The sequence below is a fragment of the Adiantum capillus-veneris genome, chromosome 30 (genome assembly GCF_014529385.1).
Source record: "Adiantum capillus-veneris isolate H3 chromosome 30, ASM1452938v2, whole genome shotgun sequence".
NCBI lineage: Eukaryota > Viridiplantae > Streptophyta > Polypodiopsida > Polypodiales > Pteridaceae > Adiantum > Adiantum capillus-veneris.
The window spans coordinates 9,436,235-9,580,413 of NC_140960.1; the positions used below are offsets into that span (position 1 = coordinate 9,436,235).

The 144,179-nt window shown below is 43.8% G+C and overlaps 1 protein-coding gene across 3 annotated transcripts; it reads left to right on the forward strand.

Moving 5' to 3' along the window:
* The first annotated feature begins 9,083 nt into the window (after positions 1-9,083).
* LOC147417524 (endoglucanase 25-like) lies at positions 9,084-121,408 on the forward strand. Of its 3 annotated transcripts, none has more exons than XM_086507292.1 (8): positions 9,084-9,349; positions 9,607-9,911; positions 26,463-26,758; positions 68,265-68,503; positions 69,275-69,491; positions 119,229-119,364; positions 119,957-120,129; positions 120,696-121,408. In XM_086507292.1, the coding sequence occupies exons 1-8, from the start codon at positions 9,270-9,272 to the stop codon at positions 121,095-121,097; spliced, it is 1,848 nt and encodes a 615-aa protein (XP_086363418.1). In that variant the 5' UTR covers positions 9,084-9,269; the 3' UTR covers positions 121,098-121,408. The 3 variants fall into 3 exon arrangements, with proteins under 3 accessions (XP_086363418.1, XP_086363419.1, XP_086363420.1); XM_086507293.1 differs by having other exon boundaries at positions 9,095-9,349; positions 9,610-9,911; XM_086507294.1 differs by having other exon boundaries at positions 9,095-9,349; positions 9,613-9,911.
* Positions 121,409-144,179: the final 22,771 nt, after the last annotated feature.

Below are 144,179 nucleotides of genomic sequence, written 5' to 3' on the forward strand. Positions count from 1 at the left end.
AGAATTAGCTAACTTACGCATTTGAAGTGTCAACCAAATCTATGGAGTCTAGTAAATCACCAGCAAAGAAGAAGAGGATGTCCGTAAAAGACATTATTGCGGCCAGTGAACCCTATACACTGCCAAAGGAGACACTCAAGCTAGCTAAGCCTTGGGTAGATGAGGCCACTTTAGAAAAGGAAGGAGTTGCGGTATATCAAGGCACTTTCAGAGACCCACAAGGCAACACAGTGGATATCCCAATGAATCCACGGGAGATGTTAGAAATGACAAACAGAGAAGTAGGTAGAGCCTTGTAGCTTATCAAACATATCTTCTACCCGCGGTATGGGATAGTGATATGGTTTAGTGCTTGATAGTCCACACACATCCGGTATGTACCATCTTTCTTTTGCACTAAAGGAAATGGAGAACGAAAGGGAGAGGAGCTAGGCCTCACCATCCCTTTGTCTACCAATTCTTGTACTTGACTCAATAAGGAGGCTTGTTAGGTGGTGAGCTTCCTGGTAGGATCTCAATTCGATGGTCATCATTCCCTCGTTTTGGAGGTAAGTCCATAGGGATATCATCGATGAACACATCTTGGAATCCATTTAGACAGTTAGACAAGTCTAACTCTCTTGATTCCTACTATTTACATTTGATGAAACATTAGGACCTTTTAGGGACTCTTTGACAAAAATCATGTATGCAAAAACTGAGCTTTTCATTGATTTATCAAGAGCAGGAGAATTTACAAGTGGTATAGTACGACCGGACTCACTAGCATCTATATACATGCTCTTTTGCATGTAGGTGAAGTAGATTCTCCATTCAAGGAACTTTATGTCAGCAGCCATGCAGTTGAACCCCATGCCCCTAGGATAACATCCTCATGTTGGAGAGGAGAGATAAAAAATTCTTCTTTATCAACGTAGTTTTGGACATGAAGCCTCAATATCCCAATCAAGGGAGTAACGGAGGCTTGCTGTCCCTTGAAATCTCCATCGACAGCAGTTATAGTATCTCCCATCTCAAAAGCTTGAATGCCCAACTTAGTGGCCTACTCCATTGATATGAAGTTGTGAGTAGAGCCAGGGTCAAACAAGATGAAGGCATCATGCTCCCTTACATTTCCCCAAGCATAGGATAGAGGTGATCCTTTGCAATGAGCATCCTCTTTTGGAGCTTTGATCATGGAAGCTCTAGGAGTCTCATTGCAGGCATTTATTTTGGGGCAAGAATGGTAGCCATGTCCTTGATCCCCACACTTGAAGCATTTGCAGTCCTTACGAAAAGCTTCTAGCTCTTCAGGAGAGAGTTTTTTTTAACCTTTGTAAACTCCCTTCTCCTTGGACCGATTGTTGTTGTTGTTGTTGTTGTTGTTGTTGGAGTTGCCTTGGAAAGAATTTTGGGCATTGTTTTTTCCCTTTGCATCACTTTTGTCTTTGCTTTCCATGGGCTTGGATTTCCTTCTAGCCACTTGTTGGAAATTGATGTGAAAAGCAACCATAGTGTGGTGGATTACTTCGGTGATAGAACTAGGCCATTAAGAGTTGACATACTCAACCAATTCTTCATGTAATTTCACACATAATTGCTAATTTTGCTCGGCAAAGTGTATCTTTTGAAAGACAGTAGCCTGAGATATAAATCCCAAAACTTGTCCACGTATTTGTGGATAGAGTCGTTGGAGAGCATCTTCAAACTCCACCATTCGGTAAGCACTTTGTCCTTTGCATCACTTGCAAGGAATAGCTTCATGATGGAAACTCATAGATTTTTCCATGTCTTTGGGGCTTTGCAGTTGCCACGAAGGCTAGCCCACCATTGACGAGCAGATTTTTGGAAGTGCATAGATACATGGTGTAGCTTGGAGGACTCCAAAGGCCGAATCAAATTGCTGGATGAAGGACAATACTTTGTCGGTGACACTAAAGGTGCCAACATAGGTAAGAAAAGAGATACTCTTTCCTCCCTATTTGAACTTCTTGAGCTTTTGGGACCTTTTCCATGCAGGGGAAGATTTGCGATGTCCTCTCCTCTTGTATCCTCTAAGAGAATAGCTATTGCTTTCGTCATAAGAGGAGGAAGGTGAAGAAGAAGGAGAAGAGGGTGACCTCTTTCCTGCCCTTTTCTTCCTTTGTGTCCTCTCTTCCCTTTCGGAGTGACAAGGAGAAGGATTGTGGGTTGACCGTTTCCTCTTGGGAGGAGTTGGCCATCGTCTAGACCGCCGTCTTCGTGGAGTCACATCCTCGGAGGAACTTAGGGATTCGCTTCTTTCTCGTTCTTTGGATTCCTCCTCTCTTATGGGAGAGAGTCTTCTTTTGGGAGTCTCATCGAGAGGCCTCCTAAGCTCTCTCTTGTCTCAGAGAGGAAGGGAAATCCCCAAAGCTCGAAGTTGTTGAGTAACTTTGGCTTGCAAGGAAGGGTTGCCCATAGCTTGTTGCAACCTAGTAGCAAGATAATCAACAAACATGGGGGCATCATCATAGCACCTTCATGTGCAAAATCAAAGTTATCAATGTTCATTCTACTCTCTTGGTTATTGTCAGCCATGCTAATTAAACTTTTGTATAGAATTACGTTGTGTTTTGGTACCCTCAAAAACCTTAGTCGCTACTCTTCTTTACCTTTGAAAATTAGTTCTCAAGTAGCCACACCCGTGGTTGAGACATCGTTGATTGCAAAGACTAGTGGAGAGGGTCTAACATTGCTCGGTTGATTATGGTTCTTGTTGAGCTTGCTTGTAGCTCAATAATGGCTAAGCCAAAGGCAAGCCCCAAGAGACTCCATTATTAAGACTATAGTTCCCAACGGTGTACCTGGAACTAAGTCCTTCTCAACCAAGATAATAGATCCCTGTCCACTTAGCCTATTGCAATGAACATGTCCAACCTTTCATAAAAAACTCAAGGACCTCTCTTCTTAAGTAAGAAAAGAGAAACCAGTAGCTCTGATACCAATGTAATGGAAATGGTCTATGAACTTTGAGAATAGCAGAATTAAGAGAATTAGAGTGAGCATTTTTATGAGACTACTTTGAGAACATAGAGGTTGAACTTAATTAGCGGTAGCAACAAAACAAATTATACTTAATAAACTTGGCATGAACAATACTTTTGCAAGAGAGAGAGAGAGAGATAGAGAACTTGTTAACAGTTGAGGACCAGATTTATGTGGAGCTGGTCCCCCCTCCAATAGGCTTTTGTATTATAGATTCTCCCATCAAGAGAGACTTGGTACATTACAATCTTTGTGCTCATTGTAACCAAGGTGATGCAATGAGGATGGGAAGCTTCAAACATCACAAGCATAACATAAACTTTGTAAAAGCATTAACCATCCCCGACCTCAGTCCCAAGGCCTCAAACACCTTCAAAGGTGGAGAGAGCTAGCAGGAAATGAGGGTAGGGAAGAGGAAGAAGAAATATTCATAAGAGAAATAAATAGTTCCTCACTTATCATCACTCTTCTTGCTTAGCATAGCATAATAGCATAGTAATGAAGATGGAGAAGATGGAAAGCTTAAGCATTGAAGCATGGCTCTTGGTTGGATTTGCATTCTATAGCCAAGAGTATTGGTGTAGGCTCTCAACTTCTCAACAAGCTTGATGAAGGAGATGGAGCTCTTGCACTTTGCACCTCACACAATGAGTGTGTGTGTGTGTGTGTGTGTGTGTGTGTGTGTGTGTTGGGGGGGGGGGGGGGAGTATACCCCTCAAGCTAGCCCTCTACTTGCATGGTCGACCCCCTCTTCTAGATCATGCTTGTGGCTCATTGGCTCCCTCAAGCCTAGCCAATCACAAGCCCTGGTCACAACTAGCAATAGAGGTAGCCTTTGGACAAGTGTCATCCTTTCCCCTTTGAGAGAGAGGACTTGATAAATGCTAAACAATTAATTTAATTAGCCAAATTATCATTGGACCCCTTTAGAGGCCAACCAATAGACTTTAGGCACACTATGAGGGCAACCTAGCTAGGGGCTTGACATGTGTCCCATTTTCCTCTTTGAGCAAGGGGGTGTCCTTTGGATGAAGAAGGAGTTAGTCAACACACCCCCCTACTCTTGGGGATCGCCCCCTCCTTTGTAGACTTATGCTTGACTTTTTGGAACACTTTAATCCCCTCTAGCACCTTAGTCATGAAGCACCTCAAGCACCTTAGTCAGCAAGCATGACAAGCACCTCAAGCACCTTAGTCAGCAAGCATGACAAGCACCTCAAGCACCTTAGTCAGCAAGCACGACAAGCTTGGGCCGGTTTCTCACCTCAAACACAGCCCTAGCTTGCCTAAGGTCTAGGACTTTTAACGCTAACCTTTGGAGGTCTTTAATGAAGCTAACCCTAAGGTTTTTAAGCTCCATTAGTTAACCTTGCTCTTTGACAGACCATCTCTCATTTGGACCCCTTTAACCTTGGCCCCGTGTTGAGATAGATTCATAAGCACATGTCTATATTCTAACCCTTGTTCCTATTTATTCTCCCACATTAAATGATCATTTTAATATGAGATAAACATTTGGGTTGGTTAGATAATAGATTTTATGACACATAATGTTTACAAAGATTGATCTTAGGTCAAGCTACCATGAGATCCAGATCAAAGAGTCATGCATTTATATATTCAACACATGTTATAAGCACTATGAATTCATAGTAATGCCCTTTGGCCTTACAAAAGCTTTGGTAACTTTAATTGACATATGCAGGATATATTTCAAGAATATCTAGATGATTTTGTGTTGGTATTTTTTGACAACATATTCGTTTATTCTAAGGATGAAAAGGAGCATGAAGATCGTGTGCCCAAAGTGTTGGATCTCCTATGCCAACATCAACTATATGTTAAGATGAGCAAATGTATTTTCTTTACTCCAGAAGTTAGCTACCTTGGATTTATCATATCTTTTGACGGAATCTTTATCATGAAAACTAATTTCTAACCTTCTAAAATTATTTTTTATCTTAATTTGGCCATTTAAGTTCGAAGAAAATAAAAGAGAACAAGTAAAGTTGATTTAAGTACTTATGGATTGGCTCAATCAAAGGCTTGGGACCAAAAGGGGAGAAGTCCATAAAAGAGAAATAATAATTGTTGTTTAGTTATCTTAGTCATAGTTCTGTACAGATCAAGGAAGGATGAATATGTCCCAAACAACATTGATCAAAGGTACAAAACAAAAGGAGACGATCTAGAGTAATTTTAGGAGTCTGAAAACAGAAAGTAGATGTTCTACATTCAAGTCATTAAAATAAATTTTTAGACTCAAAGTATGAAGTATGGGAAGCCTTAGAGTAAATTTCTAACTTGCCATAAATAGTCTAAATTTGGTAGGTCTAAGTGTAGCAAGTTTTGGGACTAGCTTCATGACACCTCAAAAGTAATGTGCTACGGTTTTGCACAGGAGGTCAAGCTTTAAATTTCAAGGTTGAGTTTTATTTTTACCACAATCCGTCCTAATTTGGCAGGCCCTAAATTAGTAGGTAGGCTCTAGTCCAAGCAAGTCAACTTCATAAAGCTTGTAAGGTTGTGCAAAGGTCTTGCACCCAAGGTAATTTATGAAAGGGTAAGTTTATGGTTTTTAATAAGTAAAAGAGAAAAGCTAAGTCTAAAGTTAGATCAACCCTAGACCTTCTCTTCCAAGTTTGGCTAGGCCACATGTCCAAAGTAGCTTGCACTTGCTTTTGTGAAATTGGCCAAGTTGGTGTGTGTATGAGTGCAGCCTTACTAAACAAGTCAAAAGAGAAGGGGGACAAGTTCTTTCAAGAAAGGAAAGTGAGGAAAAGTTTATTAAAGCAAGATTTGCATGGAGTAGAATCAAGGGGTCATTGGGAGCTTTGTTCTTCTCTTCTCCCTCATTCACACACTCTCAAGTGCTAAGTGTGACGAAACTCTCTCTCTCTCTCTCTCTCTCTCTCTCTCTCTCTCTCTCTCTCTCTCTCTCACACACACACACACACACACACACACACACACACACATGGGAGCTCTAAAGACGAATTCCATGCTTGAAAGCTTGACTATGTATGCAAATCCAAGCAAGTGAAATATCTCCTTCATCTTCATCATCTTGAATTACTCTATTATTCTAATCTAAGCTAAGAGTTTGACCATGGAGTAAGCATATACAGTAAAAATTCTCTTGCTTGAAAAAAACTTCTTTCACCCTCATCTACCTCTTTCCCCGCAATTCTTTCTCCCCATTGGGGTGTTTAGGGCTTGGAAAGGAGGGTTATACCATGGAACTTTAAAGAAAACCTTCTTCTTGGTTCGAGGAAATATTCACAAGAGAACAAGTTATGTTGTAATTAAAGCTCTCTTTGAGAGAGAATTATAATACAAGGACCTTTTGGAGGGTGGACCGGCCCCAAGAAAATCTGGTCCTCATCAAGTTGTCAATCTTAATTGTGGTAGTCTCTTTGAATCATTTACATGGTTTTTAATGTTCTTATGTGTAAATGTGTAAAGAAATCAACCCGACATAGCCTCTAGTCTTCTCTAAAGAACTCTCTTAAGGAAAACTCTCTCCTTTCATAAGTTAAAATTAAAGTAATTATTAGATTCTCAAGCATTGGTATCAGAGTTGAGGTTTCTCTTTTCTTGCCTAAGAAGAGAGGCCCGTGAGTAATTTATGAAAGGTTGGAATCGTTCATTGCAATAGGGTAAGTAGGACTAGGATCTATTATCTTGGTTGGCATACCTATTATCTTGAGTAACCTATGAAAGGTTGGAGTTGTTCATTGGCATAGGGTAAGTGGGATTGAGGTTTATTATCTTGGTTGACATACCTATTTACATGGTACGGGGGACACCATCTGGAACTATGGTCTTAATAATGGAGTCTTTTGGGACTTGCCTATGGCTTAACCATTATTGAGCTTAGCAAGCTCGATAGAAATCGGTGTCAGCTTAGCACTATTAAACCCACTCCACTACTCTTTGTAATTAACAATGTTCTAAACCACATGTGTAGTTACTCAAATGCTTATTTTTAGGGTTAAGAGGAGTAGCAACCAAAGTTTTGGAAGTGCCATGGAAAGATCTAGCATACATATACAAGGAAATTCAACCATGGCACAACATAATCAAGAGAATGTAATTGATATTGACAACTTAGATTTAGCTTATGGTGTAATATTTGATGAATGTTGTAGAGTTGTCAACGATCTTGTTGACAAGTTACAAGAAACAATGAGAAACCCTATTTTGCAAGCAAAAGTTCAAAGATAAATTCAAGCCCTTCAAGTTTCCCCAAGTACCCGAGAAGACCTCCAAAAGAGGAATCTCTTTGAGGAATGAAGAGGAGATATCGGAGGCTATTTGAGAAGAAGAAGTGATTTCAAGGGAGAGGTATGAAAGTGACACCCCTCCTACCTTTGAAAGTGATGTTTCCCTAAGAAGACGACGGGCAAAGCGGTCACCTAGTGCTCCCAAAAAGAAGAGAAAGTCATCAAGCACTCCCTCCCATGCAAATTCAAAAAAGGGAGAAAGAAATCCAATCAGGAGGAAGCAAAGAAACCCAAAGCAGGAGGAAGCCCCATACGAGTCTATTCAAAAGTATGTGGATAAGATTTGGGAGTTACATCTCAAACCCACAGTCTACAAGAAGATAGACTTCATAGAACAAAAGCAACAATTCTCTGATGGCCTATCTGAGGAGATGAGTATGTTAACTCACAAAGACCTAGAACCATCTCGATGGTCATGCATCACACTATGGTCGCCTCAAGGATCCATTTCCAACAAGGGAGTAAGAAGGGCTCAAAACAAACGGTAGCTAACGAACCAATTGCGCCAAAGGAAAAGAACGATGTGATGGAGAATTCTCCCAAAGCTAACAACAACACCAACAATAAAGGAAAGGAAAACAAAAAAGGCTACAAAGATTAAAACAAACTTTTTCCTGAATATATTGAGCGTTATCATAAAGATAACAAGTATTTCAAGTGTGGGAAGCAAGGACATGCTTCGCGGGCATGTCCAAAGAGAAAGGAACATAATGACCCTCCTAGAGCCACCATGGTGGAAGCTCTAAAAGAGGAAGGCCATTGTAAACGAGCACCACTCTCTTATGCTCGAGGAAAAGTAAGAAAGCGTGATGCTTTCATATTATTTGATCTAGGATCTATCCACAACTTTAGTTTGGTGGAGCTAGCTACTAAGCTAGGAATTCATGACTTCAAGATGGGGGATATGATAAAAGCAGATGGATCTTTCAAAGGGCAAGAGGCCTCAGTCACTCCCTTAATTGGGAAGCTAAGGCTCCACGTGCAAAGCTATGTCTACAAATAAGATATCTTCATCCCTCCACTCAAGCATGAAGATGTTATCCTAGAGGCACCATGGTTTGATCGTGTGGCTACCACTATGAAGTTTTGTGAGAGGAAAAGTCCTCTTTTCCTATAGAAACAAGGACGTTGCACTTGATATAAATAGTGCAGGCAACACCAAACCACTTGTACAGACTCAAGCTCTAGACAAAGTAACGAAAAGCTCTCTTTCTTGTTACACGATTTTTGTCAAGGAGTCTAAGAAAGACGCATGTGTTCCTAATGAAGTTAAAAATAAAACTAGAGAGGAGTTAAAATTTTCTAGTTTCCTAAAGGAGTTTCAAGGTTTGTTTACAAATGACATTCCTAGGGAGCTATCTCGCAAAAGGGGTTATCCCAAACTTTGTAGCGCTTCACTTGTTTGACTTGCACGCACAAGAAATTGATGGCATGCAGGTCAACAAGCCATTGTTGGAACATGCGCATTCTTTCTCAATGCCAACATTCAATAGCCATCCCATGATCTTTCACCGGATATGAAACCCCCTAGCACATAGGCTTTACCCTACAGCATCGAGAAACCATTGGTGGGGTGAGGCTCTTATTTGTAATTACTAGTGGCCCGGAGACAAAATTTAAGTCTTTTGACTTTGAAATCAAGAACCAATCACAATTTAGCATACCAATTTAACTAAAGCAAAGGAACGACTCGTCTCCCCTCTCTCTCTCTCTCTCTCTCTTTTCAAGCGAGCACGCTGCTACGCACAATGTTGCACGCACACACATTCTCCCTTTATGCTAAACGCACGCACGCACAGCTCGCTCTCTACGAGTCAGCTACGGCGTTGAAAAATTCCCTTCTTCTCTCTCTCTCTCTCTCTCTCTCTCTCTCTCTCTGGATTGTTCCTATGCCTCGTCCCCACCTCTCTCTCTCTCTCTCTCTCTCTCTCTCTCTCTCTCACACACACACACACACACACACAGGCTTGCTCTCTCTTCCCCGGCAGTACATTCGCTATGTGGAAAAAAAGTTGGAAGAAGGAGAGTGAGAGGACCCCGCTTACGCGAAGAAGCGCAGAACGGGCTCTTTTTTGCAGGTTGACCAACTGATCTCTCTCTCTCTCTCTCTCTCTCTCTCTGATCTCTGTGTGTGTGTGTGTGTCTCGGGGGTAGAGAGGCAGCCATATTGCTTAAGTAGCGCCTGTACTGATTCAAACTTTTGAATCGGACAGATCACGAAGGTGCAGGTGCTTATAGGAAGGGGGTTGGGGGTGTGTATACAAACAATGCACGCACACAATGCATGGGGAGGGTCGTTTGATGTGTCTATTGACTCAGCGACCGATGATGATAGAAGCAGGAATTTGGAGAATGAGATGGATAGGGCCTCTTTTAGAAAGCTACAGGAGACACAACAAAGTTGGCTCTTGGGGCCTTCTGAGCAAAAGAAGAAGAAACAACAAGTGGACCTTGGATGCATGGTCTGTAGCAAGAAAGCACTGAAATACATAGGGTGGACTCTACTTGCTGTTGCATTGCTTGTGGCCATGGTGGTCACCATTGTCAAACTCAAGCCTCACCACACACCCCCTCTCGTTCCAGAAGACATTTACACCCAGGCTCTTCATAAGGCCCTCCTCTTTTTCAATGCCCAAAAATGTAAGTAATCTTTCTTTCTTCTCCCTAGTAGTAAGTAATCTTTGGCAATGCTTAATGATGCAATATTTGCACTTAACGTTTTGCAGTGTAAGGATTTAGCTTAGTTAGTGGTTGGTTCCTACATGTTTTTGAATTTTTTACAAACTTTGCAATTTCATTAAGATTAGAAAGATTTGTTATTGAGACTTGCCACATTCGATCACATGTTGAGATCTACTTTTTTAAGCCGTGTCAATATGTTGGCGGCCGTGCATGTAACATTCATCATATGAGACCTAATTTATATGGCTTCACTGGCATGTCTTAGAAGCTAGGCGATCAATTATCAACAAAATATCTATATCACATGCATTCATTGTACACTTTGAAACCTTCAAGATCCTCACATAAGCCTAGCCTACCATAGTACGAAGCTAGATACAAACGGGTTTGTAGAGCATGAGCAAGATAAAGATCACAAATTTAAATTTTGCACAACTAATATTATGTATATTTAAAAGAATCTAGGCTACTAACCCTCTCCTAACGAGAGAAAAAAGTGTCGTGGTACTCTACTAAAAGCAAGATAAAAAATCGTTGCTAATTGCTTTCGAAAATGCGGGCAAAACTCTCTCGCACAATCTCGTCACATGTAAAACACTGCTCGAAGAAAACCATTTTCTTGGCCATGTTTATTAAGGGAAAACTAGATAGACAACTAGGAATTATTCCAAAATATAGGGTATTTGCCAAGAGTTATAATTAAAATGGTCTTACCTTGAAAATCAAGGTCCAGTCAATTTACAACCGGATTTTTCATTTTCAATTAGGAAATTTAACTACGAGCTAGGATATGTGAGCATTGATATACAGTATAGGACTTTTGACTATCGAGACTTTATGCTTTTCATTTCCTATACAATCACCCTTCACTTTTGTATTTGAGATGTTTTGGAAGGTTTTTTTTCCCTGAGTTTTCCTATACTATCATCCTTCAGGCAAAAGCCCTACCACCATGCTATTGCTATCTCACATCGATGACTATGTGGGCATGGCAAGCATGCACTACCTTAGTAGTTCGCTATCAAGTTCACCCCTAGTTTGCTTTTAGTTTACCGAGATGATCAAACGACAAAGATCTATACCACTCTACATCACATAATTTGAGCCTTAAATCCCTCTTGGAAGAGAGACCCCGTGCCATATAGTGACAAGAGCAAGCCTCACAAGGATGCTTGTTGGAAATCAACCATGAGTCCCATGGGTGCTCAATCGAACCTATGCTTTTGATCTTTTAACGTTGGACTTGCAAATCTTAGATCTTTCAATCCACCCTCAGCTATAGCCATGTCGAGAGTCGCCAAAGGAACAAATGGCCCCAAGAGGAGGCGGGATGGACGTCTCCTCTCGAGAAGGAAAAAAATTGGGTGCCAATATGGGAGGTGAGAAGAGAAGTGGCCCTCCCAGCCCGGATGCTCACCCTCAGAGAGTGCGTCGTCCACCATTGCCGCTAGCTCGACCTCCACCCAAAGTCCACCCATGGCCTGCCCTGCTCTGCATTGCCACAATGCCCCCATTGAGCCTCCCTGCTCTGGGGCCTCGTAGGCTGCAAAGAAACAAGGGAGCCCACTCTAGCCAAATCCAAGAGACATCTCTTAATCTTTTAATGTGTAGGTTTTCTCATGACTCAATTTGGCATTTAGTTCAATGGGTTTTAGTTTAGCTTAGAGGCTTAGATAAATAGGACACACCAAGGTTCCCAAAGAACTTCATATGATGCCACACTTTCCTATTGTCCCATGATTAACTAGTGGTGGTTGGCCTCACAAAATTCTCAAGAAATTTATCTTCAATGTTGTCCTATTAGTCTTCAAGACAAGATACGCATTTGCTTAAGCCATTAAAAAACTAACCAAACTAAAAAAGGATGATAGACTATTTTAGGGCCTTTTTTACTCTTCTTTGAATTTGGGGGGGTTACTACCATTTAAAAAATGACTATCATGTGGGTTCGACAATAGGAGTTACTTTTTTATAATTTTTCACATTTTCACATATGAAAGGGTGTTGAAAAAACGATCTTGAAAATCTTTTCATAGATTGAATAGAAAAAAGATCCCTTTTATTGGTGAAAAAATCTAAGTTAAGGGGTTTTATAAATAGTCATTCAACGCACGCGATATATAAGTTCTATATAAAGTGACCGCCCCGAGCTTTGAATTAGTCTTCCCAAATGTTCGTAAGATAAATTTTTTATCCGGTTGATCATATACAAATTCATTGTAACTTTTTTTGAGAGATGTGAAAGATGACACCTATGATAGATATTTTTCCTAGATTGTTAAGAGTCCAAGTTGACTGTCCAAATCAAGGCAATTCCTGTGTCAATGCAAATGAGGCCAAAGATCCATCTTTGCACATGAATCCAAGAAAGTTTACAAGATTTTGATAAAGACCAAAAGTATCATGTGCTTTATATAAACCTAAAAAAGGCAAATTAATCCACACTCCCAATCTACTTTTGAATTAGGGAAACTTTTATAGATGAATTTGGGAAACATGCTAAAATATCATCACGATAAACGTACACCTCCTCTTGCCAAAGCTATTTGAGACGACCTTATTCATTGCGGTAGAATGTATATACTTTCAAATGTTTCTTTGGTACTTCACTTTTATTTTCCTTAGTGTTGTAACAAAGGCTCTTGCGTTCTCCTAATAGCTTTTGTGCAAACACACTCATTATCTAGTTGTTGGATATGCCAAAAGAGGAGCATTTATAAGACTTCTAGATTGCAAAGAATATATTTGTCTTTGTCTCTTTTGCATTGGTAATGATCACATTGTTGCAAAGACATGGCAAGTGATAGAAGCCAAAGTATTTAAAAAATCAAACTTTAGTATTGATTTTGGAAGGGAATCACTAGAGATAGAGGGAGCAGGGAGCAAGACGTAGAAATGAACTTCATTGAAGCTTAAGAAAAACACAGAACAAATAAGCTTAGCTTATGACACACTTTTATTAAAATGAAAGAGCCTTTATGCTTCCCAATACAATCTAAAATGAAGCCTCAATCAAAGGGAATTGATTGACCTTGTAAAAAAGGTTTTCATTTGATTTGTTTAAATCAAAGGACACTAAAACCATCCAATTATGTCCTAACGAATAAATTAAAAAACAAAATGACTTAGGAGGGATGAGTCTAACAAACCTTCCCTCGATCCAAACTAGGACACACAATGCTAGCAGCTTAGGGCTGTGATGACTAGGTGGAAAAAAAAGATACCCATAAAAATGGATCATCAACCAAGTAGAAGGCTCAAAACTGAATGGCCAAAAAATGGGTTACTAGTTTTAGTTTACAATACTTAAAAAGTGCTAGTTATGTAACCTATAGAAAAACTTCTAAAGAAAAACCTCGAGCTTAAAAAGACCAGCCTTTAGCACTTCACAAAACTGGGCAGCTTGTGAAGTGATTTTCTTGCTAGCAACTTCAACCAAGCAAGCCTTCCGTGCCCTTTTCTTAACAAAGCAATACTGCTATAGATGTCCCTCCTTGCTGCAAAAGGTACATTTGAAATTATTCTAGTTTTTGAAAAAGGGGGTGATCAAACTTTGGCATAAAGTGCTCCTTCAACGATTGATCATTCTTCTTTGTGAGTCTTCGTTCTTGTTCCATCAGTGAAGGTTCTATGTGAGTTTGTACATTTTTTAGAGTAGTAATAAGACTTGAATAGTCATCATCAATAATGCTTTTAAAAAGTACTACAATTTTGATGTCATCTTCAATTATTGTTTCAATCCCAGCCAAGCCAATTGTATTAGCAAGGTTTTGAAATTTCTTAAAGTGTTAGCCATAGAAGTTTGGGGATGTTTAATGTGTGCAAAGAAGTCTATACTAATGTTTATTTTTTAGTGGTTCAAATGGCTCCAAAAGAATTGTTTAGTGTCCCCTTTTTTGGCTGTGGTGCAAGACTTGATATGATACATGAAGGAGTTGTCTATATCTTCACCTATGATTCCCAAACCTTTATCATTTTTTATCTCTCATTGTTATCTCCCTTCTCTAGTAATATTGTGTGCTTTAATTCTTTCTAAAATATTCCAAAGACCTTCTTTCATTAACTGAAACCTTATTCTAGTTTTCCATGTGTGGAGCTTAATTCCACTAAACTTATCTTTACTATTTGTAGGTGCCATGACAAGGTCTTCTTGCTTATAGGTCACAAAGGTAGTGTCTAATGTCGTACAAAAATTGGTACTTAAAGAATAGCAAATAAAACTTCCTTAAATGGTAAATAACTCACACAAGTTCGTTTAGTGGATTGGTTTTTGTATTATCCATCTCCTCGTATTCGAGAGAAAATTGTTTCTTCACTGTTTATTTGGCGCGAGCTCGTTGGCGAGTTGGCAGGGAGTTAACTTCGTGTTGTTGCTATTAATTTAGTTCTAGATTTGTGGGTGAAGTAACCAATTGAGTTGATAAGTTTGATGAAAATGCTTTGAGCCCAGTGCTGGTTGCTTCCTTTTGATAGCATAAGGAGTCAAAAAAATATTCAAATAACCAACTCCTTGTTCTTAAAAAAGTCTTCTCTTAAATGATTGTGTGAGAACAATGGTTTTAAAAAATCTTTTAAATAATTTTATCAAGCTGTTAAGCTTGTGAGAAGTCTCTTATGGCATGGTCCGATGACACCCAAAAAGGGAATTAACAACTGAATTTGGAAAGTAGTTGGTGAGCCCTTCAACAAGATGTATGCACAAGCAACCTTTTACAATTTGTCACTATGCAAGTTCAATAACGCTATTAAGGCTCCAATAAGTGGCTCTTTAATACAGAATGTATGGGTTGCATAGAAACCTAGTCAAGCAAAGGCATGAGTTTTTGCTCCGATACCATATTGGAAGGGAATCACCAGAGATAGAGGAAGCAAGACATGGTAGTGGACTCCATGGAAGCTCATGAAAATTACAGACGAAGGAAATCTTACGACACATTTTGATCAAAAGGAAAAAGCATATACTTAGGCTTCCTGATACAATCTAATTAAATGAAGCCTCAATCAAAGGGTACATATCGGTTTTGTAAAAAAGATGGTCATTTGATCATCTAAATAAGAGGAAACAAAAACCATCCTAAGAAATAAACTAAAAGTTGAGATAATTGTTAGGGTTCAGGCCAATTGGTCGGACACCCATCACACTGCTCGTACTAACCTTATTTATGCTTTTGATCATATAGAACAATAAGGAGTTGTGAGGCAATTCGAATGCTCACTGAGAGCTCCACCCAGATCATGCTTGTCTATTCTTCTTCTCCCTCGCACTCCGCACGCACTGCACACACTTTAAGTGTTATCAGAGCCGAAGGTTGCAGTGTTACCTCTCTCTGGGCATTTCCATCTTCCGAGCGAGCTTCATGTCGGTAGCAAACTGAAGCTTGAATCTTCCATGGCTATGGATGCATTGTGAGCTCGCCACATAGAGCTCACACTTCAAGGTGGCCAGGGGCTGAACTCCACAAGCCCCAAGGGGTGAAGATTGAGCTTTTTGTGAGCTCAAAGAGAGAGAGAGAGAGAGAGAGAGAGAGAGAGAGAGAGAGAGAGAGAGAGAGAGAGAGAGAGAGAGAGAGAGAGAGAGAGAGAAGCAAGTTGCTTATTTTAGGGCAAATTGATAGCAGGTCATTGTTTTGCTCATAACTTCAAAACTCCTATTTAAGAACTTTTTTTTATCAAAACGTAGATCTCTTTGAGCTCTACAACTTTGTAGAAGAACTTGTCAGCTAATTCAAAGTGCAAGTATGTCTAAAATCAAAAACACAGAAGTTGTTTGCTCAAGACAAGTTGTGCATTCGAGTTGACTAAGAGAGGAGAGACAATGTAGAGAAAGAGGGAAAGAGATAGCTTCATCTTAACTTCAACATTGAAGCCCTTGAATACGTACACTCTCAATGAAGAAGAGAAAAGGAACTCGAGAGAAAGAGAGGAATTGTGTGCACAGTACCACACACACACACACATTGTGATTCTCGATATCAACAACCCATTTTCTTGGCTTGCGACATCGACATGCATGGGTGAGGTGCCTCTTTCATAAAGGAGTGACTCCCGACATTGGCATCGACTTTGACGACATTGACTACAGGTTTCACATGCTCTCTGGCATTGTAGACAGCGAGACAGAGAGACAATTTGTCAGCAGTGAGAGGCAGGTTACAGCTTACTATTAGCAGTGTTTCTATGCATTTTTTGAGAGAGTATTTGGATTTCCATATGCGTGTTGCTTATGGATAGTCTTTGACGGCTATTCAGAGATAGCTCTCTAATACGTTTCTACACGCGCACATGGACAGTCACAATCCTCTAGACACAGTAGATCTGCGAGCATCTTTGGTAGTGATAGCCATTATAGTCCTATTGGGAGTTTGGATGCATATGGTTATGTGTGACTAGCACTTGAGAGTGCTTGTGCTGTATTGAGAGCGTTTTACTCCCAGCAGAGAGTTGATTCTACGCTTTTGCTTGCATACTCATTACTGCATGTGTTTCCTACGGTTGTCTACGTTTTGGATGTACGTTATCTTGTGGATACTGCCATTATATGTCATTGTGGAGCCGATTTTGGCTTGTTTTGACAGTCCTTGCTGTTTCTGAGCCTTGGTCTAACATAGCTCTTTCTAAGACTGTGGCTAGTAATGTCTACATAGCCTTTTGTGAGGGTCATTGTGTGAGGTTTTTTAAAGCCGGGCACGAGGGGACCAGGTTACCAGTAGTGTGATATGGATTAGGCTATTGAAGATTCCCATTCATGGCCTGTCCTTTTGAGCAACGTATGCTAGTTTTTGCCCAGAGAGCACACTTGATATTTTATGCATTAATTTTGTCTTGAGTTTTGCTTGAGATTTTCATCTCCATACATTGGAGACTATGTTCGATTTTTTGCGTGAGTCATCTAGTTTGCCTATAATACTCTTTTGCATTGACATTGCAATAATTTTTTTGAGCTTTTGGTTGAGATTTTGATCTCTGTACAAAGGAGACTCTGGCAAAGTTTCCGTAGAAATTTCTTCATAAGTTCCTAATCTCACTGTTTTGCATTTGCTCTTGTCAATCGTGGCTGGAACGTGTGAGAAAGAAGAATATTATATGAAGAAGTTTGATGGCACACACTTCAGGATATGAAAGCAGCGTATGTTTGATGTCTTGGTTAATAAGGGCCTTGCAATGCCATTAAAAGAGTGTAAAGTGAGTGTTTAGACAGATGATGAGTGGGAGGAGCTTGATGCTTGTGCTATAGTGACCATCCGCCTACACCTTGATGAATCCATTTTCTTTACGATTATGGATAAGGCTGCTACAAAGGAATTATGGGAATCATTATGCTCAGCTTAGGATGGTAAAAGTGCATCGAACAAAGTTTTTTTTATGAAGAAGCTTATGCACTTAAATATGAAAGAGGGTAGTAGTCTCAGTTTGCATTTGAACGAGTTCAATAGTGTTTTCACACAATTGACTTCTAAAGAACTTAATTTTGATGATGAAATGAAAGCCATTTTTTTCTTGCTATGCTCTTTGCATGCATCATGGGATACGTTAAACACTACCATTAGTAACTCTGTCCCTCAAGGAAAGCTTGTTTTCAGTGATATTACCAGTGCTTTGCTCACATAAGAGATTCGATGCCAATCACTTGACACTAGCGGGCAAGTGATGCTTATGGCTAGTGGAAGTAGCTAGAAAAACCATCAATGGTGGCAAAGAGGTTGTAGTTGCAGTCGCGGTTGTTCTTAGGATCGCAAAAAAACACATAGCAAGAGTCATGGACGTGACACGAGGAACATTGAATGCTACCATTGTCACAAGAAAGGACACATGAAAAAGGATTTTTGTTTGTTGCAAAGAGAAAAGGGTAAAGCCATTGTCGTAAGTCCTGCACCTCGTAAGAGTAGTGTGAAGATAGAGGAGCTCGTTAAGTCTCCACATGTTGATGTTGTTCTTGACATGTTGCAGCCATCATATGTAAGTCTTCACTTTTGATTTGCGTCCAAAGGCGTTATTAGCTCTTGATGAATGCTATGCACAAAATTGGATCATTGACTCAAGTGCCAGTTTTCATGTTACTCCTCACAAGGAGTGGTTCTCCAGTTATGCTTCTACACATGGTTCAATTAAGCTTAGTGGATCTCATCAGTTGGAGATATATGGCATTGGAGATGTGAAGTTGTGTATGCTTTAGGGTATCGAGTTCATGCTTCAAGGTGTTAGACATGTGCCAAAGCTAACTAAGAGCTTGGTTTTATTAGGAAAACTTGATGATCTTGGATACACTACAATGTTTGGCAATGGTTTTTGGATAATCAGAAAAGGTAACTTGGTCATGCTCAAAGGCCAAAAGTCTAGCTCATTATATTCCTTGTATGTCTCTTCTGTGAAAGAGAACTCTATCTATGTACCTTCTATCGAGTTGTGGCATAGGCGGCTTGGTCATATGAGTTATCAAAAAAAATGAAGCAGGTACAACGTTCTGGCTATATCCCTGTGTTAAACCATTCTGATTTTAGTTTTATGTGAGCATTGCATATACGGGAAACAAACTAAGTTTACCACTTCGCCATTGGATAGAAAGTAAAAGAATCCTCTAGATTTGGTTCAAAGTAATCTATGTGGGCATGTGTTGCATAAGTCTCTGGGGGGGCATTATATTTCTTGACTTTGATAGATGACTCTACTCAAAAGGTGTGGGTCTACCTATTGAAGAGGAAAGACAAAGTCCTTAGTATCTTCCAGAAGCTCCTAGCTATGAACTAGTCAGGCAAAAAGTTAAAGGCTTTGTGTACTGACAATGGGGAGGAATATATCTCCACTAAGTTTAAGGACTTTTGTAGCAAACGTGGCATTAAAAGACAATTTACAACACCGTACACACCTGCTCAGAATGGAGTTGTTGGGTGCATGAATAGAACTATTCAGGAGAGAGTCGCTTCCATGTTATCTATGGAAAATTTATCTCAAGAGTTTTGGGGAGAGGCTATTATGACAAGAGTGCATATAATTAATCAATAGGCCGTCTAGTACATCGTTGAACTACAAGATTCTGTAGGAGAAGTGGATAGGCAAGAAGCCCAATTATGATCGATTACGTGTGTTTGGGTGAGGCATTCTCACATGTGCCTAAAGAGCTTAGAAAGTAGTTGGACCCCAAGTCACACAAATGCATCTTCATTGGCTATGGTATAGATGGAGAGATGGGTTATTGTCTTTGGCACCCAAAATCCCAGAGAGTTATTCACAGCTCGCAAGTGATCTTTAATGAGTCAAAGATGCACAAACAGCATGTGAAAGAGGTTGAGTATCGCAAAGTGAGATTTGAGGACGTAGCCTCAAGTCCAGTTATACAAACATCTTAGCCTACTAGTGATGTACCTACCACTAGTAATGCTCCAGAGAGAGCTAGTGATGCTCCTAAGAGAGCAGAGTCCAACAATCAGGCAGTAAGGAGATCTACATGTGTATCTCGTGCCCTTGAGCGTTTTCAGCCAGGGTTAGACTATTTGTTGGTCTCTAACTTTGGAGAGTCTACCTACTATTTGTTGGTCTCTAACTTTGGAGAGTCTACCTACTACCAAGAGGCTATTGAGATGGAAGATAGCGTGAAGTGGGAGCAGGCAATACAATATGAGTATCAGTTGATTATGGCAAATGAAACTTGGGAACTGGCAAAGTTGCCAAAGGACAAGCAAGCCTTGCCTTGCAAATGGGTGTACAAGAAGAAGTACACGGCAGAAGATCCCGAGCCTAAGTATAAGGCATGGACTTTGATGAGAATTTTTCTTTAGTAATTTAAATTACTACATTGTGTCTTGTGCTTGGACTAGTAGCCACCGAGGACATGAAACTTGTCTAGATGGACGTAAAGACAGCTTTCCTTCACGGGGATCTTGATGAGGATGTGTACATGCAATAGCCAAAGGGTACCTGAGAAGTCTAGGAGGGCAGGACTAGTGTGTAGATTGCGTAAGGCATTGTATGGCCTAAAACAAGGCTCAAGGAAATGGTGCAAGAAGTTTGACAAGTACATGCAGTCCCAAGGTTATGAAAGGAGCTAGGAAGATCATTGTTTTTATATCATAAAGTTGAAAGAGGGCTCACTTATCATCTTGATACTCTATGCTCATTGCTAGGAAGTCTAAAGATGAGATTTTCATCTTGAAGAAGTCACTTAGCATGCAATTTTCTATAAGTAATTCGGGATATGCAAGCCACTTTCTTGGTATGCATATCAAGAGGGATAGAAAACGTGGAATACTAGAGTTGTCACAGGAAATGTATATCCACAAGGTCTTGCAACGTTTTAATATGTATACGATAAGGCTACATTGAGTACCCCAATGTAGGCATATGAAAAACTTAGCAATAATGATGCTCCCAAGTTTGATGATGTGAAAGAAAAAATGGTCGAGATGCCATTTTCTTCAGTAGTTGGCAATCTTATGTATGCCATGGTAGCCACGAGACTGGACATTGATTTTGTAGTGGGAGTGGTTATCAAATTCATGGAAAATCTTGACAAAAAGCACAGGAAAGCAGTGAAGCACATTTTGAGATATCTGAAAGGTACGACAGACAAGTGCTTACGCTTTGGGAATATTGATGCATCCATTGTGGGCTATAGGGATGCAGATTATGCGGGTTGTGTGGATAGTCAAAGATCCATGTTTGGCTATGTTTTCCTATTGGTTGGAGAAGCCATTTCATGGAGACCATGTCTCCAAAACTGTACGTAATCTTCCACCACATGGGCAAAGTATGTGGTAGTTTCTTATGCTAGCAAGGAAGCTGTATGGTTAGCTCACCTAGTGGGAGATCTTGGCATTACTTAGGCTCATTGTGTTAGTCGGAGTGCGATTGCATTAGCAAAGAACCCTGTGATTCACTTCAAGTCGAAACACATAGAAGTCCGTTATTATGTGATACGTGACATATTGGCTAGCAAGCTCATTGAGCTAGTCAAGGTTCATACTGAGGCCAATCCTGTAGACCCACAAAGGGCCTACCCTCCGAGCGATTTTCATATTGCATGGAGATGATGGGTGTAGGGGAAGCCACTTGGATGCTTCTCGATTGTATAGATGTATATACATAGGTCACTTGGGCCACATTGGCCTTCAAGTGGGAGATTGCTAGGATTCATGCCAACTTGCCAGACACCCATCACAATGACCGTACTAACCTTATCTATTCTTTTGATCATTTAGAACAATAAGGAGTAGTAAGGTAATTTGGATCCTCACTGAGAGCTTCACCCACATCATGCTCATGTTTGTTCTTCTTCTCCCTCGCACTCCGCATACATTGTGCACTCTTCAATGACCTAGGAAGGATTAGTCCAACATTGATTACATAAAAAATTCAGAGTATGTTTTAAAACTTAAGACAACGATACATTTGGAAGAAATCTTGAACCTTTTATTTCTCTCTCAAAGTAGCTCAAATTTTTAAACGATAACGTCATACTAGACTCAATAACATGAAAGTTGATTGTAACATAGTAGAGACTCAAGAACCACACATGTGGTAGATACTTTCATAATTTTCTTCTATGTTGGCAAGCTATGTTAGGGCATCGTGTATGACCGTCCAACAAGGACAATACTACCCTCCTTCACACTTGAGCAAAGTGAATCACCCCATTTTAAAGAAAAGGAGCAAGTCTTGGCCTTTGTTACATTGATGTCATGGTGGCAATAACATTTACATTGTTGTTGCAAAGACATGTCCTAACTTTTTCATTTTAAAAGCTCTTTTGGGAAGGCTCATAGTCATGGAAAATAGCCTTAATGACTTGGGAATCCCAATCCTTTGATAGCTTGATCCACATGATGTAATTACGTAAAAATTTGGCCTTTTAACAAGACTATGGTAGTGTTTTATAGTGTGCAACTCTTATTGCAGTTCAACAGTAGGTAGTTGACCAATATATGTACTTTGTGTGCATGTGTGCCAGTGAGAAAAATATAATATTCATACATATGGCGTTCAGTTGGCACAATGATCCCCAGAAAGCCAGTCATAGAGGAATGCACAAAAAAACACCTTTAATGTTGAAGATGGCCAACCACCAATTGCCGAGTGATATGAATAAGCAGTCAAATGCCTTAAGTTCAAAAACTCCCCAATCCCATTCATCATCATTTCAAACATACAAACGACACATAATGTTGTAATCATAATATGGAAATGGTCCCTCTACTAGGTTCATGAGTTTCTTATGCCAATGTAACAAACTAAACATGATTCAAAATGATAAGACAAAGTAGCATGGATGAACGAAGTTGCTATATTATCGAAGTCTGAATGGATAAGACAAAGTAGCATGGATGAACTAAGTTGCTATATTATCGAAGTCTGAATGGATAATTGAATCACTCAAACTATGCGATGAGAGTAATGCTAATTGGTCGATAGAATCAGAACAACAAACTAGAAAATTGAGTTTTTCAATTGACAAAGTGAGATAAAATATAGAACATTCTTAACAATACTTTTGTTCCTCCAAAGATAGTCTATGTAGACTATGGTTTTTATTGAATTTTTTGTGTATGCTCTCAAAAAGGTTACTTTTGACACTTTAAAACTTTATGCATGGTCAAGCCAAGTAAAGGACAATTGTAGGAAAGAAAATATATAAAAGCCAAACTAGTAGTGGTAGATCTAGTAGGGTATGCCCATCCTCCAAACCTTGTGCAAAAGTGCAAAGTGGTGGACCTAGGATACACCCACCATTCCACAACTTATTAAAATTGGCCAAGTGCTAGATATGGGATGTACCCATCTTTGTAAACTTGTTTAGATAACTAAGTGGTGGATCTAGGTTTCACCCATCTTTCTTCCTCTTGCTTAGAAGGGAAAAGTTATGGATAATAATTGCACCAACCATTTTGCTACTTGTTTAGAATGACCAAGTGATGGATCTTGCAAATCACAAGTATGGTGTCTTGGCTAGTTTGACACTTGCCCCTTGCAAAGCAAGAGACAATGGCATTGATATTTGGGATACACTTTGTTTAGTTAATGAAAAAGGATTCATAGCTCCAAAAGGAGGCTATTCCTTAATGGTTGTTGCAATCATGGTAGAAAAAAAAAGCAAATGGTGTCAAACACCTTAAGGATTTAGCATTTTGTCATACTTAGACAAAACTAGACTACTCATATATAGGTCTAAGGCTTTAGCATGATGATGTAGCTTACCTTGATTTGTTTGCCAATGTAATGATGGGCATCCAATTATACCTTTCCTATGAGCAATATATACAATCAACCCTATGGCGTGCATGATAGTTTACCACAGCTTAAGCTTATTGACATCGGCCACTTGTTGTGACATTGTTGTTGCATTAGATCATTCATACTTGTATAAGAGAGAAAGTTGTTGAATCTCCCTCTAACATCGCATTCTTCATAGCCAAGTAAAGAGGGAGAGTAAATGGCTACTACAGAAGAAGAGTGTTGGAAATAAGCCATGTAAACATCTTAAGTATGCAAGTGGGCTTCTATATGGACATTCTCATACGTATCCTAGTAAGCACACCTTTCCATTTAAGCATGGCACATAGGCTCAATCACATCTACTAGCTAGTTACACCACACCCTCAACATACTCCACTCACACCTAAAAGGCACCAATCCTCCCAATTACACCCATTTATCAACTACCATTGTAGAAGCTTTATAAGGCCCTATATCAATCAATAAAATTACCTCTTAGTTCATTCAACTCTTGTGCCTTGGTGAACATTATGTGATTAACATTCTTGACTAGTTGTTGTCATTAGTCCATTGAGAATTGGATATTTAGATACTTAATTAGTCACTTTACATAGATTTCTAGTGCTTATTTTTCATCATAGTTACTGAGCCACTAGGTCTAGGTACTTCCAATAATTACTTCACTATTAATTATGCTAGTTGGTTGAGAGCATGCCCTTGGGATTGAATCCCTTGAAACACTACTTGCACTAAATAAATTAATACAATGGATATGTGTAAGCTAGTTTTCAAAGCCAAGTTGGGACATTATGAGATGTTAATCATGCCTATTGCTTTGACTAATGCACGATCCACATTCATGATTTATGGACGGTATCTTATAATCTTAGTCAAACAACAATTTCTTGATGGCATTCTTATTTACAATTGTTTCAAGGAGAAACGCTTAGAATATTTAATTAAAAAAATAAGTTTTCACATCAATGTGCACTCTATGCTAAGAAGAGAATCTAGAGTTTGAGTAGTTTGAGGTTCATATTTTTGACACATTGTTTCCACTACAAGAGGTACTCGAGAAAAGTAGAGGCTATTTTGAAATGGCCTTGTCCCAAAAGTTTGGAAGAGCACTTAATTTGTTTGGATGTAGCATAATATTATTGCAAATTCATTAGGAATTATGCCTAGATAGGCGTGTCAATGGTGGACCAATTGAAGGATCAAGGCCAACAATTTGTTTGGCAAGCAAAGCAACATCGTAGCTTTGAAAAGCTTTAGATAGACATTGTTTTTTCTCTTATTCTAGATATCATGAATTTGAAGCAAGCCTTTTGTTTTAATTGAAGTCATTCTACTTCAATACGGTAGACATGTAGCTTTTGAGAGTAAGAAATTGAATGGATCCTAGCAAAACTATTTTGCTTATGAAGAAGGCTAGTATGCCATCATACATGCACTACATACGTGGTGGCATTATTAGAACGATGCAAATTTTGAGATAGTGTTCAACCATGAGAGCATCAATTTGCTCACTACTAAGACTAATCAAAAGTGTCGCAAGGCTAGATAGACCAAAATCCTCTAAAAATATGATCTTTGGTATAATATGGTATTATAATTGATCAGATGCAATAAGCTGCATGTTGAAGATAGATGCCCTTTTTTGGACATAAATCAAGAGTGTGTTTTTGGAGTCCCTACATAGTGCATGCGAGCATGAGCATTGATATGCAAAGGTGTGGAGACATGTAATAATGAGGGATCGTTATCACTCCAGAGAGAGTGTGCTAGAGGACTCTACATGTGGCTCCACTTTATCTAGTAATGAACTATAGGATGCCAACAAGGATGAATATAACTCTGACATGGTTTGTTATTTCATTAAAAAGTCTTTACTTGTTTGTAAAGTCTTCAATATAGCCCTGCATCGAGCACACACCCCCCCCCCCCCCCCCCCCCCCCCCCCCCGCTCTTTCTCACATACACACTCTCATGCATAATCTAAATCAAATATTGTGCATGCTCGACTACCCTTGCGCTCTTCTTTGCTAAAAGAAAAATTACCTAGATTTTGACTAGTAAAAACATAGAGGCATGCCAACCAGTTGGATGGTGGTTATTGTGGCTTTAAAGCAACATTGAATTCATCTATGGCTCTCAAGGCTCAAGCATATGCATTGATCTTATTAGCTATTGAGGCCAATCCAATGCCCAACAAACTTTTTTCTCATTTTAAGTGTGTTCTTCCATGGTTTTCTCTTTATAGAGTAGACCCCATTTGTAAACATGAGATGCCTACGAAAGATTGTCAAGTGGCTTATGAAGGGAGCCATGCATGACTAATGGTTGTCAACCATCAAGACGTCAAGTTGATTATGATGGATGCGAGTCTAGACTTGCTTTTTTAGGGAATTTTGGTTTGGCATTCATGCGTGCTCTATTTGTCTACAACACCTTGATGGTGATCGTTGTAAGGCGGCGTGCATGAATCAACACTTATTCAGCATCAACGTGTGGATGCCAATATTAGAAAGATGGTGGTGTTCTATGTAAGTATGACGAGTCATTCCACTTTTTGTTTCCAATTCCACATCATGATGCATTGCATATCTATCATCTCACCCATGGACTCATGGAGATCTTTGATCATTAGATACATTTCAAAGGGACAAAGCCACCAAATAATGTGTCAAACAAGTAGATGAGGTATCTTTTATGATGTACTGGTCTATGTAATGACCTATGTGTGCATCCTTAAAGCATGTATCGAGATTAATCATGAAAGCATTTGAAAGGGAAAAACACAAATACACCATTCACTTTTGAAGATGGGGCTGAATGTAACACTACCCATGTGATGCTTTTTTTTGAAATTGCAAATTATATTGATAGCTTCTCTTTTTGCAGCAGACATTAATTCACTTAGGTAGGAAAAGTAGGGTACACAAACCTCGAGACATATCATTTCGTTCCACCTTTTAGTTTTAAGATTCTTCAAAAATATATAGGGACTATATAGTTTTTAGAGGACGATTATGGAAGCTCCTCACAATAGATATGCAAATTTTTAAACAAAGCACATAATTCAAATGACGTATTAGGTGGCGTGATGTAAGAGTTTTGGATGCTCTAATCAAGTTTTCTTTTATGTCATGGAACGCAAGTAAAGCTAGCACTTAATCCATCAAGCTACGCGCTCACTTAATCAAGTGAGCTCTTTAAATTTATAAGACAAGCACATCACAAGATGAGTTATAGCTCCACAATTTCCGCATGAGGTTCCAAAGAAGTTTTCATCTTTCATTGCAGCGGGCAAGCTGACAAAGAGCAACAATGTGACATGGCGGGGGACATCCGCGATACAAGATGGCGAGCCAACTGCAGAGCTGTCGGGGGGATACTACGATGCGGGCGACAACATCAAGTTTGGGTTTCCGGGTGCTTTCTCCATCACTCTCCTCTCCTGGTCCGTCATCGAATACAGCCCCAAGTACGCCGCCGTTGGCGAGCTTGCCCACGTCAAAGAGCTCATCAAGTGGGGCACTGACTACATCCTTAAAACCTTCAACCACACTGCCGATACCATCACCCAAGTATATGCCCAGGTTCCAACTTCTGACAATCTTTTTACGTCATGTAACCCACACACACACACACACACACACACACGCACACAACCCAAAATGCTTTGTGGGGTAAAAATTAGCTACATAAATCCCACATTTTTGTCAAGGTGCCCTAGCACTTAAAACAATTGTTCATTGCAACCCTCGAAAGTCTGAAATGCATCGGTATTAATGTACACCTGTGTGCCCACGCATTTGGGTTTGTTATATATCTGGTGCATCACAAAGTTTTCCAGCTCATTGCCAGTCACCCGTCACCTGTGAATCTCTTTTCATGTACATACCACTTCATCCTTTTTCTTGTGCCACTTCTTGCATGGCACTGAGCAAAATCAAAGTGAGCTTCTGTTGTTATTGAGATATTTTTCAAGTAAGCTTCCCCATACTTGAGATGCTCAATCTTATTGCCCTATTTCGGTGTGTGTGAGGAAGGACTACTACCTTTCTTTAAAAAATGTGGGACTCGTGCCATTCAAGAATTCAAAGAAGCTAGGAGCCTCGAGGGTTTTTAGGGTATTGAGCTAGGTTATTGCTCATTATGGGAGTGTAGAAGATTGGAGTCGCACTCAGGGCTAGAAGTACTAAGAGTGCTCGCTCATAGCAAAGTTAAACGCGCCTTCAGTAAGAAGGAACATCGCCAAAAAAAGATCACAATTAGCAGATTTATTGGAGATAACTGGTTAGGGGGCTGATTTATGGATAGAGAGGGTGGTTTGACCACCCTCTAACCCAGCTCCCTTTGAGTGTGTGAGGCGTAGCGATGATAAATGTGACACAGAATCAGATATCACACCAATCCAACCACCCCTTCCTTGCGCGGTTGTGCTACTGCTGAATTCTTTTGTTCTTTGCTAGGAGTGACTCCCCTCTTGTGCAGCGTGACTCCCCTCTTGTGCACCGCATCAGATTCAACTTGTTGATTTATCGATAACTTTTGGAATAGTTAACGCTAGACCAAAAGCCTCAATGTAAAGCTCTAGTATCTCCCAAGTCCTCCTCCTCCATCCACTTGGCATCAAGAGCTGAATAATTTCTGAACTTGACCAAATACTGTCGTGTCGGCTTACCTTTCAGTTTCCTTTCCTTGTGAGCCAAGATTTGTTCTGGAATGAGCATTTCTTCTGTCTCTTCCACTTCAAGCTGCTCATCTGGCTCCTTGTCCACTGGCACTTCACCTTTGAAAGGTCTCAATAGATTCACATGAAATTAATCGTGAATCTTCCAAGTTTCCGTTAACTTCAGTTTGAAGGATACATCGTTTATCTTTTCTTGTACCTGGAAGGGTCCATAGTATCTCATACTTAGCTTTGGAAAAAGCCTCTTCTTACCCTTCCGCTTCCCTACACGTGCTTGCTCAAACTTGAGTAGCACTTAATCATTTTCCTTCACAATTGCAAGTCACGTGGATGCTTGTTTGTTGCCTTCTTATGCCGTGCTTGAGACTTCTCCAAAGCCTCCTGTACCTTGGCAAAAGCAATGTCTAGATACTGTGTATACTGATTTGCTTAAAAAATTGTATCCTTGGTGCTTAGAATCGGTGGAACCTTTCTGACATCCTTGACAATCTGAAATGGCGCCTTCCTTGTAGATGTATGAACTTTGTTGTTGTAAGCAAACCAATAGGGGCAGAAACTTTTTCCACTGAGTCTTTTGATTAGAGATATATGACTTCAACAACTCTAAAACTTTTGAGTTAGCTATCTTCGATTGCTCATCAGTCTGTGGATGAAATGAGGGCTAGAATTTAAGCCATGCCTATATTCTCCTATATTGTTCTCCAAAACAAACTCGTAAATCGGGGATCTCTATCTGACAAGATAGATTTAGGTGTACGATGTGATGTGAAAATTTGTGAGGCAAACAACTTGGCCAAATGATCGCCTTTCATTGTCTTCTTTATCGGAATAAAGTGAGCTTGTTTGTTGAATCAATTGATGACTATTCAAATGCCATCATGCCCACCCTTAAGTCTTTGAAGGATCAAAGATAAAGTCCATTGCTATACTCTCCCAAGGTCGGTTAGGAATAGGTTAAGGCTGTAGTAGACTTGTTGTGCCTTATGTTCGTCAAACTTGACCTTCTGACACACCAAACAAGTGCGTACAAACTCATCCACATCCTTTCTCCAATAGAAATACTTTTCCACACCTTTTAAGGTACTCTGAATGCCTCTATGCCCAATTCAAGGTGGATTATGGCACTCTGTCAAGACCTTGCTTCTCAACCCTTGTCTGACACAACACGTTCTTTCACATTAAATAACCTTCATTTAGAGCATAGCATGCAATTGTCTCCCCAAGGTCAAAGAATCTAGAACTGTAGCGCACTGATCAATCATATCTTTAAAATTTTGATGATACATGGCCCATACCTGTGGCTTTCGAGACAGCATGTTTGCAACTTAATTCTTCTTTCCCATAGCATGAACAATTTGGAAGTGAAATTGTAACAAAATGTTTGCCCATCACTTGCTTATCCGAAAGCTATTTATGGGACAAGAAGTATCTAAGGCTCTGATGATTTGTGAACATTGTAAAATGTGCTCCGAGCAGGAAATGTCTCCATTGAGTCAGTGCATGTATTACTGCTAACAGCTCTTGTCATAATAACTAATATCTAATCCTCCTAAATGATTTTCTCATGTTAAACAAACTGATCGTTTAATATGGGGAAGTACCAGGGGAGAAAAAGCTAGAATATTGGTTAAGTTGGCAGATCAGTCACAATAGGAATCCAAAGGAAGGAAAATAGGGATTCAAAGGGGGGGCATCTGCAAAAGAGCAATGTGCAACAATGGGCTTCAAAGACCCTAAGGTTCAGCCCATTAAGACTTCCAAAATGCTAAGGTTTCAAAATTCAAAGGTTATGTTCAATGGTCAAACTCTAGGTAAATTGGATGCTTGTGGGAAGACTCAAAAGTCTTCCCACATCCCTATCTTGGAGGGGGCGCGCCCTTTTAGTAGGGGATGAGAGAGAAACACACTCTAGCAAGCTCCCTTTACACAAAGGGAATAGGGGAAACATGTCAGCTCCCTAGCCCAGGTGCCCCCAAGGTGCATTCAAATCCTATTGGATGGCCATAGAGGTGGACCAATGAGAATTAGGCTAGAGTACATTTAGTTTAATTCATTAAAAAACACTTGATAAAAGAACCAATAGAAATTAAGCTCTCTAGAAGACTATTGGACAGTCTCCCAAGGGGTCCAATGAGCATTCAGCAGCCCAATGGCTTGCCTGATTCCTATTGGCCAGTAGACTAAGGGGTCCAATGAGAGTTTAATTGCATTAATTAAATACCTAAAGCTCTCACAAAAGGGGAAAGGGGGACACATGTCACAAGGCTATCACTTATGCTTCTTAATTATCATTGCCTAGTTGCCCCCAAGGTGCATTCAAATCCTATTGGATGGCCATAGAGGTGGACCAATGAGAATTAGGCTAGAGCACATTTAGTTTAATTCATTAAAAAACACTTGATAAAGAATCAATAGAAATTAAGCTCTCTAGAAGACTATTGGACAGTCTCCCAAGGGGTCCAATGAGCATTCAGCAGCCCAATGGCTTGCCTGATTCCTATTGGCCAGTAGACTAAGGGGTCCAATGAGAGTTTTATTGCATTAATTAAATACCTAAAGCTCTCACAGGGGGACACATGTCACAAGGCTATCACTTATGCTTCTTAATTATCATTGGCTAAGCTTTGCAGGGTCCAATAGGATGCCAGGGCCCAGCATGAGTAAAAAGCAAGAGGGGTCGACCAAGAGAGAGAGGGGGCTGATTTTGGCAAGGCATTATCACACACACACTCACACAATCTCATGTGTGGAGTAAAGAAGACTATCTCCTTCTCAAGATTTAATGGAAATCTTATCATCTACTCCAAGCTTGTGAGAAGGAAGGCCTACACCAACAACTCTTGGCTTTGTGGTGCAAATCCAACCAAGAGCCAAGCTCCAATATATGCTCATCTCCTCTACCATGGTAATTACTAAGCTGTGCTAAGCTATTATGAGTGATTATATGAGGAGGCATACTTCTTTCTCGTAAGAATACTCCTTCCTCCTCTCGATCTACTCTCATACCCCGCTAGCTCTCACCATCTTCGAAGGTGTGTGAGGTCTTGGGTTTGAGACAGTGAGGGAATTGATGTTGTGTTTTACAAGTGTGAGCTTGGTGCTTGAAGCTTCCATCTTCATTGCATCAGCAAGTTATTGAAGGAACACAAAGTATTGTATTGTAAAATGTCTCCCTTGATGGGGGAAACCTATAATACAAGCATTTTGGAGGGGGGACCGCGGCTCCATGCAAATCCGGTCCTCAACTGTTGTCAATAGCTTAATTTCTCTCTCTTTTTGAAGTATTGTTCATGCCTATCTAACTAGGTGTTATGCGTTTTGTTGCTCTCTCCATCCAAGCACTCTTGCTATGCTCATTAGGAATCTATTCTAATGAAATGCTCACTATGTCTATGCTATTTTCCGCTACACTCTAGTTACTAGACCATTAAATGTTACAGCTCCTTCTCATGGATCTGTGCTAGAAAACATTCTACTCTCATAAGCTACACAACATGGCCCTCCTGCATTAAGAACGCCCCTAGACTGCGTCCACACGCATCAGAGTAAACCTCGAATTGTTTTTGCAAATCTGGTAAAATCAATACATGACCAGTTGTCAACTTTTTCTTAAGAGTCTTGAGGGTCGGAATTTCTGATGGTCCTGAAGCAAAGAGAACTCCTTTCTGAGTCAACATATTTAAGGGAGAAGCAATCTCTGCAAACTTTCTAATGAATTGCTTATAATATGACCATAAACCCAATAAGCTTCGAACTTCATGTAAATTCTTCAAATCTGGCCAATCCCGAATGGTTTCTATCTTGGCCGGGTCCATTTTTACACCCTCGACTAAGACAATGTGTCCCAAAAAGTGTATTTCTGGCAAGAAAAACTGGCTCTTTTCCCCATTGACCACCAATCTATGTTGCCATAGTGCTCGAAAAAGGTATAAGAGATGGTGTGTGTGTTTTGCTTCACTCTTGGAGAACACGATGATGTCATCGACCACAAGTGACTTGTACTCTCTAAAAATCTTGTCCATCATCGCGTTGAACGTTGCAGGAGCATTTGTGAGACCAAAAAGCATCACCAAATACTCGTACAATCCAAAGGATGCCATGAACGCGGTCTTGTATACATCTCCAAGAGCGATCCTTATTTGATGATAGCGACTTTTTTGGTCGATTCTACCAAAACACATAGAACCTTGTAGCGTGTCAAGTATATTATTGATCCTGGGTATTGGAAACCTATTCTTGATGGTGATTTTGTTGAGAGCTCTTTCGTCAATGGACATTCTCCAAGGTCTGTCTTTCTTTAACACTAGAAGCAGTGGTGAAGAATAAGGTGACGTACTAGGCTGAATTAGAGAAGTACTTTCACTTGGTTTATAATTTCCTCAATCTAGGCTCTGCTTACTCTGTAAGGTGGCCGGTTCAGTGGTGTGCTACCAGGAATCAAATCTTTAGGTTGCTTAGGAGGTAGCTCTCCAGGCAAACCCTCAGAGAAACAGTCGGCTTGAGCGTGCAAAAATTCTTGTTATTTTTTCTCTAAGTTTGACATGTTTGACTTCTAGTAAACAAAGAGACTAGATTTCATTAATTTTGAAACGGCCGAAGCCAATAAAAATAGGGCAGACTCGCCCTTTAATTTTACATCAAGAATAATTTCTTTTCCCTTCTCATTCTTCAACGTGGCCTTTCTTGCTCGATAATCGATCACGACGCCGTTCTTGTGATACCAAGGGATCCCCAAAAGGATGTCACACCCCTCCAGAGGCATGATGTAAAAGTCCTCATGCCCTAAATATACCTGGCAATGCAACCCTATGACAGGTGTAATGGCAACATCTCGCCTTGGTGCCGCTAGAACTGCCTCCATTGGTGGTCCCATTTCTTTTGTTGTGATTCCAAGTCGAGCCACCAATTCAATCGAGGTGAAGTTGGCCTTTGCTCCTCCATCGAAGGCGATAAGGACTTCCTAATCATGTACCTTGCCCCACGCTCTGTAGAGCTCTGTACTCTCGTCTGTCTATTCTGGGTTTGCCCCCACAAAATCAGGAACAAGTCCAACCTTTCTCTTCCCTTTCTTTGCACGCTCTTGTGCCGCTTTGGAACTCTTTGATTTGTCCTTTGCTTGATCATTTGATGCTTTGTTAGGACACTTTGCAAGAATGTGCCCCTGCTCTTCACAACCGTAACACCTGTCCCAGCACGTTGCTCGATTGATAGTTTTGAGCCGGTTGGTTTCTTCTCTGCTGTTTATCCTTCTTGTTACTGTTGAACAAAGTTTGCCCCTTTTGAGTGGACACTGGCCTGTCCAAAGGGTATGTTAGTGTGTCGGCATGCATACCAAATCCCTACTTGGCCTGACCTATAAGTCTCTGAATTGAGTCAAACTTCTTTTATAGGCAATACTGTTGTATCTCTTTGGGTAAACCGCAACAAGACCACTCAACTTGTTGCTTGAAGGTAATTTTCTTAAAAGAAGAAGCTGGTAGAAAAGTATCTTAAAACCTTTGGCAATAGTCGTCCAAGGTGTCTTCTTTGGTCGGGGGGGGGGGACAAGAACGGAGTTTCCCCACCATTTTGGACCGGCCGAAACGGCGTTTCGAGATGTCATTTTTTTGAAGGTGCAATTTGGCGCAAAAATGACAGCGAGTGCAAAAGAGTCCTCTTCCTCTTCTTCCAGTGGGAAGAGTGAAGAGGACGAGGCAGAGGATGATGCTCAACACTCAGATTCTTGAGCATGATCATTTACATTATGGACTTCTACATTGATTATGGACCCTATCTTATGTTTGCAGTGATTTGAGTGATATGTATTAGACATATTAGGACTCTCACCTTTGATCGTGTTTTATGACATTGATGTTTTGGATCATGAATACTATGAGTCATGGCTCTTGACATTTTGACATGTCACAAACTTACATGTATCATGTGTGATTGTATCTTGGTTTGAATCGTCACACCATGAAGTACTAGATTCTGGTTTGAAAACAGTCTATAAAGTGGTAAGTTGTAAACTTGTAACTAGTAGGTTTACCATTTCTGTGTTTGAGCATTAAGCTTGAAACTTTTGAATTATGTCTTCTCATTTTTCAATTCTTAATACACCTATGGCCCCTCCTAGGCTACTTGTTTTATGAAATACATTGTTTACAAATTGAAAAAATAACTGCCGTTTCACAACCGTTTCTACTTCGGGAGGAACTCCGAAACACCGGTTTTTCTGTTTCCGTTTCTCCCGTTTCCATTTCGGGTGATGACTATGGTTTGCAACACACGTGAGGGAACTGCAAACAATTGAATAAACTTGAATAGAGGGAGCAAGAGAAGAGGAGAGTCAACACGGCACGGCGGAGTTATGAGCCAAGATGCACTGGCCCCAAAGATTGGCGGCCCTTCTGGTATCTTTGTATTATTACTTTGCAAGAGTACAATGTTCAAGGGTCCTCTCTCTCAATGCTCCCAAGTCAAATCTGCTGAGAGGAGGGCCCTGGCTCTACTTATAAAGAGTACAAGAGGCCCAAAAGTTGGTGGCGCCCCCAAAAATCTGACTCCCAAAAGCTACTGCGCGAAAAGCTCTGCAACCAAAAGCCTTCAGTGCAAATTACGGGCATGTCCGTATATTGCTCCCACATCAGCAGATCTCCGCAAATTATGGTGTGTCCGTACAGCTCTACCATGTCAACAATCTCTACGTTGTTTGGAATCCACTGCTTTATTTTAAATGTTTTAGGCCCCTCGGCCAAGTTCTACAAGCTGAGAGGGGTTAGGGTTAAAGACCTAGCCCCTTTAGGCCTCATGGGAGGTGATTAAAGTCTCCTTTGGAGCCGAGCAACGAACACAACGGGAGGAGCAGATATGACATGCACTGAGAAAAGAACCCATTGCAAGAACTCCAAGCAAGCATCGCCAAAGAAACAATCGCTCCTTCAAAGGCAAATGACTCTTCCAAAGGGCTGAAAGCGCTTTCTTCCACCAAATGTCAGGCTTGTGCATTGACCACAGGGCATTACAATGATCAACAATCCAGGGCTGAGACAGAAGTAGAGCATAAATCTTACTGGCCGACATAGAGTCAAAGGGCTTGTCCCGCAAACACCAATCAGACATGCGATCCCCAACCAGCAGAGGCGGAACATGCAAAAAGTCAGCCAGCATGTGCTGAAGCTCTTTCCAAAACTGACGGTAATGCATACCCAATCCAAACTGACAAGCAACAAAGGGAAACTAGGAAGTGTACCCCGCGTCATCAACCATGTCACCAACCAATCGAAGGCCACGACATGAGAGAAAGTAGGCTTGGCGAGGCGAGCGGTCGACCAAAGTAAGAGAGAACATCCGACTCCAATGAAGACTCTCTAATCGAATTGAGTTCCCGTTCTACTGCTGTCGACCTTGCCATGAAAAATGCACTGTAACTTCCTTCGAATCAACAATGAGGCTGGAGGTGATAGGGCATCCAGGAATACGCCCTTCCATCTTGCCAAACACAAGCTCCCAAAAGGCTGGCTGCCAATGGCCAAAGGAGGAAGTAACAACATGCTGACACAAGGAGGCAAATATAAGAGCCCACGGCTGAGTTTGTTGCACGAGAGTCGGTAACAACATAGCCTTTCGGGCAAGAACATACCGGTGCAAGTCCAAAATATTGAGTCCACCATAGCGCTTGGGAGTGCAAAGTTTCTCCATGAACATCAAATGTAGGCCTTTTTTTTGGACATGCATACGCCACAAATGAGACAAAATCGATGACACGAGTGAAGCGAGACAATGTTGAGGCCAATACAACAACGGTAAATAGAACTGTACATATGCCATCATGTTACTTTGGACAATTCTCAAATGAACATGCAATGGCCATGTAGACAACTTCCAATAATGCAATTTGGCATTCAAACGTTGCATAACCCAATCCACTTTTTGAGCATGAGTGACATTCCAGCCGATTGGATACCCCAAATGCCTCACAATCACATTCGGAGGAACAATCTCTCCTGGCCACAACAACTCATGCCAATCACAAGAATTCGGCAGGAGAAGCTTCGATTTACGAAAGTTGACTCAAAGACCAGCCGCAAGCCCATACAAGTCCAAAGCTTCTATAATCATTTGAACATCAGCTTTGGCAGTTATGGGGCATAAACAACGAGTTCTCAGCATAAGCCCGCCCATCGAAATTGTGCCCCGATGGTAACTGCAGGCCATGAAGGCAACCAACAGAAGTCAAGTGATCTAGATACATCAACAAAGGGTGTGTGGCAATGGCATACAACAATGCACTAAGGGGACAACCCTGTCTAACCGAGCAACCAAGAGCCCAGGAATCTGTCAACTCACCGTTAAGAAGCCCCGAAGATGAAGTGCTAGCATACAAGAAATAAACAATATTGGCTAATTTAGGACCAAACCCAAGACATCGCATCGTGGCTGCAATGTAGTCCCATTGCACAATGTCAAAAGCCTTTTCTATATCAACTTGCATTACAAGTACATTCTGTTGCGTGTACTTTGCATATTCCATGCCAATCAGAACATTAGCCAAGTTGTCATTGATTTGACGACATGGTATGAAACCATATTGAGCTTGTTGTATTCCTTCAAAAAGATGATCCTTAATCCAATTAACCAACACCTTAGCCAATATCTTATACACTATAGGCATCAACATAATCGGTCTCCAATGCACGAAATGCTCACAAAGTGCCTGCTTGGGTAACAATATAAGCAAGCCTTCTTTCCAAGAAACTGTCAAATCTTGTTTCTCCCATGCAGCATTCATCATGAAAAGTAACGGTTCTTTCAAAGACTCCCAAAAAGAGATAAAGAACTCCACAGCCAGGGGATCACCAGCGGCCCAATGAAAGCAATGCATTATGCAATTCTGAATCAGTGAAAGGTTCCTCAAGAGATAATGCATCATGGAAAGAAATGATTGGTCGTACATGAGATAGTAACAACTGTCTTGCTTGACATACCACTGGCGATTCTCGAGGAGTAGCAAAAACCTGTCTATAATGCGAGACCATGGCATCAGCAAGTTCATGTTTAGAGGATGTCCAAGCACCCGAAGAAAGCTTTACACGCCGAATATCCTGAGAAACCCTCGTGTGATGCAAATGCTTGAAAACTTGCTTGGAAACACATCCTTTATCAACATAAGCCTGTTGGTGAGCGCGCGTCTGCCATTTTTCAAGCTTCCGTTTATCATCAAGTTGTATGCATACTCCGGACAACTCCGATACTTCATTTTCAGTTAAAGTCTTGGAGTCAGCCTGTTAGGTGCAGCGGAATGAATGTTGTATTTTCTCAAGATTAGTGATCTTTATTTCTCAAGGTTCCTTTTAGTTCTTAGGGAAAGAGAGAGCTTTCCGTCTTATGGAGAGTGCTGTGGTCACGAACAAAGTGAGTGGATATTGTGCGTGCAAGTGAATGAGACTGAGAGAAGGAGAGAAGAGATACGACACCCGAGAGGTTGTAAAACCCTCCTCCGAAGGCCCCACTCTCGTCGGCGATAGTGGTCTATTCTTTGATTGCACAAAGGTGTACAATGCGTATGCAATGGATAGATGCAAGTTGGACTATGCCGATGACGACGACGGTGATGACGACGACGACTAGGACTGAAATCTGAGATCTTCTAGATGCTAAATTTCTTGGACTGTTTCAAGGCTGAAAATGGACTGTTTTGGCTGCGTTTTCTTGGGCTAAAGATGGGGGAACTTCTGCAACCGATCTGGGATGTATCTGCTACCTTGCTAAAGGCTGAAAATGCTGTATCTGCGGCAGGTTGGGGCTGAAAGTCAAAATGCTGCAGCAAGGCAAAAACGCCAGCAAAAACGCTAGCTTGGCTGAAATTGTTGATGTCAAAACGCTAAAACGTTGATTCTGCTGATGCTTTGCAATCTCAAAAACGCTGGGCTTTGGGGATTGCCTGAAGGGGACACAAACGCCAGGAAATGGAGGTTGTGGGCGATGGGTTGCTGTAAGGGGAAAACGCCAAGGATGGGGTGAGGATGGCGATGGTAATGCTTGGAAAACGCTAGGGGGTGCTGAGGGGGGGGGGGGGGGGGGGGGGGTACTGCTGAGAAGTTGCCTGTTGAGCGGGAAGCTCCTGCTGCCTCTTCTGCCAGAAAGTGTGAACTTTGGTTTGCTTATATATTAACTTAGCAAGATTGCCCTACCTACTTTTGTAGGAAAGTCACTTAAAAATAATAAGTGAAAATCCCAATAAATAGGAAAATAGGCTAAATGCACTAGAAAATTTCCCTAACTGATGCTAATGGATTCTGATGGGAATTCCGATGATCATGCTATGTGCAACCGGAGGATATATGCATCTATGCTAAGTGACTGGGCATGCACGGTCTACGAATAGACTCACAAAAGTGCTAGATCACTGCTAATCTAAACTGACTGAACCCTGCTGTGGTGTAGCTTGTCCACGGACACATAGGGTTGGGATGTGTCACTGGACATCCCCTCCTTTTCAAAGTGAGGTATTGGTACCGAATTGTATGGCGTCGAGGGAGATCGCCAACAGCATCCGAAATCTTGGAAGGGACTCTTCGCCGGCCCACTCTGATGCGTGGGTCGTCCGGTACTTGAACTTCATAAAGGTCTGCAACGCTTGCTTCTTTGGGCCGCGCCGAAAGCGACACAAAGTCTTCAGAATCTCCTTTCTTGCTTCAACTTCGTCTTCAAGAATCTCCATGGCTGAAAATTCCTCAAACAATCTCCAACACAAAACCATGAACATACCTATTCCATGTAAAGTGAAGGGAAAAAATGTTGTCTTCGCTAAAGACTGTGTATGCAATGTAGATGAACATAGAGACGGAGTGACAAACCGTTCATCAAACACGTGCAAACAATGAGATCGAATGTTTTTTGTTTGATCGAAATCAATCAACTGTGGCAAATCACAATGGAAATGCCCATGCTTGGTGCTCATACAATCATGTGCTGGTTCGGAAACTGTGTCATGCCAAGGAAGAGACATGAAGTGTGACTTCTTGACATACAAACTTTTCAACTTTTCATGAAAAATCCGCATACATTCGTGCTCATTCATGAGAGAAACGTGCTCAACATACAGTATGTCATGTCTAGTAAAAGGGATCACATAACGATGCTGACTAAAATACAGGAAACCTTCACGAATGAAACACTCGAACAATGTGTGCGTACCAATCATGCGAACACATAATACTTCCTGTGAGGGTTCTGTGGACCTAGGCTCGAGAGCCAAGATCGCTTCTTTGGGATTTATCGAATCTTCTTGTGGGGGATCTGTGGACCTCGACTCGAAAGCCAAGATCGATTCTTGGTGATTGATCGAATCTACAACGAGGTTAGCGTCGCTAGAAAAAGCATCAACTAATACATCATTCTTGTGAACAATCACATCTTCTTCATGCAACTCATCATGCTTGTGAGAAATCACATCTTGATCATGCAAATCATCATGCTTGTGAGAAATCACATCTTGATCATGCAAAATCATCATGCTTGTCATTGTCATCCAAATCATTATGCAAATCATTGCATCCAAATCATCATGCTTCTCATTGTGCTTCAAATCATCATGCAAGTCATTGTCAATCAAATCATCATCATGCTTCCCACAATCATGCAAATCTTGTGTGTCATGCTGTGGAGAAGTAGATACTGAGAGAGTCTCCTTTTCCTGATCTTGTGCGAACTGCGCTGCACAATCGAAAAGAGTTGCAAGAACTCTTTCATGTGGTGGTCGCTCTTTTCTTTTTGTGCTTTGATCTTGCGATCAGAATCCGGTTGTCTTGCTTTGCTCTCGCGCGCTATGGCTGCCATTCTTTCTTGGTACTTACGCTCGATGGCTGCCATGTCTTCTTCGTAGACTTTTCTGTCTGCTTCTCTTTCTTGTTCCAACTCCTCCATAGGAGTTAGTGCAATCTTTGTCGTAGATAGTGAAGGGGGAGGGTCGGAAAAACCTCCTGGTGTGGAAAATTTTTCTTCGTCTCTCTCATGCTCATCACCTCCAAGCGAAGTATCCATTCCGCTTCGAGTGATGATCATTCTGAAGTCGTGGGTTCTTGTGGGTCTTGGGTCTTGGGTTCTTAAGTTCACGAGGAACTTGGGTTCTTGCGGGTCTTGGGTTCTTAAGTTCACGAGGAACTTGGGTTCTTGGGGGTCTTGGGTTCTTGCGGGTCTTGGGTTCTTGAGGTTTTCTTGCGCTTGCAAATCGCGTTGGAGAAGGATCTTCTCTTCACCCGAGTTCTACTCCTTTCTACGGGCGCACCCCTTGGCGGCCTTGCGCTCACACCAAGGTTGCTTTTTCCCACCTCACGTCGATTGGCCGGCCGCTAAGTGCACAGTCCGCTCTTAATGAGTGAAAAGAGACACAAGGGGAGGCTGGACAAGCCCTTCTTTCTTGGGATTCTTGTCACTCTTCAACAAAACACGATTAGGAATCGCCACGCCCAAGTAAACTTGGGTTCGTGCGATCGCAACAAGCAAAAAAATTCTTGTGGTTCTTGTGGTTCTTTCCTTGAGTAATGCAGAACACTTCCAAAGCTCTGATACCAATGTTAGGTGCAACGGAATGAATGTTGTATTTTCTCAAGATTAGTGATCTTTATTGCTCAAGGTTCCTTTTAGTTCTTAGGGAAAGAGAGAGCTTTCCGTCTTATGGAGAGTGTTGTGGTCACGAACAAAGTGAGTGGATATTGTGCGTGCAAGTGAATGAGACTGAGAGAAGGAGAGAGAAGAGATACGACACCCAAGAGGTTGTAAAACTCTCCTCCGAAGGCCCCACTCTCGTCGGCGAGAGTGGTCTATTCTTTGATTGCACAAAGGTGTACAATGCGTATGCAATGGACAGATGCAAGTTGGACTATGCCGATGACGACGACGGTGATGACGACGACGACTAGGACTGAAATCTGAGATCTTCTAGATGCTAAATTTCTTGGACTGTTTCAAGGCTGAAAATGGACTGTTTTGGCTGCGTTTTCTTGGGCTAAAGATGGGGGAACTTCTGCAACCGATCTGGGATGTATCTGCTACCTTGCTAAAGGCTGAAAATGCTGTGTATTTGCGGCAGGTTGGGGTTGAAAGTCAAAACACTGCAGCAAGGCAAAAACGCCAGCAAAAACGCTAGCTTGGCTGAAATTGCTGATGTCAAAACGCTAAAACGTTGATTCTGCTGATGCTTTGCAATCTCAAAAACGCTGGGCTTTGGGGATTGCCTGAAGGGGACACAAACGCCAGGAAATGGAGGTTGTGGGCGATGGGTTGCTGTAAGGGGAAAACGCCAAGGATGGGGTGAGGATGGCGATGGTAATGCTTGGAAAACGCTAGGGGGTGCTGAGGGGGGGGGGGGGGGGGGGGGGGGTACTGCTGAGAAGTTGCCTGTTGAGCGGGAAGCTCCTGCTGCCTCTTCTGCCAGAAAGTGTGAACTTTGGTTTGCTTATATATTAACTTAGCAAGATTGCCCTACCTACTTTTGTAGGAAAGTCACTTAAAAATAATAAGTGAAAATCCCAATAAATAGGAAAATAGGCTAAATGCACTAGAAAATTTCCCTAACTGATGCTAATGGATTCTGATGGGAATTCCGATGATCATGCTATGTGCAACCGGAGGATATATGCATCTATGCTAAGTGACTTGGCATGCACAGTCTTCGAATAGACTCACAAAAGTGCCAGATCACTGCTAATCTAAACTGACTGAACCCTGTTGTGGTGTAGCTTGTCCACGGACACATAGGGTTGGGATGTGTCACGTGACACAGCCAATACTTGCAAATGTTGACAAACTTGCTTGCATCCTTAACATTGTCGGGAGTCCAATGTAGGTATTGTTTGCCATAATCCTCAATAGCAGATTGCACTCGCATCACAAAACGAAACCAAGTGACATCGAGATCAAGATGCATGTGAGTAATCAAGGGAGGAACAAGCCCAGAAATTATATCTCAAAAGGCGTCATGCTTAAGATACGCATTATTAATATGTAGCAGACGCTTCTGATAGAGAGGCATATGACAAAGTGATTGCTCAAAGCACAAATTCAACAACATAGGGTGATGATCCGACAAGTGCAAAGTGCAATCCATCTTCATATAATACACAAAATCATCATATTGTTGTCTGTGGAGAACATACCATCTATCCAGACGTGCACGATATCAGTGATGAGCAGTATGCTGAAAAGTAAAACTCGGGAGATTCGGATGGAGGGAACGCCATAAAAATCAAGCATTTGCACAGAAGCAAGGAGATGATTCCATGCTTGTCTTTCCACAAGCAACATATGTGAATTACCTGTGTTGCTATCATACATGTAAGGAGTGTTGCTAAAATCACCACAAAGGAGTGCATTGGATGTCCATGGATAAGAAGAGATATCTTGCCATAGATTAGCCCTTTGCCCAGAAGCTGTATATGCATATACACCTCCAACTTCATAAATGCAAACATTCAACAAACATTGCACCACCATCCAACGACCCCTCGGACCATTACTCACCAAAATTGGTTGAAGCTCATGCCGAACCAATATCATAACTCCGGAGTAATCATGCAAACCCGCATATGCAATCCAATAACCCGCAAAATAGGAGCACTGACCCGCAACTCGTTGTAAGGTGCAGCGGAAGTGAATGTTGAACTTTGCTCAAGATGAGTGCTCCGAACTGTGCTCAAGGTTCCTTTTACTTAAGGAAGGGAGAGCCTTCCGTTCCTTTAGTGAGAGAGTGCAAATGATCACAAACAAAGTGGTGAACACTGTGAATGAAGGTACTGAGACTGAGAGATAGAGAGAGAAGAATACGACACCTGAATGTTGTCAAAACCCTCCTCCGAAGGCCCCACTCTCTATGGCGAGAGCGATCTACTATTGATTGCACAAATCTCTACAATGCTTTGGACTTGCCGACGATGTCGACGACGATGAGGACGACGACGAGACGGTGTCACGTGACACATACAACCCTATGTGTGTGGACAAGCTACAACACGACAAGGGTTCAGTCAGTTTAGTCAGTCTAGATTTAGAAGTGATCTGGCACTTTTGTGAGTCTATTCGTAGACCGTGCATGCCCAGTCACTTAGTGTAGATGCATATCCTCTGGTTGCACATAGCATGATCATAAGCATTCCCATCAAAATCCATCAGAATCCTTCAGGGGGATTTTCCAGTGCATTTAGCCTATTTTACCTATTTTTGACATTTTTCACTTATTATTTTAAAGCGACTTTTGTTGGAAAGTAGGTAGGGCAAATTGAGTAAGTTTGTATATAAGCAAACCTAGACTAGCACTAATTGGCAGAAGAGGCAGCAGGAGCACCTTGCTCAACAGGCAACTTCTCAGCAAGACCAACCCCCGCGACAACTCTGGCGTTTTCTCTCAACAGAAGGCCTAGCGGTTTTGCACCAGATCAACCAGCGTTTTTGCACTTGCAGATTCCCGGCGACAGTAGACAGCAGATCAGCCCTAGCGTTAGCAGATTCCCACAGCAACACAGCAGATTCCCTAGCGTTAGCAGATTTCCCCGCAAGGTCAGTTTTCAGCCCTAGTGTTTTTGGTTTGCAGATCAACCTCAGCGTTTTTGCAGATCTTCGCAACAGATTCAGCCCTAGAACCAGCTTTTTCAGTTTTCAGCAATCAAGCATCACAGTAGAACCCCCGAACCTCGCATATCTTACCTTCCTGCAGCAGATCCTCGTCGCAGGGTCAGATTCTGCAAGGTTTACAGTTTCAGCCCGGAAAACGCAGATTTCAGCATCTGCGTTTTCAGCGCGTTGTCGTTGCATAGTCGTCATCACCGTTGTCATCGACATAGAGTCAGAATTCAGCAAATACAAGATTTCCAGATTTCAGCCCGTCTATCGTCGTCCTCATCGTCGTCGACATCGTCGGCAAGTCCAAGCATTGAGGAGAGATTTGTGCAATCATAAGTAGACCGCTCTCGCCATAGAGAGTGGGGTTGCGGAGGAGGGGTTTTACAACGTCTCTGGTGTCGTATTTCTCTTCTCTCTATCTCTCAGTCTCATGCACTTCCATTCACAGTGTCCATTAACTTTGTTTGTGTCCATTGCACTCTCTCATTAAGAACGGAAGGCTCTCCCTTCCATAAGTAAAAAGAACCCCTGAGCACAGTTCGGAGCACTCATCTTGAGCAAAGTTCAAACATTCATTCCGTTGCACCTAACATTGGTATCAGAGCTTTGGCAGTGTTCTGTATCACTCAAGGAAAGAACCACAAGAATCACAAGAATTTTTTTTGCTTGTTGCGGTTGCACGAACCCAAGTTCGCTTGGGCGTGTCGATTCCTAATTGTGTTTTTGAAGAGTGACAGGAATCCCAGGAAAGCAGGGCTTGTCCAGCCTCCCCTTGTGCCTCTTTTCACTCATTGAGAGCGGACCGTGCACTTAGCGGCCGGCCAACCGACGTGAGGTGGAAAACAGCAACCTTGGTGTGAGCGCAAGGCCGCCAAGGGGTGCGTCCGCGGAAAAGAGAAGAACTCGGGTGAAGAGAAGATTCTTCTCAAACACGGTTTGCAAGCAAAAGAAAACCTCAAGAACCTCAAGAACCAAGACCCGCAAGAACCCAAGTTCCTCGTGAACTTAAGTGTCACCAGCGTGTGACTACTATCTATCCTTTTTGTTGATTTCTTTCTTATTATTTATTCATTTTCACTTTTTGGAAACACCCCTCGGGAAATCTAACTGCCCTGCATTGCATAGCTAGTATGGAACTGTTCAGAGGGAGTCTAGGCCTGAGGGCAAGAGAGCACTAAGGTTGGACAAGGACTATGGTTAGCCAAAGTGGGGTCATTGACTAGCCAAAGTGGAATCTTTTGCTACAGAGGCTACATTTCAGTTTTGGGTGTGGCTGCAGTGTACAAAGGGGGTCAGATGACCTAGAAAGATACAATGGCAGCATCTCCTAAAATTTAGGGAACTGCCATTTTGGGACCTGGAAATGTGTTTGCGTCATTACCTCCGGAATGACAAGGGGAACATTTTATTACTCTGCCGTGAAGTCAACTGGGCGACCGGTCGGGAGATTTTTAGGCGGCAACCCCGAAACGGGAAATGGCTTGTAAATGTGCCAAGTGGCACATTTCTGTGCAGTTTCCTCATGCAAGAGAAGGGGGCGCCGATTTTAGAGAGGAGAAGGCTCATTTTCATGCTGTCACAGGTTGAGAGCTTCAATGGAGTGCTTGCTTTCCCTCTTATGTACAGTGCGGTGCCAAGAGTGATGCCCTGCACGCTACGCACTGCCCTCTCTCTCCCTATGGCACTATGTTATGCCCCTCTAGTGGGCTTTTCAATTGACCAATGTATAGTTGTGTGGGTTCATGTGCGATTGCCGAGGCAAGAGCCTCTTGCACAGGTACAAGATTAGCTAGCGGCTAATCCCCCGCAGGTACAAGTGATTCGGAGAGGTTTCACGTGCGAAATCTCGTCCGATTTAAAGGGCAAGTAGCCCTACAAATGCGGGAGCTCGAGGACTTGTTACGGATGCGACCGGCACGCAAAACGGAGCCCGAAACAGTGAATTACAGCCTGCTGTGTATTTTTGCAGGTTTAGGATTTTGGCCCTAAATGGACCCTAATACCCCCAGGAGGTTCGGGGACACGAGGGGACCGCTGTACAGGTGATCTGGCGCATTTTCGGGGCAGAAAACAGAGAATTCAGCGTGCTGCAGATTCTCGCCAGGTTTTGTAAAGTGTCCGAATGCGTCGGGAAAGTCATCCAATGCGTGGGGATACTGACTGTGAAGGGTCCTAGTACAATTATGTTGCCGAAATCAGGCGAGAACAGTTGAAATTCAGCCAAGACTGTGCGGGGCAGCTTGTAGGGAACCACAGCTTTTATTCCCTCTGTTAAAGAATAAAGAAATACCGAAAGGGGCGCTTAATTTAGGGGCCAGTCTGGTGTCGGTCTTTTCATACAGGTGCAATCTAGCAGCCTGTATCCCTTTCCCCTTTGTTGTGTCTTGAAAGTACAGGTAAAGTGGGCGACAAATTAAATGGGTGAAAGCAAATAAAGTTTAAGTCTAAGGTCTACCGTCCTTTTTGGATTGAACAGGCCGGTTTCATGGTTCCATCGCCGGGATTAAATCACTTTTTCCCATAGAAGTGAGCCTTGGTCAGTTTGGGCTTGAAGACACAGGGGATCATAGACCAGACACAGGAAATTGCAATTATGGCTGACAGACCAGATGATGTGACTGAAGAGGTTTTCTCCTCACAGGGTCAACAGACACATGAAGTGGGTGAGTCTTCAAGACCACCACAGACGGATGATGATATATTCAGGACCAGTTGGCTACTACTGTGGCTATGTTCACACAAGTAATGCAGAACCCGAGGTTTTTAGCCTTTCTGCAACCTCCTCTTCCGTCTCAGCAAGTTGGGTCACTGGATCATATTCAAAAGCCTGTTAAGGCTCAAGCACAGGTGATTCATACTGCATAGTCAATGGAAACACCTGTACACTTGACGGAGAACATGCAGTCTCCACAACCTGTGCCTAAGGTGCAAGAACAGGTGGCTGAAATGCCAGCCTTTCAAGCTGTACCAGTTCAGCCAGCCACCTTTCAGCAGCTTATAGCTGGTTCTAATGGGCAGTGAAGCAACCTATAGGCTATGCAACAAGTCTTCCCACCATCTTCAGTACACCTTGGCTATTTTGGAGGTGGATCGGTATTCCTGAGCATGGCTGGTCATGTACCTGGAAATCAGTTTTATACGCCAAGAACAGTGTTCGGGGGTGCTCAAACAATGATGCCTAACCCCATGTATGGTGTCACGGGCATGCTACCAGGCTTTCAAAGCACTGAGGGCCAATTTGGGATGTCACAGGCAAATTTTGGTATGGCTGGAATTACAAATCAACAGCCAAATATGGCATTTCCATGTCAACTTAATAGCGGCCAAGGAACACAGATGAACCTTAACAGTGTTCCCATGTTTCAGTCACTTCCATATGACAACTTAACGCCGCTGGAGAGGCCAACTCTGTACAAAGAAGGTGGCAAAGGTGTGACATTCACGACCTTTACAGGGTTTGATGACAGGAAGAAGGCTCTCTCATTCCTCCAGCAGTTTGACAAGGCCTATGCAAGGGGAAACTTTATAGAGGCTTCAAAGGTCCGCAAGATAGCCACTTTCTTGACAGGGAATGCAGAACAATGGTGGACAACTTTATTGCTTCAAGGGCAAGCTCCGTCCACATGGATTTACTTCAAGCAGATTTTTGCAGCAGCATGGTTATCTGATGACTTTGAAGCAGATGTCATGACAGAATGGCACCAGCTTAATGCTGCCACTTGCAAGAATCTGGATGACTACAATCGGAAGTTTTGGAAATCTCTACTTCCAGTAACTTCCTATAGGTTTGTGCCATTGACAGAACAGATTGAAAAATACTGTTGTGGCCTACCCAAGGGATTGAGAAAGTACTGCACGAAGACCAAAGTCACTACTTTGACGCAGCTCATCGAGGTAGCAAACACTGGCAATGGTTTGCTCAAGGGAGAAGATTGTGAATTTAATACTGGCGTCCAGGAAGGATCAGCCAAGAAAAATTCAGCGAAGAAGCACGTTCCCAATGAGGTTCCTAAAGGGACTCAGGAGCCAGCCAACGCAGGGAAAGACAAAGCTACGGCTGAATCAGAAAAGGGACCAGCAAAGAAATGGAAAAGACGTTTTCCTCGCAAGTCGGAAGAGCAAAAGAAGGTCCTCAGGTCAGAGAACAAATGCTTTATCTGTGAGCAGCCTGGCCACAGTGCTTACAATTGTCCTCAAAAGAAAAGGCCAGCTGATTCTGAAGACAAGGAGGACAAGAAAGGAAAGAGGCCCATGGCTGGTCTAGTGCCAGATATGGTGGGCGACAAGCCAAATTCAGATGTAAGTGAGCTTTGCAGAGCATGGGGAAAAGTCAGGGATCAAACAGTGCTTATCTTCTTTGATCCAGGTGCCAAAGCCAACTTCATTTCCCCAGAATTGGCTTCAAAGTTGGGAATCAGACCTGGAGAGATGGGGTATACAGCAGAGGCAGGTTTGGCATGTCCTGGCCATACAGAGGCTGTGACACCCACATCGGAAAGTTGCGCCTACATATCCAGTCCTATGTAGATGCTGAAGAATTTTACATCATGCCATTGGACGGATGTGATGTGTTGCTAGGTATTCCTTGGTTGTTTCGTGTACAGGGAATCATGGATGCCTACAACAAAAAGATCACTGTACAGAGTAGGGGAAAGACTCACATTCTAGATGTAAAGCTTAAAGGGGAGTCTATTCCCACTGTATCAGCTTCTGCTATTACTTCTGTAATGAAAAAGCATCTTTCTGCGTACTTGGTTTTTGCACGTGAAGTGTCAGATTGTGATGAATCAAATTTATCTGTGTTAGATAAAGAAAGGTCAATGTTTTTACAACAGTATAGTGACTGTTTTACCGATTCATTACCGTCTCAATTACCGCCAGAGAGACCCGAGGACCATGCGATAGATTTGGTGCCAGACAGTAGCCCACCAAATAAGCCTCCGTACAGGGTTAGTGCGGCTCAGCAGAAAGAGATAATGAGCCAAGTACAGGAACTATTAGAAAAGGGGCTGATTCCATAGTTACATGGGACGGCGGGACGGGGTTGGGAACGGGGACGGGACGGCAAAAGTTAGGAAACGGGGACGGGGGTCGGAACGGCAAAAAAAAAAGAGAGTTTTTTTTGGCATTTTTTGACCTACACACATGCCACACACATAGAGCATCACTTTGACCATAAATTTACACTAAATAGACCAAAGAACACGAGTCATATAGGCTGAAATGTGCTAATAAAACATCGATGATCGATGGATACAAAATGAGAAGTGCATGCCACAAGGGGTCAAGAGTCAAAAAGCCTAAAGGACTTAGGACAAGCCTGAGGCCTCAAGGATAAAAAAAAGTACAAAGGGCTATGTAGTAGGTAGAGTCGTAGACTCAAGAGTCTAGACTCGAGAGTCGAGTGATTAATGATCATCAAACTCAAGAAGTGCTCGCCTGCTGAATCTCCATATCGTCGTCGTAGTCGAGGTCGTCAGCGACGTATGAGGGCTCGGGAGGCTCGCATTGAGGCTCGAAGTCCTCCTCTAGCTCCTCCAAAAGAGTATCGGCCATAGATGGATTCTCTTGTGCCATCTCCCACTCAGTGAAAGGATCTGCCTTGTGTGTGACGCTCTTGGCAAGCATGCGCAAGTTAGCGCTCACAAACACCAAATCATTGGCCCTCTGAACCCCAAGGCGATTCCTCTTCTTAGAGGCAATGTGGCTGTATACACTCCATAGTTACTCCAAGCAACTAGTGGTACATGCTTGGCTAAGGACACAAACAGCCAACCGCTGCAAATGTGGGCCATCTCCTCCATAGTCCTCCCACCACAAAACCGAGCCAATCTTGTTGCGATCAAGCTGTGCATCTACACATCCATAGGAGCCCTTCTTTTGCCTGTAGTTGAGTAGCTCGTCTCTAATCTTGCGCCTAATGTCACTGCTAGGCTCAAGGCGCTCCAATGCAAGCCGCCATCCTTTGCTCACCTCCTTGTCGGTCTCTTGACGCCTTTCCTGAAACTCAGGGTCAAGCACATAAGCTACCGCATGAAGTGGAGAGTAGTATCCATTCCACCTCGACTCACACAAGCCATGAATCTCCGCATATTGAACAGGGTCAGGCACAAGCTTCTCAAGTGCCTCTATCATCCGATCCATGGCTTCGTAGACTTTGCCAATGCATGGCTGCAAGCCATCCACCACTCGAAGTAGGTGTAGAATAGGCTTGACCATGGCGTCAAGAGTCTTCACCTCCTCCCACCAAGCGGCGTCGTCGGCCCATTCTCGGCATTTCAATCCTACTGCTGATGTAGACTCCGGCATGGCCTGGAACTCATCACTGAGAAAGAGGCCCCTTAAGGCTCCGCCACATGTAGACAAGCGGCTTAGCATAAGCCAATTGAATGCAAATCTTGTCTCTGAATATTTGAGCAAGGACAAGTGGCTCCTCTTTGAGAATTCATGGCGCACTTTTTGATGGTTGAGCAGAAAGGAGACAATTCGAGAGGCGTCACCAATGGTGGGTGAAATCCATGACAAGTTCCCTATGTCCTTGAGGAGGTTATTGAGGCAATGTGCCATGCAAAATGTGACATGGATGCTGGGATACATGCCCTCAATGATAGCTCCGACTGCCCTATTTGACGCCTCTCCATCTGCAACCATACAAAGGACATTCTCCGGGCCGGTGATCTCTATGGTGCTTGTCCACTCCGCAGCAAGCATCTCGGCGGCCTTGCCACTATCGGATGCATCATGTGACTCCACAAAGTACATCTCCCCCCGAGAGTAGGCCACCACCCCGTGGATGGACTGCTTGCGGGTGTCGCTCCATCCATCTACAAGGAGAGAGACGCCATTGGTCTCCCACAAATCCTTTGTTGCTTGGGCCGCTTGCTCCACGGCAAGCTTCTCTTTGTCAAGGAGGGTGGTGCGAAGCCTCTCTGATGAAGGTGGCACATAAGAGGAGCCATATTCCCCTATTTTTGTAACCATGGTTCGATAGTATGGAGACCTATCCACACAAAATAGAGCATGTTGTGTTAGTATGGAGAGTTGAGAGTCGAGAAGTTATAACCCATTATGAATACAAAATGGAAGATTGCAATGTGCATATGCCAAGGGAAACTCACCACGAAGCATGGAAGGCAATGTGGTCGTGGAAGAAGAATCGGGCAACCGACCTATCCACCTCTTCCTTCAATTTAGGATTCCAATTTTTGTTGAGAGTGCTTTGGCAATGCGGAACGGAAGAGGACGGTGTAGATGCATGGCTCTTGAAGCTTCGAGAGATGTCGTCAAGGTTGGCTTCCCTTTGCTCTCGGAGTGTCACCGTGGCGGAGGGATCAACGGCAACAAAACGGCCCCTCTTGGCCGCTTCCGCAACCTCATACACCGTGAGCTTCTCAAGAAGATCCAACCTCTTCTCGGGAGCTACATGAGGGCAAAACTTCACCTCGTGACCGGGTTCATGAAGAAGATGGGCTCGCACTTTGTTTGAACCACCCGTTCTCTTGTATGGGCATAGCTTGCATGTCCATGGTCTTGCATCGCCACCTTTGCCACGCGTGCTAAAGTCGACTTCATCTCACCACGATCATGTTTGCACGGCGGGCCTCCTTCGAGGAGAACCGGCTTGAGAAGTGGAGTTGGCTAGAGATGACATGATGGTGGAGAGACTTGAGAGAGTAGAGCTTAGAAGTTAGAGGAGTTAGAGGAGAGCTTGTGTGGAGAGAGAGTAGAGGAGAGCTTCAAAGTGGGTAGAAGAGGGAGAGGAGAGCTTCAAACTTCAAAGTGGGTAGAAGAGGGAGAGACTTGAGAATGGAGACTCAACTTTTAAGGGTAGATACTAGAGTGTAGAGTAGTCAATGGTCATGCTTGAGCCTTGAGCAATGACTCAATGAGGCTATGAGGCTTGAGCATTGAGCATTGAGTAGAGAGGAAAGCTTGAGCTTGAGGGAAATTGCCAATTGGAATGAGACTATGCGTATTAAGAGGCCCAAGGGAGCCTTTTATAGCCTCCCAAGAGCCAAGGCCCCCCAAAATGTGGCAGTTGGGCTGCAAAGAGCCGTTTAAAACGGTCATAAACGGCTACTTTCAGCCCGCCTGTGACTGCTGCCGTTCCCGTCTGACCCCCTCCGTTCCGACCGTCCCCGGTCCGTCCCCCTGCGAGCCGCCCGTCCGGCCAGAGATCCGACCGTCCCAAGGCGTCCCCTTCCGTCCCCGACCCGGTTACGGCCGTCCCTCGGCCCTAGGGCCCTTCCCCCCCGTCCCCTGTAACTATGGCTGATTCAGCCCAGTTCATCTCCATTCTGTTCTCCAGTGTTGTTGGTGCAGAAAAAGGATGGCTCATGGCGTATGTGCATCGACTACCGTGCACTGAACAAGAATACCATCAAGAATAGGTTCCCTATACCTAGAATTGATGATATTCTGGACAAATTAGAAGGAGCCGCTATGTTTAGCAGGATAGATCTAAAGAGTGGGTACCATCAAATCCGCATTAGACCAGAGGATGTGCACAAGACTGCTTTTAGAACGTTGTTTGGCCTTTACGAATTTTTAGTGATGCCCTTTGGTCTCACAAATGCTCCTGCTACGTTCAATAGGATGATGGACAGAATTTTCCGTCCACACCAGCAGTTTGTTGGTACATTCTTTGACGACATGATAGTCTACTCAAAGAATGAAGAGGAGCATAGGCATCACTTGGCCATTGTGTTCAAAGAGCTACGCAGCCATAGGTTGCTCATCAATGCAAAGAAAAGTGAATTTTTTCCTGGAAGAGATTCATTTTCTCGGACACATTGTCTCAAAGGATGGTGTTAGAATGGATCCTGCTAAAGTTGAAGCGATCAAGTCATGGCCAGATTTGAAGACGGTGCACGATGTCTGAAGCTTCTTGGGACTATGCTCCTATTACAGAAGGTTTATCTGAAATTTCGCTGAGATTGCTTCACCTTTACATGCTCTTTATAAGAAGGCAGTCACCTTCAGATGGACACAAAAAGAGATTTCAGCTTTTACTCTCTTAAAGGAAAAGATGACTTCAGATCCAATCATTGTCTTGCCAGATCATAGGAAGTTATTTGTGGTCCAGTGTGACGCCTGCGGTAATAGCATTGGTGCAGTGCTAATGCAAGATGGCAGGGTAGTAGCCTATGAGAGTAGAATCTTGCAAGGGCCAGAAAAGACTATGCAAGTCTATGAAAAAGAACTGCAGGTCGTGATTCATGCGCTCTTAAGTTGGAAACACTACCTGCTAGGTGCAGATTTCGTTGTCCAAACGGATCATCAAAGCTTGCGATACTTCTTGACACAGGCAAAGTTATCTAAGAAGCATATGCGATGGGAAAATATCTTGTCCATGTTCCATTTTCAGATTGTGCATGTGGAAGGCAAGAAGAACGTTGTGGCTGATGCCTTGTCAAGGAAGCCACAAATTTCAGCTGTGTCAATTCCTTATCATCATGAACTTAATGATATGAGGGAACAATATGCAAATGATGAAGATTTTGCAAGGGTCTTCGAGCAGCAAATGGATGGACAACGTCATGAACACTATCTTCTCAAAGATGGGTTCATGATGATGCATGGCAGATTGTGTGTCACAAAGCCATTGCGACGCAAAGCTATGGAAGAGAGTCATGTCCCATCGTATGCAGGGCATCGTGGTATCGATGCTACAGTTAAAGCGGTTGAGACATTCTTCTATTGGCCTACATTGAGAAGAGATGTGGATGCCTTTGTGCGAGAATACCTAATATGCCAGAAGGTCAAGTTTGACAGGCAAAAGGCACCAGGGTTATTGCAACCACTACCTATTCCAGATAAACCATGGGAAAGTATTGCTATGGATTTTATCTTTGATCTTCCGAGAACGCAGACAGAAAACGATGGTATTTGGACCATCATTTGCAGATTCAGCAAGCAGGCTCATTTTATTCCTGTCAGGAAGAAGATAAAGCCAGATCAGATGGCACGCTTGTTTATGAGCTATATTTTTAAGTATCATGGCATGCCACAGTCGATTGTTAGCGACCGTGATCCACGCATGACAAGTTTGTTCTAGAGAGGCTTGTTTGAGAATGTGGGCACAACGCTCAAATTCTCTTTGTCATTTCATCCTCAAACAGATGGGCAGCCAGAAGAGGCAAATTCTACTGTCCTAGATCTGCTGAAGTGCTATGTGTCAGAGCATAAAGGAAAGTGGGAGCAGTATTTGCCATTGGTGGAGTATGCATACAATAACACAGTGCATTCATCAACTGGCAAGGCACCTTTTGAGATAGTTGAAGGTGGCAAGAAAGTTCCTCCCATACTGCATACAAAGGACAAGATATTTGAAGCAGATAAGTATGTTCAGGACATGATGAAATGTACAAGAAGGTCAAAGTGGCCTTAGAAAAGACTCAGGCAAAGCAAAAGAAAGCAGTTAATCGTCACCGTCGTGAAGTGGTATTTTCACTTGGTGATTGGGTGCTTCTACGCTTTGAAAAGGCAAGGCTAAAGAAGATGAAGGGCAAGGAAAGACTGTTTCCAAACCTCAGCATGCGTTACTATGGGCCTTTTCAAGTACGCGACATAATCAATGATGTTGCATATAGGCTGAAATTGCCTGAGAGTTGGAAGATTCACAATGCGTTTCATGTGAGTCTTCTCAGACCCTATGTGGGTGATGTGCTAGAGGATATGCCAGCTGAAGATCAGCCGAAAGTCGAGGAACTTGACGAGATCTTGGTCCCGGAACAAATTTTGGCACATAAAGAAAGAAAAGTGAAAGGCAAGGTTATCAGGCGTTACTTGGTGAAGTTCAGAAACTATCCACCAATGGATGCTAAGTGGATGGAAGAAGGTGAACTTACAGAGTCACCAACTGTGTTATCACTTTACCTTGAAGCCTTCGATTTGCAACCTACCTTGACCCCTTGAGTTTCAAAGCTACTTGGATTGTCAGTGTGACAATGGCTTCTGAAAGAAATGATGTACATGGTATTTAAAGTGAGCTCAAATCAAATACATGCTACATGAATGTTAGAGCTGTACAGATTGTCAGTTTGGCAATTGCTCTTACGGAATGTCCAAAAGTATGGTTAGTGCTATAGAAGTGAGTATTTCTTGTCAGTTTGTCAAGGATACAGTAATTGCTTCTATTAAAGGGTACATGTGTAACTGCATTCTTAAATTGTCGGTTTGGGTATGCTCGAAAGTGTTACTACATTCAACGTGTACTAAAAGACAGTGGCAAAATGCGTAGCTACCATTTTGTCATTGGAAAGTTAATGACTCAAAGCAATGGCAGAGTGCGAAGCTACCACTATGTCATTGGAACAGGGTTCACACGCAGGCAATACATGTGTCGACGAGGTGTTGAATACACCAGGGTTGACAATGAGCATGTATGTGTCGTGCATGTGTCGACAGGTGTTTAATACACCAGTCAAGAGGGGAGTATGTCACCAGCGTGCGACTACTATCTATCCTTTTTGTTGATTTCTTTCTTATTATTTATTCATTTTCACTTTTTGGAAACACCCCTCGGGAAATCTAACTGCCCTGCATTGCATAGCTAGTGTGGAACTGTTCAGAGGGAGTCTAGGCCTGAGGGCAAGAGAGCACTAAGGTTGGACAAGGACTATGGTTAGCCAAAGTGGGGTCATTGACTCGCCAAAGTGGAATCCGGGTTTAGGGTTTTGGCCTTAAACGGACCCTAATACCCCCAGGAGGTTCGGGGACGCGAGGGGACCGCTGTACAGGTGATTTGGCGCATTTTCGGGGCAGAAAACAGAGAATTCAGCGTGCTGCAGGTTCTCGCCAGGTTTTGTAAAGTGTCCGAATGCGTCGGGAAAGTCATCCAATGCATGGGGATACTAACTGTGAAGGGTCCTAGTACAGTTATGTTGCCGAAATCGGGCCAGAATAGTTGAAATTCAGCCAAGACTGTGCCGGGCAGCTTGTAGGGAACCACATCTTTTATTCCCTCTGTTAAAGAATAAAGAAATACCGAAAGGGGCGCCTAATTTAGGGGCCAGTCTGGTGTCGGTCTTCTCATACAGGTGCAATCTAGCAGCCTGTACCCCTTTCCCCTTTGTTGTGTCTTGAAAGTATAGGTAAAGTGGGCGACAAATTAAATGGGTGAAAGCAAATAAAGTTTAAGTCTAAGGTCTACCGCCCTTTTTGGATTGAACATGCCGGTTTCATAAGAACCCAAGATCCCCAAGAACCCAAGTTCCTCGTGAACCCAAGACCCCAAGAACCCACAAGAACCCACGACTTCAGTGGATGGTCATCACTCGAAGCGGAATGGATTCTTCGCTTGGAGGTGATGAGCATGAGAGAGGCGAAGAAGAATTTTCCCCACCAGGAGGTTTTTCCGACCCTCCCCCTTCCCCATCTACATCAAGGATTGCGCTAACTCCTATGGAGGAGTTGGACCAGTTGTTTCTGGAAAGAAAGTTAGAACGCGAAGAAATAGAAGCAGAAAGAAAGGCCTACGAAGAAGAAATGGCAGCCATAGATCGTGACTACGTAGAAGAAATGGCAGCCATAGAGCGTCAGTACGACTTGGAAGAAAAAGAAAGTCAAGCAAGATTTGATCGCGAGAACAAAGCAAGAATGCAAGAGATGTTGCGACTCTTTTCTCCAGTTCAGGCACAGATGCAAGAGATTCGGGAAAAGGAGACTCTCTCAGTCTCTTCTTCTCCAAAGCATGACACACAGGATTTGCATGATGATACGCATGATGATTTGAATGCCAATGATTTGCATGATGATTTGGATGTTCATGATGAGCATGATGATTTGCATGATCAAGATGTGATTTCTCACAAGCATGATGAGTTGCATAAAGAAGACGTTATTGTTCACAAGGATGATGAGTTAGTTGATGCTTTTTCTAGCGAAGCTAACCTCGTTGCAGATTCGATCAATCACGAAGAATCGATCTTGGCTCTCGAGTCGAGGTCCAAAGAACCCCCACAGGACGATTCGATCATTCAGGAAGAAGCGATCTTGGCTCTCGAGCCTAGGTCCAAAGAACCCTTACAGGAAGTATTATGTGTTCGCATGATTGATACTCACGCATTGTTCGAGTGTTTCATTCGTGATCGTTTCCTATATTTTAGTCAACGTCTTTATGTGATCCCTTTTCCTAGGCATGACATATTGTACGTTGAGCACGTTTCACTCATGAATGAGCACGAATGTATGCGGATTGTTTATGACAAGCTGAAAAGTATGCATTCAAGGAAGTCACATGCCATGTCTCTTCCTTGGCACGACACAATGGTAGAAAGAGCACATGAAAGTATGAGCACCAAGCATGGGCATTTCCGTTGTGAATTGCCACAGTTGATTGCTCTAGATCAGAAGAGAAAGATTCGATCTCATGGTTTGCGTATGTGTGGTGAACGGTTTGGCACTCCGTCTCTTTGTTCATCTACATTGCATGCACAGTCTATTAGGACGACAAGATTTTTTGCACTCACTTTACATGGAATGGGTATGTTCATGTTTTTGTGTTGGAAGTGGTTTCAGGAATTTTCAGCCATGGAGATTCTTGAAGAGGAAAGAAGCATGACTCTTGACGAAGTTGAAGCATCGAAGGAGCCACAAAAGACTGTCGCTTTCGACGCGGCCCAAAGAAGCAAGCGTTGCAGACCTTTATGAAGTTCAAGTACCGCACGACCCACACATCAGAGTGGGCCGGCGAAGAGTTCCTTCCAGGATTCCGGATGCTATTGGCGATCTTCCTCGACGCCATACAGTTCGGTATCAGTACCTCACTTTGAAAAGGAGGGGATGTCACGTGACACATCCAACTTTTTGTGTCTGTGGACAAGCTACAGCACGACAAGGGTTCAGTCAGTCTAGTCAGTCTAGATTTAGAAGTGATCTGGCACTTTTGTGAGTCTATTTGTAGACCGTGCATGCCCAGTCTCTTAGTGTAGAGGATATGGGTAGATGCATATCCTCTGGTTGCACACAGCATGATCATAAGCATTCCCATCAGAATCCATCAGGGAATTTTTCCTGTGCATTTAGCCTATTTTACCTATTTTTGACATTTTTCACTTATTATTTTTAAGTGACTTTTGTCGGAAAGTAGGTAGGGCAAATTGAGTAAGTTTGTATATAAGCAAACCTAGACTAGTACTAATTGGCAGAAGAGGCAATATGAGCACCTTGCTCAACATGCAACTTCTCAGCAAGACCAACCCTGGCGACAACTCTGGCGTTTTCTCTCAAAAGAAGGCCTAGTGTTTTTGCACTAGATCAGCCAGCGTTTTTGCACTTGCAGATTCCCGGCGACAGTAGACAGCAGATCAGTCCTAGCGTTAGCAATTTCTCCGCAAGGTCAGTTTTCAGCCCTAGCGTTTTTGGTTTGTAGATCAACCTCAGTGTTTTTGCAGATCTTCGCAACAGATTCAGCCCTAGAACCAACGTTTTCAGTTTTCAGCAGTCAAGCATCACAGTAGAACCCCCGAACCTCGCAGATCTCACCTTTCCGCAGCAGATCCTCGTCGCACGGTCAGATTGTGCAAGGTTTACAGTTTCAGCCCTGAAAACGTAGATTTCGGCATCTGCGTTTTCAGCGCGTCATCGTTGCATTGTGTCATCGCCATCGTCATCGACATAGAGTCAGAATTCAGCAGATACAAGTTTTGCAGATTTCAGCCCTTAGCGTTTTCAGATTTCAGCCCGTCTCGTCGTCGTCCTCATCGTCGTCGACATCGTCGGCAAGTCCAAGCATTGAAGAGATTTGTGCAATCATAAGTAGACCACTCTCGCCATAGAGAGTGGGGCCTTCGGAGGAGGGGTTTTACGTTGTCTCTGGTGTCATATTTTTCTTCTCTCTCTCTCTCTCTTTCTCAGTCTCATGCACTTCCATTCACAGTGTCCATTCACTTTGTTTGTGTCCATTGCACTCTCTCATTAAGAACGGAAGGGTCTCCCTTCCGTAAGTAAAAGGAACCCTTGAGCACAGTTTGGAGCACTCATCTTGAGCAAAGTTCAAACATTCATTCTGCTGCACCTAACAGACGGGTTGAAATCTGAAAATGCTAATGGCTGAAATCTGCAAATCTTTATCTGTTGAATTTTGACTCTATGTCGGTGACGATGGCGATGGTGACGATGCGACGACGACGCGCGTGAAAATGCAAATGCTGAAATCTGCGTTTTCCGGGTTGTATCTGCAAACTACGCGGGATCTGACCGTGCGGCAAGGATCTGCTGCGGGATGGTGAGATCTGCGAGGTTTGGGACTTATATTGCGGGGTCAAACTGCTGAAAACTGAAAACGCTTGTCTACTTGTTGGTTCTGTCGCGAAGATCTGCAAAAACGTTGGTTGGTGTTGCTGATCCAAAAACGCTAGGCTGAATTCTATGCTTGGGGTGGAAATCTGCTAATGCTAGGTCTGATCTGCTGTCATGCTGTGGAATCTGCTAACGCTAGGGCTGATCTGTTGTCATGCTGTGGCCGGGGCTGATCTGCAATGCAAAACGCTGGAGGCTGATCTTGATGCAAAAACGTTGGGCCTTCTGATGGCTGAAAATGCTAGGTTTACAGTTGGTGGGGGATCTTGCTGAGAAGGTGCCTGTTGAACGCGAAGTCCCTGCTGCCTCTTCTGCCAGAAATGCTAGCGCTAGGGTTTTCTTATATATGTCATTGGCCAAACTGCCCTACCCAGTTCCCAACAAAAGTCACTAAAAAATAATAAGTGAAAAATGTCAAAAATAGGGAAAATAGGTCTATGCATTGTAAAAACGCTCCTGATGGATTCTGATGGAAATCTGATGATCATGCTGTGTGCAACCAGAGGATATGCGTCTAATATAAGTGTCTAGATATGCACGGTCTGCGAACAGACTCACAAAAGTGCTAGAACACTTCCTAATCTAACTGAATTGAACTGAACCCATGTCATGAAGAAGCTTGTCCACTTACACATTGGGTTAGATGTGCATGTGACACTCGTGCTGATCATGTTCTTGCAAAACTACTATATCAGCCCTACATGTATTTACATAGTGCCAAGTTAGTCGCCATTTATCAAGGTTGCATAACCCACGCACATTTAAATAGATGCATCAGATGTGATCAAGCATGAGAGATCATATGTAGAAAGGCAACAGAACAGGAGGAACTATGTAGACATGCCCATGTGCACGTCTTCTTCTACCGCATTTGTGCAAGAGCCAATGTGTTGAGTCATTGCGAAGCAGGTTTTCGCGGGATTCAAATGTGGTGTAGAAGTCTCACCAATGAGTACATCTTTATAAGAATGCATTGCTTTTTCCCATGGGTCAATCAACGTACGATTGTCATTACATGGAAGCTGCTTGAACGATACATTCTTATTTGTATTCGTAGGTGGAACATAATTACGAGGAGTGCAAATCTTCATCGTCTTTTTGGGTACCACCAAAGCACCAGTCTCGCTAGACCCCACATTTTTACCCTTCGCAGCATTGCCCTTGCTCGGGGCTGTAGACTGCGAAGGCTTAGCTTTCCCTTTTTCCACATTGGGAGTTACATTAACAACCAAGCTTCCATTTTGCTTAGCCTCACCAAGAGATTTGCCAGTAGAAACAGAAGCAGGTGATTGCAAAACTGGTTCGGGATATTCAGAATATGCCCAAATTTTCCACATCGGAAACATGAATTTGCAAACTTGCCCCATTTAAGTTTAAATGGGCGCTTACCCACCCATGGGTCTTCCGAATCAACCATGAGGCCTTTCGGTGTAGGTCTGTCAGTGTCCCATAGAATACAGAACTTGTTGGTATTCGCATCGAGTTTCGGGAGACATACCACCTTCCCGAGTTGTGCAGCAAAAGCGGTAGAAAGTGTCTCCATGTGCGGAAGAAATCCACTATTTCCACCCACACCGGACGTTTGTGGCGAATAAGACTTTGATAGCCCTTGGTCAATGCCCACGACAGGACATGAGTTCCAACAACAAGTTCTTGGCATCAATATAATCTGCCAAAAGGACTTCATAAAATCCTCGAGCATTAAAGTAAACCCCCCGGACAGCGTGGCGTTTGAGCAAAAAATCAACCCATTGCCCAACATCCTGTGAAGTAGGCATCTTTCCCGGGGAAAACAGAATGATTGCATTCGCATAATGCGCAACCGGATCGATGAGTTCTTGCACAAGAATGCGAACTTGGAGAGGAGGAGGAGGAGCATTCCAGGCTTTCCGAGCTTCTTCAAAGTCCTCATATAAACAAGCTTTGATCTCAGACATGGTCTCCGAGAAGCTTCCCATAGCTTTGCAACGCTTAAACACACACAAGGAATCGAACATATAGCAAAAACACCTTACTCAAGGAGGAAACACCTAAGAAACTGTCACGGGGACGTGGCAGCTGTTAACTATGTCATGAGGACGTGGCAACTGCTAACTTTAGTTGTTGGTTTCTTTCCAATGGGTTTTGTTTTAATTTTTGAGACCCTCTTTTTAAAGTAGCAAACGGTCGGACATTGTATGGCCAATGTGAACGATAGTTTCACCCGCAGACGGGAAGTGGTTGGCACTGGAATTTGTATAGTAAGAGGATGTCTAGGCTTAGAGCAAGATTATATAGGTCCCCCTGTCGCACTTAGCAAGGTAGTGGATACTAGGAAGTGAACTCAATAAAGGCATTAAGTCAAGGTGGGACTACCAGCAGAAAATATCCGATAGTTGGGCCACATTGCACTTTTGGATGCGGTCCCAACGAGGATAGATGGTCAGATGACCACAGGGACCACAACGAACTCATTTCCTAAAATTTAGGGAACTGCTATTTTGGGCCGCGACATGTGTTCGCGTCATTACCTCCGGTATGACTAGGGGAACACTTTTCAACTCTGCCGCGAAGTCAACTAGGCGACCAGTCGGGAGATTTTTAGGCGGCAACCCCGAAACAGGCAAAAGCTTGTAAATGCGCCAAGTGGCACATTTCTGTGCACTTGCCTCATGCAGAAGAAGTGGCACTGAATTTTAAGCTGGGAAGAGGCCTCATTTGCATTTTGTCACAGGTTAAGAGCTATGGAGTGCTTTCTTTCCCTCTCATGTACAGTGTGGTGTTAGGAGTGATTGCCCTGCACGCTACCCACTGCTCTCTCTCTCCCCTACGTGCAGTTATGTGATGCCCCACAAGAGGGCTCTTCATTTGACTGATGTACAGCTGTGTGGGTTCATGCTTTTGTGCTGAGGCAAGAGCCTCCTTGAGCAGGAACAAGGGTAGCTAGCTGCTACTCCAAAGCAGGCACCGGTGAGGGTCATAACCTCACCGTACAGGTGCAAATTCAGCGCTGTGTATGCGCAGAAAATTGACTGTTTTTCAGCCATACAGACGCCAGAACCCTTGGGAATCATGCCCCACTGGCAGAGGATAGGTAGGGGATTGTTTGGGGCTGAAAACGGGGCAAAAGCCAGTAAATACAGCGAGCTGAATTTACTGTTTTTGGGCTGGAATCAGAGGGTATACGCCAGTAGAAGTGAGTTCTAGCAGGGGAATTGATTTCACGCAAGTTTTGGGGCTGTTATGTTGCCGAAATTTGGCCAAACCATGTAGTATCTAGAGGGATACAGGTAAAGGATTTCCAGGACTCTACTTTGTAATTTACCCTCTCAAAGAATAAAGAATACCGAAAGGGGCGCCAATTTTGGGGCCTACAAGTTGTCGGCGTTTGCTCGGGGCATTCTAGCTTCCGAGCCGTGTGTGTATTCAAGTGTTAATACCCGTCACAGGTTTCCTTTGCACGTTCTCTCTGTGTGTGTCTAAAGTAAAGAATTTCGGGTGAAAGCCAACGCCTACCGCCCCGCGGGCCGGTTTCAAAAACCAAGCACTGTCAAAATTCCTGTAACACTATAGCTTTGTACAGAGACCGCAAAAACAATTACATGTATCCACAACTGACGAACAAGAAGCTGCACCTATTCCTAGCTGTACAGAAGTCCTGCGAAGTTGGAATTCTGGCCTGTACTGTGACCACTTGCAGGTATATACACTCAACAAGCGCACATACAAGTGCGTACAACAAATTCTGAGCATGCTACACAGCTCACTAGATGGCGCAGGTGCAGCTCGTCACCAAGCAACAGAGCTCGTCACTATACAACAGAGCAGCAGATGAGAAAACGTACTTAGGGTTTGTGTCGGCAAGAAACCAACAGCACAGGCCTGTTCGTGCTGCAAAGAACCCTAGACGCAAAGGGTTGCAGGTGTGCAAAAAACCCTAAACACACAGAACGCGTTGCAGGGAACCTATTGCGCACACTCTCAACTCTCTCTCTCTCTCTCTCTCTCTCACACACACACACACACACACACACACACACACACAAGAGAACTCCAAGAGAGAGAGAGAGAGAGAGCTCTCTCACACACACACACACACACACACACATTGTAGATACTAGAACACATCATCGTACACAACACACACAGACACACACACGTACACAATGATCAATAGACACAAAGACAGAGACACATAGGTGGACAAGGTTAGGTGCAAGCTGTAGCCTCTCAGACGCATAGTGAGATCTCACAACGCACTATCAACTGAGCAGTTTGATTATTTAAGAGGTTTTGCATCAACGGAATATGTCACGTTATATATATCTTTGCCTCCTCGATTCTTTGCTTGGGTCCATGGAGATTTCCTTAGACATTCTTGAGGGGTGGGGCACTATGTGTCGACATGTTTCTCCTGCAGATGTTTATAGGATGCCATACTTTTCTTGGTCCATAGAGTGCACCTATGATTAGATTTAGACTGCAGACACTACATGATATCTGTTATAGTTTTTGTCACGTGCCCACTTCACTCGCGCTACGTGGACAAGCTACTGCTACAGTCTAGCGTCAGTCTTAGTTAGCTTACGATCTAGCCTGGCATTCTGTGAGCCTCTAGAAGGACGTGCATGATCAGGCAAGTCATAGTTGCATACGAGGCCTCACTTGCATAGTTAAGTCACTTAAGCATATAGGCATATGAACAATCACTTAAGTCATTTATTAATAAGGGACTTTGACATGACATTTGTTAAAAGTAGGTAGGCCAAACGGCTAAATGTCACGTGCGCACTTCACTTGCACCACGGGGACACGCTTCTGCCATAGTCTAGCATCAGTCATAGCCTAGCTTAGGACTGAGCCTGGCACTTTGTGAGCCTCTAGCAAGACGTGCATGCCTAGGCCGGTCACGCTTGCATACGAGGCCTCACTTGCATAGTTAAGTCACTTAAGCATATAGGCATATGAACAATCACTTAAGTCATTTATTAATAAGGGACTTTGACATGACATTTGTTAAAAATAGGTAGGCCAAATGGCTAAATGTCACGTGCGCACTTCACTTGCACCACGGGGACACGCTTCTGCCATAGTCTAGCATCAGTCATAGCCTAGCTTAGGACTGAGCCTGGCACTTTGTGAGCCTCTAGCAAGACGTGCATGCCTAGGCCGGTCACACTTGCATACCCTCTCTTGCACAGTACAACCATTTCAGCATGAGCATTTTCTGCCGCCTTAACCACCTCTTATAGGTCATTGATTTATAAGTGACTTTTGGAATTCTTTTTAAAAATCATGAGTTTGTTGGAAAAGTAGGTAGGGAAAATTGCTAAAGACCTATAAAAGAAACCCATTGGGCACTCAATAGAAGCAGAAGGAGGCAAGCACCCAACAGTCAGGCAGCACCTCAGAGGAGCCCTAGCGTTTTCTCAAGAAGGAGAAGATCGGCATTTTCAGCCACTACCACCAGCGCTTTCAGTTTTTCAGTCTTAGCTTCGCCGCGGACCGCAACTCCCCGTTGTAGTTCCTCGCCGCATTGACCAGCTAGCAGTAGACTAGCCTGGCGTTTTCAGTTTTCAGCCAAGACAGCCAGCGTTTTGCATTTTCAGCCAGATCAGCCTAGTGTTTTTGCATTTCAGCCCAAGTGCGACTCGGCGGTTGCAGATCCAAGCCGCAGTGCCGCAGCAGTAGTAGATCCCCATCAGGAAGCCTAGCGTTTTCAGTTTTCAGCCTTGATGCCGTCGTCATTGACACCATTGTCGTCGTTGACATCGTCATTGCCATCCAGCCCCTAGCCTCGTAGATCTCACCTACACGCAGCACATCCTTGCCGAATCGTCGAGTCAGCCAGCGTTTACAGTTTCAGCCCACTGTTTTCAGATTTCAGCATCAGCGTTTTCAGCGCATCGTCGTCGAGTCGTCGTCATCGCCATCCTCGTCGATGTAGTGTTAGCATTTAGCAGAAAGTCAGCATCTTCCAGACTTCAGCTTTTCAGCCCTACAGTTTTCAGCCCGTCCTCGTCATTGTCATCGTTGTCGTCGACATTGTCGGCAAATCCATTGCATTTAGACCATTGTACCAGATTTGTGCAATCTATAGCATAGACCTCTCTCGCCATAGAGAGGGTGGCCCTTGGAGGAGGGTTTGAGAACCGCCTGGTGTCGTATTCTTCTCTCTCTTTCTCTCAGTCTCAGCACTTCCTAGCGTATTCATTGTGTTTGTGATCATTGCACTCTCTCTTTAAAGGACGGAAGGCTTTCCCTTCCGTAAGTAAAAGGAACCCTTGAGCATAGTTCGGAGCACTCATCTTGAGCAATATCAACATTCACTTCCGCTGCACTTGACACTAAAGGACCTATAAAAGAAACCCTCTGGGCGCGAGTAGAAGGCAGAGGAGTAGTAAAAGAGCCTCTCAGCAATACCAGCGCTTGGGCAGCCATCAACCAACGTTTTCTCTAGCAGTCATCAGTGTTTTCAGCCCTATGATCGCCATCAGATTTCAGCCCTTAGCGTTTTCGGCATAACCTCGTTGCGGCTGCAGTCCTTGCTGCATTACCACCAGCGTTTTCAGATTTCAGCCATCTTCATCTTCAGCATTTTCAGTCCTCAGCCCAACAATGTTCCCGGCGATAGCAGATCAGTCCACAGCCTCGTCGTCGCCTTCATCCTCGTCGTTGTCGCAGTACCAAGTATCGCCAACAGTACCCATTAGCACCGCAATACAAGTATTCCTTTTCGTCGTCATCCTCGTCGTCGATGATGAAGTACCCTAACATCTAGCACCCCTTGCGTTTTGGCTTGGCTCTTGCCTAGCTCAGCGTAGGGATCATGAGGACCTTCGTGTCCTTAGCACCTTCAATGCCCAAGTACCCGCAGTATCAAGCATCGAAGTACCCATTAGCATCTCAGCATTTAGCATCATTGTATCAACATTGTGCAAGAAATGAAGCAAGTACTTGCTCTGGCAACAGAGCAAGGGGGCCCTTGAGGGTGGTTGGGACCCGACATGCCGTGTCGTCTCTCTTTTCTCTCTCTCCCTCTATCGCTGTGTTTAGTTTAGTCTCTTTTCAAGTGAGGTAAATTGACCTTGTGTTTGTACGGAGTACTAGATCCGAGCTAAATCAAACACTTCCGTTGCACGTGACATTGGTATCAGAGCTCTGTGCGTGCTTTGACTTTGCAAACTAAAGGGAAGAACCACCAAGAACCCAAGCAAAACCTAAAGAATCTCTCCCAGTTTTTTCCTCAAAGAATCTTCGTACCTTGATCCCGGACTTAATAGCCACTCCCGCCCTTAGTCCATCACGCATCGCCGTCTTCATCGCTGTGTCTTTGAATAAAGATAGACATCGGATCCACGAAAATCCAGATCTTGAATACCAAGATGTGTTTGCCTCCTATGCGGATATGGAAGGAGTTGGAGAAAAGATCCCTAACCCTCTTCTGCATTCGTATCCACATTCGCATTCGCATGTAGCGTGCATCCACTTCCGTCGACAAGAAACCCTTGGAAATACCTCCGAGCACCCTTACCTTTCAGCTTCACCCACAATGTTTTCATGACAAGACTATTCGAGTGGTAGTACTTGACACAAGGCAAAGCCAGCACCAAGGATGGTATTCTACGACAGTAGTAAGGTTGCCTAGCAACTCGTATGGTCGATGTTAATCGCAGCAATACCTACATCCGCAGTATCCACCCGTTTGGAGGAGTTTTCATCAGCTTATGCATCCAAATGCATCAAAAGCATTCAACATCAGAAGTACAAAAAGCATCCAAGGTAGAAGTTTGGCAGTTGTGCCTCGCCTTTAACAGGGGGGGATGTCATGTGCATCAGGCAGGTCATAGTTGCATACCCTCACTTGCACAGTTAAGTCACTTAAGCATATAGGCATATGAACAATCACTTAAGTCATTGATTAATAAGGGACTTTGACATGACTTTATTGAAAGTAGGTAGGGCAAATGGCTAAAGGACCTATAAAAGAAACCCTTTGGGCGCAAGCAGAAGGCAAAGGAGCAATAGACGAGCCTCTCAGTAGCACCAGCGCTTGGGCAGGCATCAACCAGCGTTTTTTCTAGCAGCCATCAGTGTTTTCAGTCCTATGATCACCATCAGATTTCAGCCCTTAGCGTTGCGGCTGCAGTCCTTGTTGCATTATCACCAGCGTTTTCAGATTTCAGCCATCTTCATCTTCAGCGTTTTCAGTTTTCAGCCCATCACTGTCCCCGGCGATAGCAAATCAGCCCACAGCCTCGTCGCCGTCATCGTCGTCATCGTCGCAGTACCAAGTGCCTCCAGCAGTACCCATTAGCACCTCAACAGCACCGCAGTACAAGTACCCCTTGTCGTTGTCGTCGACGACGCAGTATCCCAACATCTAGCACCCCTTGCGTTTTGGCTTGGCTCTTGCCTAGCTCAACGTAGGGATCATCAGGACCTCCGTGTCCTTAGGATGGGTGTTCAAAGTTTGGGCGGACGTAGTGAACCTTGCCAGTGGTGAGTCACTTACAAAAATAGGCCAATGCCTCATTTGTAGAAGACGACCTCCATTGGTAGAGTGCGAGTGGTCAGCCCGTGAGGCTAGGTGTGCACTAGGTCATTGCGAGGAGGTGAGGCCGGGTGGTATGGAACGCTAGTCTAGCTAGGGGGTGTTGTTGTATGGTGGCTTTGGTCAGGTGGTTCGTCCAACGCGTGTTCATAGGTGGTCCAGTTAGCTAGGAGATCCTCTTGCCATAGTTACCAGGAATGGGAAAACGGAACGGGAACGCGGAACAAAATGCCATTCCCTGTTACGAATACTCACGTTTGAAACACGGAACGGGGTTTCGGAACGGGAACTTGGAATGGGAACGGGGAATGGAGACCTGAAAACGGCCATTCCCTGTTACTATGCCTCTTGCTTATTCGTTTCATAGGGGTTGGTTGACGTGGAGAAGCCTCTCAAATCAACTGTTGCATTCATTTTTGCAGCAGTGAATGAGCCTGCAATCTGCCCTACTCAGCCAACTTCTGGCCTCTAGCCTTACCAGAAGAAGAGGCCATGGCAGCCAGAAGGTGGATCCGAAGCAAAATGAGCCCTCATGATACTGTTTACGTACATTTTCAAAAGCAGAGCTATTTAAGTAACAAGTTGAAGTTTCAAGCTCATTATAGATGCCGTTGTCCCAAATAACTATATGGAAAGTGTTCTGTGCATCAGATAGAGTTTGACATGCATCTTCATTGATGCTATTTAAGTAACAAGTTGAAGTTCCAAGCTTATTATAGATGCTGTTGTCCCAAATAACTATATGGAAAGTGTTCTGTGCATCAGATAGAGTTTGACATGCATCTTCATTGTGGATATACATTTTTCTGAATGTAGTGATGATTATGATTTGCGTTTGCTCATGTTTTGGTTGATTTATGGGGCTAGTATTGTTATGATGTTACCTTAGAGAAGCTAACTCCATGCTGTCACAATCAGAGGTCAACTTTCAGTGGCTAAGTTTAAAGCGTTTTTTTAACCTGATTGATTCATGAAGGTTGGAGTTGGCAGTGGCCTGGATAATAATGATCATTCTTGTTGGGAGAGACCTGAAGACATGGACTATGAGAGGCCAGTGGCAATATGCACCACTTGCTCAGATCTAGCTGCTGAGATGGCTGCTGCCTTGGCAGCTTCATCGATTGTGTTTAAAGATGATAGGAAATACTCACAAGTATTACGACATGGGGCAGAGGTGGTGTACAATTTTGCAAGGCACAGAGGGAGGAGAGGAAGGTATCTTCAGAACTCCTGGTTTCTTTTACTATGCAAAAATGGGTGTGACTTTTTATTATTCTACTATTATACATTTTTGTTTTAGTCATGGAAGGCTGCATTTGTGTTTCCAATTTTGTCTGAGGGAGCAAAATGTAGACCATAATGAACTTTACATCAATTTTAGAGTTCTACAATCATTTGAGCATACCTTTTGTGCATTTTTCTAATAAAGATTTTGATGATAATGTTAGTGAAACTCTGAGAAAGCTCACTTCTGACGTTTCTGCTCATTCTTAAGCTTTCATCATTACATGTTTTTAGTGTTAATTTAATATGATATTGGAAGGTTGCATGGGTCCTCTTGGATTGAGCTCTCGCCGTCCAACTTCCTTAGCACATCAACAGCTGGATTTCATGTCAGGATTTGAAGGGCATGGACTGCTGATCAATAAGAAATAGCTAGTCAGGACTATTTATAAGATCGGTGTTTATGTCCTATTTGTTACCGAAGACTTTATCTTACCATCTGTGTTGTGTAACAAAATTTGAGCACCATGTTTGTGTCATAGGTTATATGTTTTTACTTTGGGTATTTCTGCATTGTATCTTTACAGTGTAAATCTTGTCGACGTTTGTTGTCACACTTCTATAGGGAGGCTCCACAAAGTGAGGATTAGATGGCCCAGTAATCATGTGAATTGTGGTAGTTGCAGTGATTATGTGTTTGAAGCCCATGTGGACAAAGTAAATAGGTGCTGTGCTGAGATTATTTCTGCACTTGTTTTGAAGGTATAGCGCAGCTGTGAGCGATGCTGCCCATTTTTACAACTCCACTGGTTATTGGGATGAATTCATGTGGAGTAGTGCATGGCTTTACTTCGCCACAGGCAATGCTACCTACCTTAACCTTGCCAGCAGTCTTGAGCTTGCCAAAAACGCTCGTGCTATCCAAACTTCCTTGGATACACGTGTTTTCAGCTGGGATAACAAAGTTCCTGGAGCCCAGGTCTCTCTCTCTCTCTCTCATAGAACTCTCTCTCAGAAAAATGTCATATCTGTAATACGTGTATAGAAATCCCCAGGGATGTAAAAGAAGCCTGTCTCTTGGGGTGCTCAAAGCTGTATACATGGTGTCATGGCCATAGAAAAGTAGAAGGTCTAGGCCTCTCTCTCTCTCTCTCTCTCTCTCTCTCTCTCTCTCTCTCTCTCTCTCTCTCTCTCGCTGCCCAGCGCTGCTCCCGCACCCGCTCCCCCTCGTGCTGCCCCAGCTCCCTCGCGCCCTGCCGCTCTCTCTGCACCATGCCCCCCTGCCTCCTGCCCCCCTCCTCTTTGCAACCCGCCCGCCGCCCTCTTGAACCCTAAACACCCACAACACCCCCCCCCCCCCCCCCCCCCCCCCCCTCCCCCCCGTGTCGGCGTAGAGAGAGAGAGAAAGGTAGCGTAGAGAGAGAGAGAGAGGGAGAGTTTTCAGGCGTAGAGAGAGAGAGAGAGAGAGAGAGAGAGAGAGAGAGAGAGAGAGAGAGAGAGAGAGAGAGAGAGAGAGAGAAAACAGGTGGCGTAGAGAGAGAAAACCGATCTGTGTCCGCGTAGAGAGAGAAAGAAAAAGGTGGCGTAGAGAGAGAAAACCGATCTGAGAAAACCGATCTCTGTCCGCGTAGAGAGAGAGAAAAAAAAAGGTGGCGTAGAGAGAGAAAACCGATCTCTGTCCGCGTAGAGAGAGAGAGATCCTCTTCCTCTCTCCTGTACCCCCTATCCCCCCCCCCCCCCCCCCCCCCCCCCCCTTTTTTCCTGTCGCGGCCTCTCAATCATGAGAAAGCCGAATAGCAAGGATGACCCGGTGGAGGATGCTGAGCGAGTCCATCTGCAAGAATAACCGCCACCTCTTAGGTACTATTAACGGCCTCGACGCACGCGTGGCAGCACAGGAAAGCACGATACGTACACTCGAAGATCGCGTGAAGGCCCAAGATGAGGAAATCGCGCTACTCAAGAAAGAGCTTGCAGAGGTACGATCGTAGAATGTCCTCGAAGAGGGAGAACTTCAACCCTCTGCCATTGAAGAGCTTAACACGATCAAGGAACAAGTACGGGCCATCAAAGAAGGTGGGGAGCAACAAAAAGAAATGACGACCTCGTGGGTAGATGTCATCACAAAGACCCAGCAGAAAGCAGAAAAGGCCGAAAAATGGATCGAGATTGTCAAGAAAGGGAAAGGCAAGGAAATAACTCCCACCCCCACACCAACCATTATCAACCTGACACTCGAAGAGGAGCAAAGGAGACGTGTGCGGGCCTTACACGTAAGGGTATGTGGCCTCAGAGACCAAGATAATGTAGACAAAGAGGTGAAAGAACTCATGACCTTGGTGGGGGTCAACGAGCAGACGCATACAAGGGCTTGGAGAGTGGGCACTAAGAAAAGTGGGAGCAATGGAGAAACCTCCAAGGAAAGGGCACTCATTCTCCGCTTCCCCTCCATGGAAGCGAAGAAAGACTTCTTGAAGAAGAGAGCGACTCTAAAGAAGACGGGCATCTTTCTTGGAGATGACCTCACCCTCTCGCAGATTGCTCATATGCAAGAGGTAATGCCGGAAATAAGAGCAGCAAGGGAAAAGGGGAAGATTGCCTTTTACAGGGATGGAAAGGTGGTGATATTGGAGCGACGCCCCGCATGACGGTGCGAGACCTATGGGACCACTCTAAAGATGGCAACCTGGAATTGTAACGGGTCACTCCGTCTTGATGTAGGGGCCTTTGAGGATAGCTTTATGGGGAGAGACATCATTTTCTACTCTGAGACGCATCAAGCACCGGGACAATCCATGCCACATGTGAGCGGATATAGATGGGAGACAGCCTGCAAACAAGAGACCAGATCGGAGCATCAAGGACGGGGCTCAGGGGGAGTGGCAGTTCTATTTTGGGAGGAACTGCAGCCAATGATATATATAGCACGCAAGGATGAACAGGCTAGGTACATGTGGGTGAGGCTTAGGGCAGAGACGGGCAGATACCTCTACATTGCTATTTGTTACTTTCCTCCTAGTACGTCAGTATATGCATCACCTAGAGGACAATCTCGCTTTGCTATTTTGGATAATGACATATGGGAGTTTTCCAAGGATGGTGACATTCTCATACTAGGGGATTTCAATGCTAGGACTGCCCACCACCAGACAATATTTTATGATACTTCTGAAGAGATGCTCAGGGAGCTGGACGTCACAGAGATGGGTCTATCCAGACTATCACAAGATGAGGAATACACTGAGTATGGTAGATACTTGATAGAATGGGAATCGCACACAGATTGGCCATTGTGAATGGCCTACAAAGATTTTCAACAGCTGGAGGTTTTACTTGCTTTCCACACCGACATGGTGCAAGCACAGTGGATTATGTTATGGCCCAGCCAGGTCTCATCCCATTCTTTCAGGATTTCATGGTGGGCACTAGGCCAGTTGGAGTAGCAATTGATCATGCGGAGTAGCAATTGATCATGCTATCGTGTCTTTCACCCTGACCTTTCAGTTCAGCACAGCTCCATTAGGTGGGGTCCCCATACACACTCGGTATACCTTCATGAGGGAGACGGATTCTGTGTATATGGATGAGATATACAGGCAGCTATGCACCCAGGACCCGGGACGGCCACTAGATGAACTCACTCAGATTTTGATAGAGACGCTCCATGATGCAGCATCAGAGGCATACCCCCACAGCCAGCCCACACGGAGACGATCTGGGAACATGCCCTAGAACAGTTGGTATGATGAGGAGTGCAAAGAGACGAGGATCAAACTACAGAGGGAAGTGCTCACGGGTATTACCACACATCGACAGTCACGGATTATCTTTCGCCGCCTAGTGCGACGAAAGAAAAGGGCCTATCTATCTCAGCTAGAGCGGGATCTATATCAGCTATTTATAAGTTAGGACTCAAGCGAAGCATGGAGGCTATTCCACGAGCATTCACCACCACCCGCGGTCACGTCCACTGAGACATGGGGGGAGTATGCCACATCTCTCTACACAGCATCAGGGCAACCACCTCTGCCGGACCCACTAGAGACATGCCCAAAGACATGTTCTTTCTTTACTGCCGAGAGGGTAAGGAAAGACATTGACAGGATGAAGACAAGGAGAGCGCATGATCATGATGGTCTGGTAGCAGAGCACTTCATCCATGCCAGGGATATGCTTGCAGATCTCCTGGCTATGATGTTTAATCGAGCCATGTATGAAGGCTTCTCGGAGACCTGGAGTATGTCTACGATTGTGCCTATTTTCAAGTCAGGAGATCCCATGATTCCTGCGAATTATCGCACCATCATGGTTGGCCACACATTAGCTAGGTTGTATGCATCCGTCCTTGAGCAGAAGCCGAGTAGATGGGCAGAGCGCGAGGGAATAAGAGCACCAGGGCAAGCAGGTTTCAGGAGAGGTTTCTCCACTCTTGACCAGATTCTGACACTCAGAGCTATTATTGAGGAGGGTAGACACCATGGCAAGAGAATCTATTGTAGCTTTGTGGATTTCCGCAAAGCTTTTGACACAGTGCCGAGAGCCAGACTTATACATAGACTACAGGACATGGGTGTGCCTACAGAGCTGATATGGGGTATTCTGGCTCTATACATGACAGTGATGGGACGGGTACGCACCATTGAGGGAATGTCTGACATGGTCCACTCCACTATTGGAGTAAAGCAGGGATGCCCACTATCCCCGACTCTTTTTGGGATGTATGTGGATGAGTTTTCAGACTATGTAGAGCGGCAGGGAGACAGGGGGGCTCAGCTAGCAGGGACATGGATTCCGCTGTTACTATATGCTGATGATATTGTGCTGATTTCAGACTCCCCAGAGGGGATGCAACGTCATTTGGATGCTCTGCATACATTTGCTCGTGACAGTGGATTGTCGATCAATCTGGGAAAAACCAAGGTTATGGTGTTCAACACCACACCACAGTGGGTCAGGAGGTCGGCACCCACATTTATGTATGGCCAGGAGACTGTGGAGTACACAGATGCATATACCTATCTAGGGGTAGTATTCAGTGGACCGGTGTTTTCACTGAGGAGAGCATCAGAGACTAGACTGACAAGAGCATATGCAGCTTTGGGAGGACTGGAGAGGATGTGTTCGCAGGTTCAGTTTCAGGAACCGCGAACAAAGCTATGGCTCTTTGACACTTGGTCCATTAAAACTAGGGCCTACACCTATGGGCCTAATTCTACCTGGGTAGATTACTTTAGACACCTGATCAAATATCCACTGATTTTGTGATACTTGGACATCATCTATTACAAGGGTTTCCTTTGGATTCTCCATTCCAATGAGAAAGTATACTTCAATCACTTGAAGATCTTCGGCCCATTTGAGTCTCTTCATATTTAGTTATAAACCTTCTAACTCTCCCGTATCAATGAAGAAAATTCCACCAGATCCTGACCAGCTGATCCTCCAAGTGGAAGGAGAAAATCTCTTATCTATCCATTTCATCACGCTTTTCCGCATTGTATAGTGTCGGGATAGACAAGCCCTCATAAACCTAATGTTGAAATCCATGGATTTACAGTAGGCATGATGGAAATCTTCCTGCAAAGATGGGGATAATTCTCTCTCTTTTCAATTAATTACCTCTTCAATCTCAGTAGACCACCATGGGATCTGGTAATACAGATGGATGGAGATGTATGGAGAGGCCTCTGGTCTCTATGATCGCTCGGATGATTCGGGCTTCATGCACGGTTTACGGGATCTCCCCAGAGACAGATACGCTCGGCTTGCCCTCGAGTCATCTCGACAACTAGCTCTACAAGGCGATACAGCATGTTGGTATGGACAAATGGCATCATGGTTCCAGTCGCATGGTCTCAATATGGATAGATTACCTCCGCTTCAATACTCCTTGGATGCACCCTCCTTGTCTCTCACACGGATAGAGATCACCAGGCTCATACGTCAGGATCTGATTCAACTAAATACCAGGAGCACATGGATACAGCCGACACAGGAGTTGGGCACGAAGATAGCCTTCTACAAAGAGCATCTTCTCCAACTCACGGAGGATGGCTTTGTGACTAGGCCACCATACATGGATACACACTTATCTCATGGGATAAGATGTGCTATTGGACAGATACGCACATCCTCACATCAGCTCCAGATCGAGACTAGCCGATTCCGAGGGGTGCCGGTAGGAGCCAGGATATGTCACCTATGTAACTTAGAGCCAGAGACAAAACTACACTACACATGCCACTGCCCGGCATACTATGAGATACGCGGATGCTTCCACTGCTTGTTCAGAGAAGGGTTTGGACCTTTTTCTAGAGTCATGAGATACAAGGATCAGAAGTGTCTCGGATTGTTCCTGCTAGAGCTGCGCAGACTTAGGGAGAGCTTGCCGAGGACATCAGGGGAAAGACAGTCTCAGAGACGAATCACAGAGTTCTTTACACCAGACAGAGGAGAGCAAACGGAGCAGTCATTACAGCCTACTCATACTAGAGGTACACTGTTTGACAGAGCCACTGAACTTGGTAGATCGAGACGTCCACGACCTCGGGGGGTCTCCCACTACCGACGAAGGTTGCAACAGAAGATACAGATCACTCTAGCTCGACATGCAAGACGCTCAACCAGAGTTCTGACCATGGAGGAAGTCGATGAGATCAGACAGCGACTGATGAGAGATTTCATCTGAACCCACAAACCCCCCTCCCCCCCCCCCCCCCCCCCCCCCCCCCCCCTTATTCCCTTTCTCCTTAGTGCCTCAGTGTTTTAGTGTTAGTTCTTTGTAACTTGGTAACTTTGTAACTTGGTAATTTCCGTACTCAGACATGGTACCAGATTCACCAATTGTAACTTTTTGGTCTCATAGGTCATTTTGGCCTTTTGAAGACGTTAATATAACATTTCATTTCATTTCTCTCTCTCTCTCTCTCTCTCTCTCTCTCTCTCTCTCTCTCTCTCTCTCTCTCTCCACACACACGCGCACACATGTATATATACATACATATATATGTGTGTATATATATATATATATATATATATATATATATATATATATATATATATATATATATATATATATACATACATACTCCCTCTTCAGTGTTCTTGTTGGTGAAACTACACACACACATATATGTGTGTGTGTGTGTTTTGCGAAGAAAAGGGGCAGATTTCTATTACTTCAAACATACCTTAGAACGCCCAAATGGTGCGGATTCTAAGGGCAAGTACATCACTGAACTACAAAGCAAGCCTGAAGGTGACAATCTGGAAATTGTAAAAACTTGATACCACTAGCCACATGGAAATTGTAGAAAATCATGTGTGTGTGTGTGTGTGTGTACAAACAGTTAAGCAATTATGTCGTAAGATGCGACGACTGTGCTAACACTTAAAGACTGGAGAAAAGCACGAGCATCAAGTGCCGATTCTAAGGGCAAGTACATCATTGAATTACAAAGCAGGCCCGAATGTGACAATCTGGAAATTGTATAAACTTGATACCACTAGCCACATGGAAAATTGTAGAAAACTGTGTGTGTGTGTGTACATATAATTAAACAATTATGTCGTAAGATGCCACGACTGTGCTAACACTCAGTGACTGGAAAAAAGCGTGAGCATCAAGATTCTTCTCCACCCACTACCACTTTTGACTCAACCACCTTGTAAAGTGACTCCACCCACTTTGTAAAGCGATTCCCATTGCCTATCCCCACAAAGTACGTACATGGACTCCCATGGTCACCTACCAAAGATTATCAATCTCTGATAAAGCATAGGTGTCATGTTTGGGTTGAGTTGGTAGATTTCCCATAATACTTATGTGAAGAGTTGCTGGAGATTACAGTTGCTTCAAGAAAAGTAGTCTTTACTTCTCGACATAGTGACAATAAAAACAAATTTTTCATTTTATGGGGCATAGACAAAGAAAGGCCACCAGCTTTGGCTATTGACGTTGAAAATTTTAACACTAGGTTTGTGTTTGAGCCACGATAGTGGCTTGGCACCTCATTCTATAAAATTGGCTCTATGACTATCTATTTTTCAATAAACCGTGATCATAGGATACCATTTACCCCAAAAAAGTGTAAAATTAAAATTTTTAATTTTCTACAAATAGTAAGAAGCCACAAAACTGGCTTTTAAATTTCTTAGCGTATACGTTTTTGAGGCCTAAAACAAGCCGGCAGTTTTTTTTCCTAAAAATAGTATATGCATATATTCTCATTGTATACATATCCATGTATTTTTAAAAAAAGTTTCAATGTGCTTTAAAGGTTTTTAAGGGGTTTACATGGGATATCAAAATTTTGAGTGATTTTTGTTCGATTGTACCTAAAAGATGGCTCTTTAAAAATAACAATTTTACATGAAATTATTTATTTCTATTTTTTTAAACTCCCTACGTGCCTTGAGAACCAATCCCTGAAAGGTTTTGATGATGTTTTTTGTGATCCATGAGAACAAGAATTTACAAAAAAGTTGCTTATAGCCACAAAAGTGGCTCATGCTCACACAAGCCTAGTGTTGAAGGTATGGGGGCGCGGTACTTTAAGTTAAAGCAAGGAGTGTTTGTGGGGGCTTGTTTTGCTTGCCATAAATTTGGTCATATGGCATGAGAATATCCAACAATGTTGAATGTTGCATCCCTCGCCACCTTTTGTTGTACCTCACAAAGAGGTAAAATTTACTATGATGCATGATAAAGATGATTTCAAACAAGTCATCGTAAACAAAAAAGAGCATAAAGATAAAGGAAAAGCAATAGCGCTTTCCTATGATGAACACGTCAGCCCTTCCATTTCTGCAAATAAGGAAAAAGGGAAAGTGACATAGACAAGAAAGGCAGTCATGCCTCGTCCTCAAATCACGTTTTCACAAAATTGGACAGCATCCAATCATGTTCCAGCTTCTTCTTGTGGTTCTGCATCAAAGTTATGGTCGAATATTGTTAGAGGTGACGCATCAAGCATGGATTTGGGCACCTAGCAGCATACTTCTTTAGTGAGATGTCAGGGTTTGATCAGGTGGAGGTGATGTTGGAAGCTTGAAGAAATAGCTCTTTTGTACATAGCTTGTAAATATCTTTTTACTCTACTATTATTTTTAGAGCTCCAATCAAATGTCTTTCCTAAATATCAGAGGCCTCTGTGATTTGAATAAATGGAGGCGTTTTTGGCATTATGTAAATACTATGTATCTGCATATTGTCTGCATACAGGAGCATAATCTGCATGCTTTGACGTAACAGATTGATCACTTTGCTGGTTATGACATTTTCTACGCTGGCACGCAGGACTTTTCTGGAATAGCTATGCTAATCAAGCATGATTTACAGCTAGTCGTGGCGCATAATGACTACTCAGGCCGTTGCTTAGTAGTTTAATGTTGTCTCTATGGCCAGGTTCTTGAATTTGCCACTATCTATGCGCCTCGATGCTTTACACAACGTGCACAATTATAGCGAGAGCTTCTTCATTATCCTTGGCTGCAAAATGCTTTTCTTTATCATGGTATTAATAATATCCCTGCATTGCAATACAGCTCTACCGGTCGCATACACATGCTTGAATCAGAGCATACTGCATGGGAAGATATGACAGTTGAGTTGGGATTATTAGATCTCTGGGCACATCCGAATAGTCCTCAATACACATCTAATCATAATGCGTTAATATATATGGTCCTGGTTGGATAGATGGTATTTGCTTCATGCTGGTCAATGGAACATTATGTATACAAAGTGTGGATAGACAGATCCTTGTTGTTGTTCATCACGCACCTTTATGGTTGGGTTTGTACTTTGACATCATGCCAAGAGATGAGGGTTGGAATGCTAGACCTTGCTTGCTACAGCTGAATAGCAATTACTTCCAACATGAACAATTTAAAGAAATGGTTTTGCATGCCACAATTCCTCTTTATCATCAAATCTATGAGGATATAGACGTTGCATGGTTTCAATTTGTTCAACGTGTGCAAGCTGTAGTCGCAGATTATGGAAAATCCTACACGCATGACATTCGTGTGGCAGTAAAGGAAGCCAAACATATTTGCAAATCACTTGCTGACAATGCGCAATATCGGCCTCTTACTGAAGTGGAGTTAGATCATTTGATGGAGGCATAAAATGTCATTAAGATTAATGATCAACGCCAATTAGAAAGTGGATGGCTTGCTTAAGACATGAGGCATTGTTAGACAAAGGTTGTTCTTCAAAGCAATTTTTCAAAAGTTTGCATAATTTCAGTCAAATAGAGAACATTTTCCGCGTAAAAAAAATCTGATGGTCAATGGGCTCAAAATATGCAAGAGGTAGCGGATACTACTATTCAATACTTCTTAGCATTATTTGATGCACACTGTGATAATTTTCTGATGTTGCAGAAGATCGCATGGAACTGCTGCAATGTGTGCATCCAATCATTTGTGAAGCCGACGCATTGACTTTAGAGGCCCCTTTTACAAAAGAGGAGCTGAATAATGCTGAGTTCAATGGGAAAATGGAAAGCACCTGGTTGGGATGGTCTAACATTGGAATTTTTGCAAGCCTTTTGGTCTATTCTAGAAAAACCACTTTTGTTTATGTTCAATAAGGCATGGGAGGACAGATGTATGCCAGTGCGAACCCTCTCTGTCGTGCCTTTATTCCCAACAAGTGGAGTCGGCTGCCCACTGTCACCTAAGCTAATGGGTTGACCCCTCCTCCCCCTCCCCCCCTCTTCCTTTTTGCACTGTTCCAGGGTCAGCAATGGAAACCACACCAACTTGCAAGTCTTCCCCACTGGTCACGAAGGCAACTTTCATGGTCACGAACAAACAAATAACACAGATGGAAAAGGTCATGGAGTGGAAAGCGGAGACGGAAGGATAGTGGAAGGAGAAGGCTAGCCATTTCCAACTGCTTTTCAGTGGATGCAAGCAATGGAAAAAGGAGAAAGAGGACTTACATGCAGAAATCCAAGCACTCAAGGCGGACTCTCAAGCACTTAAAGAGGAGGTTCCGGCCCTCAAGCGAGAGCTTGCCGATAGAGCAAGCGGTGGACTTGAAGGAGAAATCCAGCCCTTGATGATAGAGGAACTCAAAGTTATCAAGGAGCAGATACGGATGATCAAGCAGGAAGAGAAGCAAAATGTAGCAAAGACATCCTCGTGGGTGCATGTGATCACAGAGACACAGAAGAAGATGGATAAGGCCGAGAAATGGATAGAAGTCGCCAAGAAAGGGAAAGGCAAAGAAACGTGATCTATCCCCACTCCGGGTGAGAGTGAGGGCAGAGACAGGCAGATTCCTCTACATTGCTATATGTTATTTCCCTCCTAGTACGTCAGTGTATGCATCACCTAGAGGACAGTTCCCCTTCGCTATTCTGGAGGATGACATGGAAATTTTCCAAGGATGGTGACATTATCATCCTAGGGGACTGCAATGCTAGGACTGCCCATCACCAAACATTATTCTATGATACTTCAGAGGAGATGCTTAGGGAGCTCGATGTTACAGAGATGGGCCTATCCAGACTATCACAAGATGAGGAGCACATTGAGTATGGCCGATACTTGATAAACATGGCGATTGTCACCAGCGTGTGACTACTATCTATCCTTTTTGTTGATTTCTTTCTTATTATCTATTTACTTTCACTTTTTGGAAACACCCCTCGGGAAATCTAACTGCCCTGCATTGCATAGCTAGTGTGGAACTGTCCAGAGGGAGTCCAGGCCTGAGGGCAAGAGAGCACTAAGGTTGGACAAGGACTATGGTTAGCCAAGTGGGGTCATTGACTAGCCAAAGTGGAATCCTTTGCTACAGAGGCTACATTTCAGTTTTGGATGTGGCCACAGTGTACAAAGAGGGTCGGATGACCTAGAAAGATATAATGGCAGCATCTCCTAAAATTTAGGGAACTGCTATTTTGGGACCTGAAAATGTCTTCGCGTCATTACGTGCAGTTTGACATGGGGATCATTTTGTTACTCTGTGGCCAAGTCAACAGAGGCTGCAGGTGAGATATTTTTAGACCCGAGGGTCTAAAGCGGGAAAATGCACAAATGAGTGACACTTGGCACTCTGAGGCCAGTTTACTACTTATAGAGAAGGCAAAAACGTGATTTATAGCTGGGAGGCTCATTTTGCAAGTGTCTGTCACAGGTTAAGAGCTATGGAGTGCTTGCTTTCCCTCTTATGCACAGTGCGGTGCCAGGAGTGATGCCCTGCACGCTACGCACTGCCCTCTCTCTCCCCTTTGGCAGTATGTTATGCCCCTCTAGTGGGCTCTTCATTTGACCAATGTACAGTTGTGTGGGTTCATGCGCGATTGCCGAGGCAAGAGCCTCTTGCACAGGTACTGGATTAGCTAGCGGCTAATCCCCCCGCAGGTACAGGTGAATTCGGAGAGGTTTCACGCCAGAAATCTCGTCCGATTCAAAGGGCAAGTAGCCCTACAGGTGCGGGAGCTCGAGGACTTGCTAGGGATGCGACCGGCACGCAGAACGGAGCCCGAAACAGTGAATTACAGCCTGCTGTGTATTTTTGCAGGTTTAGGGTTTTGGCCCTAAACGGACCCTAATACCCCCAGGAGGTTCGGGGACGCAAGGGGACCGCTGTACAGGCGATCTGGCGCATTTTCAGGGCTGAAAACAGAGAATTCAGCGTGCTGCAGATTCTCGCCAGGTTTTGCAAAGTGCCCGTATGCGTCGGGAAAGTCAGTCAATGCGTGGGAATACTGACCGTGAAAGGTTCTAGTACAGTTATGCTGCCGAAATCGGGCTGGAACAGTGGAAATTCAGCCGAGTTTGTGCGGGGCAGCTTGTAGGAACCACAGCGTTTATTCCCTCTTTTGAACAATAAAGAAATACCGAAAGGGGCGCCTAAGTTAGGGGCCAATCTGGTGTCTGTCCACTCATACAGGTGCAATCTAGCAGCCTGTATCCCTCTCCCCTTTGTTGTGTCTTGAAAGTACAGGTAAAATAGACGACTAATAATGGGTGAAAGCTAAATCAAGGTTTAAAGTAAAGTCTACCGCCCTTTTTGGATTGAACAGGCCGGTTTCATGGTTCCATCGACGGGATTAAATCACTTTTTCCCATAGAAGTGAGCCTTGGTCAGTTTTGGGCTTGAAGACACAGGGGATCATAGACCAGACACAGGGAATTGTAATTATGGCTGACAGACCAGATGATGTGACTGAAGAGGTTTCCTCTTCACAGGGTCAACAGACACATGAAGTGGGTGAGTCCTCAAGACCACCACAGACTGATGATGATATATTCAGGACCCAGTTGGCTACTGCTGTGGCTATGTTCACACAAGTAATGCAGAACCCAAGGTTTTTAGCCTTTCTGCAACCTCCTGTTCCGTCTCAGCAAGTTGGGTCACTGGATCATATTCAAAAGCCTGTTAAGGCTCGAGCACAGGTGATTCATACCGCACAGTCAATGGAAACACCTGTACACTTGACGGAGAACATGCAGTCTCCACAACCTGTGCCTAAGGTGCAAGAACAGGTGGCTGAGATGCCAGTTTTTCAAGCTGTACCAGTTCAGCCCGCCACCTTTCAACAGCCTATAGCTGGTTCTAATGGGCAGGGAAGCAACTTACAGGCTATGCAACAGGTCTTCCCACCACCTTCAGTACACCCTGGCTATTTTGGAGGTGGATCCGTATTCCAAAGCATGGCTGGTCATGCACCTGGAAATCAGTTTTATACGCCAGGAACAGTGTTTGCGGGTGCTCAAACGATGATGCCTAACCCCATGTACAGTGTCATGGGTATGCAACCAGGGTTTCAAAGCACTCAGGGACAATTTGGGATGCCACAAGCAAATTTTGGCATGGCTGGAATTACAAATCAGCAGCCAAATATGGCATTTCCAGGTCAAGTTAATAGCGGCCAAGGAACACAGATGAACCCTAATAGTGTTCCCATGTTTCGGTCACTTCCATATGACAATTTAACGCCGCTGGAGAGGCCAACTCCGTACAAAGAAGGTGGCAAAGGTGTGTCATTCACGACCTTTACAGGGTTTGATGACAGGAAGAAGGCTCTTTCATTCCTCCAGCAGTTTGATAAGGCCTATGCAGGGGGAAACTTTACAGAGGCTTCAAAGGTCCGCAAGGCAGCCACTTTCTTGACAGGGAATGCGGGACAATGGTGGACAACTTTATTGCTTCAAGGGCAAGCTCCGTCCACATGGATTTACTTCAAGCAGATTTTTGCAGCAGCATGGTTATCTGATGATTTCGAAGCAGATGTCATGACAGAATGGCACCAGCTAAATGCTGCCACTTGCAGAAATCTGGATGATTACAATCGGAAGTTTTGGAAAGCTCTACTTCCAGTAACTTCCTATAGGTTTGTGCCATTGACAGAACAGATTGAAAAATACTGTTTTGGCCTACCCAAAGGATTGAGAAAATACTGTACGAAGACAAAAGTCACTACTTTGACGCAGCTCATCGAAGTAGCAAACACTGGCAATGGTTTGCTCAAGGGAGAAGATTGTGAATTTAACACTGGCGTCAAGGCAGGATCAGGCAAGAAAAATTCAGCCAAGAAGCACGTTCCCAATGAGGCTCCTAAAGGGACTCAGGAGTCAGCCAACGCAGGGAAAGACAAAGCTACGGCTGAATCAGAAAAAGGACCAGCAAAGAAATGGAAAAGACGTTTTCCTCGCAAGTCAGAAGAGCAAAAGAAGGTCCTGAGGACAGAGAACAAATGCTTTATATGTGAGCAGCCTGGCCACATTGCTTACAACTGTCCTACAAAGAAAAGGCCAGCTGATTCTGAAGACAAGGAAGACAAGAAAGGAAAGAAGCCCATGGCTGGTCTAGTGCCAGATATGGTGGGCGACAAGCCAAATTCAGATGCAAGTGAGCTTTGCAGAGCATGGGGAAAGGTCAGGGATCAAACAGTGCTTATCTTCTTTGATCCAGGTGCTAAAGCCAACTTTATTTCCCCAGAATTGGCTTCAAAGTTGGGAATCAGACCTGAAGAGATGGGGTATACAGCAGAGGCAGGTTTGGCATGTCCTGGCCATACAGAGGCTGTGACACCCATCATTGGAAAGTTGCGTCTACATATCCAGTCCTATGTAGATGCTGAAGAATTTTACATCATGCCACTGGACGGATGTGATGTGTTGTTAGGTATTCCTTGGTTGTTTCGTGTACAGGGAATCCTGGATGCCTACAACAAAAAGATCACTGTACAGAGCAGGGGAAAGACTCACATTCTGGATGTAAAGCTTAAAGGGGAGTCTATTCCTACTGTATCAGCTTCTGCTATTACTTCTGTAATGAAAAAGCATCTTTCTGCGTACTTGGTTTTTGCACGTGAAGTGTCAGATTGTGATGAATCAAATTTATCTGTGCTAGATAAAGAAAGGTCAATGTTTTTACAACAGTATAGTGACTGTTTTTCCGATTCATTACCGTCTCAATTACCGCCAGAGAGACCTGAGGACCATGCGATAGATTTGGTGCCAGGTTGTAGGCCACCAAATAAGCCTCCGTACAGGGTTAGTGCGGCTCAGCAGAAAGAGATAATGGGCCAAGTACAGGAGTTGTTAGAAAAGGGGCTGATTCAGCCCAGTTCATCTCCATTCTGTTCTCCAGTATTGTTGGTGCAGAAAAAAGATGGCTCATGGCGTATGTGCATCGACTACCGTGCACTGAACAAGAATACCATCAAGAATAGGTTCCCTATACCTAGAATTGATGATATTATGGACAAATTAGAAGGAGCAGCTATGTTTAGCAGGATAGATCTAAAGAGTGGGTATCATCAGATCCGCATTAGATCAGAGGATGTGCACAAGACTGCTTTTAGAACAACGTTTGGCCTTTACGAATTTTTAGTGATGCCCTTTGGTCTCACAAATGCTCCTGCTACGTTTAATAGGATGATGGACAGAATTTTCCGTCCACACCAGCAGTTTGTTGGTACGTTCTTTGATGACATGATAGTCTACTCAAAGAATGAAGAGGAGCATAGGCATCACTTGGCCATTGTGTTCAAAGAGCTACGCAGTCATAGGTTGCTCATCAATGCAAAGAAAAGTGAGTTTTTTCTGGAAGAGATTCACTTTCTGGGACACATTGTCTCAAAGGATGGTGTCAGAATGGATCCTGCAAAAGTTGAAGCGATCAAGTCATGGCCAAATTTGAAGACGGTGCATGATGTCCGAAGCTTTTTGGGACTATGCTCCTATTACAGAAGGTTTATCCGAAATTTCGCTGAGATTGCTTCACCTTTACATGCTCTTCAAAAGAAGGCAGTCACCTTTAGATGGACACAAAAAGAGATTTCAGCTTTTAATCTCTTAAAGGAAAAGATGACTTCGGATCCAGTCATTGTGTTGCCAGATCTTAGGAAGTCATTTGTGGTCCAGTGTGATGCCTGCGGTAGTAGCATTGGTGCAGTGCTAATGCAAGATGGCAGGGTAGTAGCCTATGAGAGCAGAATTTTGCAAGGGCCAGAGATGACCATGCAGGTCTATGAGAAAGAGTTACTGGCTGTGATTCATGCGCTCTTAAGTTGGAAACACTACCTGCTAGGTGCAGACTTTGTTGTCCAAACGGACCATCAGACCTTGCGATACTTCTTGACACAGACAAAGTTATCTGAGAAGCATATGCGATGGGCAAATATCTTGTCCATGTTCCATTTTCAGATTGTGCATGTGGAAGGCAAGAAGAACGTTGTGGCTGATGCCTTGTCAAGAAAGCCACAAATTTCAGCTGTGTCGATTCCTTATCATCATGAACTTGATGATATGAGAGAACAGTATGCAAATGATGAAGATTTTGCAAGGGTCTTCGAGCAACTAATGGATGGACAACATCATGAACACTATCTTCTTAAAGATGGGTTCATGATGATGCATGGCAGATTGTGTGTCACAAAGCCATTGCGACGCAAAGTTATGGAAGAGAGTCATGTCCCACCGTATGCAGGGCATCGTGGTATCGATGCTACAGTGAAAGCGGTTGAGACATTCTTCTATTGGCCTACATTGAGAAGGGATGTGGATGCCTTTGTGCGAGAATGCCTAATATGCCAAAAGGTCAAGTTTGACAGGCAAAAGGCACCAGGGTTATTGCAACCACTACCTATTCCAGATAAACCATGGGAAAGTATTGCTATGGATTTTATCTTTGATCTTCCAAGAACGCAGACAGGAAATGATGGTATTTGGACCATTATTTGCAGATTCAGCAAACAGGCTCATTTTATTCCTGTCAGGAAGAAGATAAAGCCAGATCAGATGGCACGCTTGTTTATGAGCAATATTTTCAAGTATCATGGCATGCCACAGTCGATTGTTAGCGACCGTGATCCACGCATGACAAGTTTGTTCTGGAGAGGTTTGTTTGAGAATATGGGCACCATGCTCAAATTCTCTTCGTCATTTCATCCTCAAACAGATGGGCAGTCGGAAGAGGCAAATTCTACTGTCCTAGATCTGCTCAAGTGCTATGTGTCAGAGCATAAAGGAAAGTGGGAGCAGTATTTGCCATTGGTGGAGTATGCATACAATAATACAGTGCATTCATCAACTGGCAAGGCACCCTTTGAGATAGTTGAAGGTGGCAAGAAAGTTCCTCCCATACTGCATACAAAGGACAAGATATTTGAAGCAGATAAGTATGTTCAGGACATGGATGAAATGTACAAGAAGGTCAAAGTGGCCTTAGAAAGGACTCAGGCAAAGCAAAAGAAAGCAGCTGATCGTCACCGTCGTGAAGTGGTATATTCACTTGGTGATTGGGTGCTTCTACGGTTTGAAAAGGCAAGGTTAAAGAAGATGAAGGGCAAGGAAAGACTGTTTCCAAAGCTCAGCATGCGTTACTATGGGCCTTTTCAAGTGTGCGACATAATCAGTGATGTTGCATATAGGCTGAAATTGCCTGACAGTTGGAAGATTCACAATGCGTTTCATGTGAGTCTTCTCAGACCCTATGTGGGTGATGTGCCAGAAGATATGCCAGCTGAAGATCAGCCGGAAGTCGAGGAACTTGACGAGATCTTGGTCCCTGAACAGATTTTGGCACACAAAGAAAGGAAAGTGAAAGGCAAGGTTGCTAGGCGTTACTTGGTAAAGTTCAGAAACTATCCACCAATGGATGCTAAGTGGATGGAAGAAGGTGAACTTGCAGAGTCACCAACTGTGTTATCACTTTACCTGGAAGCCTTCGATTTGCAACCTACCTTGACCCCTTGAGTTTCAAAGCTACATGGATTGTCAGTGTGACAATGGCTTCTGAAACAAATGATGTACATGGTATTTAAAGTGAGCTCAAATGAAATACCTGTTACATGAATGTTAGAGCTGTACAGATTGTCAGTTTGGCAATTGCTCTTATGGAATGTCCAAAAGTTTGGTTAGTGCTATAGAAGTGAGTATTTCTTGTCAGTCTGTCAAGGATACAGTGATTGCTTCTATTAAAGAGTACATGTGTAACTGCATTCTTAAACTGTCGGTTTGGGTATGCTCGAAAGTGTTACGGGATCCAACGTGTACTATAAGACAGTGGCAAAATGTGCAGCTACCATTTTGTCATTGGAAAGTTAGTGACTCAAAGCAATGGCAGAGTGCGAAGCTACCACTATGTCATTGGGACAGGGTTCACACGCAGGCAATACATGAGTCGACGAGGTGTTGAATACACCAGGGTTGACAATGAGCATGTATGTGTCGTATATGTGTCGACATGTGTTGAATACATCAGTGTTGACAGTAAGCATGGACGACATAGATGCAAACGAGGACGTTTGAGATTTCAAGAGGGGGGTATGTCACCAGCGTGTGACTACTATCTATCCTTTTTGTTGATTTCTTTCTTATTATCTATTTACTTTCACTTTTTGGAAACACCCCTCGGGAAATCTAACTGCCCTGCGTTGCATAGCTAGTGTGGAACTGTCCAGAGGGAGTCCAGGCCTGAGGGCAAGAGAGCACTAAGGTTGGACAAGGACTATGGTTAGCCAAGTGGGGTCATTGACTAGCCAAAGTGGAATCCTTTGCTACAGAGGCTACATTTCAGTTTTGGATGTGGCCACAGTGTACAAAGAGGGTCGGATGACCTAGAAAGATATAATGGCAGCATCTCCTAAAATTTAGGGAACTGCTATTTTGGGACCTGAAAATGTCTTCGCGTCATTACGTGCAGTTTGACATGGGGATCATTTTGTTACTCTGTGGCCAAGTCAACAGAGGCTGCAGGTGAGATATTTTTAGACCCGAGGGTCTAAAGCGGGAAAATGCACAAATGAGTGACACTTGGCACTCTGAGGCCAGTTTACTACTTATAGAGAAGGCAAAAACGTGATTTATAGCTGGGAGGCTCATTTTGCAAGTGTCTGTCACAGGTTAAGAGCTATGGAGTGCTTGCTTTCCCTCTTATGCACAGTGCGGTGCCAGGAGTGATGCCCTGCACGCTACGCACTGCCCTCTCTCTCCCCTTTGGCAGTATGTTATGCCCCTCTAGTGGGCTCTTCATTTGACCAATGTACAGTTGTGTGGGTTCATGCGCGATTGCCGAGGCAAGAGCCTCTTGCACAGGTACTGGATTAGCTAGCGGCTAATCCCCCCGCAGGTACAGGTGAATTCGGAGAGGTTTCACGCCAGAAATCTCGTCCGATTCAAAGGGCAAGTAGCCCTACAGGTGCGGGAGCTCGAGGACTTGCTAGGGATGCGACCGGCACGCAGAACGGAGCCCGAAACAGTGAATTACAGCCTGCTGTGTATTTTTGCAGGTTTAGGGTTTTGGCCCTAAACGGACCCTAATACCCCCAGGAGGTTCGGGGACGCAAGGGGACCGCTGTACAGGCGATCTGGCGCATTTTCAGGGCTGAAAACAGAGAATTCAGCGTGCTGCAGATTCTCGCCAGGTTTTGCAAAGTGCCCGTATGCGTCGGGAAAGTCAGTCAATGCGTGGGAATACTGACCGTGAAAGGTTCTAGTACAGTTATGCTGCCGAAATCGGGCTGGAACAGTGGAAATTCAGCCGAGTTTGTGCGGGGCAGCTTGTAGGAACCACAGCGTTTATTCCCTCTTTTGAACAATAAAGAAATACCGAAAGGGGCGCCTAAGTTAGGGGCCAATCTGGTGTCTGTCCACTCATACAGGTGCAATCTAGCAGCCTGTATCCCTCTCCCCTTTGTTGTGTCTTGAAAGTACAGGTAAAATAGACGACTAATAATGGGTGAAAGCTAAATCAAGGTTTAAAGTAAAGTCTACCGCCCTTTTTGGATTGAACAGGCCGGTTTCAGCGATTGCACATGGATTGGCCATTTTGAATGGCTTGTAGAGATTTCCTGCAGCGAGAGGTTTTACATGTTTTCCACATCAACATGGGGCTAGTACAGTGGCTATGGCTTAGCCAGGTCTCATTTCATTTTTTTAGGATTTCATGGTGGGCACTAGGCCAGTTGGAGCAAAAATTGATCATGCTATCTTGTCTTCCACTCTCATGTTTCAGTTCAGCATAGCTCCATTAGGAGAGGTCTTCACACACACGCTATACCTTCATGAGGGAGACAGATTCCGTGTACATTGATGAGATATACAGGCAGCTATGCACTCAAGAGCCAGGATGGCCACTAGATGAGCTCACTCAGATACTGACAAAGACGCTCCATTATGCAGCATCAAAGGCATATCCCCACAGTCAGCCTACACGGAGACGATCTGGGAGCATGCCCTAGAACAGTTGGTACAATGAGGAGTGTAGAGAGGCGAGGATCAGACTACACAGGGAGGTGCCATGGGTTACCACACATAGACAGTCACGGATCTTCTTTCACCACCTAGTGTGACGAAAGAAGAGGGCTTATATATCTCCATTAGAGCGGGATCTGTATCAACTATTTATGAGTCAGGACTCGGACGAGGCATGGAGGCAATTTCAAGAGTATTCACCACCACCACCCATCACCTCCACAGAGACATGGGTAGAATATGCCACATCTCTCTACACAGCATCATAGCAGCCACCTTTGCCAGACCCAACAAAGATGTGTAGTTTCTTTACTACTGAGAGGGTAAGGAAAGCCATTGACAAGATGAAGATAGGGAGAGCACATTGTCACGAGGACGTGGCTATTGCTAACTCGAGTTATTGGTTTCTTTCCGATGATTTTTGTTTAATTTTTGGGACCCTCTTTTTGAAGTTGCAAATGGCCGGACATTGTATGGCCAGTGTGAAATGGCCGACGTTTCACCCGCAGTCGGAAAGGGCAGGTCACCACGAGTTAGTCGGGCCAATCGGCACAGGAATCTGAGCAGTAAAAGGGTATCTAGGCTCAGTTCAAAGTCATTTAGGCCCCTCGTGAAACTTATAAGTTGGTGGGTACTAGGAAATTAACTCAAAAGAGACAAATCGGACACATGGAGGCTTTAGATGCAATTGCCAGAAGCATCATTAAGAGGGGGCGCCCATTTCAAGAGGGGGCTGATTTCAGCTCACAATAAGTGTGCTTGAGTAGTGGGTGCAGGTGCTCACAACTTTAATGGAAAGCTTGCCTTCTCCCTTGCTCTATGTAGCGTGACGATTTGCTCTCGCGCATCTCTCTCTCCCCTTTGCACATATGGTAATGCCCCACTAGTTGGGCTTCTCAGATGACCACATACAGTTATGGGGGTTTTATGCGCGTTTGCCAAGGCAAAAGCCTTCTGTATAGGAACCAGATTAGCTAATTGCTAATCCCCTTCAAGTACGCACAGTTCCATCGCGAAGGACTGCGAAAACGGAGAGTTTTCTCGCATGAAAACTTGTCCCATTTATAGGGGAACTATCCCATTGCGTGCGGGAGCACTTGAGACACGCGTAGGTGTGCTCGCTCCGCTCGGAACGGTCCAAAACAGAGAATTACAGCCTGCTGTGTTTTTCTGCAGCTTTAGAATTTTGCACCTGAACTGCAGGGAATCGCCAGGGGAGCCTCAGAAAGGCCTTGGGATGCATGTACAAGGCAGTAGGCACCTAACAGTGGCAAAACAGAAATTTACAGCATCTGAAATTGACCTGCAGCTCACTAGAAAGCTTCCATACCGCAAGGGAAAGTGTCCTTGACGTGTACTTTTGACCTACAAGGATATTTGCATCGTTATGTTGGCGAAATTGGGTCAAAAACCTGCAATTACAGCCATGGACAGGTTTGGACAGCTTGGTGAGGGTCTGGTGGAGCGTTTGGATCTTTTATTTGTCAGGGGAGCCTTGGAAAAGCATTGGGTGCTTGTACAGGACAATTTAGAGAGATTTCCCGCGAGGAATCTTGTCTAATTTAAAGGGCAAGTGACCCTATAGGTGCGAGAGCTCGAGGGCTATCCATAGAAGTGATCGGCACGCAAATCGGAGCACAAACCAGAGAATTCAGCGAGCTGTAATTTCTCACCAAGTTTTGTAAAGTGCGTGGAAAGTCAACGTGTACTTAGGATTTTGTCCGTGGAGACTACTGTGGATATGTTGCCGAAATCAGGTTAGAGTAAAGGAATTTCAGCCCGATAAAAGTGGGACAGCTTGTAGAAGTTTACAGGTTTTTCTCAAGTTTAATAAGAATAAAGAAATGCCGAAAGGGGCGCCAATCTTTGGGGCCAACAGGGTGTCGTTGTCTGCTTGGTAGCACTCTAGCTACCAAGTCAAGAAATGTCTTGAAGTGTTGAATTCCAGTCACAAGCTTATTCGTGTGTCGCAAAGTTTTAAGTAAAGTTTCGGGTGAAAGCCAGAGTCTACCGCCCTACAGGCCAGTTTCACGCATGATCATGATGGTCTGGTAGCAGAGCATTTCACCCATGCCAGAGATATGCTTGCAAAGCTTCTTGCTATGATATTTGATCGAGCCATGTATGAGGGTTTTCCTGAGACTTGGAGTATGTCCACGATTGTGCCTATCTTCAAGTCAGAGATTCCATCATTCCTGATAACTATCGCGCGCACACACACACTTTTTTGTTGTGGTAAATCCATTATGAATTAATTAGTGGGAAACCTCAAAGTGAGGAAAACCCACCAAAAGGAATATGTACAAGAGATGCCATAGGTCAGTGCAAACTATGACAATATCAAGAGATGCCTGTGCACATAGGCCTACAAGTAGTGATCAATCTCTTTGAGAGAGATTATCAAACGACTGCTAGAGAGAGATGCGGAAAAAGAGAAGGCTTGTAGGGTCAGTTCACCGGAAAAAATTTGGTCACGAAACTGCCATATGTCCAGAGAGCCCAATATCTTGACCAATGAAAAAAGACCCTATACTGTCTGAGCCCAGTAGTAGCAGGATACCAAAGAGCTAAAAAGATTTCCCAAGTGTAAGAGGGAAAACCCTCTTACACGTGCTCTAATGCGGCATGTAATAAGATCCAGAAGCTGACGAGTTGCAGGACAGTTCCATAGCAGGTGTCTTGCTGTTCCCTTAGAAGCCCCACAACTTGAGCACCGAGAAGAAGCAACTCGACGCTTTGCCAATACTGCCCCAACTAGTAACACTGCAAGCAAGCATCTCCAAAGGAAAAGCCTGCTTACTTTGCAAGTGTCGCGGAGTCTTTTGGTCCACCATGACTGAAATTTATGCATATGCCAAATGTAATTTGCATCTTCATGAACCCAAGAGGAAGGCAAGAGAAACGCATAAATTGAACTCAATGTAATCTGATGTAATATAACAAGCCTCTGGTATATCTCTGTGCAGACTCCAATCTTTCAATCTGTCCATGCCATCAAAAGAAGGAATGGGCTGAAAAGGTCGCAACATGTCCATTAATTTTCGCCACAATGGACGATAGTCAGGACCCAAACTGAATTTTGTTGAAGCCGCCACAAAATATAATACATGACTTATGTCACCCAGCAAATCCTTATTATTTATTTACTTTCACTTTTTGGAAACACCCCTCGAGAAATCTAACTGCCCTGCATTGCATAGCTAGTGTGGAACTGTCCAGAGGAGTCCAGGCCTGAGGGCAAGAGACCACTAAGGTTGGACAAAGACTATGGTTAGCCAAAGTGGGGTCATTGACTAGCCAAAGTGGAATCCTTTGCTACAGAGGCTACATTTCAGTTTTGGGTGTGGCTATAGTGTACAAAGGGGGGATGACCGAGAAAGATACAATGGCAGCATCTCCTAAAATTTAGGGAACTGCTATTTTGGGACCTGAAAATGTGTTTGCGTCATTACCTCCGGAATGACAAGGAGAACATTTTCTTACTCTGCCGTGAAGTCGACTGGGCAACCGGTTGGGAGATTTTTAGGCGGCAACCCCGAAACGGGAAAATGCTTGTAAATGCGCCAAGTGGCACATTCTGGTGCACTTTCCTCATGCAAGAGAAGGTGGCACTGAATTTTAAGCTGGGAGAGGCTCGTTTGCAGATTTTTGTCACAGGTTAAGAGCTATGGAGTGCTTCCTTTCCCTCCTACGTACAGTGCAGTGCCAGGAGTGATGCCCTGCACGCTACGCACTGCCCTCTCTCTCCCCTTTGGTAGTATGTTATGCCCCTCTAGTGCACCAATTGACCAATGTACAGTTGTGTGGGTTCATGCGCGATTGCCGAGGCAAGAGCCTCTTGCACAGGTACTGGATTAGCTAGCGGCTAATCCCCCGTAGGTACAGGTGAATTCGGAGAGGTTTCACGCCAGAAATCTCGTCCGATTCAAAGGGCAAGTAGCCCTATAGGTGCGGGAGCTCGAGGACTTGCTACGGATGCGACCGCCATGCGAAACGGAGCCCGAAACAGTAAATTACAGCCTGCTGTGTATTTTTGCAGGTTTAGGGTTTTGGCCCTAAACGGTCCCTAATACCCCCAGGAGGTTCGGGGACGCGAGGGGACCGCTGTACAGGTGATCTGGCGCATTTTCGGGGCTGAAAACAGAGAATTCAGCGTGCTGCAGATTCTCGCCAGGTTTTGCAAAGTGCCCGTATGCGTCGGGAAAGTCAGTCAATGCGTAGGAATACTGACTGTGAAGGGTCCTAGTATAGTTATGCTGCCGAAATCGGGCTGGAACAGTTGAAATTCAGCCAAGTTTATGCGGGGCAGCTTGTAGGGAACCACAGCGTTTATTCCCTCTTTTGAACAATAAAGAAATACCGAAAGGGGCGCCTAAGTTAGGGGCCAATCTGGTGTCGGTCTACTCATACAGGTGCAATCTAGCAGCCTGTATCCCTCTCCCCTTTGTTGTGTCTTGAAAGTACAGGTAAAGTGGGCGACAATTTAAATGGGTGAAAGCAAATAAGGTTTAAGTCTAAAGTCTACCGCCCTTTTTGAAAGTACAGGCTGGTTTCATTGACGCCCCTTTTTGTCTTTCTTTTTGTATTAACAATTGAGCAAGTACAATTTTCCTGGCTCTCCTCTGCTCACTGGCTTGTCAACTCTGAATGAGCCAGAGAGAGAGCGTAGGGTCTTATTTAAAGGCCCTTGGCCTTGGAAAAGCACTTTACATGAAAAGCTTGGGTTCCAAAAGCATCTGGTGCCAATAGCTAGCACCTAAAGGAGCCAGCGCAATTCGCGGAATTCCGTACACCTGCCACGTCAGCAGCGCATATCGCGGGCGTCTGTACATCCAACCACGTTAACAGTCCGTACGTGTTTTTTTTTAATGCCTAGTGTCCCTTTGGCCCCTCGGCAATGGTCCATAAGTTGGGACAACTTATTAGGTGTCCCCTCGGCGGTTGTCCATTAGTTGGTCATGCCACGTGATCAGTTTGTGACATATCCCCCTCTTGAAAGAATGGTAATCGCCCTCGATTACGCCTGCAAAACAGACAATGGCTATAAACCAGTTTAGTAGACACTGACTCTAAGCATCGACGGACACATCTAGGACTTGTACAAAGACGACAGTCACATCACATCACATGACATATCAAATCAATCACAAAAAAGTCATTCCAAATCCCAGACCATGACTGCTAGCAACGAATTTAGTAATCGCATCTAGATCCATCCCGAACCTCATTGATGTCGGATTAACTAATCCTTATTGCGATCATGTCTGTAGAGACTCTCAAGACCAAAATGCTGTAGTCATTTCATCTTTCAGTTCCTGCACTCAAACACATCATTCAAGTTCGATTTCGGGAATTCCCATTTTCATCATTCATAAAGTCATACAGCAGAATACTGTTAGCACAGCAGTATCCCTAAAATCCAAAGGAAAATCAGTGACTCTATTCCGTCCAGGTAATCTGTGATAAAGAAGCGGAGTGACTCCCCTCTTGTGCAATCCCGGAGTCTGCATCAGATTCAACGCTGCTGATCCACGTGATCTTTTGGAGTAGACATAGCTAAACCAAAGCCTCAAGGTAAAATTCCAAAATCTAAGGAGTATCTGCTAGGTCCTCCTTCTCCATCCACCAATGCAGAATAGTTCTTAAATTTCACTAAGAACCGCCGAATTACTTTACCTTTCACTTTTCTTTCCTTAAGTGCCAAAACCTGTTCTAGAACGAGTATCTCCTCGCTTTCTTCCACTTCGGGTTGCTCATCAGGCCAAGGTGGAGTCCGTACGTACGTACCTTACCATTCCGTACGGTACAGCCGTATGGTACGGTACAATACGTACCGTACGGTACAGTAGAACATGAAAAAAAAATTTAGGCGTTTTCTACACGGACCAGTTGCGCTAGGGGGCGCTTTCAGATAGGGTTAATAGTGTGAAGGGGAGAGAGCCTTAGGCTGTTTTAATCGACCACGAAACCAAAAGACTCTCTGTTGTGTTACAAAGAAGTGCACAGAGACCTGCAAAGCCGAGCTACGCGTGTGAAAAGGTACTGCTTTCGCCACCATGCACTTCGTACTCCTCATGTGTGTGCACTCTTTTGCATTTGCAATGTGCAGGATTCATTATGCCGCATAAAACCAACCTCAACTGGTCGCTCCACACCAATGTGTTGAGGATCATCACGACCACTTCTCAGCAAGGTTCCGGCACACGCTTATGGCAATGCAAGTATTGTGGGGACCAATACACCAGCACTATTACGCGAGTCAAAAAGCACTCGACGGGCATCGGGTGCACTGATCAGATTGGTGCATGTGAGAAAATACCACCACCTTTGAGGAAGCAGCTTATTGAAGAGTATTTTCCTATTGGTGCTCCTGGTTTGCGAGGTGCTCCCAGCACACAGGATGCTTTACATGATGCTTTTGTTGGAGAGCTAGAGTCTTTAGGTGCGGAGACAGAGGTTGGAGGAGGTTCGGCCTCCATGCGACCCCCTACTTCCATGAAGAGAGCACGTGTTGGCGGTGAAGATGAGGATTCCTTGCCACGTGAAAAAGGTACATCGGAAACACCAATGCAGACCACTTTGCCTAGTCGCATCTCTTCTCAGGCTTGGGTCAAAGAGCGTCAGAGGGTGGCAGAGATGGAGATATGTCGCACTCTTATTGAGTGCAACATATCTTTCAATGTTTTGCGCACAGATCAGTGGAAAAGAATGGTAAAAGCCTATTGAGACATGGACAGGTCTCGACTACACCAAGATGCGCACCACTATGTTAGATGAACAGAAGGCCTTAATTGACAAGGCACTTACGCCTGTGAAAGCTGGATGGAAGGAGTTTGGATGCACCATTATCTCAGATGGTTGGGCAGACATACGCAGACGACACATAATTAATATCCTTGTGTCTTCTGCTTTGGGCACCTATTTCTTGCGTGCTGTGTATACAGGAAAAGCAGGGGAAAAGATCACGGCTGAGTTTATATTTGGTCACATCAAACAGCCATAGAGGAGGTTGGCAAGGAGAATGTTGTGCAGGCGGTGACAGATAATGCAGCTACTTGCAAGGCAATGGGATTCATGGTCAAGCAACAGTTTCCTGGCATAGTGTGGACTCCATGTGCTGCACATTGTTTGGGTTTGCTCATGGAGGATATTGGCAAACTTTCATGAGTGCAGCCCATCGTTGCAGATGTAGTCAAGGTCACCACATTCTTTCGCAAGAAACATGAGGCTCTTGCTATCTTCTGCAGCCATAGCACTTTGGATATGGTGTGACCTTCAAAAACCAGGTTTGCCCACATTTACTTGGTTTTACAGAGGCTCTACAAACTTAGAGATCCACTACTCCAGACAGTGGTGGATCCAAAATGGCGAGGCATGTCAAGATCACAGGATGAATCTACAAAAGACTTGCAGAGACGGATCCTTGATGACAGCTTTTGGCAGGAAGTGCACGCTCTTTCAGTGGCACTCAAGCCAGTCTACGTCCTCCTTCGATTGACAGATATGGAGGGATCGACCTTGGGACTAGTCTATCATCTGTTTATGCAGATGAAAGACCACGTTTCCAAATGCTCTTTGTTGACTATTGATCGGTAAGGGGTTCCTCATGTTCTAATGGTTGTCTATTTTAATCATCGAGTCTAAGTCCTAACTTGTATTGACAAGTTGTGACCTAGTAGATACTCCTCTGCTTGTGAAACTTTACCTTGAAGCTCTTGATTTAACATCAATTGGAACCCCGATTTCAGCTTGGCTGGAAATCTGGTGCAGTGGGTATGCACAAGAGGGGAGTTACTCCGCTCCTTTGTCAACAGATGCCTCGATTTTTCATACTAGAGTCACTGATGTCTCTTTGAGCTTCAAGGATACTGAGAGCTGACAGTATTCTGCTGTAATGACTTTATGAAATGGAATTCTCGATAATATGATACTAATTTATTCTTGACTTGTTTAAGTGCAGGAACTGATAGACCAAATGATTGCAGCATTTTGGTCTGAATGATCAATCGGGATTAGTCACGGTTGCAATAGGGATTAGTCAATCGGGCATCTATGAGGTCCTGAGTGGATCTAGATGCGATTGCTAATTGTATTGCCGATAAAATCATGGTCTGAGATTCGAGTGAATGTTGAATGTGATTTGTCATGTGATGTCTAGTGATGTCCTGTGATATCCTGTGATGTCGTGTGATGTGACTGTCGATTGGTACATATGCTAGATGTGTGTTCCTAGTGCATCGGTACTAACAGTCAGTGTCTGCTAAGATAGTTTATGGCTTCGTGTCACAAAGTGATGACGTGGCGGACAGCAGAAACCCGCAACCGATCAGATTTATCGGGATGTGTTGAGAGCCGCTGGACTTTCATGAGCCGTCCCATACATGTAATGGCTACCATGCTTCATCCTCTCTACAGGTCGCCAGAGCTATGGAGTGATACCTTGCTCAACACAAAACAATCAGAGTATGTTGGGCTCATGTTTTCAGAGGATGATCAACTTGGGATAGACAAGGAATTCACCAACTACATGAATGGCATTGGCGCTTCTTTCACGAGAGCAGTTTCTTTGAGGAAGGAAGCCACAAAGTATCCTTTGACGTGGTGGCACTTGTATGGGAGGGTTGGTCTTCCCAACCTCTCACGCATTGCTCTTCGTATCCTTTCTCAGGTTAGGAAACTGGCATCCATGATTCCATTATATATACTACTTTTAACTTCATCTTTATATTACTTGACACTTGTCACTCTCCTAATTTTGTGTGCATTGATGATTGCGCTCTTACTTGAGCACTGAGCAGGATTGCTCGGCTAGAGCATGTGAGCGCAATTGGAGTGCTTACTCTCTCATACACACAAAGATTCGAAATCGCCTTAGCACTTCTCAATATTGCTGAGCCAACATGAGGCTCGTGCGGAGTTACCATTCTTTGGGGCAACCCAAACAGGTAAATTATCTTGATGTTGGCCTCTTTAAACTCAACCTGCAAGCATATGCCATAAATAAGTCATTTTAACTTTATTTTACTCTTCAACAGGTAGATGCGACAGAGCTGAAAATGGTAGATGATGCTAGACCAGAGGAGGTGGACCGACAGATCAAAGACGAGCAGGAGCAGATTCTCAGAGAGCTGCATAGAGAGCTCGAGAGCGTGGATCGTCGTGTGACTAGATCACGTGCACGAGCTCTTAGCCTTCCTCTACTCACGGTGGGAGGAGATCCAGACACTGTGAGACGAGAGAGTATTCGCAGGGGGAAGCTTCCTATTCGCTCCAATCGCAGGCGAGCGAATAAAGCTGTCCGGCTCATCCATGCAAAGATTTCTGATATGCCTGAGGAGGCTTGTGGTGCAGAGGTGCTTGTACCAGAGTTGACATATGCTGAGCCTGACCCTAAGTTTGATGAGGAGGGCAATGTCCTTGATGGGGGCTTGCTCTCTAGCGACGATTCATCTTCCGCATCTGACACAGACTTTTGAGGCTGCACGTCTTAGTGCACACTGGTGACTGCATGCTTTGGAGGATAGGCTGCAGCAGACTTTTATTGTTATTATGGCATTGTAGTATTTCACAGTACTTTGTTTTGGATCTTGATTCAGTTTGTATAGTATATGCCGACTTCTGGCTGATGCCATGGACATGATGTTTGTAGTTGTTATTTGGTTTTATGATTTATGGTCATTGGTTTTCAACTTTTCTCATTGAGTATTGAGTCTTGAGTCATTAAGTTTTATGATCAATATGTTCATTTTAAGCATTGCATTGTTAATGAGGCTGAATTTTGAAAGGTCTGTGAACTTAAATTTAGTGTAATTATCTTTTTTTACAAATGGTACGTACCTATCACGTACCTAAAGGTTGGTTCAGTACGGAAGTACGTTCCGTACGTACCTAAACCGTACCGTTACGTACCTTTCCACCTTGCATCAGGCTCCCCATCAACTGGCACCTCACCCTTAAAGGGTTTCAACAGACTCATATGAAATGCATTGTGCCAAGTATCTGGAAACTTGAGTGTGAAGGATACATCATTTATCTTTTCTTGTCTTCTGATCAGAGATGTAAGACTTCAATAAATCCAAGACCACTGAATTGGCTATCTCAGATTGTCTATCTATCTGGGGGGGGGGGGGGGGGGGGGGGGGGGGGGGGGGGGGGGGGGGGGGGGGGGGGGGGGAGTGGACGAGAACTGCAACCACGTGCCAATGTTCTCCCAAATAGCCTTCCAAAACAAACTCGTGAATCGGGGATTTGTCGCAGACTATGGTCTCAGGCATGCCATGTAACCGAAATACCCGAGCAATGAACAGCCTCGCTAAATGATCAGCCTTGACTGTTTTCTTTACTGGAATGAAGTGAACTTGCTTGCTAAATCTGTCAATGACAATCCAAATGCCGTCATGCCCACTTTGAGTCTTCAGGAGATCAAAGATGAAATCCATAGCAATGCTTTCCTAATCCCTGTGCCTTATGCCTAGCAAACTTGACCTTTTGTCATACTAAACAACTGCGAACAAAGTCATCCATATCCTTTTTTGAGTCTCGGCCAATAGAAGTAACGCTCCACACCCTGCAAGGTGGTATCGATGCCGTAGTGACCCGTAAAAGGTGGACAATGGCACTCTGTCAAGACCTTTTCCCTCAAAGGCTGTGTAACACACAACATCGTTTTCTTCATCAAGTAGCTATCCCGTATGTCAACCATATCCTCGAAGCTTCTGTTATGAATCGCGGAAATAGCCAGAACTAAGGGCTTCCGAGACAATGTATCTGCCACTAAATTTTTATGTCCCTGAACATGGACAATCTGGAAGTGAAATTGTGGCAAGATATTAGCCCATTGCATCTGGTTTTCCGAAAGCTACTTCTGTGACAAGAAGTGGCGTAAACTTTGATGATCTGTAAAACTGTGAAATCGGCTCCGAGTAAATAGTGTCGCCATTGTGTAAGAGCATGGATCACTGCCAATAGCTCTTTTTCATAGATCTGTGCTACTAATTCTGGTCGTGAAAACATTCTGCTTTCATAAGCAATCACATGGCCTTCTTGCATCAAGACCGCTCCCAAACTACGACCACAAGCATCACAATAAACCTCGAATGGCTTTTGCAAAGCTGGCAAAGCCAACACTTGTCTCGTAAGTCAATTTTTCCGTAAGTGTCTGAAAAGCAGTCACCTCTGTCGGTCCCCACGAGAAAGGGACTCCTTTCTGAGTCAATAAATGCAAAGATGAAGCTATCTCTGCAAACTTCCGAATGAACCGCTGATAATAAGAGCACAAGCCCAAAAAGCTTCGAACTTCATGAACATTCTTTAGGTCAGTCCAATTGCGGATGGTGTCAACTTTGGCCAGGTCTATCTTCTCCTTCTACTGAGACCATGTGTCCCAAGAAATGTATCTCCATTAAGAAAAACTAACCAATCTATACTTGCTCAATGCCTGAAAAACCTGTAGCAAATGGTGTCGGTGGTCTGCTTCATTCTTGGAGAAAACTATAATGTCGTCAAAGAAGTGCCAACAAAAGACCGATACTCTCGGAAAATCCTATCCATCATTCGATTGAAAGTTGCTGGAGCATTTGTAAGTCCAAAAGACATTACCAAAAATTCATATAAACCAAAGCTTGTCCAAAAGGCTGTCTTGTAGACATAATATCATCAATCCTTGGTATAGGGCATCTGTTCTTGGTGGTGATTTTATTGAAAGCTCTTTAATCAATGCACATTCTCCAAGCTCCGTCTTTCTTTAGTACTAACAAAACCGGAGAACAGTAAGGTGATGTACTAGGTTGGATGAGACCCTTTTCTAGAAGTTCTTTCACTTGGTTCATGATTTCTTCATTCTGGGCTCGGCTAACACGGTAAGGTGGCCGGTTCGTTGGTGTGCTTCCAGGAATCGAGTCAATGGTGTGGTCCTCAAGACGAGGAGGAGGTAACTCGCCTGGTAGGCCTTCAAAGAAACAGTCAGTGTGCAAAAATTCTTGTCGTTCTTTATCCAATTCAGACATATTGGTTCTTTGCTCATCATTCAATTCTTTCTAGTAGATCGAGTAAACAAAAAGACTGGATTTCAATAATTTCGAAATGGCCGAATCCGATACAATACTGAAAGACTCGCCCTTCAATTTTACATCAAGTACAATTTTCCTACCCTTCTCATTCGTCAAGGTCGCTTTCGGATATTCGACCATGGCATTGTTCTTGTGGTACCAAGGGATTCCTAGGAGGACGTCACACCCTTCCAAAGGCATGATGTAAAATTCCTCGTGCCCTAAATAACCTTGACAATGCAAACAAAGTTTGCCAATGACAGGTGTAATGGCAACATCTTGTCCGGGCACCGCTAGAACTGTCTCCGCCTGTGGCCCCATCTTGCCGGGCATATCCAAGTCGAGCCGCCAATTCAGCTGAAATGAAGTTGGCTTTGGCTCCTGCATTAAAGAAGATAAGGGCTTCCTAATTGTTTACTTTGCCCCATGCTCGACAAAGTTTTGTACTTACGTCCATCTTTCTCGGGTCGGTCCCCACACAATCCCGTACCAGTTCTGCGTTCATCTTAAGAGCCTTTTCTGCCACATTCTTCTGCTACTTTGGAGCTCTCTGGCCTATCTTCTAATTGTCCTCGCTAGGCCTTTTTGGGGCACTTTGCGGAGATATGGCCCTATTCCCCGCAGCCAAAACACTTCCCTTCTTTGAGATAGTCTTCTCTTTGTTCCTCAGTCAATCGGGGTCGTGCATCCTTCTTTTCTGGAACTTCTTCTTTCTATTGTCATTTGTCGAGTTTTGTCCGGTCCTTGTTGTGGAAACTTCATCAGTGGGGTAGGTCAGGTTGCCCGAATGTATCGAGAATCCCTGCTCTTGAATTTGATAGTTGAGCCTTCAGTGACTAGAGAATCCCTGCCCAAGAATGGTGATGGTTTGGGTAGTCAAATGCATGTCTCCATGAAGTCAGTGTCCAGTGATCTGGTTTACCGTCTCTTGTCTTTTTTCTAGGTGTAATCAAGGGCGATTACTCTTCTCTCAAGGGGGGGGGGTGGATTGTCACAAAATGATGACGTGGCATGATCGATCCAATCGGATAGAGGATTCACGGTGGAAAAATGTGGCAGGATTTGTGGTGGCAGATGCGAGCTTCAGCATTGCTGACGTGGCAGTTGGACCCCCGAGCTACTTTTCGGCTAGTTATTGAAAGTATCGAGCTTTTGGGGGTGCTATAGCTTTTGGGCTCCAGTTTTAGATAGCTTTTGCTTTTGGGCCTGGGTGCCTTTTTAAGGAGGCCTAGAGGGTCTAAGTCTAGCAAATCATTGCATGGTGCAAGGTTGCAGACACAACTCTTTGGGGGTATCTATGATCATCAATACAAAAAGGAGTACTGTGTGGTGCGCCTAACCTAGGGGCCATTGCATTTGGGTACACACGTATATAATTTTGTGTGTGTATAGATTGTGTGTGTGTGTGAACCTTAGGAAACATGAACCAAATCAGGCCACATGGTGTGTAAAGTTGTACTCTGTCTTTCTGCGTCTCACAACTCCCGCCGGTGCCATTGTGAAAGAGCAAGCTCACTTTCCAAGGCACATGAATGAAATCAAGACTTTGTTGTTTGTAAGAGTTCTATTTTTTACTCTGCTCAAACATGAGCAAATTACGAGACATTATGCAGGATTATGGAGACTGAATCTACATTCAATTAATGTTACCAATATGTTCCAAATGGAAGGCTGGAAAAAGAAGACGATCAGAAGTGACGCTCGCTGCTGCTACACGCTCCCCCCCCTTGCGCCATCGCTACCCCTCACCCCCCCGCCGCCTGCCCCCCCCGCGCTGCCCCCCCCCCCCCCCCCGCCCTCGCGCTGCATCCCCTCCCTCTCTCGCCTTCACGCTGATTCCCCCACCCTGCCCAGCCCGCCACCTCCTGCCCCCTGCTGCCCGCCGCCCTCCCTCCCTAGCCCTCCCGCTGCCCCCCCCATTCCTTGCCGTTCCCCCCCCCCCCCCCCCCCCCCCCCCCCCCCCCCCGCAGCCTTCTGTTCCACATTATCCCCGAAGGGTTCTCTACGCCTGGCTCTGCAATACCTTTCTTCGGACAAGTGTTCGGCGCTCTCGGCTGCAGATTGTTCTTCTCCGTCCGCTTCTTCGACTCAGCAGTAGACACAGATGGAGGCTCCAGCTCCGCCACAGAGGGACTCGCCTGAAGCCCCCTCGCCCGACCCCGCTGAGCCCACCATTCGACTTGCTCTTTTGCCGACAGAGCAAGCGAGCCTTGCCGCAGAGGTAGAGCGCTTGCAGGCGACTTCTGTCATCTGCAAGGTTCTCGGCACCCGTCCTAGCAGAGGAGAGCTGCGCGACCTTCTCCAGGCCCGCCTTCTCGCAGAGGTGGGCAAGATTTTGGATGTCCAGATCCTTGGACGGGGGTACTACCAGATCGAGTTCGAGACTTCCGAGATGGCCTCCAAGGTCATAGCTATGAGCCCACTGGCTATCCGAGCATCACGCGCCCACTTTCGACAGTGGCGACACGGTTTTGACCCGATTTCGGATGTGCTAGTAGAGGAGGCAGACATCCCCATCTCAGTCTACTTCCCGGGTTTACGGAGGGAGTACCTTCCAATGCTCTCCAGGATTGGCTCCGCCATCGGGACTGTTCTGGAGACACCTCGTACGGCAGCATCAGTAGCTGCCAAGGCGGCCGGCATCCCTTCAGTTCGAGTTTTGGTCAGAGATACCCACACGCTCCCGAAGGTCATCCTTCTGCCTCGGGTGAGTGGGGGTTGGTTTAGGCAGAGTGTGGAGTACTCGGGTCTCCCGAACGAGTGCTTCATTTGCAGACAGATGGGCCACCTAGCGAAGGCCTGTCCACGGAGGAGGCCACGACGTGCACCTCAGCCTCAGCCTCAGCCCCAGCCTGCCAAGGCTAGGCCGCAACCTCAGCCAGCGACACAGCGCACAGATTCTGAGCCACCCTCCGAGCCTAGGGCTCCAGCGGAGGAGGGGTGGCAGCAGGCCCGTGGCCGTCGACGCCAGGGGCCACAGCGACAGCCTGGCACTCAGAGTGGCCCTCAGGTGCCTACTCAGCAGCAGTGGGTTCCCACGGGGAACCGCTTTGGTCCTCTTGAGTAGGAGGAGCCCCCTACGCCAGCCTCCACTTCCGCTTCACCCTCGCCAGCCCCCCCCCCACCTTCAGATTTTCCCTCTTCCTCCTCATCCCCTCCCCCGCCCTCTGCTCCCGCCCACTCCCCACCTCGCCCCCCTGTCTCTGTCGCCCCACCCCGCTTCTCTTCTCCTCCGCCCCCCCCCCCCCCCAGCTCCTTCTCCCCCTCCTCCTGCTTCAGTACCACAGTCGACTCAGGAGACTGGTCCCTCGCCGGCGGCTAGGAGATCTCTTGGCAGCGCTTTTGCCACGAGTCGCCTAGCGAGAGAGGGTCAACCCTTTTTGTGGCCCCCTCTGCAGATTCAGACATCTTCCCTTGCAGCTATCCCTCGTGGTCTGACGAGCATTGACCTCCGACGCCGCTGGGACTTCTTCGATTACGGATTCACTCGCTTTCTCGGCGATTCCGCAGCAGACCACGAGGCAGCCTGCTTCAGGGTCCACGCTCTGTTCCTCGCAGCTAGGGGGACAGAGGCCTTGGACTCAGCAGTTGGTTTCTCCTTTCCCCTCTGTGGTAGGACCGAGACAGAGTGGTCCCTCGACTCAGTGGTGGGATGGTTGCATACACAGATTCTCGAGTTCTCTCACCACATGGGAGAACTTGGAGTTACAGATTTGCTGCAGACTTTGTGGCCACTGGCCAAGTTTGCGGTGACACCCCCAGACTCAGCAGGATGTAGGCACATTGTGGTGTACTTTTTTGCTGATACGCAGTGTTTGCCTTGCTATGTATACATACATGAGGACTCCTGGACAGAGGAGGTTGCTTTACGCACGGCTCGCTCTGCTTGGGCTTGGGCCAGGCACTCACTACAGGCTCGCCTATCTAGAGGACGCTCGGATGCGGATTACTCCCCATCCAAGCCTGCCTCGAAGATAGCCCGTCTTGCTGCTGCGGCAGCATCTGTTCTCTCTCGCTCCCCATGAGGATCGTCTCGTGGAACGTGCAGGGATTAGGTGGGCTGTCACCAGGAGGTGTATTTTTCCTGTTGCCTTCCGTAAATAAGTATTAGATATATTTATTTTATTTTTACTTGTTTGTCCCGGAACCCTTGAAAAGGTGCAAGTGGACATTGCATGGCCAGTGTGAAACGGCTGCGGCCGAATAGATTTCTCACAGCGGGAGTCTGGGTCGGTTAGTCTGGGACTGGTCGGGCCAGTTAGCACTAAATTCTGATGAGTATGGAAGCCTGTGTGCACCAAACTGGAATTTGGGCCACTCGTCAAGTTGTCAGTTGAAAGGGGCTAGTAAATTAACCCACATTGTAGATGTTGGTCAAATGGTAGTCTTCAATGATGGTCAGGAGACCGATAGGGACGCCATGGAAGCATCTCCTAAAATTTAGGGAACTGCTATTTTTGACCGGAAAATGTGTTCGCGTCATTAGCTCTGGATTGACAAGGGGAACATTTTATTGCTCTGCTGCCAAGTCAACTGACGCACCAATTGAGATATTTTTAGCAGGGAAAGCCCAAACTCGGAAATTGGGCGACATGTCAGCCTGTGAGCGATTCTGCCACTCTGGGAGGCAAAAACGAGCTGCATATCAACAAAGGGGGCGCCATTTTCAGCCACAGGCGGATTGTAACAGGTACAGAAGCTATGGAATGCTTACCTTGCCCTCTATGCACAGTATGGTGACGGGAGTGATGCCCCGCACGCTACATACTGCTCTCTTTCTCCCCTACGTACAGTATGTTATGCCCCACTAGTGGGCTTCTCATTTGACCTATGTACAGTTCTGGGGGTTTATGCGCGTTTGCCAAGGCAAGAGCCTTCTGAACAGGAACCGGATTAGCTAATTGCTAATCCCCCACAGGTACGCACAGTTCCATCACGAAAGATTGCGAGTTTGGAGAGTTTTCTTGCGTGAAAACTCGTCCAATTCACAGGGGAACTGTCCCATTGCGTGCGGGAGCCCTTGGGACACGCGTAGGCGTGTTCGCTCCACTAAAAACAATCCGAAACAGGGAATTACAGCCTGCTGTGTTTTTCTGCAGGTTTAGGTTTTCGCACCTGAACTGCAAGGGAACATCGGGGGAGCCTCGTGAGAGCCTTGGGATGCGTGTACAGGCTTTTGGGCTCCCGGCAGTGAAAAACAGAGAATTACAGCCCGCTGAATTTCTATGACAGCTCACCAGAAAGCTTCCAGATATCGAGGGAATCCGTCCTAGCCAGGTGTTTTTGACCTACAGGGGTTTTTGTGCCGTTATGCTGTCGAAATCCGGTCGAAAACCTGCGTTTTCAGCCCTCGCCAGGTTTGGACAGCTTTGTGAAAGCTTGTGCTAAGTGGTCGGATCGTCTACCTTAATTTGAATAAAGAAATACCGAAAGGGGCGCCAGTCTTTGGGGCCTACAGGGTGTCGGTCTCGTGTGCGCAGTGACATTCTAGTCGCTGGACGCAACTGTGTTCTCTTCCCTTCTCAGTGCTCTGTGTAAAGTTAACAGGTAATTGAAATAGTACCGCCCTCTACGTTGTACGGGCCGGTTATATGGTTCCATCGACGGGATAGTCACTTTTTCTTCAAAAAGTGCAGCGTGGATTGTTGTGGGTGAAAGCAACACAGAGCTTGTCGATATGGCAGAGAAGAGAGACCAAGTACCTGATGAGGGATCTTCCTCACATGGCACAAAGAAAATTCCTTCAACTCTTCAAGAAGAGGACAGGTTGTTTAGAACTCAACTGCGTTGTTGCATGGACATGTTTCAGCAGTTGGCTAACAACCCAAGGATGCAGGAATTCTTAGAGGCTCCGACACAGGGTTTTCAGCCTCCTACACAGGGCATGACTGAGCCGTTGCAGGAAAAGGAGATTTCCAATGCACAGAGGACTCATGATGCTCGAGGGAAAGCCCATGTGGTTGAGCAACTAGCGGTGTCCAATGATCCAAAGCAACTTGCTTTAGCTGGACAGGAACCGTTTGTGAATGGTCAAGGGAGCAATGAACAGGCTATGCGTCAGACCCTTCCATTACCTAATACTTATCCTGGTTATTTTGGAGGTGGTTCAGTGTTTCAAGCTATGGCTGGACCTTCCACAGGTTATATGCCAGGGAATGTGTTCGGGACAATGCAAACAGGCATGGGTAACCCTATGTACGCGAACATGGGTGTCCAACCAGGTTTTCAGGGTGCCTATGGCCAGTTTCGAGTGCTTGGAACACAATTTGGTATGGCTGGTTTTTCGCAGCCATACGTACAAAATGCAGATATGACAGGGAAAACAGTTGATGCGAGTGCTGGAATGAACACTCATGGAGCACCACTGTTACAGGCACCTGTTTATGATAATGTGGCTCCTTTGAGTCAGCCTAAGGATTACAAGGAAGGTGGGCAGGGAGTGAAGTTTGAAACTTTTAGAGGAACTGAGGACCAATTAAAGGCTTTGACCTTCATACAGCAGTTCGATGCAGCTTATGCTGGAGGCAACTTCACGGAATCTTCAAAGATACGCAAGGCTGCCACTTTCTTGAAAGGGAATGCGCTCCAGTGGTGGACCGCATTGTTGAACCAGGGTCAAGCCCCAACAACGTGGGTTCAATTCAAACAGCTTTTTGCGCCTGCATGGTTGACAAATACTTTTGAAGTGGATGTGATGACAGAATGGCACGAGTTGAATGCCAAACAGTGTGTGAATCTGGAAGAGTACAATAAACGGTTTTGGGCCGCACTGTTGCCAATCACCTCTTACAGGTTTGTGCCTTTGTCAGAACAAATTGAGAAGTACTGTTGCAGATTGCCCAAGAAAATCAGGGACTACTGCACAAAGACTACTGTCATGAATATGTTTCAATTGATAGAGAATGCAAGAGTGGCCAACAATCTGTCGAAGGGAGATTCCGATGGATTTAATAGCCACAAGAAAGGGGCCCAGGGCAAACAGTTTTCAGCCAAGGGCAATGTTGCAGCAAAGCCTTCTGAGTCTCCTGCAAAGAAGCCCTCCACTGAAGAAGCTAATACGTCCAAGAAGCAGTCTAAATCTTCTTCGGAACGAGGACAAGGACAAAAAAGGCATTTTTCTGGCAAAACTTTTCAAGAAAGGAAAGCTCTTAGGGAGGCCAAGAAATGCTACATTTGTGAACAGGAAGGACACTTTGCAAATGAGTGCCCACAGAAGAAGTCACAGGATAAGGATGACAAGTCAGACCATAAAGGGAAGAAGCCAAAGCCGAGTGCAGGACTTGTTCCAGATTTGGTTGGAGACCAGCCAAACACAAATGCCACGGAGCTGTGCAGAGCTTGGGGCAAAGTTAGAGACCAGACAGTGCTGGTTTTCTTTGATCCAGGAGCCCGTGCAAATTTCATATCACCAGAATTGGCATCAAAGTTGGGCATTCGTGCAGAGGAGATGGGTATGACAGGCGAAGCAGGTTTGGCATGCCCAGGACATTCAGAGCCTGTTACTCCCATTCTGGGAAAACTTCGTCTGCACATTCAGAGCTATGTGGATGCGGAAGAATTTCATATTATGCCGCTTGAGGGTTGTGATGTATTATTGGGTATCCCATGGTGTTACAGGTTGCATGCTATGGTGGATACTTACAACAAAAAGATTACCCTTGTACACAGAGGAAAGACTCATGTCCTTGATGTAAAGCTTAAAGGCGAGTCTGTTCCAGTTGTTTCTGCTTCTGCTATTTCATCTGTAATAAAGAATCATCTTTCTGCGTACTTGATCTTTGCAAAAGAAGTACCTCAAGTTGTATCTAATTTGTCTACCTTAGATAAAGATAGGTCAACTTTTTTGAGTGGTTTCAGTGATTGTTTTTCTGACTCTTTGCCAGGGGAGTTACCTCCTGAGAGACCTGAGGATCATACCATAGATCTTGTGCCAGGTTCTAGTCCACCGAATAGACCACCATACAGGGTTAGTGCAGCCCAGCAGAAAGAGATTATGGGTCAGGTCAACGAGCTTTTAGAGAAGGGGCTGATTCAGCCCAGTTCATCCCCTTTTTGTTCGCCTGTACTCTTAGTGCAGAAGAAGGATGGTTCATGGCGCATGTGCATTGACTATCACGCCTTGAATAAGAATACCATCAAGAACAGGTTCCCCATACCGAGGATAGATGACATTCTTGATCGGCTTGAGGGAGCGTCATTGTTTACAAGAATAGACCTAAAGAGCGGGTATCATCAGATACGCATTAGACCAGAAGATGTCCATAAGACTGCTTTCAGGACAACATTTGGTCTCTATGAGTTTCTTGTCATGCCATTTGGTCTCACAAATGCTCCTGCCACATTTAATAGAATGATGGACAGAATTTTTAGACCACATCGAAACTTCGTGGGTACCTTCTTTGATGACATGATTGTCTACTCAAAGTCTGAAGAGGAGCATAGGGATCACTTGACCGCAGTTTTCAATGAGCTACGCAAGAATAGGCTGCTCATTAATCCGAAGAAGAGTGAATTCTTTTTGGAAGAGATTCACTTTCTTGGGCACATTGTTTCAAAAGATGGGGTACGCATGGATCCCGCTAAAGTGGAAGCAATTAGGTCATGGCCAGACTTGAAGTCCGTACATGACATTCGAAGCTTTCTAGGCTTATGTTCCTATTATAGGAGGTTCATCCGAAATTTTGCTGAGATTGCTTCTCCACTCCATGCACTGCAAGGAAAAGGAGTTACTTTCAAGTGGACAGCCAAGGAAATTTTAGCGTTCAAACACTTAAAAGAGAAGCTGACTTCAGATCCGGTAATTATTTTGCCAGATCTTTCTAAACCTTTTGTGGTTCAATGTGATGCGTGTGGCCATAGTCTTGGTGCAGTTCTAATGCAGAATGGCCGAGTAGTCGCATATGAGAGCAGAATTCTTTTGAAGACTGAAAGGAACTTGCAAGTCTATGAGAAAGAATTGCTGGCAGTAATTCATGCTCTCACTAGTTGGAAACACTATTTGCTGGGGGCTGATTTTGTGGTCCAAACGGATCATCAAACCTTGCGATATTTTCTTACACAGACAAAGTTGTCTGAGAAGCACATGCGATGGGCAAACATCTTGTCAATGTTCCATTTTCAGATTGTGCATGTGCAAGGGAAAAAGAATGTGGTGGCTGATGCGTTGTCACGAAAGCCCCAAATTTCAGCAGTGTCAATTCCGTACCATTCTGAATTAGACGAAATGAAGACACAATATGCTGAAGATTCAGATTTTGCAAGGATCTATGACCAGCTTGTTGATGGGCAACATCATGAGCACTATATGCTTAAGAATGACTTTCTCATGATGCATGGAAAGTTATGCGTTACTAAACAGTTACGGCCAAAGATTTTGATGGAAAGTCATGCTCCACCTTATGCTGGGCATCGTGGAATTGATGCGACAGTGAAAGGGGTTGAGGCATTCTTCTATTGGCCAGCTTTGCGTCAAGATGTTGACACATTTGTAAGATCATGCTTAGTATGCCAAAAAGTCAAATTTGACAGACAAAAGCAACCGGGATTGTTGCAGCCATTGCCGATCCCTGATAGGCCATGGGAAAGCATAGCAATGGACTTTATCTTTGATCTTCCAAGGACGCAAACAGGAAATGATGGGATTTGGACTATCATTTGTAGGTTCAGTAAGCAGGCCCATTTCATTCCTGTTAGGAAGAAAATAAAGCCAGAACACATGGTCAAGATATTCATGAGCAATATCTTTAAATATCATGGGATGCCTCAGTCAATTGTCAGTGACAGGGATCCACATATGACGAGTCTTTTCTGGAAGGCATTGTTTGAGAACATGGGCACTACGCTCAAGTTCTCTTCTTCGTTTCATCCGCAAACTGATGGACAGTCAGAAGAGGCAAATTCTACTGTCCTGGACCTGCTCAAATGTTATGTGTCAGAGCACAAGGCAACTTGGGAACAATGTTTTCATTGTGGTAGAAAAGGCCATTTCAAAAAGGATTGCTACAAGTGGAAAAGGGAAAATGGAGATGGTAAGAAGAAAGACCATGATGCTAAGGACAAGCCTAAATCCAATGTCAAAATTGAGGAGTTAAATGCAACACAGGGAGAGTGTAGCTCTCAAGATGACCATGTATGTGCTCCGACTAGTGCTACTATGTACAGTTCTGGGGGTTTTATGCGTGTTTACCAGGTGCTTCCATGAATGCGCATTTGAATGAGTTCAATACAATTTTCAGCCAACTTGCTACGCAGGAAATTACGTTTGAGGAAAATGTAAAAGCTATGTTTTTACTTGTCACGTTGCCTGAGTCATGGGACACATTTAGGACAGCCATAAGTAACTCGGTTCCTGCGAATGAGTTGACAAGTACTAATGTGGAGTCTAGTCTTCTCACGGAAGAGATTAATCGAAAGAATAATGCAGGTAATAAGTCTTCTAGTGCAATGGTTGTCAGAGGCAGGACTATGGACAAGTATAAGTCCAACAGGGGTAAATCTAGAAGCAGGTCCCGTGCAGGCACAAGTAATATGCTTACAATAACACTGTGCATACATCAACAGGTAAGGCACCATTTGAGATAGTGGAAGGAGGAAAGAAAGTCCCACCCATTTTGCAGACTAAGGACAAGATATTTGAGGCAGACAAGTATGTGCAAGATATGGATGAAACATACAGGAAGATAAAGATTGCTCTTGAGAAGACTCAGGCTAAGCAAAAGAAAGCTGCTGATCGTCACCGTCGTGAACTTGTATTTTCACTTGGTGATTGGGTACTTTTGCGCTTTGAAAAGGCCAGGTTAAGGAAAAGGAAAGGCAAGGAACGCTTGTTTCCTAAGCTCAGTATGCGATATTATGGTCCTTTTCAGATTTCAGAAAAGATCAGCGATGTAGCTTACAGGTTAAAGCTACTAGAAGGCTGGAAAATACATAATGCTTTTCATGTCAGTCTTCTAAGGCCCTTTGTTGGTGATGTGCCAGAGAATATGCTTGATGAGTAACAACCCGAAGTGGAAGAATTGGATGAAATCCTTGTTCCTGAATAGATATTGGCACATAAAGAAAGAAAGGTTAGAGCAAAAGTTGCAAGACGCTATTTGGTGAAGTTCAAGAACTATCCATCATTAGATGCCAAATGGATGGAAGAGTCTGAATTGGTTGATTCACCTCAGCTATTGCAATTGTATCTTGAAGCCTTTCAGATGGAACCCACAATGACTTGATGTAGCCTTTTTGGAGCAAGGCAAGAGCATGGTTCATGATGCTCAAGAGAGTAGTTAAGCAATTGTATCTACTCTTTCCATACAGAATTTAGCTAGAGAAGTTTGTGCTTGAGAGTACACTAGAAGACTTCTATGCTTGATATATGTGTCGTAGCCAGGTTGGTGGGATTGTTTAATCGTCCAACGCTACATTTTCGGAAGTATGTATATCTCGGATTCCCATCATAGAATATATGTGATATCAGGAGATACCGCATGTATTATTGGCATGCAAGCGAGGTCGCTTGCAGTATTTCAAGGGTGGGGTGTGTCACCAGGAGGTGTATTTTTCCTGTTGCCTTCCGTAAATAAGTATTAGATATATTTATTTTATTTTTACTTGTTTGTCTCGGAACCCTTGAAAAGGTGCAAGTGGACATTGCATGGCCAGTGTGAAACGGCTGCGGCCGAATAGATTTCTCACAGCGGGAGTCTGGGTCGGTTAGTTTGGGACTGGTCGGGCCAGTTAGCACTGAATTCTGATGAGTATGGAAGCCTGTGTGCACCAAACTGGAATTTGGGCCACTCGTCAAGTTGTCAGTTGAAAGGGGCTAGTAAATTAACCCACATTGTAGATGTTGGTCAAATGGTAGTCTTCAATGATGGTCAGGAGACCGATAGGGATGCCATGGAAGCATCTCCTAAAATTTAGGGAACTGCTATTTTTGACCGGAAAATGTGTTCGCATCATTAGCTCTGGATTGACAAGGGGAACATTTTATTGCTCTGCTGCCAAGTCAACTGACGCACCAGTTGAGATATTTTTAGCAGGGAAAGCCCAAACTCGGAAATTGGGCGACGTGTCAGCCTGTGAGCGATTCTGCCACTCTGGGAGGCAAAAACGAGCTGCATATCAACAAAGGGAGCGCCATTTTCAGCCACAGGCGGATTGTAACAGGTACAGAAGCTATGGAATGCTTACCTTGCCCTCTATGCACAGTATGGTGACGGGAGTGATGCCCCGCACGCTACATACTGCTCTCTTTCTCCCCTACGTACAGTATGTTATGCCCCACTAGTGGGCTTCTCATTTGACCTATGTACAGTTCTGGGGGTTTATGCGCGTTTGCCAAGGCAAGAGCCTTCTGAACAGGAACCGGATTAGCTAATTGCTAATCCCCCACAGGTACGCACAGTTCCATCACGAAAGATTGCGAGTTTGGAGAGTTTTCTTGCGTGAAAACTCGTCCAATTCACAGGGGAACTGTCCCATTGCGTGCGGGAGCCCTTGGGACACGCGTAGGCGTGTTCGCTCCGCTAAAAACGATCCGAAACAGGGAATTACAGCCTGCTGTGTTTTTCTGCAGGTTTAGGGTTTCGCACCTGAACTGCAAGGGAACATCGGGGGAGCCTCGTGAGAGCCTTGGGATGCGTGTACAAGCTTTTGGGCTCCCGGCAGTGAAAAACAGAGAATTACAGCCCGCTGAATTTCTATGACAGCTCACCAGAAAGCTTCCAGATATCGAGGGAATCCGTCCTAGCCAGGTGTTTTTGACCTACAGGGGTTTTTGCGCCGTTATGATGTCGAAATCCGGTCGAAAACCTGCGTTTTCAGCCCTCGCCAGGTTTGGACAGCTTTGTGAAAGCTTGTGCTAAGTGGTCGGATCGTCTACCTTAATTTGAATAAAGAAATACCGAAAGGGGCGCCAATCTTTGGGGCCTACAGGGTGTCGGTCTCGTGTGCGCAGTGACATTCTAGTCGCTGGACGCAACTGTGTTCTCTTCCCTTCTCAGTGCTCTGTGTAAAGTTAACAGGTAATTGAAATAGTACCGCCCTCTACGTTGTAGGGCCGGTTATATGGGCCCCAGTTTCAGCTACAGCGGGGCCGATTGCGTCAGGAGCTTCAGCGTTGCCTTGTGGGAGGAGAGATTGATCTCCTTATGCTTCAAGAGCACCATTTGTCTAAGAGCCGCATTCGGCGATGTGGTCAGATTTTGCGTGGACGTTATGATACCTTTTGGTCAGCTGCTTTTGGACCTGGAGGCATCCAGGGTGGGGTATGTATGACTATTGCGGAGTCATTGCAGCAGGCCATTGTGGGCAGAGGGATTATTGTGCCAGGCAAGGCTCAGTGGATTACTTTGCAGGTTCAGGGTGGCCTTGTGGGCTTCCTGAACATCTATGCGCCCAATGTGGCGAGTACTCGTGCAGAGTTTTGGTCACAAATTGTTGAGTCTTTGCCACAGGTTGACCATTGGTGTGTTGGAGGGGACTTCAACATGTTGGAGGACCCCTCTGACAGGATCGGAGGCAGCCATGCTACTGTGCATGGAGTCGAGTTAGCAGCTTGGGAGAGGTTGTGTATGACTTTGAGGGTCTCGGATACATGGCAGCATTCTGGCTTTGTGAGGCCTCCAGAGAGTCTTGCCTTCTCTAGATCAGACCGCAGAGTGGGAGGAGTGAATCTATCGCGGATAGATCGCTTCTACACTAGTGACTACTTCAGTGACTTGGGGGGATCAGTGGGCATCCTGGCAGGGACATCCTTCTCGGACCATGCCCCAGTGATCCTCACAGTGGCAGACAGGCAGAGGAGTGGGAGCACGATGCTTCGCATCCCAGAGCGGGTCCTGTTGGACACAGCACTCAGAGAGAGGGTAGAGGCTCTTTGGACAGAGGGCATGGACAGCCAGGCTCTACCGGCAGACAGAGTGGCCTTAGGCCTAGCTCAGCTTAGCCACTTTTTTCTCCAGGAGTCTTTGGCTCGACGGGCTGCAGCGAGAGAGGAGGAGCAGCGTCTCAGACGAGGCATTGCTTCACTATAGAGGATGCAGGAGCAGCATCCAGACAGTCCATGGTTGGAGGAGCAGTTACAGCAGGCTCGACAGGAGCTTGCTTGCACAGAGGAGAGGCGCCATGAGTTTGCCTTTCACCGACAGGCATCTCAGTGGACTCAGGTAGGTGACAGAGTGACAGGTGCCTTTTTTGAGACAGTAGGACCTCGGCACTCGCATGCCAAGGTCAATCAGCTGAGGAGACCCGATGGGTCAGTTGCTTGTGAGCCTGAGGATATGCGTGCAGTTGCTACTGACCTTTACCGTGAGCTACTATCGGTTGAGTCCCAGTCAGAGAGACAGGATGCATGCAAGGAGCAGGTTTGGGCGCAGATGCCTTGTCTGGTGACTGAGGAGATGCGCCAGAGGCTAGAGATACCTCTTCAGCTTGAGGAGCTGCACACGGCTCTTAGGGCCCTTCCTCGTGGTAGCTGTCCAAGTGAGGATGGGCTAACTCCCAGCTTCTTCTTGGAGTACTGGGACTTGCTTGGCCCAGATCTTTGTAGTGCTTTTCAGTACATTCTGCACACAAGAGTGATGCCAGATAGCATGAGTGAGGGCCTGATTTACCTCATTCCAAAGGAGGGTGGCTCCTTGGATGAGATTCGACAGTGGCGCCCCATCACCATCCTCAACTCGGCCTACAAACTTCTTGCCAAGGCTCTGAGTTTGAGGATTCAGCCACTTTTGGAGAGCCTTATACATGGGACTCAGACAGGTTTTGTCAAGGAACGCAATATCCTTGACAACATCTTCACTTTCTGGGAGGCTTCTGCCCTGGCACGTCTCCGTGGGGAGGACCTTGTGATTCTTCTTCTCGATTTTGAGAAGGCATACGACAGAGTTGACTGGGACTTTCTAGAGGGCACGCTTCGCAGGATGGGCTTTTCAGATGCTTGGATCAGAGGGGTGTCAGCTTTGTACAGACATGCTCACAGTCAGGTGCTTTTGGCAGGAGGTAGAGGTGAGCGCTTCATGCTCACACGATCGGTCAGACAGGGTTGTCCTCTTGTCCCCTTTCTCTTTCTGTTCCATGCGAGGCGATGAGCAGATTTTTGGTGTCACATCAGGTTGGTTTGATGGGCTTAGCACTCCCTATACGGGGAGATGAGCTTCTGGACGCTGAGTTTGCCGACGACTCAGCCTTGTACTTAGAGGGCCAGGAGGCCAATTTACACAGGTGTGGGCAGGCTCTGGAGACCTTCTGCTGTGCATCGGGCGCACTGATCAACTGGAGAAAGACAGTGGCTTTATCGGTTGGCAGTGCTCCTGTGCCAGAGTGGATGCCAGGAGAGGGTTTCAGGTGGATTCCTCCAGGGATTGCAGTTCGATACTTGGGTTGTCAGGTTGGTTTGGATTTGTCCCCCGAGCAGCAGATTGCTCCTCTTCTCATGTCCATCAGGAGAAAGCTGTTACACTGGAGCTCAGCACGGCTTTCGCTGGCTGGTAGAGTAGTAGTTGCCAACCAGGTGTTGTTGGCAACTATGTGGTACATCACTTCTTGTTGGATCTTCTCGAGTTCTTGTATCAGCCAGGTAGAGAGGCTGATCAGGAACTTCCTTTGGTCAGGTCGCGACACTCAGGTTGCCCGAGCCAAGGTGGCTTGGTCGGTCATCACACTCCCTTGTTCTCAGGGAGGGCTTGGGATCATTGATCCAGCACAGCAGAGCAGAGCCCTTCTTGGGAAGTTCGTCGTCAAAGGACTTCTTCCAGGTGAGGAGCCCTGGAAAGAGTTCTTGCTGCAGAGGCTTCGTGCCAGGGTGCCTCAGTCAGGAGGCCCTTGGCAACCTTCGACCAGATGGATCTTTACAGAGTTGCGCCGAGTTGGTTTGAGCAGGAGACTGGAGGACATCGCGATTCGCTGTGAGTTTGCTTCGCTCTTGGGAGCTCTTACGGTGTGGCCTAGAGCAGAGACAGCCGACATGCACGGAGGAGCGCCTACGACAGCCCCTCGTCTGGAACCCCATGGTTAGCAGGTCCAGCGCTCTCTAGGTGACTGGCTAGAGTTCACAGGTTTGTCAGAGGAGGTGCAGGGTGTCCAACTACAGGGCATGAGAGGGGTTCAGAGCATGTGTGAGGACATCTCAGAGTCAGTTCCAGTTGAGTGGCTCACGCCTCTCAAGCCAGTAGCACCCCGATGGATGGGAGCCTTCACACGACTGGAGGTTCTCATCTCAGTCAGGGCTTGTTCAAAGAGTGTCCCAGCCCTGTTCTTCGAGCTTTAGGGTGGGGGACGATTACAGCGAGTTGCAGTAGAGGCCCCGCAGGTAGCAGAGTGGTGTTTCCAGAGGATCCGAGTTGTGGGCATTTGTGGGAGGACTTGCGCCATAGACCCTGACCCAGCAGCTCTCGAGACAGGACACTGGAGGCTATGAGCTTGGGAGTGCTGTCCACTGGCACGAGTACAGTGGGATCCTGGTGAGTGGCTATGGAGAGACCCCTTCTCTTCTGCAGACCGCCCAGGAGTCCCTTTCTTTCAGTACACTGTTCGGCTTGGACGTCATATACTTGCAGCGCAGAGAGAGGCCCGCCCCGCTGCAGCACGTCATTGGCAGGAGGAGGGTCTCACAGTTGAGTTCTTGGCAGCCTTTTGGCAGAGGCTGTGGGACTCCAGACAGCCGAGGCGCGTCACTTTGTTCTAGTGGTTGGTTGCACACAAAGCCACAGCAGTAGGGAGCTGGCTTGTGCATAGTGGTCTCTCGGCCGCATGTACAGCCTGTGACCAGTTGGTGGAGAGTCAGCGACACTGTCTTTGGGACTGTCCCTCCCCCCAGCAAGTGTGGCTACGAGTTCTTTGGCTGATGCTTGCCCTCTCCACGGCTCGACAGTACACTTGGGGGGCAGCGGCTTGGTCCACCCTCACGGGCCCGGCACTACAGCTTGAGCTATCTTCCACCAGCAGGATGAAAGTGATACAGGGGGGGCGACCTACACTCCAGCCTGCTACAGACCTTACTCCACAGGAGTTGTGCAGTGAGAGAGAGGAGTGTTGGGAGCTCATCAGCGGCCTAGCTCTTTGGTTCATCTAGCGGGCCCGTTGTTTCCGCATCTTTGAGGCTCGCCCTGTGCCACCAGCAGAGACTGTTCGTGACTTTTGGCTAGAGCTGATTCATACTCTCAGAGGACAGCTTGAGGGACTACAGGGCAGCTCCGACCGCATGCGGGAGCGCCGCGAGGCTTTCCTTCGACTCTGGCGCCCTGGCCCTTTCTACACCATGGTCCAGGGGGTGCTCAGATGGCACTACTGTCCACCTGTGTGGCTCTTCCCTCCTCCCATCTCTTGATTTAGCCCCATTGTATATATGCTGTTTTTCATTGGGAGAGTCTCCCCATCATGCTTGTTGTAGCCCTCTCTTGCAGAGGTGGATGTAGCCCTATGGGCAGTTTTCATTAACTAATAGAAGGATCTTTTTCTCGGAAAAAATAAAAATGGAAGGCTCGAGCATCTTTGTTACTGGGCAAGTTGGTCCATTAAGCAAGGTTTAACTTGAAGTGTAATTACTTATTTTGAGCTAGATGTTGTTATGTGTCGTTTTATTGGTTTCCCTCCTGATGAACTGGAAGAAGACTTGTGCTCTAATGTGAAAGCAGTCTTATAAACACATATTATTATGGAAAACAGGGGAGAATTTTCCTTTTGAAAATTCGTAGCATGATTCTGCATAGCTTTCAAAGAATGGACTGATTGCTGCCATCGTGTACTGGCGGTATCGTGGGTCATACTGTGTGGCTGAGTGAGATATGGGCATGCTGTGCAAAGTTATACATAAATAGATAACGTATGATATAAACAAACAAGCAAACACATAAATACATAGGTGTGTGCTGTAGAGAGCGAGGGAGGGAGGTGCTTCTACCATGTCGAAAAGTTGTGGTTTGATGACTAAAGGTGATCAGGTGACATTGTAGGTTCTCTTGTCTAGGCTTCGAATCAATTTGAACCCCGGTTATCCTTATGAAGACGGTCTTCGTGTCTACAACAATCAGACCAACATTGCAATGTGCTCATATCTGCCACAGTACAAAGTTTTCAATGTGACACAAGGTATCTATTTGAGAACAAACTTCTTGAAAAAGCATGTTGTATTGGTCGGCAATCAAAAAATGAGTCATGGGATAGTAAATGCTCCAAGGACTTAATAGCAGTAGACGCCCTTTTTGACCTGTCCAAACATAGACTTGGTTTGTAGTGGGATTTTGACTTCAGCCTTTTCCTTGTTTTCAGCCTTACCTTCAGCCTTGCTTTCTTCTTGATTCCTTGTTTAAACCAGCTTCTTCTGGATGCATTTTAGCAGGCTAACGTGAGTTGTCACCTTGTTTAAATGGCAATTATGTGCTTCATTTACAAAACATTATAGGTTGTGAAGGTCTAGGTTATTGAAAACTTAGAAGTGTTAGGGGCCACATTAAGAAGTTTTAAGAGTTGCGAGGTCATTTATTTCCTTACTACCTCAAAGCTGTGATTTGATGAAATCGCTTTTTGAACGTTTAATGGAAAAATCTGAATTTTTTCGGACTGAAGGTGTTTCTTAGTTTTTTACCATAATTGGACAATCATACACACACCTCTTCGCAACAAGCGACTTACGAGGTATGGTGACATATGCGCTGAATTTTGATCGTATGCATATCGGCAGGAGGGTTGGTTCAACTCAATCATGGACGACCACTACCATTGCAATACAATGCAGCAGCAGCGTTTTTAGCAGCTTTGTATGCTGATTACCTCTCCTCTGCTAACATTCCAAGCTGGAACTGTGGTCCTTCCTTCTTACCTTCCTCTACACTACGCAACTTTTCAAGATCTCAGGTATTTTTCTGTAGTCTTACTACAGCTATCGATGCTTGGTAGTCCTCATGCAGATTCAAAACTATTTGTTTAGCTCGGCAATAACACGTGAGTGTTTGAGCCGATTTTTAAACCGGGGCCATGCTACTTTATACATGCTTTGATTGAAATTGCTAGTAGGATAGCATACGGGATAAAACAATTGTATTACAATTATGGCATGATGGCCTCAAAAGAGCTAACAATATAGCATGATGAGGTCTTGTGCCGTCATTATTTGTGCTTGATAGATTGGTAGAATTTTATAGCTAATGGAGTGTTGTAAATACTGCTTGTGAATGTGCACAAGCATCCAAGTTGGAGGTTTTCTAAGTATATACTTTGTCATATTGTCTAGGTGGAAAATTGATGATTAGAGTCAATTTTGGCCACAGATCTTGTGTTCTTCTGATACATGAGAATGGCTGCAACATTTATTTGTTACACATTTTGCCTCCAGTATATAGAAAGTACAACTGTCTTGTAAGTTTTTAACTTTACAAAGGTGCTAATCAAGGTGGTTCTTTACACTGTTGTTCAACTCCCAGATTGCTTATATACTAGGAGATAACCCCAACAAAATGAGCTATGTGGTGGGCTATGGTAAGCGGTATCCAACACATGTACATCATAGGGGAGCTTCCATTCCAAGCAATGTGAACTCAAGGGGCTGCACAAGTGCGGCGAAGTACAGGGACACCAAGTCACCTAATCCACATGTGCTGGTTGGGGCTATGGTCGGTGGGCCAGATTCGAAAGATCGCTTTTCAGATGTAAGAACAAATTACAATTTTACAGAACCGACCCTCGTTGGGAATGCCTTTCTTGTTGCTGCACTGGTTTCCTTGTCTGGCGGTGATACTGGAACCATTGATTCCAACACGCTTTTCTCCTCCATACCCCCTCTATTCCCCCCTGCTCCTCCCCCACCAGCTCCCTGGAAACCTTGAGACCTCTCTGATGCTTCCTATCAAGAATCTTCTACAGTTCTCTCTCTCTCGCCCTAGAATTCTGGGGTAAAAGCTTACCGCTTAGATTTTTCTTGGTTAGAACTTACCAGCATTACATACGCCTATTTGTAAGGTAAATCCATCTCTCATGTACATTGGAATTGTTTACTTATTTCCACACGTATTCATGGACATTCGGTGTCTTAGAGGTAAACCTCCAATGTTTGGTTGCTTCACAAACAGACAAGGTTTGCTAGCTTATTGTACATTATTGAGATGTGGATATGTAACTATTTCTGTCCTTGTCGATGTTCAACAGAAGTCTGAGAGCTAGTTCAGGCCTAGTTATTAAAGGAACAACAGTCGCTCCAGATTGCTTTTTGTGGATGGTATGAGTCTTGCAAGCAAGAACAACTGTTGTTGTTGTTGTCATTGTTTTGGGTTATTCAGCCTTCACAGGCTGAGGAATACAATGGCAAGGATCCGTTTCTAGTTTTCATTTATTATCCTTAAACAAGGCTCAAAGAAGAAGTCGTGGTAACCACCAAATACCATGACATCTCCCCATAGACCCTCCAATCAGCCAAAATTTTGGAGGGCACTTGCAGGTTGAAGGGCCTGGGAAAGTGTTTAGCAAGGCTCCCGAAACCAAGAGAACAATGTTAAAAACTCCAGAGGGTCATCGTCCCATACCTAAATGCAATGTGGGCTTGCACTTTTTTATGGAGAGATGTAGCAGGCTCATGATCACAATGGGCATGAATGTGCTTTGACAGGGCTTCCAAGTGCTCGATTGTGCTTCAAGGTGCTTGGAATTGCTCCAAATAAAGTGCTATGAATGAACCAACAATTCTCTTTTAAGTGTCTAAAAGTGCCTCAAGGTGCTCTGACAGTACCTCAAGTGCTTGAGAGACTTTTTGAGTACCTTGTGCCTAAAAAGTGCCTCAAAGTGCTTGACATGGCTCCTCCCCTCACTCTCTCCTTCCCCAACAAAGCCCTCTTGATGTCTAGTGCCAAGCTTGGTCTTTGGTGGAGTGATAGTTGTGCACAACCTATTTAGGCTGATACAAAAACTAAAGCGAATTAGGGATGAACTATTGTGTAAACCAAGGTATTGTACACCCGCCATGCCCACATGGACACATGACATGGTGGTGTAGCGGTAAGACAACTCACTAAGGAACCATGAGGTCCTCAGTTCAACCCCATGCGATGTGTGGATGGCGAGTGGGGTGCATGGTGAACAAGGGGGTGTTGAAAGAAGAAGTAGAAAATAAGATCCTAAAAGAAACTACCTACTCTAGAGAACTTGATTTGTTCATCTTTATAACCAATCCATTCCATTCATTGTTTTGAGCTACAAGAAAATGAAGTTCAAATCCAAAGAAAATCCAATCATCCTTTCTTTGAGAGAAACAATAGAAAGCGCTCAATTTTATTCAATCTAATTATTGTTTTTGCAACTCACAATAGAAAGCTCTCAATTTCATTCAATTTAATCATTATTTTGAGATTTTCAAAAGCAACTCATAAGCTAATCATCATTTTGGGCTTGAAGAGCCCCTTGAGATAGTCCTTCTTCATCATTTTGGGTTTGAAGAACCCCTCTACATAGTCCTCGTAGGAGCCCAAAAAAAACCCACCCACTTTCCACACTCTTTTCCTTACAACATAGAGGAGAGTTGTTTGGCCTTGGAAGATAGTAGTCATACAAGTGTTTCCAAATTGATGACTCGCAGCCCTCTAGCAACAACATGTCTTGATGTGGCTACTTCAACAAGTCTTTTTTGTGGGGATGTGGTAATGGAATTCCTCCTTTGGCTAGGGAGCAAAGGACATATCATTTCAGCATTTGGGCGACATTCACATGCAATGACACATTCTTAGAATAGAGTCGCTTATTTCGGATTTGATTGGTATGGTTTTTGTATGCTTGCTTTTATTAAGGTTGAGAGGGTATTGGTGTTCATTTGGTGAAAATTGTGGGGCATAGGAGGGCCTCGGTCATCCCCAATAACTCGCCATTGTCTTGTCTTTTTGGCGCCTTTATGGTGTCACACAGTTGAGTTGTTGATAATAGATGTTCTTGAGACACTCTTTATATGAATCATGATTCAATTTCAATGGAGGTTTGCTCCTTGGTTTGGGCTATAGGCTATCAATAGGGAAGCTTAGAGACTATCTGAAGTCCTCTTTTATATAGCAAGCCTCATATTAGGCTTGTAGATATCTTCTTGATGGAGAGAGGTTGTTTTGAAGTTCAATCCGAGACATTGGATAAGGCGGATGAGGTCCTAGCAAATAGTTTTTTGAACAGGAGCAAAGTTTTGTACTATATTTACAGTTGTGACTTGGTAGCCAGAGTACTCCCAAGTTGACAACAACACCCTGTTTGCCCCAAAGATTGGCGCCCCTTTTGGTAGTTCTTTATTCTTAGTGAACTGGAGAATACCTATAAACTTCTACAAGCTGTCCCACTTTTTCACAACCCTAGTATGTCTTAGTTTACATTATCTATACACATCTCTCTCCCTTTGCATGACTAATACTTGATTTTCTTTCACCAACTACTTTGAGTAAGTTCTTGGGCTATTCCCTTGAGCCACAAATCTTTTAGTTGTGTACAATCATAACTAGCATGAGAGTTTTATCTTTAAGCATGATTGCATAGAAAAATTGCATTGCACTAGTTAATTTTTAGTACAGTTGGGCTCTAAGTTTCCTTTTTTTTCATTCACAATTAATCTCTTCCCAAAGCCCATTTAGTTGCTTTGATAATGTGTGGAGGATCAAGCTTTGATTTGCACTATAGAGAATCCAGTTTGGTTTTCATTTGAGCTCCTAACCAAGTCCTACAAAGCATGCAAAAAAAACTTTATTATTGTGCGTTTTGGGCTTCTTCAACAGCCAAGGAGAGGTGGTCTCAAGGTTAGGAGCAAAATCCGGCGTGTGAAGGGGGAGCGGTTCAATTTTCCACTCACTACTTTAAGTGACTACAAAGGGGACTTGTGGGAATGTGGGTGGATCTTACTTATGCGATAAAGTGAACTTTAGACCAATTTCATGTCTGAAATGGTGGATACACATGGAACCCCTTCTTTGGTGGGCACCTTAGCATCATCAAATTATAAAAAAGAGCTTATTGTTCCAATTCGGTCCGCCGACTAAGGACATTCCTGTGGGTTGGCTGCACAAAGCCCCTAGCACCAAGTGCCATTGCTTGTCAAGAGGAGGATCACACAAACTTTGGTGCTATTCTTCTAGCAAGAGGAGGTACCCATTGCCCCCCATGGAGCTATCCTTGTAAGGCATCACAAAGAAAGCCTTAGGATCCATCATAACTTCTCTACATGATAATTATGTGCATTTTGGTGATGAGTGCATTAGTGCTTGCAAAAGAAGAGAAGAGAAGAGAAGGGGAGAAGCATTAGTAGCTACATATGAATCTTCATCAAATAAGGAGCTACAATTCTGGAAAAATTGTACATTTTTTCAAAGACTGCTCCAATAATAAATTTTGGATGCATTTCAGTAAAATGGACACCCCCTTGTCAATGCCATTCCAATAGAAATAAGAAAGGTGACCCACATGTTGCAAAGTCAGAGGATGAAGGCAGGGCTTAGGAGGAATAAGGGAGTAACAACCATGTGTAGTCCCCCAACTTGTATGACAAAGATTTTTTGTAGAGGAAATGCGAGGTTCAGGGTCCCATGGTTTTCAATTATTTTGGAAAGCCTTGACAGCTTCAGCCTATTGTGCATCCCTACTTTGAGAAGAGCTCTCTTGCATTCTATGTGACACCTAGTTTTTGTGACATTATAGTCTATGTGACTTTATTAGGTTGGTTGATATGATTCTTGTACAGATATACACAACCTTCCCAACTTGCATTGACCTATTGGTTTCCTCCTTAGTACATCGTGTCCCTTGTTATATGCCCTTGAACACGTTGACTCAGTATTGTTACTATTCACATGTTGTTTTTGTAACGAAGAGACCACACCTACAAATTTAAGGTCGTTAAGATTTTACAAGGAAGTGTCTATTCCTATATGCAGGCAAATCCTATACAATCTTGAGAAAAACTACGATAGCATTGTCTTCTTCAACTTTGGCATTGATTCTAGCGAATTGTAACATAAAATTGTGCAAGCTATTAATATGAGTCTGAAGCATTGTACCTCTCTTCATGACAAGGTAAAAAAAGTAAACCTTTAGATAAAAAATTTACGTTCTTAATTTGCACAGCAATTAGCTTCTCCAATTCTTTCCATGCAAGCATAAGGATGGTCATTGAAAGGCTAATTAGATGATCAATATGGGTAGATTAATGTAGCATTCATCATGTAATCATAATAATTATATAGAGATATGAACTTAATGCTCAATGTACTTAAGTGTAGACAAATATAGCTTGATTATTCCACATACACAAGAATGATTACAACGCCTCTTATATAGGTATAACAAGTAGTGCTTACATCTCTCCAAAGGTCAATTGACTCTACTTCAAAGGGCAAGACTCTAGCTTGGCCCTTGACCCTTCTCGTTGGCTCTTCATATGACTCTTAAGAAATCACATGGCAACACATGGTTTGTTACATGGATCTACATACATAGCATCCTACATGGCAATCTAAATGGCTAAAGGAAGTTCTTGTGGTACAACAAATCCCGCACTTGAACAACCCGCTCCTTGTGGATTTTACTGCCCCTCAAAATACACTAAGGGTAGGCATACATGGTTACAAAACTTGGAACATAAAATCCCCCAAACACAACGTGGGATGCACAAATCCTCCCGTACAATACAAATGAGGGAAGTACAAATGATAGTGCTTCAAAACACATCCTCGTATACTACACCAACTTGATGTTCAACATCTTCATCACTAGAAACTTGAGCAGCAAGGTTGACTTTGGCTTTTCTTTTGTCTTTCTAGCTTTCTTTGTAGTTGCTTATGTTATTGTTGTTGGAAAACTTCACTTGTCTGCCTTGAGCCTGCAATATTTGGTGGTATAGTTCTTTCTTTTGACCACAGGTTTTACAATGTCTCAATTTATAAAAGTCTTGGAGAGATGATTGGTTCTACCACAGTGAGTGCACTTGAAATTTCTCCTATTTTTGAAGCTCCTTGATGGCACTGCATAAGATCCACTATATTCGATTGTAGCTCCTTTGATTTTCTTCTTGTGTAGAGAGTCAATCACATCCTCAAAGTTGGCTTTTGGCTCTTTCTCCTTCAGCACGGTGACTATCCATCCAAAATCTTCATCAGGTATAACTTTCAGCAAGACGACTACTTGATCTTCATTCTTTGCAAGACTTTTAATGTAGGCAAGTTGGGCGCAAATGCTCTTCCGCACTTTACAAGTAAGGCAACATCCTCCCCTGGCTCCATGACTAGGCCAAAAAGTTAAATTTTTAGGGATATTTTGGAGTGCTTCGCAATAGCTCCATGGATCTCTAGGGTGAATCGAATACCTAGGGCTTGCTCATCTTTAGTTGGAAATTGTGTGAGACTTTGCCTAGTTTTGATCCTTTCGTTTACTCTTAGAGGATTTACAATTGATCATAGTTGCTTGCACATTAGGTATCCCTTGGTTTTGGTTTGCCAGGTGTGGAAACCTTGGCCATGGAATTTGTCACTCCCTTTTCTCCCATGGTGGTGCACCCAAAATAAGTGGTGTGATATAGAGAAAGGTCTTACCCTTAGTGAGTAGGGCAGTGTCTAATTCTCATCCATCCACAAATTATTATATTTTCATAAATATGCACACAAAATATAGTTTAATGTATCGTGTGAATATGCCCTGAATTCTAGAGGATAATATTGACATTCATTGTGTGACAACACTCTTGGAAGAGCGGCCTGAGCGAGCTGGTTTTGATGATGCCAACAAGTGACGTGGTTATGATGTTGACAAAGTTGTTTAGCTGGTGGAAAGTTTACCTTGAGATTTTTTGTTGGAGCACTATTGTGGCTTTTCCTACAAGCGATGAGGCATAGGAATAGTTGGGTGGTACGAGATAGCATGGCTTGTGGTGTAGGTATTGCTCAGGCTGAGTCCATTTGGAGCAAGGATGCACTACAAAAATAGGTAATGAATTGGGCAAATGGTTCAGGTTTGACAGGGATGCGAGGGACAGTTGAGGACGGGGTGCATAACAGGGAGGGTTGTTGATACGCTTAGATCCTTATTAGGAAAAAATCACCAGCCATTGTGCATCTGAGTGGGTCCAAATTATAGTGGGTTAGTGTAGCAGGCGCAACATGGTCTCCATCTCCACTTTAAAAAAACAAAGATCCAATAATATCGACAAAATGACTTCTACACTTTAGCACAGCTTACACACACACACATAACCCCCCCCCCCCCCCCCCCCTAATGATAGCATCGTGAAAGCTAAATTATTTCCACACACACCTTAAAATAAATGGATATCCAAAGTGTTAATCCCTTACAAATGAAGCAATTAAGAACTCAAATTGACGCTTGTGCAAAAGGGCTTTCAATGTAAGCAAGCTATTTGTACCAATGCAAAAGCCTATAAGGCTAATTATTCTGTGAAAAAACGGATATACACACTAATTTATGAACCTTATGGACAAGCTAATGGAACATGTGAATGACGATTGTCATGCCAAAGAGAGGGCACCAAACAATTTAGCATAGAGGGCTTCAATTAGGATCAAACAAAGTGATTAGGAGATGCTAATTACCACTATGGCTTTGATACTAGTTGAAAGACATCTTAGATGATTAAGGTGGGTAGATTAATGTAGCATTCATTATGTCATCATAATGATTATATAGAGAGATTAACTCAATGCTCAATGGACTAGTGTGCGAACAAATGTAGCTAGATTATTCCACACACACAAGAGTGATTACAAGACCTCTTATAGGCATAGCAAGTAGTGCTTACACCTCTTCAAAGGTCAATTGAATCTAGTTTAAAGGGAAAGATATGAGCTTGGCCCTCGACCCTTCTACTCCTCACATGAATCTTAAGGCATCACATGCCAACACATGTTTGTCAAATGTCTCTACACACATGGCATCCTACATGGCTAGAGGGAGTTCTTGTGGTGCAACAAATCCCGCACCTCAATAGTCATCCGTGCAATATGATGGATGAAGCCCGTTAAGGATTAGGGTAATGACCACAAGTGATTTTTCATCTGAGTTAATCCATTGTAGCTCAACATCACAAGTTGACCCTTAGTATGCTAGGGAAATGGTGTTGATATTAGCCATGCAATATTTCAATCAGGTCGACATGGCCTCGTGACCCTCTACAAGAGGTTCTTCTTGTGGGCTTCAAGTCGGGACTATCAAGACTATCGTCGTCGATAAAGCTCAGATACCTCTAAGGGGGTCACTATATGTAAACCCTCTTTGTCAGGTGCATTCAAGACCTATTTTAAAAATCACTTACCTGTAGATTTCTCATGAATGAAACACATCATATTCCTATTCAATCTGTGTAAATCTCCTTTGTTTAATACCCTTCGGTATGTTAAATATCTAAGGGTAAAATCCATGGTTAAAAAACCCCTTATGTTGGACTCATGTGCTATATTAACATATTTATGGGTGGCCACCTTGAGTTTGATACCATGTTGAGAGATGGATAAGAAGAGAGTGCAAAGAGAGAGAGAGAGAGAGAGAGAGAGAGAGAGAGAGAGAGAGAGAGAGAGGCTACATACAAAAGATAGTAAAAAGAGAGATTTTATAAATCAAAGGCATAGGTACATATATAGACCTAGGTCCAACCACTAGTTTCCACATGTTATTCTAACCTCTAGATTAGTGCATGGTTTAAGAGGTGAACTCCACGGTAAATGGGTAAGACTTGATTATCTAGCACATCATGCCAAATGAGCTCTCCACTCTTCTAGGATTGACCCACATTGTAGGAGCTGGTTTCAAATGTGCATTACATGTTTTACTAGCCCTAGATGCTCTATGACCTCTTATTTAAGAGTACTTCTTGTACCCACTTTTGAACTTAATGCAATTCTAGTTTATGGTTTGATTATGTCTCATGTGTAATGGTGTACTCTTAATCATGAATTCTACTCTTTCTAATCTACCCTAACCCTGGCACGACGAGCGGATTATGTCGAGCATTCTTTCCATGTAGCAGACATAGTAAATCACCAATCCCCTTTTGCCACATCAAAAGCACACACTTTTTTACGAATGGTCGTGACATAGGCCTTATTAGTGTCTAATCTATTGGTAATAGTGGGCCCCCAATATATCGACCATGTCACCTTATCTACATAATGCTCCTTTGTCACACATACTTGGTGGTTCTAGCATCCTAGTCATTGTTGTTTTTGTGTTGGGCCTTGTTCTTTTCCCCGCTACTTTAGCTCCTATTTTCTCTTATGATATTCCTATTTGCACAGTTTTCAATTTTGTGTGTTGTTGCTTGTTTGCATGGCAAGTTTTGTTAGATTGTGTGCCTACACAGGGTGTGTTTGTGTGTGGGTCTCTCTCTCTCTCTCTCTCTCTCTCTCTCTCTCTCTCTCTCTCTCTCTCTCTCCATGTCTTGTCTCGCAGGATTGAAGATGTTAATGTTGCTGCTCTTGTTATCTGTTCACGTAGAGTGAGAGAAAGAGAGAGAGAAGAGCAACACACGAATATGGTGGAGGAAGCCTTCACTCCAACAATCATTAAAACTAGGCTTCACTATGTTCTCCTTATTCACTTGTGTAGAGATAAGAATAATAAAATGATTGGTGAGGTCCGGCCTACCGACCATAATGGCCCTTTTGCCAATAGCCTTCCACTTAAAGACCAATGTGCCTTTAAGCAAAGCTATGGACATGTATACAAGACATGTAGAGGTTGGATCTCTACTCAATGTCGATAGGCACTCAATGTACAATCTTCTTGGAGGGTAGACCTTTGATACGTACATCATCTAGGTTATCATCTTTGTGAATTCTGACAAGCTCAATGTACTTATCCTCAAGCACCTTGCAAATGAAGTGATACATTGCATCAATGTGCTTTGTCTTTGCGTGAAAGACTAGATTTTGTGCTAGTTGGATAGCACTTTGACTATGCAATGCAAAAGTGGGAATTCTTGCATTGGTCCCCAAATCTTCCACTAAACGTCTAAGCCATATAGCTTCCTTGCTAACCATAGACATAGAAACATACCCAGCTTCACAATAGATTGAGATGTATATTCTTGTAAACAAGATCACCATGAAACTCTATAACCAGTGAATGTAAACACATAACTTGACATAGTAGACCTTATGTTGTCCACATTCCTTTCATTATCTACATCCATATTGCCAACTACACATGCAACTTTGTCTCCTAGGCAAAACACAACTCTTTTGCAGGCTTTCAATATCTCATCATGTCTTTTATTGCCTCCAATGCTTGTTACTAGGTTTTGCCATAAATTTGCTAGCGTCTCCTAGTGCAAATGCAATGTCTGCATGTGTCCCAATCATGACGCACATCAAAGAACCAACAGTATGTGCATGAGGAACATTTTCCATATGAACCCTTTTGTCATTAGATTTGGGACATTCCTCTTAGCTGAAATTTACATACAAAAGCAATGGAGTAGAAACTACCTCCCCACGTGCTATTAAAACACTTTAGTACACAAAAAATGTACTCTTTGTGTGACAACCAGAGAATCCTCTTTGACCTGTGTCCCGCATAATGTGCATGTGCTTCAACAGACTCCTTCATGTCAAAGTTCTCATCATGCAACTTCAACTTCAACGCATCTACCACAAGGTTGTTCTTCCCAAGGATGAGCCTATATGTGGATGAGCATAGCATCCACATACAGGCTCAAGGTTAAAAGACTATGATCTCTAGCTTTCTTTGTGTAGAGGCAATGATCAATCTTGTTCTGTATATACCCTTGAGACTCCATAAAAGCTTTAAACTTGTGATACCATTATTGTGGTGCTTGCTTCAAACCATAAGGGCTCCTTTTAACACTAGTTATATAATCGGACAATCAAGTGTCTTGAGACACGAAAGTGTCTCCACCAACTTGCTGCAATTATTTGGTGGTAAAAAAAATGTATAAGTCCTCCTTATACTCGGGGTCACTAATGAGATGAAATTTATTGGGAAAATTTTGTTGATGTACAAATCAATGTTATTTTAAGATTTAGATGACAAGTTTTAATTTTAATATTTTGCAAAAAATTCATGCTATTTTGTCAAAATTTGTTATAAAATGCTTGTGTTTTCTTATCAAAATAAATTTTTGAAGATTTATGGATAGAAACATGCTTTTTACACATATATATTTTTATTTTTTATCCCAAATATGTCCTATAGACAAAAAAAACCCCAAATGTTGAGAATATTGAGAAAGAGGAAAATGTTCGCCTTCTGAAGCTTCCCTCACCAACAAGATGGGGTAATATTGTCAAATTGAAGGTCCAAATTTAATCTATAGGTTAAGAACACAAACAAGATATTTTTCAAGGTTTCAACTCATATGAAACTTCTAGATCAAGCTCAATTTAGATATCAGTGCTGTGAAAATTCTTTTAAAACCATTATTTTGATAAAAACTCCATCAAAATATAATCATTAATACGTTCCCCAATTGCATCCACATGATCCTTTTTATATAGTTGCAATTAATATGAGTAAATTCCAAACTTAGACTTAATTCTAAGGCTAATCTTGCAAGACCTAAAAAAGAGAATTTCAACATGCCTGGTTTTGAGGATTTGACACAATTAACCAAAGTTAGCTTGGATAAACATAAAATCCTATTACCTTAAGTACTAAGTTGATACAATGATGACATATGTAGCATTAAAAATATGTGAAGCTACATAAAAGACAAGTTTTACTTTTCCATCAATCACGTTTAGAAAAGTTGCATAGTGGACCCATACAACTTCACATACTTATTTTTTGTAGTTAGAGAAGAATTTTATTTTACATGAAAATTGCAAAAGTGTGAAGCGTATACATAAGTAGCTAACATGGATTATTGCGTGCAACCTACTCATTTTTTTTGGGAGACTAAAAAAAAAAACCTTAACTAATGTTTTGTGCAATTACTTTTCATGATTGTAGTTCCATATAAGTTTGTATTCAAAAGTGAAAGATTGTACTTTTCTATATATCACATAGCATTTTATTTACAATTGAGAAAAAGTAAAAAACCCTCTGGCTATTGCATTTAGCAGATGTCCTCAAGAAGGTCAGCATGTAAGAACCTTACACACATTTGAGTGCGCTAAATTTAACTTCTTAAGCATTTTCTTGTTTTGACAATTTAGAACGATCTGATCCAACATGTTTACCATAAACATCATGCTCAAAAGTTCAAAATTTGAAAGTTTTGAAAAAGAGACGTAATTCAAACAAGACAGAGCTTTTATTCCATTTTGCTTCAAATTGCCTAACCTACTATGCTACAAAGAAGTATTTGGATGTTTGATTATGTTTACAATCTGATTGTAGACCATAGGCACATGTAAAATTTTAAGAATATCACACTTGTCTCCTTTAGTGAAGATCAAAAATCATCTCTTAATCTTCCAAGTTCCATTTCCAAAGCATGTAAGCTATCTATAATCATCCAAATGCACAACAACAATTAAACTCTTGATGAGACTAGGCAAGTATCTCTCATCCTTGAATCATTGGCAAGCCTCAAATGTATGTGCTTTTTTCCCAAATGTATGCATCCATGTCAACTCTCATTACAGGTAGAAAACCATCTCTATGAGAGTCCAAGATCCAATCTTTTTGGTAGGAAACATGCAAGTAGAGGAGAGACAAATAGAACATTTCCATTGTTACTAGTGATAGCATTGATTTTCTTTATTTTAGCCTTGTCCTTGTCCTCTTTCTTACCATCCTCGTGTTTTTCCTTCTTCTTTTCTTCTTTCCACTTATAACAATTTCTATTGTTGTGACCCTTCTTGTTACAATGAAATGATTCAATGTCCTTCTTATCCCAAGACTTAATGCATCTTCCATGAGATTTACCATGCTCATGGGACTTCTTCCCAACCTCAATCAACATCGAGGCTAGCTCTCTTCTGGCCTTGATCCACATACTTTCATATAATCTCTCATCAGTAAACTACCAACCCAAGCATTAAATTTTAGGCTAAAATATATATATAGCTTTGATTTTCCCATCCAAATTCAACTTTAGAAACTAGTAAAAAATGATGTTGAACTCATTCAAGTGAGCAGTAACAATATTCTCTTCTTTCATCCTCAAAATGAAGAGTTTTATACAAGGTAAACCTTATTTGTAGTAGTTCTATACAAGGTAAACCTTAGTTGTAGTAGTTTACTCCTCATAAGTGCTACACAACTTTTTTCGTCAGGACTCAGTTGGCTTTTCGTTAATTATATCAAAGTAAATAAAATCTGTCAAGTGTAGTAGAATGTAGAATTTTCCAATGCATTGAATCTAAGAAGATCCTCATCAAACATGGTAGCAGTTTTAGATGTCAAGCCCAAAAAACACATTAGAAATTTTTTGACTCAATTTCAGGTCTAAAAGTAGGTGTCAAAATATAATAGCATTAATTACTAAAAGCAAGTGATTAAAATTTTGTGCCGCATATCTCAAAAGGTTGCCTTTTTAATGACTAATAGTTGAACAGGAGTACATCATAAAGCCTTTGAAAAGAAGCACTAAATTGTATATTTTTATAAAAGGTTTGTCTTTCTCCTAATTCTCAATTCTTATTGGCTTGAATTTCCCTTTTCTATCAGCCATTGGATTTTCCTTTGCAAGGGCATTAGGAGATCTTTCCTATATGAACCTGAGTACCACTCCAACAACTCACTTGATACAATCCACACTTCTGAATGACATCAGGCAAATACTTTTGCTTATGAAATTAAACACCACTCCCAAAACCCACCATATAAAATATTTAACTATAATATTTTTCAAAAGATAAAAAATCTTACATAAAATTTGATCAAAGAAGAAATAGTAACGAATATCTAACTACAAGATTTTTCAAATAATGATGACAATTTTTATAGTTAATTCACACTCTTAATTTAAAAGACACAAATAAATACATTCACTAAAACATTGAGATTATCGCTTGGTAAGCTTCTCTATAAATCTATATTCCCTATGGTTTTTTCAAAGAACAATGATTATATCTCTACTATCCCATTTATGTATAAATTTATCCTTCTTTTTGTCCTAAGTTGAGCTCTAGGGCTCGGATTTTTTGACGTTCCAAATTCAAAGGTGGGGTTGTTTTTTTTCCATTTGGGCACTTCTATTCTAAGTTTGTAGCTTCCTAAAGCTGTACTAGCATTTGGATGCTTTCAACTTATCCACTACTACCTTAATATTAACTTTTTATGCTTTTAATGGAACATGCCAAACTAAAATTGATGGTCAACAGGAGCAGGAAGAAATCTTGAGACAAATGGACAATAAGAAAAGAGGTCAACAAATACTTTCCCAACAACTTGAATCAGGTGATTCATACTCTAACCATGTATACAATGTGTTTTTGTGAGCATGAGGATAAAACACAACCATTTACACTATGTATGCTGCTTAGATACAATGGACAAAATGGGCCGCATCTCATCAAATGGACTCCACAAAATGGATAACACCTCATTGAATGTATCTTCTTGTCTCAATTTTTCTGGATCTTGTGCCCTTTAGTACTGAAGCAGGAAAAAAATTTATATTGGTAAAGCTCTTAAAGAGGGTCTTTTTTAATAAGTAAAAGCTATCAATAATAAAGAGCTTGATATCACAGAAATTTGTCACACTTGCATGTATGTATGAGGGTATATGATGGAGACAAGCAAATTACATGTGTAACCTTCAATTTCAACAATTTCAAGTACTTTTTACGTATTTGCAAAAATTAAAAGAAAAGGAAAAATCCTAAACATCCATTATGGTTTCTCTATTTTCATTCATCAAACTCTATCTCTAGAATTAAAAGGCCCAAATTTGAGTTCAAACTTTGCTAATGCCTAGAGTGCTTCTTTTGAAAAAGAACATCTTGAATTTTTCCTTTTCACAATGAGAAATGACGGATATAAGCACCTTCCCCTAAAGGCCCTCTAGTGTGTCGGAAAAAAAAATGCTTCCAGTGGGGTTGAAATGCTCCATATGAAACTTGGGCTGAAAATGCACTTCAAGTTTATCGTGACTCACAAAAGCTAGTCAATAAATTTTGCTAGGGATTTATATAGTGACGTTTGGTACAAGGTTTTGTTTGCTCTTTCCTAGAGGATGAAACATTTTGGTGATTGCCATTTTGCATTTATTTACATACCAAGGATCTAATCCCATCATTAAAAGAGAACGCCCGGGGGGGGGGGGGGGGGGGGGGGGGGTTGGTGGGGTGTGTTAAGTATGGAGTTTGATATACCCTTGTCCGTTATGAGAAGCCATCATGCGTGAGAAAAATCATTCGTCAAAGCCAAAAATTCATAGTCTCGTCAAAATATTCCTTTTTGTCAGAATAGCTTATGGAATTTTTTCAAGTACACATTGTACTTAACACTTTGTAGTACTATAAGAGCCACTTTGCACATGCTGCCTCATATAGATTAAGGTTTTCCTTCTACACCATAGATGCATGCATGCTTATGTGCTTGATCTTTGAAAGATTCATTGCTCGTATTAGTGCACCAGAGGCATCATGTCAAACAAACTTGCCTCCCCAATGTGCCGCCCGCACATCCCACCAAGACAACCTTGTTTCCAAGGTGGTAAAATGTACTCTCAAATGCATGATTAGCTTTCCAAGAGTTTTTTAGTTTTCACTTTGTAGTGGAAATTGCCTATTAACTTTGAGAGTAGCGGAATAAGGAAATTAGGTGAAGCACTTTTGAGAGATTCTTTCTGAGCATAGCGGTTGAACTTAATTGACGGTAACAACATAAATATGGTACTTAGTTAACTTGGCATGAACAATACTTTTGCAAGAGAGAGAGTTTAGAGAACATGACAATAGTTGAGGACCAAATTCGGGACAGATTCATATGGAGCCGGTCCCCCCTCCAATAGGCATTTGTATTATAGTTTCGCCCATCAAGAGAGACTTGGTACAATACAATCTTCGTGTTCCTTGTAACCTAGGTGATGCAATGAATATGGAGAGCTTCATGCATCACAAGCATAACATAAACTTGAAGAAACCATTAACTATCCCAAGACTCAGTCCCAAGGCCTCAAACACCTTCGAAGGTGGAGAGAGCTAGCAGGAAATGAGGATAGGGAAGAGGAAGAAGAAACATTCCATAGGAGAAAGAAATAGTTGCTCACTTATCATTACTCTTCTTGCTAGCATACATAATAGCATAGTAATGAAGATGGAGAAGATGGCAAGCTTAAGCATTGAAGCATGACTCTTGGTTGGATTTGCATTCCATAGCCAAGAGTGTTGGTGTAGGCTTTCACTCTCACAAGCTTGGAGAAGAAGGTGGTGTTCCCCAACTTTCACCAAGTGAGAATGGCTTTTCAAATGAGTGCGCGTGTGGATTATATCCCCCTAGCACCCCCCCCCCTCCTTGCTTTGGACGAGTGGTGACCTTTCTACATGTTGCAAGCTCATTGGACCCCTCTCTCCCTAGCCAATTACATGCAGCATGCAGTCAAGTACATGGGTAGTCTTTTGACAAGTGTCCTCCTTACCCCTTAGAGAGAGAGAGCTTGAAGATATCTAGATATTTGTTAGATGGAAGTAGAAGCTCATTGGACCCCTCTTTAGCCCAACCAATAGCATTCAAGCACACCATGTGGTTAAGCTTTTTGAGAGTGACATGTGTCCCATGTGCTCTTTTAGAATTCCCCTAACTTTGAGATTTTTATGCATAGGAAGTTTCTCAAGCAACTTCCTCATTAAGTGTGTAGGTTCTCTTTTTGACTCAAGCATCTTACCTCCCATGCATAGGAAGCTTCTCAAGCAACTTCCTCATTAAATGTGACAAGTACCTCAAGTACCTTAGTCATCAAGCATGACAAGCACCTTAGGTGGAGTTCCCACCTCAAGCACAGCCCTAGCTTGCTTAAGTTTAGTTCGAGTTCCCACCTCAAGCACAGCCCTAGCTTGCCTAAGTTTAGGTCGGATTCCCACCTCAAGCACAGCCCTAGCTTGCTTAAGTTTAGGTCGGGTTCCCACCTCAAGCTCAACCCTAGTTTTCTTAAGGTCAAAGGACTTTTAACACTAACCATTGGAGGTCTTTAATGAAGCTAACCTTAAGGTCTTTTAAGCTTTATTATTTAACCTTGCTCTTTGACAGACCATCTCTCATTTGGGCCCCTTTACCATTGGTCCCGTGTTGAGATAGATCCGTAAGCACATGTCTATATTCTAACCCTTGTTCCCATTTATTATCCCATATTAGATGATCAGTTTAATATGAGAAAATCATTTGGGTTGGTTAGATATTAGATGTTTAATGACATTACCTCTCTCTTGAAATCATAGTCGTCCTCAACTATGAGGTAAAAGAGATAAAGTTATAGTCATTAGTCAATTTGTCTTAGCGGGTAGAGGATCCCTTTTTACCCTACGATATTATTCCAAGATGGATGACTAATCCATTTGGTGCTTGGGAGACATAGCTGCCGCAAGCATGTCTGCTCTTTAGTCCATTTCATCCTCCCAAGTAGAGTGACAAATTCTACATGGTGTTTGAGAGACGTCGTCATCCCAAACATGATTCTTAGTATGCATACTACTTAAATTTGTGCACAATAAAGAGAGAATTAGTCTTATAAGACAAAAACATTGATCATTTAAAAAAAACATGTACATTTGGTTACTCTAATGTAGCATTGTAAGTGTTGACAAGGTTCATACTATCCTTAAGCTAGATTCCTTGCATCCATCTAGCATCTTCAAAAGGATAAGATTTGAACTTAATAAGATACCGTCAGATAATCTTACCATGTCGTAGTACCTTGTCTTCATGCCGAAGGATAGCTTTGGGTTGTAGTACCTCTTCTTGATCTTCGATTTTGAGAGGGTCTTCGAATAATTGGTTCATTTGGAGGCTCTCCTTTGTAGGGCTTGAGTGGGCTCACATGAAAAGCATTGTGTATGAGCCAATGGTTAGGTAACTTGAGTTGATAAGCCACCTCATTAATTGGCTTTAAAATGACCATAGTAACTTTTTGCTAGTTTAGCATAATACTTTTGATGGCCCGTAGGATTTTTGCCCGTCGTTTGCCTCAATCGAGCCTTAGGAAACTTAAGTAAGACCCAATCATTTTCTTTGAACGTTAAGGCCCTTCTGTGCTTGTCAGCAACAGCTTTTTGCCTTAGTTGGGAGATGGTTTTGGCCTCCTTAATCTTTTGAAAAGATGGTTGCAGGTCACGGCTATACTCATCGGTAGCGAAGATCTTCCCATGTACTTTAAGTAGCAAGGGACTTTTAGGTCTTCCCTCTATGATTTCAAAAGGTGCTTTTCCCATAGAAGTATGGATAGTATTATTATACGCATACCTTACAAGAGGTAAGTACTTTTCTCATTGTGAGCGTTGATCTACTTCTATAACATAGGTCTTTAGTAGATCAAGAATCGTAAAATTGGCTATCTCACTTTGGCCATCCGTTTGTGGGTGATAGGCTAAAGAGAAATTCAATCTTGTACCTAGATTTTCAAAGAGACCTTTCCATAAATTACTGGTCATTCTAGGATCTCTATCCGACATGATGGATGTTGGCAATCCATGGTGTTTGAAAATCTGTGATATGAAGAGAGTTGCCATTTGGTGTGCCTTAATAGTCTTCTTGACAGGGATAAAGTGTGCTTGCTTGCTAAACCTGTCGACTATTGTCCATATTCCCGTATTCCCATGGATAGATTTTGGTAATCCAAAGATAAAATCCATGGATATACTCTCCCATGATGAATTAGGAATTGGCAATGGGTGGAGTAATCCAGGTTGCTTCCCTCTATCATACTTGGTCTTTTGGCATACTACACATTTTGAAACATACTCTTGTATTTCCACTTTCATGGTAGGCCAATAAAAGTACGTCTCTACTCCTTGAAGAGTAGGTTGAATGCCTCTATGCCCCACATAGGGAGGAGCATGGGATTTATACATGACTTTCTCACGAAGGGAGTGGGTAACACATAGCCTATTACCATGGAGAAGATAACCATCCTGCAAGGTGAATGGTTCCTCTTTCTTCCCCAAAGCAAGGGCTGACATTCTGTCTTTAAAGTCAGGGTCAATAGCATATTCATCTATCATAGAAGATAGATCATTGTGAGTTGCTATTGACACAGCGTTAACTTTTGGTCGTCTTGAAAGTGCATCAACCACTTGATTATGCTTACCAGCAATGTAAGCAATGTGGAAATTAAATTGTGAAAGAAAATTTTCCCACCTCATTTGTTTGTCGGAAAGCTTTGTTTGCGTCATGAAGTACTTGAGACTTTGATGGTATGTTGGTAAGATGAACGGAGTCCCCAATAGATAGTGCTTCCATGTGTCTAGGACATGTAGAACAGCTAACAGCTCTTTCTCATAAATGCCTAAGACCCGTTCATCCGTGTTGAGCCTTCGAATCTCATATGTTATGGCATGCCCTTCTTGAAGCAAGACTACTCCAAGGCAATCACCACAAGCATCACATTGGACCTCAAATGGCTTTGAGAGATCCGGAAGCATAAGGACTGGTTGGGAGATAAGCTTCTCTTTGAGCTTGTCAAAAGAACATTGCTCCTTAGCAGTCCATGAATACTTCATGTTTTTCTTTGTTAAGTCATGTAATGGTCCTGCTATTTGAGAGAATTTTGCTATGATGCGTCTATAGTATGCACACATACTAATAAAGCTTCTTAGCTCATGTAGATTCCTTGGATTAGGCCATGCTTTTATTACCTCCAACTTTGATGGATCCATACGGATACCATTTTGAGAGATAATATGACCTAAGTATTGAATCTCTTGAAGGAAAAAATCGCTTTTCTTTTGATTGAGAGAAAGCTTACTCTCCCTTAATGCTTGAAAAATCACTTGGAGATGTTGCTTGTGTTCCTCCAAGGAATTGGAGTAGATGATGATATCATCAAAGAACACTCCAGTGAATTTGTGGTAGGTCTAAAAAGTTTCTCCATTAATCGATTGAATGTAGCTGGTGCATTAGTCAAGCCAAAAGGCATGACTAGATATTCATAAAGGCCAAACGTTGTACGAAACGCGGTCTTTAGGATATTTTCATTCACTATCCTTATTTGATGGTAGCCACTTTTAAGGTCAATCCTGTTGAAGTAGGTAAAGCCTTGTAGCTTATCAAATAGATCTTCTACCCGAGGTACGGGAAATCTGTTTTTGATAGTGATATGGTTTAGTGCACGATAGTCCACACACATGCAATATGTACCATCTTTCTTTTGCACTAAAAGGACTAGAGAGAAAAAGGGAGAGGAGCTAGGCCTCACCATTCCTTTGTCTACCAATTCTTGTACTTGCCTCATGATCTCCTCTTGTTGAGCTTGTGAAACTCGATAGCGAGGTTTGTTAGGCGGTGAGCTTCGTGATAGGAGCTCAATTCGATGGTCATCATCCCCTCATTTTGGAGGTAAGTCCATAGGGATATCATCAATGAACACATCTTGGAATCCTTTTAGAAAGTTAGACAAGTCTAACTCTTCTTGATTCCTACCATTCACCTTTGATGAAACATTAGGACCTTTTAGGGATTCTTTGACAAAAAATCATGTACGCAGAAACTGAGCTTTTCATTGATTTATCAAGGGCGAGAGGATTTACAAGTGGTATAGTACGACCAGACTCATTAGCATGTATATACATATTCTTTCCCCTGTAGGTGAAGTAGATTCTCCTTTCAGGGAACTTCATGTTGGCAGCCATGTGGTTGAACCATGGTATCCCCAGGATAGCATCCTCATGTTGGAGAGGAGAGATGAAGAAGTCTTCTTTGTCGACATAGCTTTGGACATGAAGCCTCAACTTCCCAATCAAGGGAGTAACGGAGGCTTGTTGTCCCTTGAAAGCGGCATTGGCAGTTACAGCATCTCCCATCTCAAAAGCTTGAATGCCCAACTTGGTGGCCAACTCCATTGATATGAAGTTGAGAGTAGAGCCAGGGTCAAACAAGACGAAAGCATCATGATCCCTTACCTTTCCCCAAGCATAGGAGAGAGGTGATCCTTTGCAATGAGTATCCTCTTTTGGAGCTTCGATAGTGGAAGCTCTAGGAGTCTCACTGCGAGCATTTCTTTTTGGGAAAGAACGATAGCCATCTCCTTGCTCCCCACACTTAAAACATTTGTGATCCTTGCGAAAAGTTTCAAGATCTTCAGGAGAGAGTTTATTTTTACCTTTGTAAACTCCTCTCTCCTTGGACCGATTGTTGTTGTTGTTGTTGGAATGGCCATGGGAGAAATTTTGGGCATTTATTTTTCCCTTTGCATCACTTTTGTCTTTATTTTCCATGGGTTTGACATTCCGTCTAACCCTTGTTGGAAATTGATGCGTGAAGCAACCATGGTATGGTGGATTACTTCGTTGCTAGAGTCAGGCCGTTGAGAGTCGACATACTCGGCCATCTCTTCAGGTAATCCCGCACAGAATTGTTGTTTTTGCTCAGCAAAGTCTATCTTTTGAAAGACAGTAGCCTTGAGATGTAAATCCCAAAACTTGTCCACATATTTGTGGATAGACTCTTGAGAGAGAAGCCTTAAACTCCGCCATTCGGTGAGCACTTTGTCCTTTGCATCACTTGCAAGGAATTGCTTCATGATGGAAACTCGTAGAGTTTTCCATGTCTTTGGGGCTTCGCCATTGCCTCGAAGGCTATCCCACCATTGATGATCCAATTTTTGAAAGTGCATAGCTACATGGCGTAGCTTGGAGGACTCCGTGAAGCCCTCGATTCCAAAGGCCGCATCAAATTGTTGGATGAAGGCCAATACTTTGTCGGTAGCACCAAAGGTGCCATCATAGGTGAGAAAAAAGATGCTCTTTCCACCCTCTTTGAACTTCTTGAGCTTTTGTGACCTTCGCCATGCAGGGTAAGATTTGCAATGTCCTCCCCTCTTATATTCTCTAGGAGGATAGCCATAGCTTTCATCGATAGAGGAGAAAGGTGAAGAAGAAGGAGAAGAGGGTGACCTCTTTCTAACCCTTTTCTTCCTTGGTTTCCTCTCTTCCCTTTTGGAGTGACGAGAAGAAGGACTATGGGTTAACCGTTTCCTCTTGGGAGGAGTTGGTGATCGTTTAGTCCTCCTTCTTCGTGGAGCCACGTCTTCGGAGGAATTTAGGGGTTCATTGTTTTCTTGATCTTTGGATTCCTCCTCTCGTATGGGAGAGAGTCTTCTTTTGGGGGACTCTTCAAGAGGCCTCGTAAGCTCTCTCTCCTCTTGGAGAGGAAAGGAAATCCCATAAACACGAAGTTGTTGAGTAACTTCGGCTTGCAAAGTGGGGTTGCCCATAGCTTTTTGCAACCTAGTGACAAGGTAATTAACAAACATGGGGGCATCATCATTGGCACCTTCATGTGAAAAATCAAAGTTATCAATGTTCATTCTCCTCTCTTGGTTATTGTCAGCCATGCTAATTAAACTTATGTGTTTACTTAGTGTATGCTTTGGCAATTCAAAACCTTAGTTGCTACTCCTCTTAGCCTTTGAAAATAGGCACTTAAGTATCTACACCCACAGCTCGAATTGGTTAATTATAGAGAGTAGTGGAGTGAGTCTAACATAGCGAAGTTGTCGAGGGATAGCTCCTTTCAGACTTCTTATGGCTCAATAATGGTAAAGCCGTAAGCAAGCCTAAAAAGACCTCCATTATTAAGACCAAAGCTCCCGAGGTGTGCACCATATCCCACATAGTGGGCTCAACAAAATCGATAATAGATCCCATACCCACTACCCTAATATCATTAACAAAAACAACCATTAATAGGCTACTTAAGGACCTCTCTTCTTAAGCAAGAAAAGAGAAACCAAATGATCTCATACCAATGTAATGGAAATTGCCTATGAACTTTGAGAGTAGCGGAATTAGGAAATTAGGTGAAGCACTTTTGTGAGATTCTTTGTGAGCATAGCGGTTGAAATTAATTGACGGTAGCAACATAAATATGGTACTTAGTTAACTTGGCATGAACAATACTTTTGCAAGAGAGAGAGTTTAGAGTACATGACAATAGTTGAGGACCGGATTCATATGGAGCCGGTCCCCCCTCCAAAAGGCATTTGTATTATAGTTTCTCCCATCAAGAGAGACTTGGTACAATACAATCTTTGTGTTCCTTGTAACCTATGTGATGCACTGAAGATGGAAAGCTTCATGCATCACAAGCATAACATAAACTTGAAGAAACTATTAACTATCCCAAGACTCAATCCCAAGGCCTCAAACACCTTCAGAGGTGGAGAGAGCTAGCGGGGAATGAGGATAGGGAAGAGGAAGAAAAAACATTCCATAGGAGAAAGAAATAGTTGCTCACTTATCATTACTCTTCTTGCTAGCATACATAATAGCATAGTAATGAAGATGGAGAAGATGGAAAGCTTAAGCATTGAAGCATGACTCTTGGTTGGATTTGCATTCCATAGCCAAGAGTGTTGGTGTAGGCTTTCACTCTCACAAGCTTGGAGAAGGAGGTGGTGTTCCCCAACTTTCACCAAGTGAGAATGGCTTTGCAAATGAGTGTGTGTGTGTGTGTGTGTGTGTGTGTGTGTGTGTGTGTGTGTGTGTGTGTGTGTGTGTGTGGAGTATATCCCCCTAGCACCCCCCCTCCTTGCTTTTGGCAAGTGGTGACCTTTGTGCATGTTGCAAGCTCATTGGACCACTCTCCCCCTAGTCAATCACATGCATCATGCAGTCAAGTACATGGGTAGTCTTTTGACAAGTGTCCTCCTTACCCCTTAGAGAGAGAGAGCTTGAAAATATCTAGATATTTGTTAGATGGAAGTAGAAGCTCATTGGACCCCTCTTTAGCCCAACCAATAGCATTCAAGCACACAATGTGGTTAAGCTTTTTGAGAGTCTGACATGTGTCCCATGTGCTCTTTTAGAATTCCCCTAACTTTGAGATTTTTA

What these genes read in the sequence shown, in the direction of transcription:
- LOC147417524 (XM_086507292.1), top strand. Translation starts at nt 9,270, where the DNA reads ATGTGGAAAAAAAGTTGGAAGAAGGAGAGTGAGAGGACCCCGCTTACG. An exon ending in CTTTTTCAATGCCCAAAAAT is followed by an intron (nt 9,912 to 26,462) that starts GTAAGTAATCTT and finishes CTTTCATTGCAG; the next exon opens with CGGGCAAGCTGACAAAGAGC. An exon ending in AGTTTTCAATGTGACACAAG is followed by an intron (nt 119,365 to 119,956) that starts GTATCTATTTGA and finishes GCATATCGGCAG; the next exon opens with GAGGGTTGGTTCAACTCAAT.